General features: G+C 39.2%; 2 protein-coding genes across 2 annotated transcripts; both read left to right on the top strand.

Moving 5' to 3' along the window:
• The first annotated feature begins 7,955 nt into the window (after positions 1-7,955).
• Positions 7,956-9,170, top strand: LOC145979645 (zinc finger MYM-type protein 1-like). The gene has a single exon (XM_083112610.1). It carries the CDS (start codon positions 7,956-7,958, stop codon positions 9,168-9,170), a length of 1,215 nt encoding a protein of 404 aa, XP_082968736.1.
• A 10,469-nt stretch (positions 9,171-19,639) lies between these two features.
• LOC145979644 (glypican-5-like) lies at positions 19,640-62,486 on the top strand. The gene is made up of 3 exons (XM_083112609.1): positions 19,640-20,019; positions 36,742-36,900; positions 61,693-62,486. Exons 1-3 carry the CDS (start codon positions 19,815-19,817, stop codon positions 62,484-62,486), a joined length of 1,158 nt encoding a protein of 385 aa, XP_082968735.1. The 5' UTR covers positions 19,640-19,814.
• The last annotated feature ends 59,410 nt before the right edge of the window (positions 62,487-121,896 follow it).

Raw genomic sequence — 121,896 nt, 5'->3', positions numbered from 1 at the left:
TGACGTGGCTGGACATGAAGTTCTTTATCAGTCGAACCTCTAATTCACTCCTTTCCTAACTAATAAAAGTTTAACTTTTATTATTATTTGAGATTCTTTAATTCTACGTTTATACTCATGTAGGCTCAATGGGGCAGTATAAAATATGTAGGCCCCAGCATATAAATCCAGCGATCTATTGATTACAAAATGATAGTGTAAGACAACGCATTGTCATGACAGACTCGGTGGACGAACGTGTTGAGTTCTGGATTAACGAAGTTACTACCGAAAGTTCCTGGTTCAAATAAAATCCATATCTTTTCATGACACTTTGCGATAGTATCTTCATCAAAATTCATCTGATCATGACTCATCCTCATCGTCGCGATTAGCCAAAAGTGGCAGAAATGCAATGCTAATTATCAAAACTGCAAATACAATCAAAATTCGACACAATCCTTTAGAGTAATGAATATTCATTGATAGGAAAACAAGGGTTATAGGGAACGGATTGATATGTACCAAAAAATGTTCGTTATAAAGGTAAAGTGCTCCCCTGTGCTTAGCAACACGCCACAAAGGCGTATAGGGGGTGTGGGGCTAACGCCCCACACTTTCTTGATCCGGTCGTGAGTGGGGGTGATGTGATCAGCATCACGCCCCTGATCGCTTTTACCCCCCAGGCCCCAGGTAGCCATGTCATTCGACGCTGGGTGGGCGCTGGGGCCGCCTCCAGCGGGTATCGAACCCGGGACCTCTTGATTACAAGGCAATGACGCTACCACTGCGCCATGTGGGAGGTCCTCTCTCAAGTAATGATTACTTTCCGGTTCGAAAATAAGGTTTACAACTTAGAAGCAATATCATAATGTAAAATGCCTATTTTGTGTAGTGAAACAGCAATAATGAAACAACTTGAAAGAACGTTACTCATACCTGATGATTATTTGTTACAAGTTTCTGCAGTAAATAATCCTATGTCTTTCGTTATAATTTTCCAAATTTTTAGTCGCTTTTCTGTCTCTTTATGCTAATCAGGACAAAGCGAGAATAAATGGTGATTAAAGAAAATTAATGAGTAGAAACTTACAAAGGAACACTCCCATGAAAGGATTCGAACCCGGAGTCGTGATTGGCGGATAATGTGAATGGCCACTCAGCGCAAAGTGAAGATCAACATACAAGGTTGTATTATAGCGAGTGCAGCAAGTTTGAGATTGTACTTTACAGCGTAAAGTTTAGTATTTGCTCCAATAACATAATTAGTGTTCATTTTTATTAAAACTAATTTTCCCTTGCCTTGCGTGAGAACTGGTTGATTTTAAACTATATTCTTAAGTTTGACATTAGTTTTAAGTTTAAGAATATTTTCATTACGGTACAATGCTTTTAAGATAAGATCTCTAGTTCACATGAAGGCCATACATTGAGATTTAAATATTGCGATATCTTTCTTGCACCACTAATGATACCTAGGGATGGTTAGGTCTTTGAATTCCAAGAAATTCTCCAAGTCCTGAATGCGTATCTCTTGAGAAAAGACACCATTGTAAACAACAAATAGCCACATGAATGACTACAGCAGGGGCACCTTTCGCTTTCAATTTGGCATGCTGTGAGGCGGTACCGGAATTTTCCAGTCACTCACCTTTCCAAGAAATTAAATACACCTAGGCCATTCTCCCTCGCATCACTTCTTAGCGATAAGCCCTCTCTACTTCAGTGGTCTACGCTTCGTCTGGAAACGGAATCAGAATCAGTTGTGTTCGATTTCCACTGATATTAGTCGGAAATAAAGTCGATTTCGACTGAAATTAATCGTGTGACTATTTCGACTAATATTAAATGTGAGAAAATTTACTAATGTTGCGAAGTACTTACTTAAAAAAATAATTTTCTGCGTCCAAAGATCATGTGTCGCTCTAACTGGTTTCGTGATCTGATGCGTCAATGCGTTAATGCGACGATTGCGAGATGAAATATTATGCTTTCATAGTGTTAAGCCTTGTCAATCAAGATAGAATCCTCCCCCTCCCCTCAAGTTTTGGCACCCAATCCCATCTATGTTTGAGGGCCTCCCCGATGGCGCAGTGGTAGCGTCTTTGCCTTGTAATCAAGGTTCAATACCCGGTTGAGGCACAAGTGGTTCCGATTCCACTGTAAACTGTAGGTCCAGTCCCGATTAGCCTTTCTGTGCATAAAGTGGACTTAAAACATCAATCAATCAATCAATCAATCAAAACCATCTATGTTTGACTATCAATTAACCAATCATGATAATTAGATGTATAGAAAATGATATATTTTTAAATTAAGTATGTGATAGCAATGATACTTATAATGAAGAGCATGTCTGAACTCCACGAACTCTCCCTCAGAGTGCCCAGACATAAAACACGGAGCAAGGAAACTTTCCACACTGCAACGCCCAGACTCTCGCTCATACAACGTTCAATATTCCAAAGGCTACCGAAACAATTCAACAACATCTCAAACCAAGTAGATATATTCACTGCATATTCGTCTTTTATCACCAACTTGAAAAACATTGTACATAAGTAATGCATTGTGTAAATAATCTGTTTACCTTGGTACTGTCTTGTCTTGTTTATTATTTATATTTTGTTTATTTTCTTTTCTTTATTATAATTTTTTAATTTTTTGGTCTTGTTTAGTGTTTAATGTGTTCGTTTTAACACCAGTGTACTTTTTACTGTTGTTTCTTTCCGGTTTAAAATGGCTTCTGCTGTACTGGAAATTTCAAAAAATAATTAAATGAAAAAAAAAGACATTTTTTCATCGTGAATGCAGTTCGAAGAAAGTCGGGACGGGGATTTAAAACAAGGACACTCTGGGCTGAATCCGGGCGTCTGATAGATATGCATCAATTAAACCTTTAAAGGTTATAATACTAAAATTATAAAATAACCAAATATTGTAGACTGCAGAGTCCTGGAGCCTATCTCGCTTCGCGAACAACCCATTCATTTATGTAAGAATAAAATCGAATTTCTTGCAAAATCTGAAAAATCGTCAATGTTATTTTCGTAGGTTTTACAGCTTCATATTAAAACATTTCATAGTTGGAGGGGGTAAATGACCCCATTGTCCCACCCCTTGAGTATTAGGCTGGACATGGATGTTCTTTTTGATCAATTCGTCCTCATCGTCGTGGTTACCCAAAGTGACATACATCCTCTATCTTTCTTTATTATTATCCTCATTTTACATCGCTTTTATGCCTCTTTAGGCTAATCGGGATGATGAGAATGAATTGTGATTGCAGGAAATGGATGAGTGGAAACTTACAAGAAACACCCATGTCCACCACAGGATTCGAACCCGGAGCCGTAAAAGGCGTGAATGTGAATGAACCACCCTGCGCGCTCTGCCACCGATGTTGCTGGCAAATTTGTACCCCATAAGGGGCAGAAAGGTAAATTAACATCTAGCGACTGCAGCAAGTTTGAGATCGTTCTGGACAGCGTATATTTTAGTATTTGCCCCACGAACATAATTAATGTTTATTTTTAATTAAATTAATTTTACCTTACCTTGCATCAGAGCTGGTGGATTGTAAACTCTCTTCTTATATTCGACCGGTTTTTTAAGTTTAAGAATATTTCCATTCCAGTAAAATGCATTTATCATAAACCCTCTAATCCATCTGAAGGTCAGAAATGGATAGTTTTGCTTTTAAAATGTTGCGGTGTCTTTCTTGCACCAACAATGTGCACTGGCCTGTGAATACCAAGAAACTCTCGGAACTATGAATGTGTATCCCTTCAGAGAAAACAAAAATAGCGACATGAATGACGGTAGGCATCGCCCCCTGGAGTTAGGGGGGGATAGAGCTACAGCAGGGTCAGCTTTCCCTTTGCATACCAGCTCTGTCGCGGCATCAAGGGATAAAAGATTCCAGTCACTGACCTTTCCAAGAAATACCTACCTGCTTTGCTTCCTTCTTGACAATAAGCCCTCTGCTCAAGTAGTCGATTGTTCGTCTGGAAATGAGACATGTTCGGTCATTTCGACTAATATTAGTCGGAATGTTCCCGACTGAAATCAGTCGAAATGTTTCCGACTAATATTAGTCGGAATGTTTCCGACTAATATTAGTCGGAATGTTTCCGACTAATATTAGTCGAACGACTAATCCGACTAATATTAGTCGAACGACTAATTCGACTAATATTAGTCGAACGACTAATTCGACTAATATTAGTCGAACGACTAATTCGACTAATATTAGTCGAACGACTAATTCGACTAATATTAGTCGAATGACTAATTCGACTAATATTAGTCGAACGACTAATTCGACTAATATTAGTCGAACGACTAATTCGACTAATATTAGTCGACTAATTTTTTCAGTCGACTAGTTTTCATTAGTCGATAATTTTTTCGATGGTTTTAATAATCGACTAATCGACTAATATTAGTCGACTAATGCCCATCACTACTGTAAACCTTCGGTCAGAGGCTTACAGCAGCGTTGCAAACCTCATGTTTAGAAAAAATGTTGTTCAGGGACGTCCGCAGTATTTCTTTCCACCAGTATTTTTTCCAGGGGGTGGGGGTAAACTAGGCATTTTCCCCCTCAAAAGATACTAATTCAATTTGAAGTTTAACATTTTTCTGCAATACCCTTACAATAATTAACATAATTTGCTGTGACTGAAATGAAATTATATGTGTGAAATATATAATTTTATGGTTGACATTCATTTTCCAGGAAGGGCCTCCCCTCCTTACCCTTACCGAACATCGATGGTGTCGTTTATACTCTGAAATTATGCTACATGCTACTATATTGTTCTAGGCTCTATATATTATTAATATTAATTTATAAAGAAAACAATAATTTATTATTTTCCTAAGACTAGTTTCAAGTTCAATTTATGCATCTACTTTAGAGTTTTAAAATTGCATTATTAATTAGCTACATACTATAGTTAAGTAAAATATGGAATTTCTTCCGTATAATATAAATTAGAATGGTTCAACCAACGGGATGGGTTCGACGTTAACGTGAAAAGATTGAGAAAATGCAACCCCCACGAACAGCGGCCCTCTTGTTTTATTATATCTCCAACTGTCCAACGACTTCTTAAACTTGTGCGAGATTTAGCACCATTATGTTTGGGTGGCATCACTGGCTAACCGTGAATACGGTCCAGCGAGACACCGATTGCCCCGCAAGAGGAGGGAGCCACAGCGTTATCGGGTTTTAGCCAGGAAACAGGCCAGATGTGCATTCTGTAGTAAGGCGATCTTGATATTGCTGGCGTGTTAGCAACTCACATTGTTCAAGACCACACTTGACAAAGACCAATAAACACATCCCCCTGAAGGAAAGATCAGAAAGCTAGCAACCACCGCACCACCTCCCCTCCTCACTTCAAGAACTGTATGCAGTGCACTCAGTCAAAGAGTAGCAGACGACTTTCTAAAGCCCCTATCACACGGAACTGGATTTCTAGTTGGAATGCCCTAGTTGGCGATGAACTGACTTTCTGGGTAGTAATCATGGCCGCCTGGCTGACTGCTTGACTGGTTTTGAGGAATAGGACATGTTCTAATTGCTACTAACTTCTTCGACTAGATTCTGTGGAACAGCCAATCAGAGCAAAGTTTGGCCATGTGAAGATAATCTGTGAGTTTGGAAAGTAGCCTTTTTTTTGTCTGTGGCTTCCGAGTGCATACAACACGAAAGGCATGTTTACAATTGAAAAAGCTAAAATATCCTTCCATACGTGTATAGCAAACGTTGTAAAGTATGTATTTTATCAGCGCCATTCTTCTCTACCTAAAACCATTTAATACGAAGCGATATTCCTCTCGGTTGGATAGTTATCGTATTTTAAAAGTGTGAAGTGATACGTTGTTTACATCTCGCGCGGCAGCCATTATGGGAACGAAAGACTATCGACAAGTACGGTGTAACAAGTACCGTGTGAGGCGAAAACTAGCAAATGGGTAGCCAGTCCAGCGTCAACTAGAGCATTCCAAATAGAAATCCAGTTCCGTGTGATAGGGGCTTAAGTCTCTATCGTAACTGCAGCATCTGCAGCATCTGGCAACTATGTATGAAGAGGTGGTTGCAAAGGAAATTTGAGACGGTTGTGTTTCAAGAAGGTTTTTTTTACAGGAAAAGGGAATTTTAAAGCAAAGAAATTAACAGGAATGGGAAAAAGAGAAACACCTAAAATGAGCAAAAACGAGAAAATTATAAAATATAATAATATATACATTAATGTGCTTAACGCTTGTTTTTGCTTGTAGGATTAGTATATACATAGGAAATATTAAGATCTCTGTTTTTAATTTGAACTCTGCTTGTAGTAATTGGGCTAACTAATGCAAAAAATTGTTTTTTTAAGTTAAATGTTTGATGAAAACTTAAGATTGAACCAGTTTTACAAATTATCATATCAAATGTGAACGAAATATCATTCATTAATTACATAGTCCGTAATTTAAACACTCTCCGAAAATGCACGGAAAGCTTATTTATGGTCTGTCTCTCTTTTACACTCCCCTTAGAAATATCTTCTTTGATAGAAATTTCTGGATAAACTTCTAAAATTTAAACACTCTCCGAAAATGCACGGAAAGCTTATTTATGGTCTGTCTCTCTTTTACACTCCCCTTAGACATATCTCCTTTGATAGAAATTTCTGGATAAACTTCTACAATTAGTGAGCATTTATTTTATATTTTATTTTTGAATTTATTTTTTCTTCCTCTCTTTACGAATTATAGGGAATTTTAAGGCCAGAGAGGGAATTTATTTATTTCCAAAAGGGATATTTCACTCTGACTCCGGAATATCACTGCTTTGGGCAGTGGCTGCTTTTGGGTTTGGTTTGTTTCCCCTTTCTTGTTGTGTGCATCGTTAAATTCTCGTGGTCTTTTTTTTTTCTTTTTCTTTTTTTTCTTTTTGCGAATTCCATCTATTGAAAAGTGGGCGGTGTGGTGCAGTTGTCCCTGTACTGTGGTGTGATACGAAGTGCATTATGGAAGAAAACGAGTGTGATTGTGTGGTGGAGAACTTGTTGAAGACGCCGTTTTCCGGCAAGGATTTTGCTGCAAAGAAGAAACTTGTGGATGTAGGTAGGTCCACTCCTTCTCTAGCAGGCATGGTAACGGAAACAAAAAATAAAGTGCGCCGGTTTTGTGACTCATGGTACGAAGCTGATACTTGGTTATGTGGTTGTAAAAAGTATTCAGCACTTTTCTGTTGGCCCTGCCTTCTCTTTTCAACAGAAAAAACTGCTTGGACAACAAAAGGTGTCGGCGACGCTAATAATTATCATTTATTAAAGAAAAGACATGAGATCTCCGTAGCACACGTAAATTCAAAGATTGCGTTGTTGAAATTTGGAAATACGCGAATTGAAGATTGTTTAAACCTTGCCTTCAAATTAAACCGAGAGAAACACAACGAAAAAGTCAAAGCAAATAGATACATCGTTGGTTGTTTAATCGACACTGCTTGTTTTTTGGCGGAACAAGAGCTCCCTTTCAGAGGTCATTTGGAGGGTTCAGATTCAAACAATAGAGGTAATTACGTAGAAATGCTTCATTATAGGGCAAGCTATGATGAAAAACTACGTCATCATTTGGAATCATCTACAGTTTTTGCTGGCACTTCTCACGATATCCAAAATGAGTTGATTGATGCAATTGCAACTTTGATGATGAACAAAATAAAAAGTGAAGTGAAAGAAGCATTATTTGTGTCTGTCATCGAAGATGAAACAGTAGACGCCTCTCATAAATCTCAACTTTGATCGGTGCTACGTTATGTAACTTCAAATGGTAACGTAGAGGAGCGGTTCATAGGTTTTAAGGATGTCAGTGGGGATCTCACGGCTGCTGCCCTGGCAGACCATGTTTTTGGTGTAATAAATGACTTCCAGTGTGGCGAGAAATTAGTCGCTCAAACCTATGATGCAGCAGCTGTCATGGCTGGAGAACACAATGGTTTGCAAAAGTTGATAAGAGACAGGTATAAGACAGCGCTGTTTGTCCATTGCTATGCTCACAAGTTAAACTTAGTTCTCAAACAATCTGTGGAGGGCATCAAAGAATGTAAAGTATTTTTTGAAACTTTGTCGGCTTTTGCAGCATTCTTTTCTAAATCTTCAAAGAGGAAAGCAGCGCTGGACAAAATGGTAAGCAGACGTCTGCCATCAGTTGCTCCTACTCGATGGCTCTACGCAGAGAGATTGGTTGAAGTTGTTTCCCAGTTGAAAACAGATCTAATTAATTTCTTTGAATCAGTGATACAGAACCAAGAGCAGTGGGATGGAGAAATGCGTCTCTCTTCTCGTGGATATTTTGCTACTCTCCATGATTTTGATTTCAATTTTATGTTAATTGTATTTTCGGCCATTCTTCCACCAGCTAAAATACTTTTCGAAATTTTGCAAACCAGAGTGAATGACATCGGCTACTGTACTCGAAAAGTACAAGAATATCAAAGTTTCTTGAGTACTAAGAGGGAAGATTTTGAAAAAGTGTGGTCCGAAAGCGACAGTGCCAGGTTGGGAGAAGAACACTTAAAGGTGCCAAGCAAAAGGCAGAGAATTGTTCTCATCAGTAATGAGAGGAAAGCTTCTTATCGAAGACTTTACTATGAAATTATTGACACAATGAAAGTCCAATTAGCCAACAGATTCTCCGATATCCAGAAACTAGAATTGCTCTCCTTGCTAGATTTTGATAATTTTCAAAATTATTCTCTGAAATTTCCAATAAATGCTTACGAATCATTATTGAAATCATATGGACGATATTTTGATCCTCTAATTTTGAAAACCGAACTTACTGCTATTTATTCGTCGCAGGAGTTTTTGAAACCTTCAGTGTTAGACCTCCATAAATATTTTATTTCAACAAACCTGTGCAATGCTCTTCCGGAAACAACAAAGTTTTCTGCCTTAATTTTAACCATACCTGCAACTAGTGCATCTGTTGAAAGAACATTCTCTGCCTTGAAGAGGATACACACCTACCTGCGCAGCACACAGACCCAGGAGAGACTTACTAAGCTATCGCTGATGGCAATAGAGAGAACTCTCTTGAAGGATTTAAAGAAGAGCCCTACCTTCCATGATGCTGTGATTGACATCTTTGCCGAAAAAAATCGCCGCCTGGATTTGAACTACAAGTTGTAATGGAACAGTAGCATGTAAGAGGTATGTTTATTTTAAAATTCATTTAGATAAGAGGTTCTGAATCGAACTATTTTCGTTCTATATTTTATCTAACTTTGCGTTTTTTTTATTGTTAGGTTACTCATAGTGATAGGAATAAGACTGACGTAATTATTAGTTCTCCTCTCAATGTATTCGATACCTGGTGGAAGCATATAGTGGTTCGGATCCCACTTTAAACTGTAGGTCCAATCCCGATTAGCCTTAATGTGCATAAAGTTGACTTAAAACACCAAATCAACCAACCATTCCTCTCAATGTAGAAGAACGCAGCCTAGCAATGAAAACACCACGCTCATGGATGTTTCCAGAACTTTTAATCTGGTGTAGTGTCACTTTGTTTTTAAGGGGTGTAAGGTTAAATTTAGTGCAAAAATTAAGCTTTTCTGAACAATTCTAGGGAACTGAAAAAAATGGAAAAGGGGGGGGGTCAATATGCCAGCCCCAAAGTAAGCACAACGGGAAATAGCCTTCATCATGCTAGGCTTACACTGTTGGAAAGCTCACGCTCCGCCACTGGTTCTGTGTTATTACAAGACAGTACATTTATTGAAACGTAAGTTAATATTAAATAATCTTGTGATTTAGAAGATAAATCAGTGTTAAATCTGGATAGCATGGAAGGCTCTGAGCCATCCAGATAAAGTTTCCTGCTTGTAAGAAATTCAACAAATTTCATTCAAGTGAGGGAAAATGTCTAGCGAGGAAATTATTAATCAAAGCAGAGAGGACGTCCAAATGGAGATGAATGAAATAGTGGAAGTAAAAAAGGTCAAGTCTTCAAATAAAGACGGAGAAAATATGGATGTTGAATTGGTTGCTAAGCAACCAAAAAGTCAGAACTCAAAACGAAATCGAGCAAAAGTTAGTGGAAAGGAGGAATCTATAAATGCTCCAAAAATTTTCAAAGCAAACGTATTAGAGCGTACAATGCAATCAAAGGACAATGTGAATAAAAATGACTTATTCTATCCTGGGCACGATGGCCCATATATTGTTCTTGTTGAAGGCGTGGAACACAATGTTGGTAGCTTTAGTGCTATTATGTTAGGTAGTCACTTAAGAGAAGCTAGAATTAAGGTGAATTTTGTTAAGGCATCGGGTCCTAATCGTGCAAAGGTTTACTTTTTAACATCCAATGATGCAAATGACTTTTACTTGAACAAAGAGTTTCAGAAGAAATATAAGGTAAATGTCAAAATCCCGAAGAGTCTTTTACACAGAATGGGACTAATATATGGGTTACCGTTACATATAAATTTAGAAGAAGTACAAGATGAAGCAGAGGCTGAGAGAAATATTCCAATAATCAAAATGGAAAGAATGAAAAAAAAAGATTTATCAAGAAAATGGGGAATTTGAGTTCAAACCGACCAAATTGATCAGCGTAACGTTTCAATCACAAAGGTTGCCCTCGCATGTAAAGCTACTCAGTAACATATTTCAGGTACAACCTAAAATAAAATCTGTGATGCAATGCAGGAATTGTTTCCGTTTCTCTCACACAAAGGATGTTTGTAAGTCCAAAGCGATATGTCCAAGGTGCGGTGATTATGAACATGATGATATATGTGCTGCAGTACCTAAATGCATAAATTGCTCAGGAAATCATCTTGCAACTGAGAGGTCGTGCAGTAAGTGGGAAGAGGAAAGAGAAATTCAGAAGGTGATAGCATATGAGGGCTGTTCATATCAAGAAGCAAAGAGAAAAGTTAGTTCTAGTAGTTCATTTATGACCGAAAGAGACGATTATTCTTATGCAAACATACTACAAGATTTCCCAGAGTTAAAAACAACTAAAGCAGAGTCTTCCTTTGTACAAGCTCCAAGTTCAGCAATTACAACAGGTAACAGATATGAGGTGCTGGCCACTCTAAGAGATGAGGAATCAGGGACATCAAGAAACTTATATTCGTGGAAATCTTCTCAACCTCATCTTTACAACATGAACAATAGTTATGCTGATCGAAGACTTGGGAAGATATTTAAAAGTAAAGAAGTTATGAGAAATAAAGGTATGCAAAATCTAAAGTCGTGTGACAATCCTCAAACCCAAAACGAACAAGAAAGACCAGATTATATTTTACTAAATTCCCAAAGCAGTCCAACGTCAGTGACAACAACGGAAAAACGAAAATTACGGACTAGCATCCCACAATATGACTCTCAAAAGCAAATAATGATTAGTTTGTTACAAGTTATGGCAAAACTAACGTCGAACATAACTGTGGATGATAATCTTCAGAGAATTAAAAATATTCTAGTCGATTGTGCAAATATAACTTCACAGTTATTGAAACTTATTGAAGAGCTTGAATCATATGAAGATGCTCAACATTAAATATAATAATCAGTAAGTTATTACATGCAAAATATGTTTTTGTTTGTGCAATGGAATTTATGCTCGTTTCCTTCAAGAAAACTTGAACTCATGAAACTGATAGAAGAGCATCATCCTCTCATTATATGTGTATGTGAAGTATGGGGGGATGGAAGAGTTTCAATTGAAATAAAAAATATCACGCAGTAATTAATCAAAAAGGCGGAAAAGGAGTGGGTATATTTGTACATGAAAGTCTGGCATTCAAACCCATATCATTTAATCCCAATTTAGTGATTCTTCGAGAATATCGGGTGGAAGTAGTGGGAATACAAGTGCAAATTTTGAATAAAATATTTACCGTTATCTCGATCTATATACCATCTTCTTATACATCGCAAAAAATTGCAGTGAAACATTTAAGGTCTATGATTAGTTCATTCAAGACTCCATTAATCATAACTGGAGATTTCAATTGCCACCACCCATTGTGGGGTCGACAAGCAGCAGATAAGTTGGGTCGAACTCTTGTTGAATGGATGGAGGCGGAACAGTTAACTATAATAAATGATGGTTCACCTACTCATATGCCTAGAAATGGAAGTAATCCGTCATCTATAGACTTAACATTAATTTCAGAAAAGTATTGTGCAGACTTTACATGGGAGGCCGATGTGGACTTGAGAACAAGCGATCATTATCCATGTTATTTTTATCTGGCTTATTGCCATGCAACAAATGAAAGAATATTAACTATTCGCAAATGGAAAGTATTCAAAGCTAATTGGTCTAATTATACTAAACTTTTAAATATTTATTTCTCAGAGAATGATGGATTAAAACCTGATAATATTACATATGAGGAGTTTGTAAAAATCATTTCGGCTGTGATGGACTTGAGTTGTCCCAGGGTGATAAAAAGTAGTCAGCAACACTTCCCAAAGATATACTGGTGGACAGAGGAGTGTGCTGAAGCAAAACTACATAGAGTCGAATTAGCAAGAATATACTCACGTCAACCAAATCCGGAGAACTGGATAGCATTCAGACGCTCTGTGGCCAAATCAAAGAGATTATGCATAAAAGCAAAAAGAAAATCATGGAAATTATTTTGTGAAAATTTACACCCAAGCATGAAATTAGGATATGTGTGGAATAAGTTTAGGTCGCTCAAAAATCCTCGTACAGCAAATGTGGTCCCTTTGAAATCAAATTGGAAGACTGAATTTATTCAGAAACTCATACCTACAGTGTCAGACGGAGTAATTGAAACACCAAATGAATTATGTAGTTACACATCAAAACTACGTTCGGCGAAAGGTTTTGCAACTCCAATATCAAAAGAGGAAATCTATGAAATCATCAGCAACAGTAAAGAATCTGCTCCAGGGATGGATGGAATTACTTATTCGATGATTAATCACCTTCCAGATGTAGCGTTAACGGCGATGTGCACAATTTTTAATAAATTCTTAAATAATGGAAAAGTACCAGAAGATTGGTCCAAACAGTTGATTATTCCAATTTTAAAAACAGGCAAGGACCCTCAAGTAGGTAAATCATATAGGCCTATAGCTTTGACGTCAGTTATAGGAAAGATATTTGAGAAACTGATACAAAAAAGAATAGAATGGTTTTTAGAAAGCCAAAATATATTTCAGTTCGAACAAATAGGATTTCGAAAGGGATTAGGATGCCAAGACGGATTAATCACTCTTTCCTCGTATATTTTCGACTCACTGAAAATAAACAGAATTGTACTAGCTGCATTCTTAGATGTAAGCGCAGCTTATGATAATGTAGATATTAATATCCTAATCCAAACAATACAACAGCTAAAAATACCTCACAACTATATTTTGATACTATGGAAGTTACTCACTAAAAGATCTGTATATTTCCACTTTTTCAGTGAAAGTAGAGGACCGTATTCAGCCTGCAAAGGGTTACCTCAAGGAAGTCCTTTAAGTCCTTCGTTTTTCAACATATATATGATCGGGATGAAAAGGAAATTAATTCCAACAGTCAATTATCTTCAATATGCAGATGATATCTGTATCTATATGTCCACGACACAAATTCATACTGATTTTCCTGTTTTAGAGGAACAAATATTGGAAGTGCAAAAGTGGCTTGAAAGTAAAAAACTCTCCATTTCAATGGAAAAATCTAATATTACAATTTTTAGTAAAAAGGGAACACCTCCAATAGTTCACTCAATGTCCCGAAAAACAAGAATTCCCATTACATCCAGAGTAAAATATTTAGGTGTCATCTTGGATCAAAAACTAACTTGGAAGGACCAAATTAAAGCAATACAAGTCAAATCAGAAAAAGTGTTTAATTTGTTCAAAGCAATAGCAAATACTCAGTGGGGATGTCATCCTCGAGTTATGCTTTTATTTTACAAGAATTATTTTCGGCCTATGATAGATTATTCTCTACTGGCAATGTGTAACTTGACAGAAGGAAAATTGAATTCCATTGATGTCATACAGAGGAAATTCTTGAGAAGATGTTTAGGCGTTATGAACAGCACTCCAAACGTAGTAGTATACATGGAAGCGGGTGAATGTTCCATTTCATGTCGACAGAAGATGTTAGCAGCAAATATGCTGTTCAAAGTGAAATCATATTGTGAGCATCCTTTCAACAATATACTAACAAATATGATACACTTATATGAAACGGGAAAAATAACAAACAGAAAATCTGCTATGTGGATAGAATTGTATAATTCGTTTTGTCAAGAATACCAGGATGTTCTACAGATGCGTTCCCGGTCTGTTTTTTCATTAGATTATCCTCAACAGTCTCTGGATAATATTCATTTCCCTCGTTATTCGCACATATCGGAATATTTTACTCAATGGCCAAGTTTTTATTTCATATACACAGATGGATCTAAAAGTGAGTCAGGAGTTGGATGTGCAGTGTACGATCCACAACATAAAACAGACCTATTATTTCGGCTTCCACAAGACTGTTCAATATTTACAGCAGAATCTTACGCAATTTACCAAGCTTTAACATATGTCCAAAAATTAAATTTACAAAAGTTCTTAATACTTACTGACTCGCAAAGTGTATTACAGGCTCTTAAATCTTCTTACAAGAGTATTTACAAATTATCCCCTTATATTATAAATTGCATACAATTAGTTCAAACAATACAAAAATCTGGAAAAACCATTGAGTTTTCTTGGGTTAAAGCTCATAGTAATTTTACAGGTAATTCTCATGTAGATGAATGTGCAAAGAAAGCAGTGCGTCTTCCAAATATTACGAACTTATCATTATACTATACGGATCTTCTCCCTAGAGTAAAGAAGAAAATTCTGAATGAATGGTTTGATTGGTGTCGAAATGAACTTACAACAGTTGGAGAATCATACAGACCATTTGCTGAATTCAAAACACAAAAACCATGGTTTCATCATGTAAGTGCTACAAGAAATGTAATTGTATTAATTAATAGACTGAGAACGGGGCATTTGTGTACTAGGCAACATTTATCCAAAATTGGAATAACGAACAGTAAGAAATGTGAATGTGGCTGGGAAAGTGCAGATGCACAACATATAATACTGGAATGCTCAAAATATAATAGAGAGAGAAATATCTTGTATAAAACTTTAAATAATCTAAAGGTTCAATTTCCAACAAATTTGTTAAGTTTAGTTGTTAATCCAGATGTGAGAATTGGGTATAGTTTGTTATCATTTTTAAGGAAGTGTAACATACAATTGTAAAAGGCAAAGTGTTCTTAAAAAAAAAAAAATCTAATATCTGTAAAATAGGGGGGATGGACTGATAATTTTAATGTAAAACAATTGTGTACATTTTAGATGTGTATTGTTATGGACAAAAAACGGCATAAAAGCTGTTAGGTTCCAAATAAAGGAATGAATGAATGAATGAATGAATAGCTAATGCTAGTTTAACAGGGAAATGAAGGTTCGAACCCCGAAGAAAATTCTGAATGAATGGTTTGATTGGTGTCGAAATTAACTTACAACAGTTGGAGAATCATACAGACCATTTGCTGAATTCAAAACACAAAAACCATGTAAGTGCTACAAGAAATGTAATTGTATCAATTAATAGACTGAGAACGAGTCATTTGTGTACTAGGCAACATTTATCCAAAATTTGAATAACGAACAATAAGGAATGTCAATGTGGCTGGGAAAGTGCAGATGCTCAACATATAATACTGTAATGCTCAAAATATAATAGAGAGAGAAATATCTTGTACAAAGGTTCAGTTTCCAACAAATTTGTTAAGTTTAGTTGTTAATCCAGATGTGTGGATTGGTTATAGTTTGTTATCATTTTTGAGGAAGTTAACCCACAGCTCTACAGCACCTTGAAGGGCCTTGGCTTACCTACCGACTGCTGGTCTCCCTCCCACACTGTTCCGCCGTCACTTGTTATAGCATGGAGGTCTCAGACCAGTGTTGGGGTGACGGGTGATCAGCCCGACGAACCCCCAGCCGTTATTGTAGGTCTTCTCGACCAGGTTACGCTCACTCACTCGGAGCTTCCCAATTTCCTCACGATGGTGGGTTGCCACCGGCCCTATACGTAGGCCGAATAAATTCCGACCAGAGCCGGATTCGAACCTACGCCGTCCCGCAGCGAACGATCTCAAGACGAGTGAACGCCTTAACCCGCTCGACTACGGAGGAGGACATACAATTGTAAAAGGCAAAGTGTTCTTTTTTTTAAAAAAAAATCTAATATCTGTAAAATAGGGGGGAGAACTGATAATTTTAATGTGAAACAATTGTGTACATTATATATGCTGTTAGCTTCTAAATAAAGGAATGCATGAATCTAAGGGGTCTCAAAAATTAACATTACCCAGGACCCCCATGATTCCTTGGCAGCCCTGCAAAAAAAGCGGCTAAAATAAGAGAAATAAGGTAATTTTAAAAGTTTGCTCTAAGTCTGCTTGGTATTACTGTGCAATGTGCTTCCAACTGTGGTGAGCGTGGGATCTAGGGCACACTTTGAGTATTGCGTTATTTCTTATGCAAAGTAATAATTCACGCATTACTTTCGAAAGGAAATAAAGCAATTACTCTTTTGAACATATTATCTTCCCCGACTACAGGGTGTGAAAATGGTTGGGGGTGGAAGGTCTTATACATTACTTGTAAAAATAAATAATCAAATACTTAAAATCATGTTATATATTTATATTATGTATGTATATATATATATATATATATATATATATATATATAGGGAATATAGGGACGTGAAGTCTTCGTTTCATTCCTCTAAATTTCGATGTTATTTTTTACTGCAATTTGGTGTCATCTTTCGCAGTTTAGGGAAAAATTCGGTGTTATTTTTACATACATTTTTACTGTTCCTTCTAGATGGTTAAGATTTTCACATAGTTTTAGTTCTGGAAAATTTGCCTCAATATACTGTATATATGGCTTTCCTTTGTAAGAAATGATCAAATTTCTTCCATTTGAGAAAGTATTTCATCTCATCAGCCACTCATTTGAAATGTTTATTGAATGATAACACCTAAATCTCTAAAGACAATCATACACATCACATTTCCCTAACAATGCCAAAAAATCCCCCTGCAAAGTCAAAATACCGTTCTATGTACACACAAGTCCGTTTTCGGTGTTACTAGTTCGATAGCACTTTGTTGTACGAGTTTAGGTTTTCTTAGAATCTAAATATACTAAGTAGCCTATTTCTAAATTACGTGTAAATGTTATCATAAGATCTAATGGCCTAGGTTAGAACCAATGTTCTAAGGTGCTTAGAAGCGCAAGGCAATAGTTTAATTTACTGCCTGGTAACACACATACAAATTTGCATACCCAAAGAGCCTATCCTCAAAATGAAATCACAAATATCACCACTCCCTCCAAGCGAGAAGCTTATTTCGCACAGTAGTTATTTGTGTAGATCTGTTAATGATCTCTTGCGGACAATTGCGATGAAGCCTAAATCACGAACAATTGCTATGAGTTTGACGGTGAATGTCATTTTGCAAATTAATGGTAGGACAATTGCCACGATCAGGACCTAACCGAACCTAACCAAAGGCGCCGCAGAACTAATAATGCTGTAGAAGGTTGGAACAACAAAATAAATAGGTGGCTTGGAAGATCGCAATTAAAAATTCATGACGTTCTGGCCTGCCTCAAGAGCCAAGCACAAGACACCAACATCAAGTACATGCGGATGGAACTTAATCTGGAAGGTCAGAAAATTAAGAAACGTGACGAGAGAGTTGGAAAGTGTATTCGCACATGTGAGGAGACGGGTCACTTCAAGAGGTGTCTGTTGGCTTTAGCCCATGATCAAAAACTTAATTGAACCAAATTTCCAGCCGAAAATCTCAATATTTCAGATAATTCTCTTGTAAGAGGTATTTTACGGGGTGTTAAGTCACCCTCCAACAGTGGCGTCTCGTGGCCTCAAATTTGGCCGGGGCTTATTTTTTAAAGAATTTAAAATATAATGACAATTCACATGAATTACAAAAAATAGGTATTTTTTTCTTCTAGACTACAAAACTGGACTTATTTTTTGAAAGAATTTAAAATGTAATGACAAATTACATGAATTACAAAGAAACGGGTATTTATCTTCTTCTAAACTACAAAACTGGACTTATTTTTTGAAAGAATTTAAAATAATGACAATTCGCATGATTACAAAAGAAACAGGTATTGTTGTGAAACATACCTTTCTACGAACGTTGACTCCTGTTCTTCTGCTCAGCAAATTTTGTTATTACTTTTTCGTTGAAGCCCTCTATGTTTGAAATGTATTCTATCTCTATTGTAAGCAAGTGCCAAGGCATTTGGTCTGTCTTGTCCCATTGCATTTCTTAAGCAGGTTTTAATACGGTTCAATGTGCTGAAACATCGTTCAGATTCAGCTGTTGCCACTGGAGTTATTAAAACTATGTTTGTCATTTTTACTGTTTCTGAAAAGGTACCCTCTAAATAATTTTAAATAAAAAATGAATGCAATCTACTGATAGAGTTTATGTTTTTCAACTCTTCACTACAATAAAGAACACGAAGTTCCCTCTTTAGTTTTCCCTCTTCTATGAAGGGATAATAAATCTGGGAAGATGCCTTTGTTTAAAGATTGTTCTCTTTCATTATGTCCTCGTAGAGCAAGTTCATGTCGACCACATACTTTTAAGCAATCGATAATTCTATTTAATATATGCATATTTTTCCGGACAAATTCATTGTGTCTTGTAATTGACAGCCTATGTCCTTCATCAATTTGTGTTCGAACATCAACCCTGTCAAACTCACTCAAACATAGCGAATGAAAGCCACTAAAACACTACAGAACAACACGCGAGATTGAACGCGACGCAACGGAACTAGCCCCGAATCAGCACTCAAATCCATTGCACTCTTCCCTCCTCTCTCTGCTAGCATGTGACATTCACTGTAGCGTAGGTGGGTGTAGGCCACGCCTTCCTTTGCGACGTGCCCCGGAAAACGATAATTGACATCAATGCCTCTAGGAGCGCTGTCGTATCCATTGCAACAGACGATGAATTTACGTGGGTAAAAATCGCCTTTTAAAAGACTGTGTGATAGTTATGCGTTTTGGTGATTGATAATTACATGAATACGTCCGTTTTTCTTTAGGGGCTAAGCCCCGGAAGCCCCAAGGGACGAGACGCCACTGCCCTCCAATTTGATAGAAGATTTAAAATGTCGTCGCAATTGTCCGTGATCGCAATTATCCGCCATCGCAATTGTCCGGCTAGCTACCCTCTTAATCGAGAGAGAGAGTGTGCATTTAACACTCACAGAAACAGCCATTATTCACTTTTTTTTTATTATATTATATTTGAAGTTAAAAGTAATTGCTAATCTTTGCTGTTATAACAGAAACTGTCCCTCTCTGAAATTTGTGTTGGCCAGCTGCGTGCGCCTTCCGATGTCGCCCTCAGCGGACGGTAGGCGAATTTCGAAGTAGTAGTTCCCCCGTTTAGCAATAGATGGCGGGCCACTGCACGGACCAGAATTGATTGAATGAACATGACGTCATGTTATTATGTTGATCATGTGGCGAAACCCAGGCAGAAGGTAGCGCTCGCCTGTCGCCTCAGTTGGTGCTAGATGTCTCCGGTGAGAGACCAGCGTCCAGCGTAAGGTCGACGTTCATGTTTGAGTATTATAGTGGCTGTCAAAGTATAAGGTGATCGTCGCCCGATCGTAGTGAATCTCGCGTTGACTGAAGAAGCGAACTTCAATGCGCCAAGCATCATGGTGACCGACATGGTTCTTACGGTGCAGTTACTATCTTTATTATGCTTTAGTTCAACGTTCAGCAGTGCATTTGCACCAGCCCGGGACGTTTCAGATTCCCCAGTAACTATGAGGACTTCTCAAGAAATCTCGTGTTCCAGTGTTAAACAAGTATTTACAATGAAGAAGGTGGAAGCGGATATACCCGATAATCCTGTTGATGGTTCGTATTCATTTAAATACCTGGTAGTCACTTAGTATTAGCAATAAGCAGTCCTAGTAGTTTTGACAGTTTTCGTTGAAAAAATCGCAACTTTCAAGTCCACAATTGTCACGAGATGCTGGATTTGTCGTATTTGCTTATCGGTCTGCAGTGTGCTGGTTGCTTCTTCATTTGTTTACGACCAAATGCTGCGCAATGAAAGTGAAAATTGCATGTGGAGTTAGCGTGGAATTGTTACCGGCTGCTGCCAGCTTGTTGACGCTAACAACCAGCACAACAATAACGTAAATAACACAGGATTAAACTATATTATTTAAGAAACAAGGAACTCTCCTATTTCGAAAGCCAATTATGTAGGTAAATGCTTTTCTTTCCTTGCCCTTGTTGAAGCGAGGTCTCGAGTTCGAAACTGGTGTTAGGTCGGCATTAACATTTCCCCTCTCCCTCCCCTCTGTTGTTTCGAGGCGACCTCGCACTGATCGACAGGTTTATCAAAGGCGTGGTACTAGTTTTATTTTAAAAAGAAGTCCCGAGTTCACGCCTCGTCTGGGCGTGCTTGCATGTAGGGAGAGCTAGCTCTGAAATGTACTTTGCACCACGCCCCCTGTTTGCCCTCATTACGGCGTTCTCTGATCTGTAGGAGGAGAGGGAACCAACATGTAAATCGCATTTATCATAAGCACCGAGAAAAATCCACATGACGTAGCAGGAGTGCATTTATGCACAATTCGGTAAAGCATCCGGTTTACTTTATGTAATAAGAAAGATGATAATGTGAGATGCTGCAAGCAGAATTCGAAACATTGCCTTTTCTACTTTCAATGTAAGATACTTGATTTTGATACTAAAGATTTCATTTTTTGTTGTTTAGTTTATTTTACTTCGCATTTCTTCCACTTTTGGTTAATTGCGAAGATGATGATATGACGAAATTGATTAAGGAACCTCGCAAATAACACCCATGTCCAGGCCGGGACTCGAACCCGGAATATCTGCTGTCCACTCCGCCACCGAGGCCGGCTGACTAATACGAAAGAGAAGAATCAGTGCCTTGTGCTAATTTTCAGAAACAAAAATAATGGGTTGACACTTTGTAATCTTAACAGACCCGGACATACACCTGCATACAGGACCGGTCGGCTCTGTGATACAATGAACTTACAATTTAGTGATTGATTCTAGAGTGGGATGCATAAGCATTACCAAGCAAATTGTCCATCACCATGTTTATTCTCGTTGTTTCACGCAATGATTTCTTTAAGAATGAAAACAAAACTCCAGACAATCGGCTGTCAACCTCTGCACAAGCATACATAAAAAGCACTTTCGATGCAAGAGAAAAGCGAATGAAAATAGTCATGGACAATTTGCATAGAAATACTTGTACATTCCACTACGTACACGACCAAAAATCGCTGGTTAGAATTGGCCCTACGTGGGTGAGGAGCTCATAACCAACGAGATAGTTCTTGTGAATTCAAAGATATCTGAATAAAAGAGAGAAGGTTTTCGTTACTCAGTCTAAAGCAACAGTTTATCGCGTATTAAACGATCCATCCATCTGTCGCCTATTCCTGGCAAGATCATTTCATTCTTGACCTACCTTGCCAATTTCGCCCAGGCACTTCCACCTCTATTTTATTTATTTATTTTGTTTTCTACAGGTCTGTTAGCATCAGGTTTTCCAACAAGGATCCCATAAACTCTCCCCCCCCCCCCTATACATGCCACATAAACTTCTCATTGATTTTTTCGTGATATATTTTTTTCTGTAATATTAGGAGATGAATGTTCACTGTTTTTCCATTTACAGGAAAAAATACTCTTTATATATTTTAACCTCTGCAATCTTCGATATTAGACGGGTGAATACAAAACATTGTAATCGCAACTAATTGAAAATGTTGTTACATTCGTAAACCTTCTCTCTTGTTTTAGCATGGATGGTTTATCATGTATTCCCTTCAAATTGTTATCTCACTTAACTTAAACGAATTATGATGTCTGGTTCTTTAATTAATAGGTTATTAAGTTATAACTCATTATTTTAAGACAATTCGAAACTGTGTTTTCACATTTTAATGCTGTGTGATAGGCAGGTCAGGATTTGTCCAGGCCAACATCGTGAGACCCACATTGGTAACCCTGTTGCCTTTTAATCAAGGGCTTCCGGGTTCGATCCTTGATGGAGGCACATTGCACAGTAGTTCGAACCTCACTTTGAACTGTAGGTCCAGTCCCAATTAGCTTATCTGAGTATATACACACACACATATACATAATGTGCAGTTGCTTCATTTTAATTTAACAATTAAAAGTTACACCCTGAACCAGTACATTTTATTAGTTTTTGTGTGATCAATCAAATTTTTCGTGTTGTTTTAATTATTAAACTTCTGCCCACGCAGTGAGTGTCCAACCCTCGATCTCCCCACTGAAAATTCCGGGTTTGAATTCCTGTTTGAGTATAGGTTGTAAGCAGTGGCGGCGATTGGAACCGGGTTGGGGCAAAGTGCCAAAACTGGGGGGGGGGGGCAAAAAGACAGTATATTTCCCTTTGTATATATAGTGCGGGGGCAAAAGTGGCGAGAAGTGGGGACAACTGCCCCCCTGGCCCCGCTAATTGCCGCCACTGGTTGTAAGTGTCCCTTTATTATATTCATGGAATCATCAAGTCGTTGCTATTGCTGGAAGCGTCTAAAAAGACAAGTAACACCAAGCTTGGCATTGTAATTGACGTTCTGCCAGGCTCCGTAGCGAAGTGGTTAGCATAGCGCGCTACGACGCTATAGGGGTCCCGGGTTCGACGGCCTGGACATGGATGTTGTTGTTTGTGAGTGTCCCTTCATCACTCATCCTCATCGTCACGATTAGCCAAAAGTGGAAGAAAAGCGACGATAAATAAATATCAGATGAAATCAAATTGACGTTCTTTGGTTTTGCCAGGAACTATTTTATGGATTTTCGCCTTGTATGAACACTTTTTTTCATCCCTTGAGTTTGTAAAAGAAAGAAAAACATTTAAGAAATTGTAGTTCAAAAAATAGAAATGTCGTGCGAGGGGGGAGGTAGGGGGTTGTGCTTTCTATTTTCGCATTCAGTTTCATCGGACTGGAGCAAAGCGAAGGGAAAAAGGCAATTATGATCTGGGCTCCCGTTATTTTCTAGTCAATAGGCCTGGTCAAAGCAAACTATTGTAGGTGGCAACACCCCTGTTGTGTCCTCACGCTTTCGATGAGCAATTGTTCTCCCATTAAAATACATGGGGAATTTGATGCTGAACGTGCTGCTATTACATTAAATTGCAAGTTTAATTTCACCTTAACCTCAGAAATTATGTCGGAACATGATAGATAAATACAGTGCTGTGAAACTAAGAATTTTAGTAAGACGATCGTCAACAACAGAAAAGATATCGGAACTCAAAAAGCCTTTAAATTTGCACAGCACTTGTTTACGTCACTTGGTTTATTCTTGTGAATCTGGTAAAGAATAATACATAATAATTCCATGCGACTGTACTTTTATTATTATAGTTGTTATTAATAACTGACTCCTTTTTTTACGTGAGGAAATACTTTTCCTCATGGCTACTAAATATAGTTCTCTATTTAATACATACACATTTATCGACAAGAATAGTTATTACATAAAATATTTTATATTCTGTTTCATGTCTCACAATGTCTAGGGTTTTCTTATTTACAGAAAATAATTTTAAATTTTTTGTAATCCAAAACAAAAAAGACGAAAATACGAGGGGAAAATGTCTGCGTAATATAAAGAAAACGTATGTTAATATTAAGTTATCGGATAGGGCATTTTGTATAATAATAATAATTTGGTGAGTTTCTCCGATTCCTACTCCCGCCGTTGAATTACACATACTCGCAAACTTGTCAAAATTATTGGGGGGGCTCTGATCACTGAAATAAATTAATGAATGACTCCCTCTCTCCCTTTTTTAAGTTTTGGCCTCAGTGTTCGGAATTTCATAAAAGCTAGGAATGTGCGGGATCCCGAAAAGTCGGGACCGGGATCTGGAAAGAAAATTCCCGTCCCGATCCCGACTTCGGGAAATGATTTCCCGACCTTTCGGGATCCCGAGCAGTCGGGAAATACCGAATGCTCATTTTAAAATGTCGTGATTTCTCGACGTCTTCTGCATTGTCAATTTCTGGAACTTATTGTAAATTGTTAGTTTTTAATCCAAAAATCACTTAAAGTGAAAATGACGTGTGGAATTCGAGATTTTCAGAGCTTCGGAAAATTTCAAACATTTCCCGTCCCGATCCCGTCCCGCACACCCCTAATAAAAGCCAATGAATTCCTCAAAAATATCAATTTTTTATTCACAGTTCGAATGCAGAATATTAATTGTCCACGGATGGATATTTTACAAGTTTCGTCAACCATAATAGCAAAATATTCCCGACTTTTAATATCTGCTAACACCGAGCGCAAAACAGATCTCTCTAATAATGATCTCGTTCTGAATGTCATGTGAGAGCCATTTGTAGCCCATCCACTACGCTAGTTCATGCACATGGTCTTTTGAAACTCTTTTTAGTAAAAATTTTAACAATACTCGTACTGTCTCTGGTCATAGCCTCCCCAAAGTTGATGGTTTAGCGGTCTCAGGCCCCCAAAGTTACAAGAAAAGCAAAATAATACATTAGATCCTCTTAAGCATAATTATTTGGGGGGCTCTGTCCCCACATCGTCAATCCCCATGGAGTCGGCGCCTATGATACCTAGTATATTTAGTTGCTTTAAGTTGCTTTTCTTCCGTGCGTTTGATGTAGGCCCTTTTAATTGGAACTTTTCTATTATTTAACGTGCCTCTTCCTTTGGGCTAAATGCGAAGATTAAAGGGGGGATGTAATGAGCGAGATCAGTGGATATTCATGCGATGCGTGGAATTTGAGAAGTAATTCTCAGATTTCCGAGAAACGCAGGCTAAGTGATGGGACACGAAGCATCGTCTTTTAGTTTCTGAAATTTTCAATCAATGAAGAACGGAAAGGGTTATTGATTTGGTTCTTTCTACCTCTGATGGCGTTTTATAAAGGAGAAGCCTACTCAATTTATGGCATTTATATTTTCAATTTATAGCACTCCTGCTATTTCGATGCCTCTGAATGCCATGGATTTCAATCCTAGTTAGAGAAAGGGCGTTCATCTTGTGTTGATTTTTCTATTTCAGTGAATAAACACTGCTGTCAGAACAGGAACAGAGGTACTCGCTTGAGGCCATAAGCCTCAGGAGCGGAAACACTAACTTTTGGAATTTTGAAAATCGTTTTTAAATAGAATGGTAGAATATGAAAGCATGGTGTGGTTCGTGTATTTTACAATCGAATTTTGTGAAAGTATAGCCTGGTTCTTGTATTTACGGTCAAATTTTGTGAAAGTATAGCCTGGTTCCTGTATTTTACAGTCAAATTTTGTGAAAATATAGCCTGGTTCCTGTATTTTACAGTCAAATTTTGTGAAAATATAGCCTGGTTCCTGTATTTTACAGTCAAATTTTGTGAAAGCATGGCCTGGTTCCTGTATTTTACAATCAGATTTTGTGAAAAGCAGTTTTTAGGGGTCAATGCGAAGCTCACTTCCATGTAGTACACCCTGCACTGCATTTTGCAGATGAACTCGGCTCTAGCGTCTGGTCCCATGGCCAGTATAAACTCTATGGGACTTGTGTGTTGTCCATATGTGTTTGTGATTATCTCTTCATCCTATCACCATTCATTCTCGTCTTCACGGTTAGCCAAAATTGGTAGAACAGCCGAGTTAAAAAATAAACTAAATCAAATCAGCAGTTTTTACATTGGTTATTGAATACTATTTGACTTAGCTCTCTATATATGGCCATTAGTAATGAAAATAACAAGCTTTCTTCTTTTTTGATGCCAGTTTTCTGAGCCAGTACACCAAGGACGTATTTAGGGGGGTCCAGAGGCGTCCGGAACCCCCGAAAGACTTAGGAAGTACATAAATTAAATAATGGAACTATACTTTTAATAGCATTTGTTCTATAGTCGATGCTTGAACTTACTAGAAGGCAAGGATTAGGTTGGGATCGTACGACTTTAAAGGGGAGTACAAAAGAAGATTTATGCACTACTTGTGATAATATGCACAAAAATATTAATGAGGAACTTTACTTTTCGTCAACTGGATCTAACATATTTTTTTGTTATTCAATAAATATTCAATTCTTTATCTATGGGATATTAATATCCTTGCCAGAGCAAATATACAAATTTTGGGATCATGTAAGCTAGATTAAGAATACGTGCTGTTATATTTCTGTTCTAAAACAGTCTTTTTACCTATTGATGCAGTAATGACATAGCCTACAGTGTTAATATTTTAATTTAATAATTTAATCATTTTAATGTAAGCATTATATTATTATTATTTCTGAGACATTGGTTCCCCTATGAAATATATTTCTAGATACGTGCCTGCAATAGTCGGCCCCGTGGCTGAGTGGTTAGCACATCGCGCTACGACGCCAGGGGTCGCGGGTTCGAATCCTGGCCTGGGCATGGATGTTTGTGAGTTTCCATTTCATCATATCATCACTCATTCCAATTTTCGCAAATTAGCAAAAAGTGGCACAAAAAGCGAAGTAAAATAAAGCAAATCAATCAATCAACATGCCCTTTTGTGGTTTTCATGTGGAGGCAGTGGTCTGAAAATTCATGTTCTTGTCTACCATCTTTCTTTCCTCAACTTTTGCTAATCTTAAGGTTTGATGGTGGGAGGTAAATAAATAAACAAACCTTCTGCCAAGTCCTTTCCTTAATTGCCTGTTAAGTAGAAGAATGGAGCGCGTACCCCGCCCGGCCACTTTCCAAAATGAGCCGAAAATTGCTTCTGAAATTATTTACAAACCCTGTCGGCGCTTGATCGAGACGTCCCGTCAGCTCCAGGGGAGAGGAGTGGACGACCGCAGACAGAAGAAAGGAAGTAACGGGAAGTTGGTCTCACTCGGAGGGAGTGGGGGGAGAAGTGGGTTAATAAGGAGCCAGGGTGCTGAGTTCATCTGCGCTTGTGCGGCGGGTGGGGGGAGGAACTGAACAGGAATTTCGTAAGCAGAGTCCCGCTGGTCCAGGACTTTGCCCCAGACAATCCATTGTTCCCAGCTTTCTTCTTTTTCTTTTGGAATGCCACAAGAACACGTACCACCACCTCTTGGGGAGGCTAGTGGGTGTGCAGCAGCCATTTGTTGTAGACTCTAAGTCTACGTCCACATGTGTGTTGCTTACACGTGATAATATACCGGGCAAGCATAAAATCTTTCCCTGATTTCAAATATTTATTACACAAAAAGTACGCTAGGTAGAGATTTTTTTTTTTGTTTTTTTTTGGAAATGGCACCAAAACTCCAAATCTTTCCGTTATGTTAGGCAGAGATATTTGTTTCCGAAATGCCCCCAAAATTTCAAGTTTGTTATACATTTTTAGAAGTGTGAAATCAGAGGAAAATTTTATATTCACATTGTATAATAGTTTATTGCTACATAGTGCTGAGCACTTGCAGCATCCCGTCCAACATGTATACAATTAATTCACCGCGGATCATTATTTCAGTTATCTGCAGTTTTATTACAGATTGGAAATTTTGTGTAGTCTTATGTTTAGAAACCCTTTAATGATTTGATTTGATTTGATTTGATTTGATTTAGTTTATTTTACTTCGCGTTTTGTGCCTCTTGGCTAATTTGCGAAGATGAGGATGAGTGATGAAATGATGAAATTGATGAATGGACATTCACAAACAACCAAGCCCGACCGGGATTCGAACCCGGGACCCTTGGCGTTTAATGATTTGAGTTTTGCTATTTAGATCGCTTTTCTGCTTCTTTGCTAATCGCGACGATGAGGATGAGTGATGAGAGACGCAACCACGAGTTTTTTTTTGTCTTGGGGTGGCAAGTACCAGGATAAACGTACCAATAATAATAATAATAATGTTATTATTACCTATATTGTTATTGTTATTATTGATTTGCTTTATTTTACATTTCGCTTATTGTGCCACTTTGACAAATTATCGGATGAGTGATGATATGATGAAACGTCCATGCCCAAGCCGGGATTCGAACCCGGGACAAACATTATTATTATTATTATTATTATTAGTAGTAGTAGTAGTAGTAGTAGTAGTGGTAGTAGTACTAGTATCAAAGACATTATTACCCTTGTAAATTATGCAGAAAGAGGGTAGAAGTTGGTGCTAAAGCATTTGTGTTCAAACAAACGATTTGATTTTTTTTCAACACGTTCAATTTCACATTAATAATGGAAAACAAGCACACAAACTATTTTTGAAAGACAGAAAATGCTTGATAAATATAATTCTATTTTACATTAACATGTATAACTTTCATGGTCGATATATGTTTCACATATATGCAACATGGAGCGACGTGGAGACTAAATTGTGTGCGTATTCAAAGTTTCATTGATACATAACATATATTATTTAAATACATTACACAATCAATTCATCTATCTCGCAATAAACCAACAACAAAAATTACCTAAATTGTCTCTGAAATGTGCACGCTCCCTTTCCTCAAAGCAATTGTTCATGCATTTAGAACAAAATCAATTAAGACAAGTCTTATTTCTCTGTCTGGCAATTTACAATGCATTACAGAGAACAATGTTGTTTTTTTTTTTTTTCAGACTGAAATCAATATTGATTTCATAGAGTGCAAATAATTTCACAGGACGCCAATGCATTCTCTCTTTTACAACTTTTGTGCCTCCCGGATGGTGTAATGGTAACATTGTCGCCTGTATTCAAGGGATACCGGGTTCGATACCCGGTGGAAGCACATGGCACAGTGGTTCGGATCCCATTTTAAACTGTAGGTCCAGTCGCGTTTATCCTTTATGTGCGTAAAGTGGACTTAAAACCACAAATCAATCAATATATTTTACAGCTTATTTTCATTTAGATCGTTCGGCGACCAGCAACGGGTCTGAACCTGATAAGACGAAGAAAAGCAGGCATTGCGAGCGAAGCGAGGAAGAAAATTTTACGAAAAGTGTTTTTATTTGCATAAAATTGTGGGCGTTGATTGCCCCCTGCAGGTACACTTGGCCGTCAATGCTTGCCCCCCTTAGAACTCATTTCCGCCACTGTTCAGATTTGATGAAGGGATACCTACAAAGAACACCCATTCCCAGACAGGGATTCGAACCCTGGACCTCTGGCGTCGTGAAAAAAGCACAATGAGGGTATAATTTTAGGTATGGGGCAGGAAAGTGTGCTAAAATAAAAATTCGATTTTTGGTGGAAATAAAACAAAAAATACAAAACGTAATAAGACTGAAAAATAGAAGTCCCTACTGATACTCGATTCTCCCCCAACCTAGTGTCTCAAAGTCGTGAACAGAGGAAGCACCAGATGTGGCCGGATGTTGAAGGGTCGCGGGTTCAGACAAGAATGCGAAGAAGTTTCTCTCCCTTGGAACGGATTCTCCTCGCTAATTCTGGCGCTTCAGTTAAAGGCGGTACTTTCGTTAGACGAGACTTACATAACTAATTGTAACGGCACTTCTTTACTTTGCGTTACTTGACAAATTCAGAATTGGAAGTTTTATTTCTCACAACTAAAGATGCTTTGTTCTGTTGTTTTAAACATGTAAAGTTACACTGGAAAAATACAAAACGTGCACTTCAGAGAACAGACGTGTCAACAGTTAAATATCCTTATCTGGATGCGAAATCATTACAGATTGGTGATGGGGAAAGAAGTGGGGTGATGTGTGTGTATGTATAATTATATTATAAAATGTACAGGCAAATACTACTAAGATTAAAATCCTGTAATCTAACTTATACTAAACTGAACAAACCCTCGCACTGCGTACCGTCAAACCTTAGTTATACAATCGTCTTCACCATAAAATGTACAATATATTATATCGACTGTTCTTCATTCAAAATGCGATTGCAAATTGAAGATTTTAATATACTACTAATGCAATGAGCAATGATTTCCGTGACTAGGGGGAGGGCCAAAAATTAAGAGACACTAAGAAGAGAGTTTCCTGTATAAAATTCACATCTAAATGTTATTATGTGTTTTATTTGCATATTTTTGTACTTCGCAGTAGCTAATGAAAGGCGATAAGAAATGGAGAAGAAATAACAAGTCGGGACTAATTTCTGGGGATTGCTGGGTTCAGTGTCCATAGAGACTTCGTTGTTCGTTCTTTGTGTGTTTTTCGATATTATTCCAGTAAAGTACGTATATTCGTCTTCAAAACTAATTGTTTATGTTTGTTGTTAGAACAAAAACTCCCCCCGGAAAAAAATGGTTTGGGGGGAAATTTCAGGACAAGATCGTTGTTGAGTTGAGGGGGAAATTTCCCTCCTATCCCTCCGGGATTTCGCACCGCGATACTTGTTGATGAATTGATTTAGTGTTTTAAGTCCACTTTATTCAGTGTTTTAAGTCCACTTTATTCACAGTAAGGCTAATTGGGACTGGACTACAGTTTAAAGTGGGATCCGAACCACTATGTGCCTCCACCAGGTATCGAACCCGGCTGATCCTTATTGTATGACAAAGTAAAGGTAACTCGTTGCATTTGGAAGCAAAGCAACGGAAACTGTTTCTGCCCAGCTCTGCTGGATGTAACCATTAGTGTAATATGCAGTTGCTTTGCAATCGATTTCTAACAATCACAATTCGTGTGAATATGTGACGTTTAATAAAAAAAAAAAAAACGTGGTTCAATTATTTCAATTGTTGAGGCTGAGTGTAAGTTCACTTTGTGCCATGGCCGTAGGCAGGAAAGATCTGCGGGGGGGGGGGGGGTTCATTCATAATTGTTCCCATGGGCGTCGCAAGAAATTTGAATAATAGAAATAATAACAGTAATTATAATTTTATAATAATAATATTATTATGATTGTTGTTATATCCTTGAGGGGACTTACTCAATCCAGCAGATGAGTGAATATCCAGCCCAAGTTTTTTTTTTGTTTACGTTTCATACGGAAATGTATAATTGTTATACTTTGTTATTCAATTTTAGATATCTTGAAGAAAAAGGTTTAAAAGTTAGATGGACATTTTAGACATAAAGTTTTTGCTGTTCGACCATAAAACTTAATTTTTAGAATTTTGAAAACTAACTGTGGAACCAGTTATTATTGTTTAAAACTTAACCTGGTGCATGTATTGTAACCTCAATCGTGAACGTAACGTGCTACGAAACTGGAGATCCTAGGTTTGAACTTCTATAAGGAGGACTTTAAACCTTATCGGACAGGGAATTTAAAAGATGAAAAGGGAATATTAGGACAATAGTGAGGGAATTTTCAGTTTTACCGAGGAACAACGCTGGAGACGTTACGGGTGTGCTGCGATTCCGGGAATAAATCCTGTTTCACTCAAGTTTCAGAATTCCAAATGTATGAAAATTCTCAGCTCGATCGTTTCAAAAACTTCTCGTTCCATGAAGGAAGTCGCACCCGAAACATATCCAAAGTCACCCACGGAATGTCCAAAAACATATCCTTCCTGGATATCTTACGGATGTCTCATAGACGAACATATTTATATCCATGGGATATTCCATGGATGTCTACTGGATATATTCTGGATATCCAGAAGATATCTGTCAGATATTTGTATGGGACGCCATCGAGGAGGGTCACGTTCAACCGACACCAACAAATTTTTAATCCAATCAATACCTGCCAGATGTAGCGGCCCTTAGACAAAGCCCAAAACTCAAGTCATGTAGAAAATGCAAGGAAGTGCGCACAATTTTTAGAAGCAGAAATGCTCTTATCTCCTCTTTTCCGTAACCTCGTTTTCCAGGAGTCGTAGAAATGTTGCTTCACTGATTGTAAATCATAGCTGAATCTCCCTTTTGGGATAAACACGTACAAGCATTTTCCGTGCTTGTGAAATGGGTTCCAGCAGCTCTCCACGGTTAAATTTAGATTCCACAAATCATTCGGAGTTGATTCGCCGGATCTGCCCACTCGCCGCCCACCCAAAATCGCGAGGAACCTGAAAAACGATTTTTGGAGTTGATGTCAACTGGTCGCCGAACAGCCGAGGGGTCACCGTCCTCTGGGTGTAGGAGAAACCACGAAGTGCATAAAGGACTCTTCTATTTATACGTCCCGTTCACTGTTTTTCTCATGCACTCAGTTTCTAGCGCGTCCCGCCTATAGTTTACCTTGACGCGGAGTTTTGAATGAAAACCTTTTGTCTCGCTCCTTTGGCCTTCGCCATTATTCAGCTAAATTTAACTCTGGAGGCTTTCCTCGCCCCTCTGCTTGGGTAAAGCTTGGACCAAAATAAGAATCAGTAATAGCGGCGTTGAGACCACTATTTAAAATATCGAGAAGGGAAAAGATGCTCCTTTCCTCCCCCCTCCCCCGAAGTGACATCTCGGCACGTTGTCCCCAGATTATGTCATACTCCCCATAAAGTATTTAATTACGACAGCGTGTCCAGTACTATCCTTTAACTGAAGGACTAACTAACTCTATAGCCTTCCTAAACCCCGAAGGTTTATGGCTGCAGCAACACAAGCCTTCCGTCTGTCCCTATCCTGCCCAAGATTAATCTAATCTTTTCCATTCTTATCAATTTCCTTTAGGTCCATCTCAACGTTATCCCTCCATCTTCGTCTTGGCCTTCCTACAGGTCTCTTACCATCAGGTTTCCCACCAAGAATCCTGTAAATTCTTCTTTCCTCCCCCATTCGCCCATCTAAGTCTTCTAAAATTATTTTTTTTTTAAGCTTTACTAAACACTTTACTTCATCTGCGCCCCCTTAAATTCTTCTTTTTCTTCATCTAACGTGTTAAATATTATGTATCTAGTAGCAAAGTGACTTGGAACTAACTAAAATAAATTAATTGGAAATATATTCTAATACCCCCCCCCCGGCCCCATCGCACATTTTGCAGAATAGTACATATTTATTTATAATATAGATGTATACATTTTGTAATATATATTATTTTAGCCCCCCTCCCACGTGGGCACCCCTGGAAACGAGAATGAGAACAGAAGACCCTTCGAGAATATTATCGACACTATTCCGAGAACGAGACAGTTTAGTGGAAAGAGATGTTCTTCTCTTTGTCCATTGATGATTTAGCGTCGCTTTCCCGCCACTTTTGGCTAATCGCGGCGAAGGGAATGAGTGATTGGATGAAATTGATGAAGGGACACTCAAAAAGAACGACCACGCCTCGACTCGAACTCATGAAATCGCAAATCTACCGCTTAATGCGTTCGACCACCGAGTCGGTTAGGGATGAAAGGGATTGGCAGATTTTGAAGCCAAGCAATTTATCTTCGTGCCCCTTTTGAGTGTAAAAAGGAATCAGGGTTCGTCAATGTATACGTTATTTTGCTTTTGGACTAACGACTGTATCCTCTTCGGTAGCCCAGAAATTTCTCAGTGCTTCGTGCAATAGGGGTCATCACACCATGTTGTCAAAGCCCATGGTTTTTTTTCCTGTGCACATCACAACATGCCGTAATAGCATAAGGGGGAGGAGAGACGTGGAAGTATGGTGCCGCACATTCTCAATCTCGGCTATTTATGAAGGCTATGTGATCAGCACCATGTTCTTGCCGCCTTGGAGTTTTTATGTGAAAAGTCACACAACAAATTATAAGAGAGTGTGAGAGAAAGTGTATTTTAGTGTATTCATTCATTCATTCATTGTTTTCTGCCGAATTGGCAGGTTTTTCACTGCAATCTCCAGCTTTCCCTGTTCTCTGCCTTACGCTTCGTAATAGCATACGACCCAGTTAATTTAATATCATCCATAAGCTGATATCTCTTTCTTCCACGGACTTTTCTTCCTTCAACCATTCCCTCCAAGGCATCTCTTAGCAGGCAGTTTCTTCTTAGACAGTGTCCTAACCAGTTTCTCTTCCTCTTCTTGATGGTCTCCAGTATAGATCTTTTTTCACCAACTCTTTTCAGTACGGCTTCGTTTCTTACCTTGTCCGTCCATTTTACACGCTCCATTTTTCGCCATGTCCACATTTCAAAAGCTTCGAGTCGTTTCTCTTCATTTCTTCTCAACGTCCAGGTTTCTGCACCATATAGTGCTACACTCCACACAAAACATTTCACTAATCTCTTCCTTAGACCTATGTCCATGGGTCCACAAAAAACATTTTTTCTTCTATTGAAAGCTTCTTTTGCTATTGCGATTCTCATTTTCACTTCTTGGTTGCAGCTCATGTCACTGCTTATAGTGCATCCGAGGTACTTGAAGCTATCCACTTGCTGGATTCTTTCACTGTTTGCTCTCACATTAATATTCCTTGGTTTCCGTCCTATAACCATTGCCTTTGTCTTCTTTACATTAATCTTCATCCCATACTGCTCACAGCTGCTGTTTAACTCTTCTAACATACTATTTATGGTTATTTCATCCTCAGCGAATAATGCCATGTCATCAGCAAATCTTATGCAGTTTATTCTTCTTCCTCCTAATTTGACACCTCCTGTGCCCTGGAAACAAGTTTTCACTATACCTTCTAAATAAATATTAAACAAAGTAGGCGATAGGCAGCATCCTTGTCGTACTCCTCTTCCAATTTCACAGCCTTCTGTCATTTCGTCTCCTGTTGTCACTTTAACTCGTTGATTCATGTATAAGTTGCTTAGAAGTCTTCTCTCTTTCCAATCTACACCAATTTTCTTCAGAATTTCTAAAAGTTTAACCCAATTCACTCTATCGAAGGCTTTCTCCAGGTCTACAAATACTACAAACACCTCCTTTCCTTTCTCTAAATATCTTTCCCCAATGGTCCTCAGTAAACCAATTGCATCCCTTGCATCTCTTCCTTTCCTGAAACCAAACTGTTCTTCCTCTAACTCGCCACTGACCTTCGAGTATAGGCGTCTGTTCAGAATTCTTAGAAGAATTTTTGCCGAGTGAGATATCAAGCTGATTGTCCTATTCTAAAATCTTGGGGGAAAATGAAAGGAACATAGCTGGTCATCTGATGTTTCAGATAAAAGTCTCCCGAAGGAAAAAACAAATAAAAAACAATAATTCTATTTACTTTTATTGCTGATTACAATAGAAATGTTGTTATGTAAACAATTTTAATAGTAGAAAAATTTATGGCGGCTCCATGTCGGCAATAATCAACTAATAAGTAATAATCTAATAATAATCACTCAGGCAATTTGGATGTGACGTCTGTACACACACACACATAGAGAGAGAGAGAGATTTCGAGATGCATGAAATCAAGATTGATGCCTTTTTCGTTCTTCTATTGACACAGTTAAATGCCTAATTTTGGTTTCTTTGAAATAATTGTGTCTGGCTTTAGCAGTTGATGCATTTTAGTGCATCACGAGGAACAGCTGAGAAGTACCCGTTGATGGAGTTCTGTGTGCATTTTGATGCGCCAAAAGCACATTAATAGTAGTTTGTACACTTCAACATGTTGCCGGATACATATTATTTGTGTCAGTCGATATAATGGCCCACAGGTTGGGCCATCGAGATATTTTGGGGAAATTTTTTTCTTCAAATAATATAAAATTCAACATTTATATCTTTTTTCAAAATATATGTAAAGTTTTTACACCTTAAATGCACCATATTTAATCCATTAGATGAATAAAGGAAAGTGTTTAAGGGTATTATCGAAGGTGGGGGGGGGGGGGTAGATACATAACATTTACATATTAGGCCTTAATTGACATGTGGGTTCTGGGGGGATTATGAATTACATTTTGGGGGGACAGTATCCAACTCTAGGTTTTAGAATATGGCGGGTATTTTAGTTAGAGGGGGATTGAACATTAAAAGGAGGGGTTATCCAATTCTTACGTATTGCTATAGTCTAAGACTGTTGCAGAAATTCTGGTGTGGAGACTGAGAATTAATTTTTTGGAGGAGGCAATATCCACTCTTCAATATCAACAGTAAGTCTAAAATTGATTGAGTATTAAATTTAAAAGGGAGATAGATATAGAAAGCTCTTGATAAAGTGTTAAATTTTAGATTGTCAAGGGATTTCTGTAGTGGAAAGAGAGTTAGAACATTAAATTTTGGAGACTGTATTTAGCGATATGGTATCGACACGTTTTCGACCCTGAACATGCCAAAGGAGAAGCTGGACAAAACTAAGAAAGTATTGACATCCTATTAAATTAATATTTTTGAAAGCCTGCAAAGAAATGGATGTAAAAATGTTGTTGCTCGCTTCGCTCGCGTTCATGTGTTCCTAGGATGCGTGTTTAGCGCTTTAATGAGGTGATTGTGGAGGTTTTATACTATAGCTGCATTACAAGACAAGCGATATTCTCGATTATGATGAACGATTTTAGGGGTGGTTTTGAGTGATGGGAGGAGGGGCAGATCAATTATAGTGCTCAGTAAAGCTAAGAAAAAGTTACTTTCGGTAGACACGCTGTTGTAAGTAAATGCTTTGTGCGGATTACGATATGGTTTGAGGGCGCGAATGATATGATTTTGGGGGTGGCGCATGACATGATTTTGGGGGGATGGGCACCCCTGAGCGAAATGCATTGCACTTTTCTGTTCATCTTTCCGAAGCACGGATCATCTAATTTTGCAGGAAAGGTTTTATGTAATTAATGTCTTTCAGTAATTCCTAGTTGTATTGTGTCTGAAGAACAAAGCATCTGTAATTTGTCGTGTCTCTGTTGCAGGTAGCAATCTTCGAGTGTGCGAATCGCGCGAGAGCTGCTGCACGCCTGAGGTGGAGGCGGAGCTGATGGCGTTGGTGCGGAAGGACTTCCGGGGGGTGCTGCACCAAAGCTCCCACTCGCTGGAGGGACTCCTGGCCACCACCGCCTCCAAGTACCAAGGTAGGATATGATGATTAGACTGAGGATTTGTATGCAAATACTTGTTTTTATTGGAAATTTATTTTGGGCATTGGATTTATTGTAAGGAATGTAAGGATATGGAGGCATAATTATGTTGCATATTTTGGCCACAAATACATATTTTATTTTGCATATAATGTCCAGCCGCCCCCCGTGGCGGAGTGGTTAGCACATCGCGCTATGCCGTCAGGGGTCCCGGGCATGGATGTTCGTGAGTGTCCATCATCTCCATGTAAACAAAATAAATAAACAAACACGGAATACTAGAAATATGAGCTACTCTGGAAACCAGAATGGATCAAATACCTTATTGGAAATGAAACGTTAAAATGCCGACCAAGGCCAACTTTTATAAAAAATATACATAAAAACGTAACGTTTTATTAACATGGAAAGAAGGCTTAACAGTACTTATTGCAAAGTGTAAAACCAACGAATCTCAATTCACAAAACCCAACTTATAAACATTACCATATCACCGGTCCTATACCTATACATTAATTAAATTGTTACCCTCACAACATATTTACAACTGTTCTGGATCCCTGGAGGGTTTTATTTTATTTACTTATTCGCAACCCCCCCGAATAAAATTAAGACATAACGGATCAATATCTGTCCATTCATCAATTTCATCATATCATCACTCATCCCCATCTTCGCAAATTTGCCAAAGGTGGCACAAAAAGCGAAGAAAATAAAGCAAAATGAATGAATCAATCAAAGCATATAATGTCCATATTTTACGAACTTTGTCAGAAATGTTATTTCTTTTCAGCCAAATGTAAGATTTTCCACATTGCAAACTTGTTTGCACCACTTTCCAAGGCTACATATCCAAAATTAACCTGCCACCACCACCACGTGTATGTTGACTAGTCACCCTCAGGGGAGAGAGGAATGCATCTTGCCTCAGGCACTCTCCTATCTTAAGATAGCCATTCCTGTGAACTGTTACTAGTTGGATGAATCTTGTGCCCCAGCCCCAGGATACCTAAAGAGAAGACTTCACAAAGTTCTAATGTAAGAAAATGTGTGTGTGTAGGTCCTGTGTGAGGAAACAAACGAAGGAAATTTACAGTTGAGAATGTAGAGAAAAGCGTTAGTTGTTTACTGCAGGTTGAGAAATCCTGGGGGGGGACAGGGGGGATTTCCCCCTACCAACAATCTTGGCCTCAAAAATCCCCCCCACAAAAAAATTCCCGGGGTAGAGTTTTTGTTGCAACAAACAAAAGATAAGCAATTACTTTTAAATTCAAATATACTGTACTAAGAATAATATCGAAAACATACACAAATTAGTGTAGCTGTGAGTGTTCAATGCTTTTCTCTCTCAAGAGATCATTAAGAGATCTATATCAATACGCACAATAAAAGTAAAACAATAATATCAATAATAATAATTGATTTATATTAACACAAAGCAAAAACTAAATAAAAACACTTAAACTATTTCATAATTTATTAACACCTTTAACCAGTTACTAAAGGAAGTAGTTTGCTACATTATAATATCTGATATACATAAAAGTAACAAATTTATTTCTTTGTGTGTAATTAATAATAATTTTTAATTACTAATTTAGTAATTTAATTTAGTAATTTATTTTTAATAACATTATAAATATGTATATCGTATAATTTATATGTATGTTTGTGGGAGGAGGGGGTTTTGTAGATTAAGATCTTTCTCCCCCCACCAGTCTTAAATCATTTCGTACCCTGGTTTACTGTTACACGAATTATTGTTCACAGCTTTGACCCAACATTTTCAGTAAAAGAGAATAGAATACCTTGGCATTTTGTGTCTCATTTGTGTAACAGTTTTATCAAATGCTCGCATTTCGTAGGATAAGAGATTGTATCGTGCTTACAACTTTCCAAGAGAATCTTTATTTTCCATATTTTAGTGTATATTTTTAAGTTTTTTTCAGCATATTCGCATGCATATTTTGTTAGTTTTTAGTGCATATAAATCCTGTCTAGTGATGATGTACGTTGAGATAAGCACTGAACCGAAAATTCTGTGCTTATTCTAATTATTTCACTGTTTGAGCATTTGATGTGCGCCATATTCTTTACTCAAGTCAGTGATCCTAGTCTGTACCAGGCGCCTTCTGAATGGCGGCTGGAAAGCGACGAATCAGCGATCAGCTCGCTTGTGTTCGGCTATCATCGTATAATTCCGTGTCCCAGAGTGCCAATCGTCGCTCGCATTGGCAGTGATGCCAACCCTAGCATAATGATGCTAAACCTAGCACAATTTGAGCTTAGTTGCCACCTACCACCCTATGTTTGCATAATGGGAAAAATCTAGCATAATTTGCAAAATTGCTTCTCTGGCAGGGAGAAATTCACTTCAAAGGACGATAATTCGAGAAGTTTAAAATTATATTATATCCACATGTTATTTCCGGTGGAGTGACATGCTTTCCCAACCACACTCTCTTCATCTTTTCATTATTCTCCTCAGTTTACCTCGCGAAGAACATTTCATGGCAAGAAATTGGTCTTGCCAGAAAATTATGGGTCACATATAAAACAAATGTTCCGCTTTGTAGTCGACGAATCATCTCAAACTTTCTCTACTTGAATGTTGAACTCATCTCGGAAATTAGATGCATAATTTAAAATTACAATCATCCAAATAATAATAATAAATTACAATTACTAATTATCAATAATAGTAATAATTCATTATTATTATTATGATTATTAATATATAGATTCTAGTACAATTCATCAGCTTGCAGCGTAATTTCACAGATTAAACGGCACTTTTTCTTTTCCGGGGGTTGGCGGCGCTGAAGTGGACATCCATGTTTTAGCACAAGAGGGAATAACAATGAGTACTTCCTTTAACCCTTAACTTCCCAGGTCATGTTTTTGTCACACACTGTCCCAGGTCCGGTCTCACAGACCTCTATTTTAAAATAAATATAAAAAATTCTTAACAACTGCTGAATGCTATAGGAATGCCTATGTTGGTAGGTTAGGTCTGTTAGGTTTGGTTATCTTAGCATGAATACACTTTAAATGTATTATTTATGCTAAGAGATCTAAATGTTACAAGCCGAACCTAACACCTTAGGCATTTAACCCTTAACTCCCCACGTGCGGTCTCATAGACCGCCAACGTTTATTGTTATTCTGTTGTTTATACGTAAGGGTGGGGTCTGATCCCACATCACTTCCTAAAGGATCCTCAAACCATTTTAAAATAGTATCCTCAAAGTCAGGGTCTGTAACACACACAGTAGACGATGGGCCGGGTAATGAATCCATAACACACAGGCCCAGGTCCGCTCTCGGAGACCGGTAAGCACGAAAAAAATTATAATTTCGGGAAGGGACAACTAGACAGCGCTGCAATCTCCTACCCCACCCCTACGCATAAACAACAAAATAACAATAAACGCTATAGGTCTGTGAGACCGCACGTGGGAAGTTAAGGGAAAACAGCAACAAGCAACTCTTGACAACGTTTCCTTGGGCAGCCGGAACGTTCACATCACTACTGTTAAATTCACTCGCTCCAGCGCACACCCTCTCGAAGACGATTGGCAGATAGAAATAGCACCCATGGTCAGCCACCAGTTCGTAAGGCATATAGTATAGAAACTGATGCATAGAAGTATGCACCATGACGTGCGCAGTAGTTCCTGCGCATGCGCCTGAAGGTTGAAAAGAGAGGAGTTTGATTTCGCAACGTCAGACGATAAACTCGTATTCGAGCTGCACTTTTCCATACCTTCAGACATGTTCTGAAAAGAGCCTGCCTGACTATAGAATTGGAAGGTTTACGTTTGTCAAAATTTGGGTCAGTGTAACACTTTTAAGCACTTTGTCAGGTCTCTGAACATCTGTCTCATCAGCTGTGCTGTTTTGCAGCTGTCAGATGTGTTGTTGTTTACACTCACAAGGTGCGAATTACAAGGCTTGTTTTCATAGGCGCAGAGCAAAAGGAACTGTGTGTTTATCCAATTGAAAACCTATTTTCTTAAGATTTCGCGTAGATTTTTACAGGGATATATAAATTTCTTTCTCTGCATTATCGTTGACTTAGTGACATGATACTCACAAACTAGTTTATGTCTGCTTTTTTGACAAAACACTCTTCAAATCAAAAACACATAGTCTTCGATTCTATTTTATGTGTCAACATGTCTTTATGCAACCGTTCTCCTCCTTTCTTGCCATAGCAGTCTTGATCCATATTTTATTGATGCCTTCAGATACGCCATTCTTGGCGAATTGTTATGACTTATTTTCAATATAGGTGTATAAAATATGGCTTAATCCCAGCGTTTAATTAAGTTGGTTTCTAAGTCCACTTTGTACACAGATATTCTTATCGGGACTCAACCTGCAGTTGAAAGTGAGATCCGAATCACTATGTGCCTCCACCACCCTGTATCGAACCCGAGACACCTTGATTACAAGGCGATGACGTTAACACTACGCCAGTGGGAAGCCCAATCTCAGTCTTATCATACATTATCGTTTTTCTTCTGTCTTTTCTCCGAAATTTATAGTCAACCTCGAGTAAACAGTGGCGGACTAACGACCTTCTTCAACGTAGTGCGAGTGAGTCAACTACTCACTGGTATCTTCGTGAAGATATTCCTAGTTGTGGTCATCTCGGGGAGGACAATCGCTTGAAATGAACTTTTATCTTTGAAACCAGTAGGTATTTGTAAAATAAAATATACTCCAATGCACATCTGCCTTTGGAGGTCCAAAATTCCCAAAGGGTTCATGTTCTGGTAAAAATCTGACATATTGGAGGGAAGAAAAGGCAAACTTCCGCCATACATTGTTATTCTTCTTCTGTCTTTGTGGACTTACTATTTGCCTTAGAAACGTGGGTTTTGTCTCAAGTTACAGTATTCTCACATTTCCAACACTAAGAATATGGGATGAATTTATTTAAATAAAACTCTCTTCTTTTTACCACGTGTTTGCAAGTATTTTCGCGCGTATATATTTCCGTTATCCACGAAGCCTTGCGATGTGTTCAGAATGGATCTCGGGACTTATTTTGAAAATCTCACAGGTATCCTCCTGCAAAATCCGTCATGTTGAAAAATGTCCATCGTGTTGTTTTTTTTTATTATAAGGACGACTGTCACACGTGCGAAATACTCGCCACGAGGGCGTTAGGTGTGGCACTTTGAATGGTATACTGCAGAGGTTGGTTGTGGTCGTAGGCTTCCATACATATCCGGTGCCTTAATCGTCCGTATGGTCGGTCAGAACTTGTTTGAAGCGGGTCTACATATCATTGCCCACTACTCTATCAGTCACCCTGTCTACTCCCACCATGTAGCTTCACGCACAACTATTCTGCAACCGCTTGGTTAGGCCTAACGAGATAGAATACAGGGTGTATAAAAAGTTCCTCCCTGATTACAAACCTTTGTTGAAGTTTTTAAGATAGAGAATTGAAATGCATGGCAAAATGTGGGGTAACTCACCAAGTTCCTTTTGGTTCAGTGTTTCTAAAATAAAGAACGTCAAAGGGAGGAAAAAATAGCGAAATGAGGGCTGAGTACTAAAAAAGTATAAGTACCCCCCCCCCCTTTCGCCCTTTCGAAAATCCTGAGTGCACCACTGTGTTCAAGTGACATTGATGTAATATTAGCGAAACAAGAACTGTGTCCAAGAAATAAAAAATGTGTTTAAATCCGGAATATGCACAGTGTGTGCTATGGTATCATGAGACCAAGAACTGTTCAAAGGAACTTTCACGACCCCCTGATGTCAAAAACAAAGTTCTGGTATGAAAAGTTCAAGGAAACAAGTAGTGTCTGAGCTTTCACGAAAGGACCAGCGATCGACATCTGAAGAAAGCGTATTAAGTGCGAGAGTGTTTTACTCGAAATAATAATAATAATAATAATAATAATAATAATAATAATAAACAGTTAGCTCTTCCGTGCATACAAGGTGCAAATTGTCCAGTGTGTGTAACCCACAGGTATTGACACATTGGAATAGGACGACATATTCTGCCATTACATCAATGCTTTCAGAGGAATCTGCCAAAACATGGTCAGAAGTGGAATTTCGCTTGGATGTGCTTTGTGTAACGGAAGGTTACTGAAGATGTCCAAAAAACTTAATGAGTTATTGCACACTTATCTATCTTAAAAACTCCGGAAGGTACCAACGTTTGTAATCAGGGAGGAACCTTGTGGACATCCTGTATAGAGTGGCTGAAGTCGTAGTGCCAAGACAAGACGAGAACACTGCAAGGACCTTTTAGACTTGTCGAGACGAAACCGAGAACTGGTTTCTCTGTAAAATCGAGACGAGACGAGAGTTAGAGTGCGCGTCAAATCTCCTGCATATGGCCTTGAAGTGCTGAACAGCACCAGCGAATCACAGACGTGCGGCGTTGCCTAGTTCAGAACCTGTTTCACCTCGCCACTAAATCGTGTACCTGGCGCTCGGATATAAATATATTATTTCAAGTGTCAGTAGTTCAACAGATGGAAAGATAATGAATTTGCGAGTATGTACGAAAAACAAGCGTGATTGTAGCTTATACCGTTCCCTCTGTAGAAGCAATGTTATTATAAACGTATTTGCATTGTATCGTTTTTGTTCTCCCTTCGTTCCTGTTGCATTCCGAAACTTTCCGATTAGCGAAGGGAACAGGGCAGGTTCGTTCCCAGTGATGGTAGAAGGAGAAATTGAGGAAGAGGATACCGTCACTGTTCGTTTTTCCCACGTCTTTAGTGTGTGTGTGTGTGTGCAGCATGTCGTTGAGTAAACCAAGTGGTAGTGATAGCGAGAGAAGAGAGAACAATACAGTGTTGTACGAAGCCAGGCACGACAGGTGATTTTTTAGGTGTACATTTTTAAAAAAAAAAATGTTCGAGTGAAGAAGAGAGCAGTAAAATTGACTTTAAGAAGTGCCAGGCTGTAACAGCTCAAGCGTGTGGTGTGAATCAAGCTACTGTTTCTCGCATATGTTCGGGGGCAAAGCAATGTGGATCGGGGCCTGCTCCAATGTTTCAATCACCTAGAAAGCACATTAACGTACCAAAAAAGAACGACAAACTTAGATGACTTTGAAAAAGACGTAGTTCGTAGAACCGTCTTTGAAATTTACGATTGTGGCGAATTTTCTACTGCCAAAAAGATAACGTACTCTTTACGGGACAAAATATCTTACAAAGGCTGTACAACTTCCACCTTGAGAATATTGAAACAATTATGCAGTCCCTCTGGCATAATCAGGTATGTTCTTTTCTCCCATTAAGTTTATTATATGTTATATTATCTAATGTTCCGTGCTCTCCGTGACAAGGCGTTTCGCTCAACCACGCTGTCTCTTTTCCGTGTGAGATTTCGACATGGCACCGCTGCAGTGCGCTGCTATTGGCTATCGCCATATGCAGGAGATTTGACGCGCACTATAGTGTCCGATACTTTGGTAAACTAATATGTGCGATATTTGAAAAACCAAAAGTACTTTAGTATGCCACTTCTTCACACATATGAAGCAAACGTAGGGTGTCACAATTAAATGATTATAACGTAGTGTTTATTAAGATACAGTTCATTTTCAAAATTTAAAATTATCTACAGACATTAATAATTTTCGCGTTTTCAAACTGATGACCGTTCTGGTCCAAGCATTGTTGAAAGCGCGAAGAAATGGAAGATTGATTTCGTTCGGTGTTTGGGAGCATTCTTATTCAATGCCTGCTGTTAATACGTCAACTCTTGCCGGTTTTGTTCCGTAAACTTTATCTTTTATGTGTCCGTATACAAAAAGTCTAGTGGCGTGAAGTCTGGTGAACGTTGAGGATATTCTTCTAAACCTCTTCATCCAGTCCATCATCTGTTTGGCACACGTCAAGTATCTGAGCGGCGCTCGCTGAGCAGATCATTTCCTTGAAGCTCTGTGCTCATTGATCAAAATATCAGTGCCTTTGAATAATCTGTGATCAATGTGGCTGCGTCGAGTGGACAAGATTTCGGTATTTGAAAATGTGTTAATTATGGAAATAGAATAGTTGATGTGAACAAAATTGTCGAAATTTTCATTTTCACACCCACAACTTTCCAAAACTACGGTGTATATTTAATATTTATTATTTGGAACAAACAACACTTTCATTTTAATGGAATTACAAAAACTGTAATATTACATCACCTTCTGTTACTTGAACTTACGCTATATCACAAGCCGTTCATCATAAATATTTCCTCATTGGTCGCCACTCCGCCATCCTCATACAGTTTTCCTCTTCTTCTCTTTGCCTCACGAGATCGAAACACAAAAACGCTATATTCTGTGGCTCAAACCTGTGGCGAGCAAGGTTCAAGTTCGCTCAGATATCAAGTGCGCAGCGCTCGCGGAGCAATGCCTATTTGGCCGTCAAGTAGCTGAGCGATCACGTTGCTCGCTGAGCGCTGAGATACTTGACGCGCCCCAGGCCATCTGCACTGATCAGTGACGACGATTGTGTTCAAAACTGGGAGGGGGTTCAAGGACAATTTACTTCCCCTTGGTAGATAAGGGTTACCATAGTGCGGGGCAAAAGTGGAGGGCAAGTCCCCCACGCCCCCTCCTTAATCTCCGCCACTGCTTGTAGGAACAAAAGTCTACCAACAAGTACGGCAACGAGTATCTTGTGAGGCGAAAACTTAGAGGTTTGCAAGCACAAGTCCAACTGTCAAATCCAGCAGGAGATCTAGCCTCGTGTAATTCAGGCATAAGTTATGGATGTCCAACAACTCCAGGTTATGTTATTTTAGCGTGAGTCCTGGTAGCTGCATGTTTTCTGTCTCTGTACATATTTTCTACAAAGTTTGAAGGAACGAATTCTGTTTCTAAAGCGCCAGTACCACGCACATGCACGTTACGTGGCTGCTCAATGCTAAGAGATGAACCTCATTTGATGTGGGGCCTGGATGCCTTTGCAAACGACTCGGGAACGAACAAATTGTAGACGAACCCTTTGTGAGGGCTGGTGGGGTTCCAGCAAAGGGTAAATATCGGTTTCTCATTAGTACAGTGTTGCTTGTCATGTAAGTTTCCGTTTTATCATGACATCTGCGATAATCGAATTTCACTCATTCTACACGAATTAATAAATAAAGGAACGTGCTTTATGGAAATGTATGTATTTGTGCGACGTTAGACGTGCATGTTGAATAAAGAGACGAAACGCAGAGATCGAAATTGCAATTCTACGAAGTATGGGATAGCCGTGCTCAGTGGTACCAAGTTTTGAAAAACATTGGGTCACTTGGGTGGGTTGAAACAACGTAGAATATCGACAAGTATCAAAGTGGAGATGTAGAAAATTATTATGAACAGTAATTAAGTTGGAAGAATTCTTCAGTTGTCTACTTATGGAATCGTCTGTTTTGTTAAACGCGAGGAATTTATTTTTAAATTATTTTTAAAATATAATAACAATACGAGGGAAATTATGGGGTGGGCTCGAGTCCCACAGGCCCATATTAGTTGGCACCATTGGTTCTGCTTGTTTTGTATTTACCTCCACATGGACGTCCGGAAGGGGGCAAGGGAGCCACTGCCCCTCCCTGGAAAATGAATGTCACCAAAAAGTTATATATTACACACATGTAAATAATTTCATTTCAGTCACAGTATTTTATTTGGTTGTTGCAGGAACATGATAATTAAAAATGAACTAGTGTTTTTTGAGGATGCAACACTATTATGGGGGGGTTAGCTTTGGTTGCCCCCCGCAAAAAAAATACCGTGCTTGCCCCTGCCTGGAAAAAATCCTGCGGACGTCCACGTACAGTGGGATCCATGAGAATTACCGTGCCAATTGTCCATGACTATTTTCATTAATTTTTGTCTTATTTGTTTTTAAGAGATGGATTTTTATGTAGCTGGTGCAGAAGTTGTCAACAGGTTGTTTTGAGTTTTCTTTTAATTCTTGAAGCTCTTATTTGGTCAAATAAAGTGCACAAACGGTGATGGACAATTTACACGGTAATACTCATGGATCCCACTGTACCTTCAAGTAATAAGACGATAGTAAAACAAAATAAACAGAACTAAAACTACAGCGCGACAGCAAATAGCCGTTGTTCTTTCAGCTTACTGGATCGGGGAACAGATTAAAATAATTTAATACACAGGTGCAATTTCCCCCTCATTTTAACATTAGTGAACACTTATGCATTGCTCATGGAACGTGGAGTCCTTTTAAATGAAACCCCATATTCTCACTTGTGAAAAGAATTTTGCTCTTCATTTCGATGAAACTCTGTAACCTACCATTTTTCTCTCCTTGGCAAGTGTGAAGTACAACACTCAACATTCGAGAAACAAAGAAACGCCTTGAAGCTGTCTGAGGAGTACGCGTGAACTCTGCACGAACAGTGGAGACTTTTCCTGTGTTTCAACCAACGAGGTACAAATGTAGATAGAGCGGAGGAAAGCCTCAAATCGATCGTCTTTTGATCTGGTAAATTGAATGCGAAGTCTTGCCTCAACACTGCTGCGGCCAGTCTGGGAAACGTCGTGCAACGTCAACTTGAAGATTATGATGACGCTGTTCTTCCCCCACCAGCGAGGCGATGGTTAGTTAGGCACAACTTCGCATTCAGCCAGGAAACTGCTTCAGCCACTCTAGAGACCTCTACCTCGTTGGCTTGGACGTTGCGTGTGCAAGTGTCCTTGATTGCAGTGCAACAGCTCTTCATTTGTTCGGTAGCTGGAGTGCCTCGAGAAGTCTTTCTAAATAAAACTTTCCTTACAAAAACTAACATTTGTGGTTTTCTTCGGACAGTCGAGAAAAGAACCTGACAGTGTTGCAATTTATAGAGTATTTCCCCCACAACTTGTTCTTTGTTCTGTCTCATCCATCAGTGTAAGAAAAAGGTAAAGGAAAGTGTAACATATCACACACATAACAACATGATAAATGAAATTAATTGTGAAATTTAGAGATTAAAAAAAAAACTCCCCTGTAGAAAACATTGATATTCAAGGTCACGCCCTCCATTTTTCATGAAAGTGAAATATGAGTAGCTTCGAAGTGAGAAATTAATATTATGCAATTTTGAGACCTTGAAAACTTTTTCCCTCCTGTAGAAAATGTCAAAGTTCAAGGTCATACCGTCCATTTTTCATGAAAAGTGAAATATGGGTATGTTCGAAGTTCGTATCTGTGGAAAGTATAACCCTCCTTGCTTATATACATTCACTTGTTTTGGAGGTTGGGCATTGTTGCTTTCCATTGTTATGCACCAACAAAGAGTGTCCATCATATTATCTTGGCTAAGCAACCGTACCCCCAAAATGTGTTTACTGAGAATATAATCTCACTATTACAAGCTAATTGACATAGCGCTTTACTGCGATATTGCAACTTTTGGGTTTTTAACAGGTGCCAACCGCATCTAACCCCAATGTCATTTTCATGAGTAACTACAACATAAAAAAAAACAAGACAAACAAAAAAACACAGCAATCTCACTTTGTCTGAATTTCAAAATAATGATTCTTAATAATATAAAAACGAATGTAGACGAGTGAAGCTTTGATACTCTAGCAGCTGCCCCCTGGGGGCGTGGTTTGTATGCATGCAACAAAAACCACAAACCGAGGTAAAAAGCGTTGTTGTTGGTTACAATTGGTTTCGGTCACAACACAGCGCGTTCGTGTTTGTACAGATAAATGAGGAAGAACCTTCACCACACAAATAATAAACAGAGACTATTTTCCACCTGCCACCCCAATTTTCACGCAGGAAAGGGGAGGCAGTGTAGCCAGATCGGAAGTATAGGTCCGCTGCCTGGCGTGGTCAATATCTTTTTCGTGTTCGGGTGGTATTAGGCCAGGTTCTTTGGGTGGCATTTCGGCGTGGACGTGTGTGTTAGAACCCACCTGTTCTTATCTAATTATGTCAGTTGATTGGTTTGGTTTTCTTTTCTTCCATTTTTGGCTAGTCGCAGAGATAAGGATGAGTGGAGAAATGATGAAGCAGGGGTGCCTAAAGGGAGGTATTTGTCGAATTTTTTCCCTTCAAATAATATAAAATACAACATTTATATCTTTTTCGAAAATATATGTAAAGATGCACCATATTTAACACATTAGATGAAGAATAGAAAGTGTTTAAGGGTATTATCGAAGGTGGGGGGGAGATATCAAACTTTTACATATTAGGCCTTAATTGACATGTGGGTTCTGGGGGGGATTCTGGATTAAAATGGGGGGGGCAGTATCCAACTCCAGGTCTTAGATTATTGCGGGTGTTTTAATTAAAGGGGGATTGAGCATTAAATTGAGGGAATATCCAATTCTTGTGTATTGCTATTATCTTTAGACTGTTGCAGAAATTCTGGTGTGGAGACTAAGAATTAATTTTTTGGAGGAGGCAATGTCCACTCTTTAATATCAACAGTAAGTCTAAAATTGATTGAGTATTAATTTAAAGGGGAGATAGAAAGCTGTTGATAAAGTGTTAAATCTTATTGTCAAGGGATTTCTGTAGTGGAGAGAGAGTTAGAACATTAAATTTTGGAGACTGTATTTAGCGATATGGTATCCACACGTTTTCGACCCCGAACGTGCCAAAGGAGAAGCTGGAAAAGACTAAGAAAGTATTGACATCCTATTAAATTAATATTTTTGAAAGCCTGCAAAGAAATGGATGTAAAAATGTTGTTGCTCGCTTCGCTCGCGTTCATGTGTTCTTAGGATGCGTGTTTGGCGCTTTAATGAGGTGAATGTGAAGTTTTTATAATATAGCTACATTACAAGACAAGCTATATTCTCGATTATGATGAACGATTTTAGGGATGGTCTTGAGTGATGGGCCCCCTGTTTAGGGAGGAGGGACAGATTAAGTATAGTGTTCAGTAAAGCTAAGGGAAAAGTTACTTTCGGTAAACACGCTGCCGTAATTAAATACTTTGTGTGGATTACGATATGGTTTGAGGGAGCGAATGAAATGATTTTTTGGGTGGGCAAGCATAACATGATTTGGGGGGGGTGCGCCATTCGCCTTGGGTGGGTGGGATAGGCACCCCTGTGACGATGAGGCACTAAAAGGAACGCTCAAACCCGAACCCCCGGCGTCGTAGCATAATTGCGTCAGGACACTTCTGGCGATCTGCGTAAGAAGTACAAAGAGGTGCCCGCATAATCCAGTGAGCGGGAGAGTTACTGGGACGAGTTACTGGCCTGTCTGCTTTTCTATGGCGAGTAGCTGTTTACACACTTTCTACTCGACTCTAGCATAGTGGGATAGTGGGTGCAGCTGTTTGGTGCTCTTTTGACACAATTAACCCATCGACGTCGTTGATTTTTCTATTTTCAATCGTTCTTGGTTGAACGTAAAACGTAAATTCTTTATTTTCAATTTTACTTCTCCAACGCAAAATAGTCCCATATCGTGCACTTAGGCCTCATACGCCCGTAGTTTCTTTATCCCCCCCCCTATAATCGACACAAATTCCATGGACACTCATATTCACGTACAGTTTTATAAACTTTATGTTGTCGGACTTGGAGCACCTCTATTCATGGTTGATTAAAATAAAGCAAACCCACAACACAGACGCTAAACTCTCCTCAGAAAGTGTTTGCTTTGATTGAGTGGTCTGTCGAGTTTACGCGCGAGTGAGAAAGACAATAGGGAAAGAAGCAAATCGGTCGAGTCGCTGTTCTCCTTGGACAGCCACTTGACTGTCCTGACTACTGGAGCGAGTGCTGGCTTCAGTACTCTCCCAGTGTTTACACGAGGAGAGTAGCTCACTTTACCCTACTTGCGCCAGCTACTCTCCTGTCTACTCGACCAGTGTTAACCAGGCTTTATTCTTCACCTCGCCTTTTTTTTATTATATATATATATATCTTTGCAGCTTTGGATATTCTTTGTATGTCCTTTTTATTGTGTATTCCCTCTCCTCTTGAATGTTTCCTTTTCTCGACGTAATTCTCTTTAATTTCTTTCATGCCTTTTTTTCTACCTCTTCCAAAACGTTAATCTATTCTAATAACACATAATTATGACCTCCTACCCAAATCCTTACGTTGGCACCTTTAGAAATTGCTCTGTTGGTGCACATGTAAGCGCACAATGTACTCAAGGGTTCTGGTCCTGGAGAGGCATCAGTGCTGAAAATATGTAACGGAGAACAGGGTTCCTTTGCTAGAAAATTAAGAGGTACTTCCTTCAGCTGCTTTGCATATCCCATGTTTCAGCATCAGCAATTGTTTTTTTCTTTAAATACAGAGTGAATGCCACATTCGGGGTGTAAGGGACTGACCCTTTCGGAAGATACATAGCTCACCCTTTACTGCATTTTGAGGTTAATGACCAGATGATTCTCTGTCTTGTAAGCCGTCCGTGTATGTTCGTGACTGTTCTTTCATCAAATTCATCTTATCACTATCCATCCTCATCGTCGCGATTAGCCAAATCTTGAAGAAAAGTGAAGCTAACTCACTCATAGACCGTAAATTAGAAGTTTTTTAAGTTGAAAACTTTAATAAAAATTTAAGGTATGATGGCTACAGGGGTGTCCCAGTGCCACTTTAACCTTTCAATCTAAATTGTACACTTGTACTCCTCGTCAGTGTACACAGAGAAAAAGGTTTGTTTGGATTAACCAAAGAAATGGTAGTGGCGAACACTTAGTTTGTTTAAATAGACATCAACCAAATAATTCTTCACTAGTGCCAAAAGATTTGGTTAAGTTCTATTTGTTTGTTGTAAACAATTTTTTGGTTACTAATACCAAATATTCTTTTGGTAAATCTAACAAAATGTAGGGTGTTAAAAATCAAATATTCGTTGTTCAAAAACGTGCTTCTTCTACACATTTTTGGCAGTACCATCTAGCGGCCGTTGCAGGAAACATCAGTATAAAGTACGTATATCCTGAGCTTTTTTACAGCATATTAGGTTACACAACAACATGAAGACTCGCTTCGAGTAATTATCTATCTACATGAGTCTCAATTTTCGACAAGGGATTTTCATACTGAACTCGACGAATCTGGACAATAGTTTTTTCAAATTCGAAAGCACGCTTACGCACATATAGTAAATTTAACCAAACGTTTTGTTTCTCTTTACTTACATATGTATAATTTTGTTTACGCGTACCATATTTCGTCTGACCAAATTTTTTGGTATTCTTAAACAAAATGCTTTAGTAATTACAAACAACATTTGATTATCGGAAACAAAAAGCATAACCAAACAGCCCAACCAAACTTTTTTGGTAATTCCAAACAAACCAGTTTTTTCTGTGCATTAAATACAGAATTTATTCTATCTCCGGTATGTTCATATCCAGAAGAATTCAAATAACATCAACTTACCATAGGCTACTATATTGTGGCACTGGATGATAACTTAGGTAATCTCTTTGAAAAACTGTTAAGGGAAACGGAAAGGGTTGAAATGAGTGTAAGATGAAACATATGCATAGTGATAACATCGACCCCTTGTAATCAAGGGTTCCTGTTTTCGATACCCAATTAACTTATCTATAGCTACATAAAATTGACTTAAAAGAAGACCAAATTCGTGTAGACTGTGGAGTCTTTTTAGTTCGAACTTGGATACTTCGAAGTACTCGATATTTCGAACAGAAGTTTATCCACGCTGAAAATCATCGTTAATGATGTATGGTTTGGTCACTTCGAATTTTGGATAATTCGAATATTTTTCGTGTTCCCTTGGAGTTCGAATTAACGAGTCCACTGAAAAATAAAAGTTATACCCCCACCCACACAAATCAGAAACTTTCCTACACCACTGATTGCACTTGGCCGAAATCAGTCAACGCATATTAAGATGGAATTTAAAGCTACCTCAACTCTTTTTGAAACACCTTCGGCGCGACTGATGCGCGTAACACCATGATCGATTTTGGAGGACGCTCTCCTGTTTTTTCCCCCGTTTCAACTTCGACCCCGGTGGCTGCAAGAACGGTCCGTATCGCATGAGTGGCCCACACGAAAGCCCGTTGTTACCGGCCGGAAATAGACGTATGTTTTGTGTAGCCCTTCTCCGGGGGCCGTTGTGGCCGACATGATGTTTCTATCCCGTACATTGTATTCTCTTTGTTCCTTCTTCCGAAACAGTTTCTTTCGTAAGCCATTCTCTCCTGCGCAGCGTGAGGGCCTCCTGTCCTTTCCTCAATGGTCCCTGGCAGTTCTTTCCATCTCGCAGGGTTGCTACAATCTGAGGAAATAATTTCCCTCTGCAAGGGGTAAAATTTCCCATTTTCTCTCACTTTTTCCCTTGACTTCAAGAAATCATTTAATAATAATAATAATAATAATAATAATGAGTAGTAGTACTTTCGTTGGCTCATGGAAAAAGGTTAAGAAATTATTCACGCATTAATTAAACATAATTGTCTGTGTTCCATTACGCATTTCGTAGTTCATCATTCATCCTTATCGTTTCTATTTCTATGTAGAAAAGTGACATAAAATAAAGGAAATAGAAGTATAAATAGATCCGCCGGCGTCGCCAGAAATATATTATGGGGTTCAGGCAATGGATGAAACTTCAATAGTAGAAATAACTAATAAAACAAATTTATTTTATTCCAAATTTATTATTATTATTATTATTATTATTATTATTATTATTATATCTTTTGGAAGACTTTTCTACTCCAGGTACCAAATTAGTGAATATGCAGCACAACTGTTTTTTGTTATTTGTGTTTTTATACATTTTATACAGTTAGTGTACCGAAATGCATAGTTATTCTATTTCGTTATTAAGTTTTACACACCTCGTTACAAAAAGAAAATAAAAATAAAAAAAGCTTTAAAACTTAGGAGGAAATTTTAGCTATCGTGGTTGTTGTGTGCATGAAACGATTAATTTTTGGGAGTTTGAAAACTATTAAATCATTATTCTTTGATATAATTGGCAGATGAAAAATATACCAATTTTTACTCTCATTTTTTTGGATTCCACAATTTTTTTACTTAGTTATTTTGTTCGAGAAATAACTAAGAACGTTATTTATTTTATTAACAATAAAAGTAATGAACTTTTTTTCCCTTTGTAAGTTGTAAGTTGAAATGAACGATGCCAGTCTCCAGAGGGGTCGACGCAACACTGTTCGAACCCCTTCCCCCCGACGCCCATGAACATAAATAAATATAGGCTTGTACTCAATGGAGTAGAAATAGAAGGAGCAGGTAACAATGATGGATATGAAACTGGAAACCTAGAATTCCCCTTTTTCCCTTTCGGCTAAAGGGAAATTTCCCTTCGTGTGGCAACACTGACTCACACCTCCATTTTTTGGCTTCCCTTTTCATCCCCCGCCGAAGTGGAAGTAAGGTAAGGTAAGGGTGGTGTACTTGATGGTTTTTCCCACGCTTTTGAAATTCCTGAGTGCTGAATGAGACAGCCTCCCTCTTGTTCGCATTAATGAAGGGCCGCCTGGAATGTGGACCGGCAAGGCCGCGGTTTTTTATCTTCAAAGCACCACGGGACTCGGGCGAGGTGTTCGCTGAGAGGTTAGATGCGATAAACGCCTTAGTTTTCTTCCCTCTCCCTCTCTCCAAATGAAAACATTCTTCTGCTAATTGTGGTCGCGGTATTGTGCCCGAGGTGGACGGAGCCTATCGGGCCGGCGGACAAACGGATACAGTAAAACCTGTGAAGAACGTAATACGATAGACAACTGAAACCAGACCAGCAGACGCAACAAGTATGCGTTTTTGGTTTCATGTACTACGATGGGTCAATACCAGCGACATGCACAAGAAGAAGGGTTGGTTGTAGCCTGATCCCCCTGGATCTGTCTTCGTAATAATAATAATACAGTAAAACCTCGTTAATCCGGACTAATGGGGGGGATAAGTTGACCGGTGTAACGAAAGTCCGGATTAACTGAAATAACCTAAAAGAACAGTAGATGTTCATTAAAACTCCGTTTATAGCAAACAAAACACGTTTATTGTGGTGCATTTAAAGGCCATAGGCCTCAATACACTATACAGTACAGTACAAAGTCTGCGGGAAAAGGAATTTCATCCGTGGTTGACTGCCTTTTCTTTGGGAAGTTCTCTTGTTGACTTCTAGGCACTTTAAAACCTTGCATTCTGTTTATTCTCTTTTTTTTCCTTTTACCTTTTGCCTGTCCGGATTAAGCGAAGTCCGGCTTATCGGGGTCCGGATTAACGAGGTTTTACTGTAATCATGACCCAGTGGAGGCACATACTGGTTCGGATCCCACTTTAAACTGTAAATCCAGTCCTGATTAGCCTTACTGTGCATAAAGTGGACTTTAAAACACGAACTCAAGAAGGACTAAAATTAAATATGACTCAGTTGTTATCATATGCAGATGATGTAGACTTACTGGGGGATGATGGAAATACAATTAAGAATAATGCTAAAATATTTTTCAAAACTGGTAAAGAGAGAGGTTTGGAAGTTAACAAAGAGAAAACTAAATATATGCTTACAGGCCAATAATCAAAATCTAATTATTGATAACAACTCGTTTGAACCAGTTTCCAAATTCAAATACTTAGGAGTAATATTAACAAATGAAAATTATATTAAAGAGGAAATAAAAAGTAGGCTTAATTCAGGAAATGCATGTTGTTACGTCTCTCTTCATAAACTTTTGTCTTCTCATTTAATATCTAAGAAACTAAAAGTTAAAATATACAAAACCGTAATTTTGCCTGTAGTATTATATGGATCTGAAACTTGGTCCCTTACAATGAAAGAGGATCATAAATTGAGAGTATTTGAAAATAAGATCCTTAGGAAAATCTTTGGACCTGAAAGGGATGAGGAGACAGGTGAGTGGAGAAGGTTACATAATTTAGAACTACATAATTTGTATTCATGTCCAGATATTATTAGAATAATTAAATCAAAAAGACTTAGGTGGGCAGGCCATGTGGCACGAATGGGAGAGGAAAGAGGAGTTTACAGGATTCTTGTTGGGAAACCTGATGGTAAGAGACCTGTAGGAAGGCCAAGACGAAGATGGAGGGACAACGTTGAGATGGACCTAAGGGAAATCGGTAGGGATGGAAAAGAGTATATAGATCTTGCTCAAGATAGGGAAAGATGGAAGGCCTGTGTTGCTGCAGCCATGAACCTTCGGATTTAAGAAGACTAGAGACTTAGTTAGTTTACTCAATCAATTAATAATAATGTCAGATGCACAAGATGGTAAATTATGACAATATCTACTGAAACAAGCCATGAGCCACTTTCTTCCAGTCCAGTCCAGTAATTATCCAAAATGCAACTCTACTGTATAGAGTCCTCTATAACTTGTAGTTGTTTCCTTTGCCTGTTTTTCTCATCCTCTGTCTTTCTCCCTCTATCCCTCTCTCTCTCTCTGGAAAATTTCCAATGGCGGAAATTCCAATGAACTCCTTCGAAGTATCGGGGTATTTAAAATCATCCCAAGACAAAATAATTGCAAACACAGGCGGATTGCAATGTATCTGAGGATCTTATTAGTGACTCCTTGCCTTTTTGAGTCTACGGTAAGGATATTAGATGAGGGGGATTTTCCCCCTATAGTATTCTAAAGAGTGTAAAATGATCATAGGCGCCAATGTTTTTTGTTGTTGTTGTTGTTTTAAACACCAAAGATTTTGACACTCCCTATTCAAAACAGTACTAAGCAGTTCCGTAAGAGTCCACAACATATCCGTTGAAAATGAATGAACTCTAAAATTCAGTGGATTCTGCAAAATTACAGTCATAATGACATGATTTCCTAACTTTAAGATGCCTAGGCTTTGATAAAAATCCTATAAGTGGGTTTGACGTGACGTCAGTAGGCGCACAGCCACCATGCTTGCGGCCAATTCTGTTTGTCATGTGCAAGTAAATATCGTGAAATAATGTGAGCTTCTGTTTGAATCACCGAACACTGCACAATGTACCATTGTAAACAAGGTTCAAATCTTCGGCGCCCGTTTGAATTCCGTATGTTTACAAACACAGGCCTTCATCGTGACTTCTCGAAGCCACAGCAGTTTGTGACGTAGTTGAAAGACGACTATTGGTTGTACCAATGGCAGCTTGCGCGTAGGAATATATTGAATGTGGTAAAGCCATACACCACTCAACGAGGCTGCTATACTGAAGTTGTGGGAATTAATATTATTAGAGGTAGTGCTGCGACCAAGATATTCATGAGCGAAATTACACCAGAACTAATACATATACTCTGTCCCAGCTAACTGTAGAGTAGGCAAGTCTGCGCAAGTAGTGACGCGAGATGGCTCAACCAATGAACACGTGGGAGGAACGGAATTGCGTGGCGACTGCCTTCCCAGCAGCGTGCACTGCTTCGCTTCCTCGCTTCTCTGATGCATTGCGCGGCCTTGCTCCACAGTTAGCTGGGACAGACTAGGAATGGAACTATTTCACAGAAGTCTCGTGATTTTGTTTACATGAACTTCTTTCTTACAGTGGACGAAGAAAAGTCTGAGATTACAATTCCATGAGTGTGCCTCTCAGCAAGGCGTGCTTTCTAAGAAAGTGGCCAGTTGCTATTTAAACAAAACATGCAAGGAAATGCAATGAAGACCTTTTTGCCATGGTAATTAGTTGTGCAGTCACGGCCCGGGCAGCTGAAGACGTTCACTCGCTCTCTCTCGGCCAAAGGCGAGAAACACGATGTTTGCATTTCTTATCTGCAATGGAGCACACAGCGGGAGAACTCGAGAGCCTTGTTTACACGGAGTTTACTGAAGCAGCTTGACACAAAACCTCTGCGCCGGGATTCTATCAGCTCTTACCATCCTCGGATTTAGTCTATTGGCATTTTCTCTACGCATTATGCACAGATGTGATCTCGTCGTTTGTAGAAGCTTTGTCACCGTGCGAGATAAGCCCAATAGAGGAAGTGATCGGATAATTTTTGTATCCCTAATCGGACGTATATACTCTGTCCCGTTTATCTCTAGAGCAAGCGAGCGAGAACCAGTAGTGACGCCAGATGGCTCCACAAATGAATACGTGAGGGAATGGGATTGCGTGGAGGGGGAGCGACTGCATCGTGTACTGCTTCGCTCTGCCCACTCGATTTTCCTCCCCATCTTTGCCGCTATGCGCGGCCTTCCTCCAGAGATATACGGGACAGAGTATAGCTAGGCAGGGACACAGGGGCTGAACCCTCCTTCCGAACGTAGCCGAGACCTTTGGTATTATATTTGTTTACCACATTTTTTAAACCTTCTCCGAGTGGTTTTCTACATTATCTATCTTATCAGAAGTGTGACATTTTCTGTTCACTCCCATCCCATAAAACAAAGTATTATTGGAATCCAAATAATCTTATGCCGCAACCCAAGGAAGGATAACGGTTGTTGAGGGTTCGATGCCCTCCCAAAAAGTATTTTTTTTTCCTAGGCAATGAAACTATTTCCGCAATTTTTGTAAAATTCATCTATGTATCTATTTTTACTGTGTTTTTATTATGTTGCTTTTGTACCGCTGGGGTTAGTCGAGGCGATAAAGATGAATCACGGATTGATAGGTAATACACACCGATGGTTTGACCAAGATTCGAACCTAGGAAACAAGGCTTCGCAGAGCGCTACGCTAACAACTCTGCCACGAAGGCTGCCAAATTCATGGAGCTGTGTGCACTCCTTCACTCACTCTCTATATATACCCGTAAATACCATGGAAAAGTTCATATTTGAACTAAAGATCATTTATTTATATAGTTTGTTGGGAGTCGATTGGGGGAGCAGAATTGAAACTGGAATCTATTACCTATTATACAGGTTATAATTAGTGTTAGCATTTTGATGACCTTAAAAATGCCAAAAAATGACCTTTAAAAATGCATTTATGACCTAATACCTGAAAGAAAATGCCCTATAAACTTAGAAAAATTACCTACAAATTTTGAAAGATTTGTAAAACAAATTTATAAACTACAAAGAGAAATTCAAATTACAAATTAACGTTACAGTATCTATCACATGTTCATTGCGTATGGTAGTTCTAGTAAGAAAGTTCACTTTTTGTCATCTTTCACACTTTAAGTACTGAGTTGCAGTACACAACGAAAATCATATGCAAATTTTCAAAAGTGAATGATCGTCGGTTGTCGGACAAGAGATCCTTGTACATGGAAAAATTTCTATCGACTTCCACCGGCACAAGAGGAGCGTACTTGAAATGAACAATATCACTTGCTGTTAAGTCACTTTCAATTCCATGGAGTGCAAATTATTTCCCTGACAAAATGTCCGATACAGAGCACAAAACTTTGTACCCCTTGTTTTTTTAACAATAATCCGTCTGGCGACGATATATTTACTGATAGAGGGGGAAATCACATTGTTTGAGCTGAATTGTTACACAACAGCTTGTGTCAACAATAGTGCACAGAATTTCTTTGCTTCTTCAAACATGGTCATTCAGAACTGCGCTGAAGGCAATGAGACGAGAGTCGGGAACCTCTCTCCTTCAAAGGGTTACATTTGCATGTAAAATGCCCCTTCTTTCACCAAAATGTAGAAAAATGCATGATATGACTTTTAAAAGGCCGAAAACTGACTTAAACGGTTTAAAAAGTTTTAAAAAATTACCTTTACTCCAAAAAGGGTAAAAAAAAATGCAAAGAAATGCGCTAACAAAGGCATCCCAATTTATTCACTTTCGTGTAAATCACGTTCCTATCTACTTATGCTGCAATGTTTCTGCCTTACCAAAAAAAAAACCATCAAAATCCTAGACCTAGTTATAATTATAAATCAGAGTGCTTGTATGTACGTTTATGGAGTACACCGTTTCCCCCCTCCCCCATTTTATACTGCGAAACATCTTTCATAGAATATCCACATTCAAGGAAAGTTCCACGGTATAACCCGTGAGCCACCCTGGGGAGGCGATATCTAGCTACGGGTCTGGCCTGATTTTAGAAATCAGGATACCGGATATTTATGGCTACATATCCTTCATCCGATTATTCTGTTATTTGGATTATCCACCAGTTTCCAAACGAACAGTGCAAATCCGATTATATTCACCATCCGGATTTTTCCCCCGGTCACTGAGCTTGATATAGTAGGTCAGAAGCTGAATTTCCGAAAGCCTCGAATTTGCGATTTGAAATGAGCTAACGTCGTTTGAAGTGAGACGAAGACCAGCGATTTATAGACAGTCGTCTCGTTCTAGAAGGTCAAGTCTGTCTCGTCTCGAGTCTTCTCGAAATAGTATACAGGCAAACACTGTATACTGAGTCCAAGATTGATGGCTATCTCACTATGTCACGTGGTCCTAGGCTATGAATAGAAATAAATTTACCAACTCCTAAGAAATCAAGTTGTCAACTCCTAAGAAATCAGGTTGCCAACTCCTAAGGAATCAGATAGACTTAATTCCGTCCTAAATTTCTTCCTGGCCATTGTTCGACACCGAATTCCGTCCACAAAACATTTAAAAAAGTCCATCCTCCTGCAAATGTTAAATATCCAAACTCCTCAAGAGAGACATAGACTGGCTGACCATATATTTCTACATAAAATAGTGAATGGCAACATCAGAAGTGACCGCCTTCTTCAGGAAATTCACTTTCGTGTGCCTGCCCGCTCAACAAGAAGCACTCAACTTTTTGCTTCTCAGAAGCCGAGATTGTGCCTCATCCAGCGCTCTCTGTTCCATAGACTGCCCAGTGAATAGAATAATCTAGGAAGCCAAATAGACATTTTTGAAAATCTGGAACGTTTTAGAAGAAAGTTAACTAAAAGTATGTAAGTCTCTTAACCACATGTAATTTTTCTATGTTATTATTTTTGTTGTATTATGTTATTATTATTTATGTATTTATGTTCTATAAAATCGTTCCAATGTAAAATGGCTAACGCTGTATTTGGAATCTTCTATTAAATAAATAAATAAATAAACTCCTAAGGAATCGGGTTGCCAACTCATAAGAAATCAGGGTGTCAACTCATAAGAAATCAGGTTGCCAACTCATAGGAAATCAGGTTGCCAACTGATAGGAACTCAGGAGGTTACCAACTCAAAAGAAATCAGATTGCCAACTCCAGAATCAGCATCATCATGTCACTGATATGAATAATATTATTTACAATTTCCGATCGATTTTTCTCATGTATTTTATTCTCTAGCCTTCAGGTTTCGCAGATAGATGTTATTATTATGGTTACATATTATTATTATTAACAGTTTTGTTATCATGGTACCTCACTTCCACTAATTGTATGCCCTGTATTAACAACATTTGTAAACTTTAAAATATAGACACATCTGATTAAAAATTATTCATTAAACTTCGTTTTCGTTTACAATTAGTGAGAAATTAAGACTAAGTTTGTGAGAGAATTGGAGATACTGAGAGGTTCATTCATACCAAAGCGGCATCTGTTTAATCACACGTCTAACTTAGCTCACAGATGAAGGGTCGGGGAAAAATCAGGGAAGTCGACGTTCGTCAAACTCCAGAGAAATGAAGTTTTAAATGCAAAACGCTATTGAACATGTAAATGAAACGGTAGAGAAACATATGCTTTGAAGAATGGAACTGTCAAATGTATGAGACTATTCCTAAGCGATGCCTCTCTTCATCTTGATCGAATGACACCACTATCTCGCTTACGACAGAAAATTGACCTACCTGATTTCATTCCCTGGCCTTCAGATGACAGGTAATGTGGCGTCTACTGGCACTGAAGTTGATGATCTTGTGCGAGTACACTACAGATGTAGTTTTTGCATCTTGTGACCAGACGTTATTCTCTCGTTTCAGATTATTTGGTGGAGCTGACTCGTCGATCTGAGAACACCACCTCGACGCTCTTCGGGCAGGTGTACAGGCGAATCGCCGCCGCCGCTCAGGAGCCAATAGCATCTCTGTACGCGGACCTCGCGCAATTCCTCCACGGCAAGGACGGCGACGTCAACCTGGAGGACTCCGTTTCCCTGTTCTTCAGCCGCATCTTCCCCTCCGTGTACCACCACACCGTGAACCCGAAACTCCGCAACTTCCGCGACGACTACAAAGACTGCCTCCGCGCCACGCAGTCGGAGATCCAGCCCTTCGGAGAGAACCCGAAGAAGCTGTCGCAGAGCGTGGCGAGGACGTTTGGTGCCGCGAGGGTTCTCTTCCAGTCGATCCAGCTGGGCATCGAAGTCCTCAACACGACGGACCACATCGAGAAGTCGGTGGAGTGCCACGCCGCCCTGCTGCGGATGTCGCACTGTGCCAAGTGCCAGGGGCTGGTGAACGTGAAACCGTGCTCCGCCTACTGCCTGAACGTCGTCCGCGGGTGCCTGGCCTCCGTGGCCGAGCTGGACGTCCCCTGGAACGGCTACGTGGACGCCACGGAGCGACTCTTCTCCGCCGTCAGGGAAAAGGAGCACCTCAACGTGGAGGACGTCATCAGGAATCTTGGGACGCGCGTCTCACAGGCTATCATGTTCGCCATGGAGAATGGGCCTGCGCTGGAGAAGAAGGTAAGTGATTTAGCGCTTCCGGTCATTTGTGCATGTTTGGCTTTCGGGTGCTTGACGTCATACCTGTGCAACCGCTGTTTTCGTTAATATTCTTGTATCAAACCTTTACTTTTCATGAGTGATGTTGTCTTGTTACAGAACCGAACGTTCTGGCATTTATTCTTGGAGCATTGTTTCAACAGATCTTCGAATATCCTAATCTCTCGACAACGCGCTCGTACTCCTATGAATTCCAGTGACTCCAAAACGATAGTGTCACACGTCGCAGTCTCGTACAGGACAAATTAACACATTCGGTGAAAAACGCGAGCAGTAGTTTACTAGAAGAAACGCCTCCTAGTACATCTTTAGAATCTGAACTTTTCAACTTACCAGGATAACGAGAAAATCGTGACCAAATTATACCCATAATATTACTTAAGTTGAATGAGACGCATGTGAAGTGGTATCGCAAGACCTCAAGTGGCATTTTTCCGTCTTCCGATTCTCAACAATATTGTCAAGTGAATGTGTTCGTAACGAAATCTTGGAGATGTTTCCTAAATTAAAAACATTCATCTTTGGAAGACACGTAACTCCCAACGTATTTCAAGACGATATGAAACTCCAGCCAATGACGATTACGCAACACCGAAGCAATCGAGAAGAGGTAGAGGAATAACTCCACATTCAGGTTTCACTGAATTATAAAAAAAAATAGTTTTTTCAACGGGAAGTGCCTGGTATTGGACGGAAGCTGGAATTGGAATTGTATGAGAACATGTTGCTTAAGTGTATATTTTGTGCAAAATACGAGGGCTATTTTTTTTTCAACCTCCGATGGTGCCGCCAGGAGGTCCGTGAAGCGCTAGGAAGCTGGGCGTCCCGCAGCGTGATTGGCGTCTCCCCTGCCACTACCACCACCACTGCCAAGGCCGACGCTTCAGTTGAAGCTGAGCGACGGGCGCGTACAGATGTCTGCTACAATCGACTCTCCCGCCAAGTGCGAGGTGCATAGTGTGATATGATTTCTACAGGCAGAGGGGCAGAATGCAGCCGAAATTCACCGTCGAATTAGCTGTGTGTCGGAGAGGCATGGTGTGTTCGAGCATTGTCTTGCTTCATGACAATGCCCGACCGCATGTTGCTTCACAACGAATCCACTGAGAAGTGTTTGGTCACCCTCCCTACATCCCAGTCTTGGCGCCGTGACTTCCCATCTTTCCCAGGCGATGAGGAAGTGATTGGGAGGACCGTGCTTCCACACCAATGCGGAGCTTCGGTAGACCTGGCTCAACTGACAGGCGGCACCATTTTTGCAGAGGGTATTGGAAAGCTGGTGCATCGGTACGATAAATGTCGGATTCTTTTTGGTGATTACGTTGAAAAGTAGATTATACGTGTACGTAACTTTTGTCAATATACCCATTTTGCTATTCATCGTGGTTATGATTTCATGCCCTATCGGAGGTTGAAAAAAAATAGCCGTACATGTACGGAAAGAAGAATGGTTGAAGAAGAACGGGTTTTACGAAAAGTGCCAAAACATTTTCCTGAAAATTTTCAAGTTGAAGAGCGAACATTTTCATCGAAATCGGTTAGCAACGTTTTTAGTTTAATAATGGAGTGAAATACACGCTTACAAATGCAACGTGAGGAGAAATCTACATACCCTCGACTCACTGTCGACTCGTTCCCTAATGCAATAAAATTGATAGACTTGAATTAAATGTACACTACACTTATAGGAAACGCACCCCTTTAAGAACAGACCGTATCTCTTCTGTTCCAAAGATTGGCTTCTGGTGATCTGTATCTACAGAATGGGCCTGATGGTGGTCGTAAGTAATCGCTCGATAATGACAAATTGCGGTCAATCGTAGAGGCCGATCTAGGATCAAACACTGGAGTGTTTACAGAAGAGCTGTGGGTAGTCTCATGCAACAATCGAAGACATCTGGCATAAATTGACAAGACGAAGAAAATGCAGAAATGGATGTCTCATGATTACACAGATGATTGGAGGTTCGCTCCCGTTTGCTGATCATTTCTTGATGGTGAGGTGTTTGCGGATGAAGAGTGGCTTCTGTTGATAACTAGATTGTTGTAAGTCGACATACGCATGTGTGTAGCTACCTCTTTCAACGTTACAAAATCCAAATCTTCGCCCATTACATAATTTTTCCGACATTTTGGAGTAATTACTACAGCCTCGTGCTGCCTGGTCAGGCAGTACTTTCACAATGGTATTGTCGTCATTTGAAACCGATCCATTAGAAGCTGCAAGCATTTTGGAACTGATGCATTAAAAGTTGTAAACATTTTGGTGTATGCTACGCCCTCCCTTGCCCGGGAAAACAAATGCAACCACTACCTAGATAGAGGCGGCAAAATCTCCCTCGGACAAGCGAAATAGCGTTACGGTCCAGGTTAAGTTCGTGTGTAGGAACCGGTGACCGACAGTGCATAGTGATAAGCCATATCGAATAAACACAAAGACATATGTACTTTCAAATTACCACCTCTTTACCTGTAGCCGGGAAGCGGCTAGCTGCATACCTGAAAATCACGGGTAGTGACATGCATACGAAAATGATATAGCCCAAAATTAACATAAAAATAAAAAGTATATTCTATTCATAACCAACAAAAATGGAATCATTACAGGTCCCCACACTTGCACTCTCACATTCTCTCTCAGATTCAATCCTCATGGGGTCATCGACACAAGAAATTATACATCACATGTACAGGTTTTATGGCGACAAGCCCTAATTATTGCATTCTCAATTAATTTTATCTTACTTTTTGTCTAATCAGGTCATTTGTGATTTTTTGCTCCAGTGCTACTTAAATCCTAGCCAGCCCTTACTCAAGTTCACCTTTAGTTTTTAAAAAGAAACTAGTCGGCGCGGTGACAATACATTACTTGACCAGTATAAACAAAGGCGTCTCAACGGCAATTACATTCACGTGGGCGGACGTTTTCCTTTTACAAGACCTCACGTGGTTCAAACATAACAAATAACCTCCGTTGAGTGACGCAAACCTATACTCGCTAGCAGGCGGGACTTAAACACTTCGCCGCGACGAGCAATTCACATTACCAGGCAAATACTTTTACTAAATGATCACACATGCGGCCTGACATAGCTAGCATTGACACATAAAAATGAACAAACCTCAAGTAGATTATGCAATTAAGCGGGCGGCGCTTTACTCTAATAGTACGCACTTTAAACAAATACAAAGGAGCACAAACAACAATGAATTTAAGATCATAAAAAAAATATCACAAGGAATAAGAAAAATTGACCTGAGACGAATAGATTACAAATGACAAGCGCGACGGGAGTTTGATATAAAATTTCGAGTTGAGTGGGCGTTTTCAAAATGTCGACGAATTTCAAGGGCGTTCTCTAAATCAATCGGGCCGTCACGTGCTGACAATCACACAGGCGAATACTTTACCAACTCAGCTTCCGAGGTGCATCCTGGCGTCGTTATGGGCGATTGAAAAACACATATTATTCACACGGAAGGTTTCCTTGGTCGCGACGATGGAGATGCGAAACGTGTTCAAACACCTAGTTCCCCGGCTGCTCTTCCTCTCGGGATCGGTGGATCTCCGTGGTATGGCGCGGTTCGGACGTCGCATCTGAGCGGTCGTTGTAGGCGTCGTCGGGGCGTCAACATCTCTCTGTCGCGGCTGGTAGGCGTCGTCGGGGCGTCAACATCTCTCTCTACGTGTCTCTGTCGCGGCTGGTAGGCGTCGTCGGCACGTCAACGTGGCGGATGGTAGGCGTCGTCGGCATATCAATAGGGCGGCGTTCGACGTTCTCTCTCTCCATGGCGGCGGATAGGCATCATCGGCGTATCAATAGGGCGGCGTTCGACGTTCTCTCTCTCTCCATGGCGGCGGATAGGCATCATCGGCGTAGTTTCTTCTGACATCTGGCGAATCGACGTAACGCCCTCATCTCTCTTCTTCTAGCCCGCCATAGTTTCCGGTGTTCCTCGTTTCTCAAGAATTATAAATGGCGTAAGGTAATCACGGAAACACGGTTTCGCTTCAACTTCCCCCAGCGGTTGAGGTAGGCGCACTCGTGTAGACTTACTGCCTATCACACACACTGGTGTTCGCACAACACAACAAAGTCCACTGTACACGAAAGGTAGCGCGAAGGTGCTCTCGTTCCAAGAACCGCGGCAAAACTGTATATGGAGAGTTAGCACAGAGCTGCTCTCACTACAAGGATCGCGGTAAGACTGTGTATCGAAAAACCATGTCCTTCGTTTTATTTGGATTTTGAAAAAGGACGCTAGGCGCACGTTGAAGCGACGCTTCAGGAGAGGTTATTCCACCACGCTCTATTGTCTCCAAACTAGGACGGACCGTGTCCGAAGTTTACTCAGACGGATTAAGCTTCCGCCTGGCTGTCGCCCATAGCTCAATTGCAATCGCTGCCCACAAACTGATCAATTAGAACCGATTTGATCTGGCGTCCGTAATTGTCGCTTGATCGTGACGAAACTCCACACATCTGTCCTTGCACACATGCCGCTGCGCTGGTATAAGTTTCACATGAATCTGACCGTTGGAAACAGAGATATTTAAATGTTTGTCATTACGGTCGAATTTCCTAAGCTTTACACGCATAGCGTGACCCTTCAGGTGCTCACCCTTAACACAAGCGAATGTCTCGTTCCTCCCGTCGGCTTGGCAAAAATCAAATATGTAATCTTACAAATTAAAACACTTAACACTTTGAATCAACACGTCTTTTTACCGCTACATACATGAATAATAATGATAATAATAATGACGGTAAATCTGACTGTCACAACCTCGCCCTTCTCCTTCTTCCAAGGATTTCGTAAGCGTGAAAAAATTCGCTCTACACGGGGACAGAATTTTTTTTTGTTTACAAATCCTTGAACACTCTGTATATAAAATAGACCAACAAATACATTAACACCCTGTATATAAAAATTGACAAGCAAATACATGTACACCCTGTATATAGAAATTTACTCTCTGAACGGCACGGACACTGTGACCTTCCAGATACATAACATATATAATAACACCCTGAATATAAACATAACATGAAGAGTATGTACACAAAACAAGAACAAGAAGTGAGCATTTACGCGTCAGCTTGCACTCTTACGTCGCTCTCTCTCTCGTACCTGGGCGAACCGTGTCTCGAATTTGGCCTGTTCGTGTCTCTTGCCGGGCTCCATGGCATTCTCGCTCCACGGCGTCCTGCATCTCCTCGATCTGACTCCGGGCTGACCGATCTGCTATGTGCGTTGCGCCGATAAAATCCATCCCGGACTTGGCCGTTCTGAAAAAAGCTGTCGTTCCTCCTTGGCGACGCACGAGTCGGACCTCCACGCCGTCTCCTGCCTCTGAACGGGCGTCTTCGTCGCGGTGAAGGTGGATCTTGCAGCTGGCGGTTCCTTTCAGCCCCTGGAGCGTGGTGCTGTCCTCTCCATCCCTGCTGGACTAGATGAACGCGCGGGTGTTTATTCCGGTGCGACGAATCATCTTCCGGTCGGCGCCGCTTGCTAAACTTCTCACCCCTGGTTTTCTGCCTCTCCTCCTCGCACTGAAACAGATTTTCCAGTGTGAGGGACATCGCGTCGGCGTCAAACACGCATGCTCCATTGAGATGACGACGAATCTCGTGTGGGAAATGGTACACCAGAGCGGCTATTATCTCCGCCGTGGTCATTTGGGGTTGCAGAGACTTGAACTCATTGTAACGTTTCCAAAAGTACTGGGCATACGTGAGTCCTCCGCCCCTGTCGTATCGTTCGTTTCGCACCTGCATCAGCATCCTCTCGACCTGCAGGGGACGTTGAAAATAAGTGAGAAACGCTTCCTTGAACTCCTCATATGAATTGAAGTTCCCCTCGTTCCTGTCCATCCAGTTCTTGGCCCGGTCCTGCATTAAACCTTTCAGAATCAGAAGCCTATCCTCGTCTGTCAGACCTAACTCACGGGCGGTAGAATTAAATTCCTCGAGGTACGTGGAAGGAAGAATTCTGTCAGCACCCGAAAATTTTTTGAAGTGCTTCCGGTATTCGGGCGGAAACAGAGCCCTCCTGGCGGACGGTTGTCCTAACTGTAAATCCTCGTCCCTCTGCTCGCGGCGCGGACTCAACCGTGGTGACGCAGTGTTTTCTCTTCGAAGGGGGCGGGGCGTTTCTGGAGCTCGCTGGTCGCTTTCCCCGTTCGAGCAAGTGGCGATTTCGGCTGCCGGTGGTGACGTCAATCTGGGCTCCCGCGACGATTGTGAAGTGCCGCTGCTAGTCACGCTCAGTTGACGCACTTTCATCTCGAGGTCCTCAATTCGTTCGGAGTTTCCTTCGGCTCGACCTGAAATTTCTCTCACTTGTCGCCCCAGGGTGTCTAGGCCACGGTCACAGGTCGCTTCCAGCTGCACGCATTGTCGGGCCATCTGCTGCATACTTTCCTCTTGGTCGCGCACGCTCTGAGACAGTGTTGCCATCTGGTTTTCTTGCCGGTCGATCTGCACGTTGATTCCGGCGATTTTGGTTTCGACACGGGATTCGCATTCCTGTACCCGAGTGACGAGTTCTTGCGTTATCAACTCACCGGAAGTACGGATGGTCTCCTGGAGGCGGTCTTCCGTCACTCGCATCTGGGTGCTGATGGCCTCTATCTTGCTTTGGGTGGCTTCCACCTTTGAATCTAGCGAGGCTTGGATTTCGCTTCGCGTGGCCTCCATCTTGGCTTCCATCCGCAGTAGCATCTCGATGATCTGTTGGGAGCTGGTACCACTGAGGCTAGCTGCTTCGTCGACCCGTTCTGCACCTCGCGGAGAAACCTGTTGCGCGCTGGTCTCCTTGGCTTGCCCCCCACTGTTCGGTAGACTGGTTTCTTCACGTGGACTTAACGGAACATCGCACCGGCAACAAACGAGGCTAGCCGTGCCGACGTTTTCACTTTCTGGGAACTCTTCGCTGCAGACATCGCAAATCACCCTTACGTCACTCATGTTTAAGTTCTCGATGCGGCGGTTGCGCAATTTCATGAAATCAGATATTCAACCCTTGGTCGATTCTCAATGCTCGCTGACAAGCGTAAACGTGAGCGCTCACAATATATACCAATATATGTATATAAACAATTCACAAACGAAAAAAGATAAGGGCGGTCGATTCCCCTTTTGCCAGAACTCAACTTAACGCCTAATGCCATATGCCAAACAAAAATTTTAAAATGCCTAACGCCTTAAGTAGCTGCCCTACTACCTTAACAAAATAAACGCCTAATATCTCAATTACCACCTCACGTCAAAAATAACACAATAAAATCTCAGAATGAAACACAGTTACATGACACCAAAATACGCCTGACGTAGCCCTTACAAAAACGACATATGCACCTGCACTGAGGGTGCTTTCGATTTAAAATATACCGGTCCCTGTGTTCGCGGCGCCAAAAATGTATACACCTGCACTGATGATGCTTTCGATTTAAAAAAAAAAACCGGTCCCCTGTTCGCGGCGCCAAAAATGTATTCTGCACCTGCACTGCCCGGGAAAACAAATGCAACCACTACCTAGATAGAGGCGGCAAAATCTCCCTCGGACAAGCGAAATAGCGTTACGGTCCAGGTTAAGTTCGTGTGTAGGAACCGGTGACCGACAGTGCATAGTGATAAGCCATATCGAATAAACACAAAGACATATGTACTTTCAAATTACCACCTCTTTACCTGTAGCCGGGAAGCGGCTAGCTGCATACCTGAAAATCACGGGTAGTGACATGCATACGAAAATGATATAGCCCAAAATTAACATAAAAATAAAAAGTATATTCTATTCATAACCAACAAAAATGGAATCATTACAGGTCCCCACACTTGCACTCTCACATTCTCTCTCAGATTCAATCCTCATGGGGTCATCGACACAAGAAATTATACATCACATGTACAGGTTTTATGGCGACAAGCCCTAATTATTGCATTCTCAATTAATTTTATCTTACTTTTTGTCTAATCAGGTCATTTGTGATTTTTTGCTCCAGTGCTACTTAAATCCTAGCCAGCCCTTACTCAAGTTCACCTTTAGTTTTTAAAAAGAAACTAGTCGGCGCGGTGACAATACATTACTTGACCAGTATAAACAAAGGCGTCTCAACGGCAATTACATTCACGTGGGCGGACGTTTTCCTTTTACAAGACCTCACGTGGTTCAAACATAACAAATAACCTCCGTTGAGTGACGCAAACCTATACTCGGTAGCAGGCGGGACTTAAACACTTCGCCGCGACGAGCAATTCACATTACCAGGCAAATACTTTTACTAAATGATCACACATGCGGCCTGACATAGCTAGCATTGACACATACAAAATGAACAAACCTCAAGTAGATTATGCAATTAAGCGGGCGGCGCTTTACTCTAATAGTACGCACTTTAAACAAATACAAAGGAGCACAAACAACAATGAATTTAAGATCATAAAAAAAATATCACAAGGAATAAGAAAAATTGACCTGAGACGAATAGATTACAAATGACAAGCGCGACGGGAGTTTGATATAAAATTTCGAGTTGAGTGGGCGTTTTCAAAATGTCGACGAATTTCAAGGGCGTTCTCTAAATCAATCGGGCCGTCACGTGCTGACAATCACACAGGCGAATACTTTACCAACTCTCAGCTTCCGAGGTGCATCCTGGCGTCGTTATGGGCGATTGAAAAACACATATTATTCACACGGAAGGTTTCCTTGGTCGCGACGATGGAGATGCGAAACGTGTTCAAACACCTAGTTCCCCGGCTGCTCTTCCTCTCGGGATCGGTGGATCTCCGTGGTATGGCGCGGTTCGGACGTCGCATCTGAGCGGTCGTTGTAGGCGTCGTCGGGGCGTCAACATCTCTCTGTCGCGGCTGGTAGGCGTCGTCGGGGCGTCAACATCTCTCTCTACGTGTCTCTGTCGCGGCTGGTAGGCGTCGTCGGCACGTCAACGTGGCGGATGGTAGGCGTCGTCGGCATATCAATAGGGCGGCGTTCGACGTTCTCTCTCTCTCCATGGCGGCGGATAGGCATCATCGGCGTATCAATAGGGCGGCGTTCGACGTTCTCTCTCTCTCCATAGCGGCGGATAGGCATCATCGGCGTAGTTTCTTCTGACATCTGGCGAATCGACGTAACGCCCTCATCTCTCTTCTTCTAGCCCGCCATAGTTTCCGGTGTTCCTCGTTTCTCAAGAATTATAAATGGCGTAAGGTAATCACGGAAACACGGTTTCGCTTCAACTTCCCCCAGCGGTTGAGGTAGGCGCACTCGTGTAGACTTACTGCCTATCACACACACTGGTGTTCGCACAACACAACAAAGTCCACTGTACACGAAAGGTAGCGCGAAGGTGCTCTCGTTCCAAGAACCGCGGCAAAACTGTATATGGAGAGTTAGCACGGAGCTGCTCTCACTACAAGGATCGCGGTAAGACTGTGTATCGAAAAACCATGTCCTTCGTTTTATTTGGATTTTGAAAAAGGACGCTAGGCGCACGTTGAAGCGACGCTTCAGGAGAGGTTATTCCACCACGCTCTATTGTCTCCAAACTAGGACGGACCGTGTCCGAAGTTTACTCAGACGGATTAAGCTTCCGCCTGGCTGTCGCCCATAGCTCAATTGCAATCGCTGCCCACAAACTGATCAATTAGAACCGATTTGATCTGGCGTCCGTAATTGTCGCTTGATCGTGACGAAACTCCACACATCTGTCCTTGCACACATGCCGCTGCGCTGGTATAAGTTTCACATGAATCTGACCGTTGGAAACAGAGATATTTAAATGTTTGTCATTACGGTCGAATTTCCTAAGCTTTACACGCATAGCGTGACCCTTCAGGTGCTCACCCTTAACACAAGCGAATGTCTCGTTCCTCCCGTCGGCTTGGCAAAAATCAAATATGTAATCTTACAAATTAAAACACTTAACACTTTGAATCAACACGTCTTTTTACCGCTACATACATGAATAATAATGATAATAATAATGACGGTAAATCTGACTGTCACATTGGAACTGATGCATTAAAAGCTGTAAACATTTTGGAACTGATGCATTAAAAGCTGTAAACATTTTGGAACTGATGCATTAAAACTAAACATTTTGGAACTGATGCATTACAAACTGCAAACATTTTGGAACTGATGCATTACAAACTGCAAACATTTTGGAACTGATGCATTACAAACTGCAAACATTTTGGAACTGATGCATTACAAACTGCAAACATTTTGGAACTGATGCATTAAAAGCTGTAAACATTTTGGAACTGATGCATTAAAAGCTGAAAACATTTTGGAACCAATGCATTACAAACTGCAATCATTTTGGAATTGATGCGTAACTGCAAAGATTTTGCAACTGAAGAATTAAAAGCTGTAAACATTTTGGCAGACAGTGGAATGAAGGGAGGGGTCCTTGTATTTCTAGGAATGTTCTGGATCACAAAATGGCCGTACTGTAATCGGGAAAAAAATTTCCTGCCCCAATACCGACTTCGGGAATAGATTAAAATTTCTTCATTATCAATGTTTTCTGCACGAAAAGTATCGGGAATATTTTGGAAATGAAAGTGTTCTTTCCGGAAATACGTAACCAACCACTTCACAGAGAGAAATAGCAGTTAGAATTCGAGATTTCCATGGTGTCGGCAAATATTGAACACACACTCATCCCGACGTGAGGATTGTTAATATTTCCATTTCCGAGCAAACGGATTTTCGTTTCACACGCCCTTGCATATTGCCATCGAAGTGTATATTAACACTGCGAAAGTAATTGTGTCCCTCTGTTAGTTTCCTATCTTCCAGGGAAGTCTCATGATGACACGTTCACGATTCAATCCTTCTGTGAGTTTTGCAACCGCAAATAGAGCATTGCAATAAAGAGAGTTTTATTGTAGCTGCAGCTGGCTGTAAAAGCCAAATTCGTCTGTTTATTCGCCAGCGAAGCGACAGAGATTGGAGTTTCCAAAGAACCACCGAAAACTGAAAAAAAGTAACTCACGGTGTTGTCCTTGCCTTTCCTCACATGCAACCGTCAATATTCCGGAACCGCACTTCTTCATTTTCTTTACGTTGTAATACCGGAATGCTTACATTTGGCTGGTGCAGCCCACAGAGTTAGTCAGCTCGGAACGTTGTGGGTGAAAAATGAGCGAAGCTTGTGCAAGGCAAATATGCTTTTGACAACATCCGTTCCGTGCAAAACTTCGCCGACAGTTTCCCACGAAGGAGATAAAAAAGGTCTGTCATTTTGATTGACACTCCACAGCGAAATTACATTGCAGGCAGTCGACAGATAAGAGGCCGCAGTTCGGAATGATATTACTGGTTTTCACTCACCTTCAAATTGTAGCGTTCCACAAGAACCTCAATGGTAGAACATCGCTGGAAACATCTATATTTGTGTTACATTAATTCCGTTGCCGTATTCAGAACTTAATTCATTATACACGCAATCGCCCGGAATGAAAACTACGAATCCAAAAAACTCATTCTCGTCTTCATAATAGTTATAAACATACAGGGTTAGTCAAAAGTATCGGGACAGGCCAGTAATAACGAGACGCCATCTTGGATTCCGCCATATTTGATATCACACAATATTTTCAAATGGAAAGGGGTATGTATGACACATCAATTTAGGCTAGAATCGTCCCACAAACGACAATCCGAACTCATTTTGGACCTATCACCATTCGTGGAAGAGATAGCGTTTGCTAAGTTTGACTGCAAAAAATGAGATTGGTCTAGAAGAATTGTTTATTGGTTTCCTGTGGGTAACTGTACACTGCAAATTACAGAGAGCATGAACAAGAAAATATGACATTGACTTACAGAATGCCTCAAAGCAAGTGCTCAAACTGCTTCCCGTCGATTGTCTGACAATATGCCAACCGATCGTAAAAATTGCAAAGTGCACGTTGTAGCATATCCTCCATTCAATGCAGTTTCCGCACCAATACCCACTTGCAACATTTGTCCACGCGTCTCGTTATTACTGGCCTGTCCTGACACTTTTGACTAACCCTGTATATAAAAACTATTAAAATAAACCAAAGAAATGGTTTGTACATGTTAAACAAATAATAGAATAGTCCTTTCTATAAATAATCAGCCTTTTCTGTACAGGGCGTCGTGATTTTCCTATATAATCCCGCCCGCATTCACCAAGTATGTTGCACAGTCACAGACCCTTCTGGGTTGTAACAATCCAATTAACTTTCAATGGAATCGCTACAACCCAGAAGTGTCTATGACTGTACATCCAGTGTTTTCTACCTTGTACGGGGTCTCTGGTTTGTTGTTTTTATAGTATGCTTTGTCTTACTACTGAATGATGTCTTGAGTTGGAATTTTGAACCAATTCTATCTTTTGTGATAACCCAGGTGTTACACTTATTCTAACCTAGTGTTATAATAAATTTAGTTTAAAGCACAAGACAATTAATAATGTTCAATTAGCATTGCATGCTAACTGAGGCTTGCTTCTCGAGACCGAGACGAGATACCATCCCATGTTACGTTACCCCCACATCACCTCACCGAGCGTCCCGACATCTTGCGGAAGAAAAATGTCATTCTCCTCCTCCCCATTCTCTGATCCGCGTGCCCTCCTTTAATTTCGCCCGGCGCTTGTGCGGTTTGGGTTTCTTTTTTTTACTATTCTGGAAGTTTACTGCGAGCGTCGTCCTCGGGAGCCGAAGAAAAGAAGCTCCGGGCCGTATCGATCCGCGGACGTTATTTAAGACGGTCGCTAGCGCGGCTCCGTGCTTGTCGCAGCCGGGCCACCGAATACCAAGGCACGATCCGAGTTCAGTGGCGTTTGAGCTTATTTCCTCAAATCAAGCCACGCAGATCAATAACAGGGGCTGCCACAAGAATGAGTACCCTTTGAATGCCTTGTCTACCCACCCGTGCACGGCCATTCACAGCACAGCGCCGCGTCTCGAGAAATGGCTTTCTTCTTGCGAATGCTCTGTCGACATCGCTAACCAGGCCCATTGTTTCCTATCGTATTGTCGTCTACTTACAACCCGTGGCCTGATTATTAGCCTGATTTCATCTACTTAAAATAGAGTACTGTTTAAGAATCCATAGGGGACCAAGTAATGGTGACACCTACAATGAATTTTTCAGAAGGGTGGGAAAGTTTGATGTAGTAATTATACTGTCCACCAGTGAGTGATTTAGCCACCCCCAAAAATTTCCGTAACACCCCGTAAAATCTTTCACCAGCGCCAAATATATGGTAATTTTGGCTCTTCTTCTATTTAGTTTTATTTATTTCTTCCTCTGTTTCCACCCAACCTCCGTTGCGGAGTGGTTAGCACAGCGCGCTACAATGCCAGGGATCCTGGATTCGAATCATTGCCATGGGTGAATGTCCCCTCATCAATTTCATCATATCATCCCTCATCTTCATCATCGTGATTAGCCAAAAGTGGCAGAAAAGCGACGATAAATAGCAAGAGACAAATCAAAATCCTTTTTCCCTAGATGGAAAGCAAGAGAGAGGGAGAGATCGAGAGACAGTCTCTCTATATTCTCTTCCCCCATTCTCTGGTGCCAGTCTCTTCTTCTCTTTTACACTATCTTTTCTTTCTCTCTTTCCTCCCCCTCTCTTTTCTTTCTTTCTTTCTCTCTCTCTTTCTTCTCTCTCTCTTCTCTCTCCTCTCTCTCTCTCTCTCTCTCTCTCTCTATATATATATATATATCTATCTATCTATCTCTCTCTCTCTCTCTCTCTCTCTCTCTCTCTATATATATATATATATATATATATATATATATATATATATATATATATATATATATATAATATCTGCCTCCCCGTGGTAACATTGTCGCCTTGTAAGGAAAGTGATCCTGGGTTCAATACCCACGGAGGCACATTGCATAGCGGTTCGGATCCCATTTTAAACTGTAGATCCAGTCCCAATTAACCGTGCATAAAGTGAACTTAAATCAACAATTCGAACATTTATTTATATCTGTCCAGAGTGTCCTAAAATTTCGGTTTTGACCCAGCATTATAGGGACACTTGTGGGCCTACTTGAAATGAATACTAAATATTCCAACTGATTTTTGGAATAGTACAGTGCGAGAAAACACTGGAACCGAAAAATGAATAAACGAAGAATACGAAAAATACTGGTACATAGTTAATATATTTTTTACATATTCATAGAAATTTTGCACGTTTTGGCAACATAAAATCCGGCCCTTAGTCATCAACTTGTGGAAAATAAAATGTTCTGCAAGACCTATGAATATATTAGCATCTGTCTACAAAAGATATGCTAGCTACCGTAATCTTCCAAGCAACTAAAATCCCAAGTGGAAAAACCCAAGTATGCTACTAGACATAATTTTTAATGAACAACGCACGCCATTTAATTAGCACATGTAAATTTATGTTCATTAATGTTAATAACTCGCACATAATACTTCCGGTAGTTCTGACAATGAAACAAGCAATAAAGTAGTCTTGTATTAATGAGAAGACATACGATACCTTCTGGTTCCTATCTTAATTGCCCTCTGTCATGCCAACTTGTAAATGTGGGATATCCTTTACTATGAACGTTACCACGTTAATGAGACGCGTTTTTGCATTCAATTCCTCCCACACTTGGAACCTCTGTAGTTTCACACGCGGAGTTTTTAATCTAAACTTTTTGTAAGCGAAACGCGATTTCTATCGCAAGAAATAACTTATTTTTCATTTAACAACGAGGTTCTTATTTGAGGACAGCTTTGTTGATGGGTTAAATGTTTATATGCGCTTTAACACGGATGAACATCTCGGTGTGGTAGATAGAAATCTCTTCTTTCATCAAAGGCTTTATAGCGTACAGTGGAAGAACTTAATTTGTCGAGTAGATGTAAGGCATTTAAACATGGCTATTGCAGATTATAGCAGATTAGGGGGGAAAGAGAGCATAACCCCCCAAAAGACATCTAAAATTAATAATAGTCAATTCATGTAAGAATAAGTAGCGATTGCACCCTGACTTATTGAATTGAAATCAACAGAGTTCTCTATTTACAGTAGCAATAATATAGTATAAATTGAAAGTTATACATGCTACGATTCGTTTGTTTGAGTTTAGTTGTAAGTCCCCTTTATGCACAGGAAGGCTAATCGGGACTGAACCTACAGTTTTAAGTGGGATCTGAACCACTTGTGCCTCCGCCGGACATCGAGCCCGGACCCCTTGATTACAAGGCGATGCAGTTACCACTACAAAAATATGTTACGAAAAACATTATACGGTATTTCACTATATATAATCTATACTCCCATAAATATATATCATTATTATTGTTATTATACACATAATGTGATACGAAATGCATATAATTAACTTATGTAAAAATCAAATGAGGATTACATGCTATAAAATACTTAATAACATATGAATATAGCAGTACAAGAGAAACAAACACATGTGTAGTGTACAGCCAACGGTAAAGATTACCAGTAGGCAAATTGTATTTTTTTTAAAGTAGTGGAATTTTGGTGATGCGTGATTGATTTGGTTTATTTTACTTCGCTCTTTTGCCACTTTTGCGTAATCGCGAAGATGAGGATGAGTGATGACATGGAATTGATGAAGGGACACTCACAGAAAAGACACATATCCAGGCCGGCATCCGAACCCAAGACCCCTGGCGACGTAGTTCTCTCTGCTAACCACTCCGACACCGAGGTGGGGTTTGTCCTCTGCTTATTGTCATTGTTATTTCAATTAATTATTATCACATTGTGGAAAATAGACTGAATGATTGAGTTGCCAATTAGCCTTACTGTGCATAAAGTTCACTTTATGCACAGTAAGGCTAATTGGGACTGGGCCTACAGTTTAAAGTGGAATCCGAATCACTAAGTACCTCCACCGGGTATCGAATCCGGGACCCCTTGCTTACAAGGGGACGATGTTACCACTGTGCCATCGGGGAGGCCTAAGAGACTGAATGAAAATTATGTATAATTCGCCTTCTATTTCTCTTGACGTGTGTACCAATGTATGCAAGCCTATTTATTACTGTTTACCAATATATGCAAGTCTTACTATTATACCTACGTATGCAGATTTGTAGAAAATTAAATTATGTGATCGCCTTCCCAAAACCAATTACTACAGGCAAATTTACTCTTATGGATTTTTAATATTAAATTTTTTCGAGGACATAATTTCACGAAAAGAAAAGTATCATAATGGGAGCGTTACAAGGCCAATCCTCCAAAGAAGATAATGGTTTTAGCTGGAGACTCAAGTTTTCCCTCCTGGTTGGAGACTTAGCCTACCGTTGGACGTCTTAATTCGAGATCGCTCGGCAAAAATAATTGGATGGAATCGGCTTCTGTGGCCGAACGTGTCTTTCTTGGGCTCTTACTCATGCCTGCAGTCCGAAGGGATAACCTCTGGCGGAAAGCCAGCCACACGACGCCGCCAGGAATAGAAGCCATTGGCATCTGCTCCCGAAGGGCAGCGCTCGCTTCGGAATACGTAACACCACATATTGGATTTTCAGATTTTCATTCACTGTCTGCACTATGCGGTGTATTGCCCTCGTGCAAAATATGTATGCAACCACATACACATACATACATGATGTGTGCGTAAGGTGTGTGCAGGGCCGACTCTGTTATTTCTTCAGAAGAGTATGTACGATTTATAACTATAACACCATTTAGCTTTTTTTCCATGAAAACCAAAAATTAAATATGCTGACCAAGGCAGAATTTATTTTATTTTAAAACATGTTACGTTTCAACCTTGTAGCAAGGTCTTCTTCAGACTCTGTACCAAATACAATTGAAATAAGGTACAAAACAGGAAGATATATATACACAAAAATATCTCCCCTCCAGACACAAGATAATAAGAAAGTTGTGGAAAGAGTGGAAAGGACAAGAGCGAAGGAGGAGAGAAGGAAGAGGAATGAAGAAAGAAAGGATAAGAAAAAATAACATGAGATAAGGAGTCCAACCACGTTCCTGATGAAAGGATATGTTTATCAAAATCGCCTGTCAGATGAAACAACAGTTGACAGGAGAAGGCCACCTACTGGAACACCTGGAAAGGGACTTTCCAGATAAGCAACTTTCTAATTATCTTGTGTCTGGAGGAGAGTGATTTTTGTGTATATATTCCTGTTTTGTACCTTATTTCATTTGTATTTGGTACAGAATCTGAAGAAGACCTTGCTAGAAGGTTGAAACGTAACGTTTACTTTATGTTTTAAAATAAAATAAATTCTGCCTTGGTCAGTATATTGAGTTTTTTATTTATAACTTCATGCAATACTTCCATATCTTATCTTTATATGTACAGAAATCAAGAGCTTAGCTTTTCTCGTTGTCTTCGTTCATTGATTGATTGATTGAATTTGAACTTTTGGGTGCGTCAGCACTTAGGCTATTTTGAATTCATGACGTTACACGGGCCCCAGCCCCTTATCATAACTAACATATAACTAAGATAACATAACTATAATGTCGAGGGACTAAAATATTCTTACTTTATTAAAAGCCGAAACTGTAAATGGGAACTCAGCACGCATAAGGACAAAAAACAGGACAACATACACACAGCCTTACAAAGGATTATACTGCCAGTGCCTCGTTAGTCTGCAAAATGCAGTCCAGGGTGTTCTACGAGGAAGTGAGGTTGACAATTGGGTGTACTACGTGGAAGGGTCACCCCTCACACCCCTCTTCGTTCATAGTTATACACATAGTAACTACATGGATGCTCTATCATTTATGAACATACCACAACACACTGAGTTCCTTTTATGATGTACACAAAAGCACAAACCGACTTGAAGGGTACCGGAACCTTATTTCCCAGAGAAAAGCAATGTGTATATAAATTATATTCAGAGACGTATTCTCTATGTTACCGCGTATACCACAGGTAAACAAACTTTTTCCATATATTTTTATACATTTAGCGTTTAATATATGTGTAAATGCTCATTATGCAAACTATTAAAAGGAGAATTGAAGTAAAGTATGTAAAGAACTTAGTCTTGTTTATACACGCCACTGATCGTTCTCCATAACACCCCCTCCGATTACCCGGTTTCCTCCCCGATTGTACGCGGGGAGGGCGAGGAAGCCGGTCAAGTGGTTACTTGGAAGCATGTGGCTTACAGGGTGTGTTCCACCGTTGAAAACAGCGTTGGCAGGAGAAAACTTCTTTATCCTTCCTGCTTTCTGTGCCACGCTTGGTAGGGGCAGTGTTTCTACATGAAGAGAAATTTCCATGGTGCAGGGAAATCTAGGTCCAATTTTAGGGGAAAATGAGATTTTATGAAAAATACAGAAATTTGCCGAAAATTTTGAAGTTGATTTACTCCCATGCCTGCATTGATGTTTTAATGGTATTTCATCTAATTAGTCTATATGTAGTGTATAATAAATACATTTAAAAATATGAGTTGTGACCGTAAAGTAGGTCAAGTTTTTAAAATTATCAACATAAGAAAATCGTGAATTGTAACCGTTAACCAACCATACAAACTCGAATGGTGCGTCATTTTGTAGTTTTACCAGCCTTTCAAGAATTGTTGGGTTCTGCTGCATTACTTGGGAAATTGTCTTTGATATTGTGTGCGTGCGAATAGAAGAATGCATTTTGTGCGAGAACTTGACAAGTTCCTGCCTTATCTTGTTCCCCCCAGTTGAAGTTTCCTTGTGATAAGCCATGTCAGTGTCAACTGTTTCCAGTTGTCGTGCAGTAAGGAATTCATATCGTCTCCCTCTGTACTCTAAACATGATAACACGTAAGGTGAAATTCGGTCACAAACGAGTACTTAATTTTTTGCAGCGACTTTCGTAAAATTCTGCTGCAGATAGCAAATGAAATGAAGTTGGTGCTTTTTCTTTCTTTTTGGAAGCAGCTCCGAGGTGGTAATTGGGTCAATAGTTTCAAATTCTAGAGATTATAGAGAAATGTTTGCCTCCGTGAATTTTCTTCGCACACAGCCACAAGTAATTCACGATACTGAAATTTCACTCAGATCAGTTGGGAATCTAATCTGAGGGAGCTTTCAGACCGAAGCAACAAGCAGCACGTGACACACGTCGCTTAGGAACGAACCAATCAGCAGCAACGTTTCGTACCGTAGTGGCATGACAGGCCGAACAAGCCTGAGTTTGATTAGTGAAATCCTCAAGCGAAACCTTTCACTTCGATGTGAATTCTCCCTTACACCAATCCGTCCTTTGAATTTGGGTGACTCCAGAGCACTCAAGATTTGCAGCAGAGTTGAGTGGTATTACTGGATGCACTGAGATCACTACTGTCAAGTTTTTCAGCATACTTTCCTTTCGCTACTTCTAATAAACGTATTTGCCAATAGTTAGCCAATAGAGTTTCAGCCTTTTTGGACTGGCCGATAGAAATCACGGCAGCTTATCTCTTTCATTTCATAAAGTAAACGAGAGCGCTCCAGAGCAATGAACTGTACACTCAACTCTACTAGCACATTTGAATGTTACTGGATGCAGCTATACTTCTCTCCATGATTCGTAAGTTTCTTTCTCAAGTTGGAAACCAACTTTGAAACGCAGAGTGCGGGAAGAAACAATTGTCCCTGTTTATAACGAGAAACTATTGTTATACTGTATTGTTCAAGCATGTTACTCATTTAGTTGAAATACTGTTATCAAGCAAGGAATTTGACTGATAACCTGTCATCGATGATTCCTTATCTTTACACATGATTAGATTTTGATTTGTATTCATAAATGTTTCCCCTTTCTACACTATAACTATTTTTATTTTCATATACGAGTATTAAGAACAATCACAAAGTAACAGAGCTGTAGATATTTCAACGACAGTTATAGATTGTATAACACATCTTAAATTATTGGAAATTTCGTCGATGTAGAATGACGTTATCTGTTGATTAGTCTTTTCCAGTTTAATGCATTATTTGTGCTGGTACTAATGTGTTTTTCTTTTGTGAGATACTCAACGATTTCCCATGTTCCATCAAATCTGTTACCAGCAACTGATTCACAGGTTTGCATAAAAGTACGTTTTGACATTTACGACCAACATTTTTTTAAGGAACACTTCGGGAAAGGCAATTAGAAAAAAGAATGTAGCCAGGTGCATAAAAAGAGAACGTTCAATTAAACGTTCCACAGTACTTTTACGCCCATCAGTTGACCGCGAAAGAGCTTTAACAACCTTTGTTATGGAGAGAGTATGTTTCGATCTTGATCGGCTTTGCTGAACCGACCTGGCAACCTTGCGAAGTAATTATCATTCGCGCTTCACAGCATGTATTCAGGCGGAAATGGTAACGTCAGTAGCTTGTTCAACTAGATTGCGAGTTACCCGTACATGAAAAACCTTTCAGTCTCGACTCTTTTGCTTGTTTTTACCTCGGCAATATTTAAAGTTAGTTACACTCCAGAGAGAAAGAATTGAAACTCACGCATGCGGAAAGAAAACGTGAAATGAGGTTGGGTTTTGGAAGATCTTTTCTATCCAGATTACTCATCTATTCGTGCATGAAAAAGCTAACAAAACCTCATGCGATGCGCCTGCTGTTAGGATGAATTTAAAGTTAAGAACACAATGTATGTACTTGAGCTTAAAACCCAACCAGCCCTTAGTTAATGTCAACTCCAGCAGTTCACTCATTCTATTAGTTACATTAAGTGTGAAAAAAACTCCGAATGTTCATACCAATACATTTTTGTGTGTTGAAATTCTTATCTTACCGTCACTCACTATGCGTTTATAAACATTTTGCTACCTTTAATTGAATTGGTTTATTTTACGTCGCTTTTCTACCACTTTTGGCTAATTGCGACGATGAGGATGAGTGATGATATGATGAAATTGATGAATTGACACTCACAAAGGACACCCATGCCCTGGATTTGCTACCTTTAAGTTGAATGAATTCCAAATCTGTACAGAAAGATAGATCTTTTATCACTAATCTTACATTGAGAACATTGTAAAGCAAGGTCGTTACACTTGCCCATCAAATTTTAATTCTGTTTGAATGGTTTGTTTTATACAATTACTGTATGTAGTACAATGTGTTGTGTCTTTGTAAGAAATATTTAAGTTGTTTAGAATGTTGATCGAGGAAACAAACACAATGAAATGTCCATATCTTTCCTGTGATTCGAACTCACGACTCCTGGATTCGTAGTGGGATACACTAACGTCCTACTATGAGTGTGGCGCCAAGGAAATTGTGAAGATTTTAGTTATAAAACTTAAAATCTTAAATTGATATTATCTAGGTAAGGTATCACTTGAGAGGCACATATATGTTGTGTTAGAAGTCAATATACTGGATCAATTATTTTTTTTATTTAGATGACGTATTGATATCGTGGGTGAAGGTCGAAATATTTTATGCTTTGTGTGGAATATTTTTTTTTTTTTGTAGTTTTCAGTGCAGTGTTTGCAACCATTGATCTATTTTATAAATTTTATAAAGATATATCAAATGCAGCACCACATATTCTGCAAGAGCAGATGGCATTTTGACTTTCAAAGATGGGTTATAGTAAGATAAGGGATGCCTCATTAAAATGTATGAAGATCTAGATGAGAAAATCTATGGCAAAAGTTGAAGACTAGAAAGTTAGAAAAGTGTGAAAATGCAGTCGCAGCAGCATTACGTATTCGTTTATCATGTAAAAGAAATGGATTTAGAAAAGTCTTGAGTGAAAAGAAGTTTCGGTCGGAATTGCTATAGATTTGTCGTTTACGTCCTTCGTCTTCAGCCTGTCACGTGTCTCCAAAGGTCCACCGAGAGGAGTTCATCACCACCCTCTGCTGATTTGTAAATCGTGTTTTCACACGAAGTTCGTGGTAAAAAGAGAGGGAATGAGAGAGAATGAAGAAACTTTCAACTTCAGATTTGAATATGGTTATGCAGTTACATTTACAATGCATATTTTTAGTAAACATTCATATTTTTCGATACTTGCTTTAGCTTTTCGTATTGTCCTCTTGTGTAGTCTCTGGAGAAATTGCTTTCGTAGAAATTCCTGTTCAGAGAAGTCTCTCTGGTGGCACAGAGTGGTTCGGGTTCCTACTTTAAACTGTAGGTTCAGTCCAGATTAGCCTATCTGTGTATTGAACGTGCGATGCGAGATGTCTTGATAGTTTTAATTTTGCAATTGAAAATTCTGCAGAAATAATAATAATAAAAAAGATCGCGGAAAGTTAGAAATTGGTTTTGGACAGAGGTGATCGATCTGTTTTAATCACTTTCCGAATTGAAGTACAAAAGCCAGGAATTTCCCCTTCTCCGGCTCTCTGGATTTTAAATTCATTTCGATCTGGGAAAATAAGTTCCCACGACATTCGACCATCATCAGATTGAAACCATACGTCACAAAATCGGCAAAGCCCATCTAATATAGTTATTTCACTACTACTCAATTCAGCGTATTATTCTATCATTGTATAATCTTTGCATTATCTTTATTGCATCATCTTAATCATTGTTTTTTTCTTTGTTTTTATTTATTCATTGTATCTGTAACAAGAGTTGGTAAGAATGGCCCGTGAGGCGGAAACACGCGTACTTAAATAGAGAAAGACCCATTCTATTGGAGTGTATTCTAGCGAAAACAAATAACATGAATATTTACTTGTATGCTCTAAAATGAATTCTAAGCATATGTAATTTTTCAGAATTCAGAATGTCAATTGTCAAAGCACTTTTCTAATGGGAGGGAATTGTCGAAAACTACTTTGCAGGCCCAGGCCAAAGGTCAAGCATGACTCTAAACGTTCCTTCACTTCTTCGCGAATGCCTAACGTTAGCTCTGTCTGTCTGGTGTAAACCAGTTTCTCAAGTGACATCGAACTAGTTAAAACTAGTTCCCACCTACTAGAACTAGTTTGTTCGAAATTTCGAAGTTTTTAATTAGAACGTGCATCTGGACGTTCAGTTTGCGAGAGAGTGCAAGCGTGAAATACCGACGTCACACGCCAGGCCTTTTCTCTGTCCTTGCTTGCTCGAAACGGATAATCTGCCGGGCAGTCGCTGTCTGAGAACTCTTTTCTTTCACAGAAGCGAGCGAGAAGGCAAAAGCGGCCGTCGGGTGTTCGACATAAGGCAGGCAGAAAACTACTGCCAAGGTCGCCACTGCACTTGGAGAGGAACGCAGCAGCCTTTGTCAATATGCTGTGAAGGAGACACGCGATGTCTTTAGGTCATTAACATTCTCGTCCATACGTGACGTCACAGCGTACGGAGGCGGCGACAAATAAAAAAAAAAAAAGAAGTGTGGAACTCCCGACAGTGAGTTGCCATTTCGAACGATGAGCTAAGAAGATTTTTGTTGTTTATCTTTTCTTAGATTTCGTGAGGGATATGAAATCATCGATTGCACATTCGACTTTAAACAAACCGAGTTGCATTCTGTGGCGTTGATAGTCGTCTGGGTCGTGGTGGAAGACTCAGACAGAGAGAAACCAGTTCTTGAATAGTTGTTCTGGGGCGGTGTGCAAACATCATCCAGCGCTTTGCAAATAAAGACAAATATTTTTGCACCTTGACTGTGAAAACATGAACTCACCAATGCTTCCCACAATTATTCGGGACATGGAAAGTGGAATCCTTGTTTGTGTATTTTGGATGACTGAGAATTGTTGATTTTTTTTTCTCCCATTTTTAGCGTTAGAGGATGAAAAGTTACCTGAGCAAACATACACTTTTTCTCAGAAAATATTTTTAAAGGGCTTTCTCCCAATGATAAAAGTTGTCTGTGTTATCCAAATTTTTAAAGCAAACAGTTCAGGGGAGTCGCAAAGCTGGGTCAAAGGTTCACCCTGTAAAAATGATATGATAAAAAACAAATTAAGGAGTATACGTTATGATCAGTATGATGGCACCTTTTCATCCCTTAATAACAATGTGAATATCAAAATGCATTTGATTTGAGGATCTGGTCCACCACATTTGAGCCATTCAGTGGCTACCTCACACCAGAAAATCTTGCGCCGACACTGGAATTATGTAATCTATAGGCTACCACAAAGGAACAAAGTATATGACGAAGTCAGGCGTTCCTTTTTGTAGAGGAATATTGTCGGATTTTGGAAGGAAAGTCAAGTAACTTGTAACATGTTACTTTATTAAAAAGCTACTATCGCAACTTTCATAGAATGTGGGAATAGTGTCTGCCATTATGTACGGCAACTATGACAAATATTACGGCCTTTTCCGAAGCCTTGTAACGAAGTGCTAGATCGTATGATTTGGATGTCATTTAAAAAGTGAACGCCGTCTCATTAGTTATTGAAATAAAATGCATTTTAATTTCAGCTCACATCAACCTTATTTTGCAAACAGGAATCATCTTTTTGTAGTTATTGTAATAATATTCTTTATAAAAGCCTCTTGGACCGCTCTTACAACCAACTCTTGTCCATAAGAAAGTGACAAAAATAAGAAAAAATAATACACGAAGAATGATAATACATTAAAAATACAGAATAAAAAGTCACAATAATATAAACACAAAGAAAGGTACATATAATACTAATAATGACATTATTTTATGGCAAAAGAGCCATTTGCGAGTCATTCTATGTTTGATTAAACAAGTCAACAGACCAGTAAGTGTAGATGACCTGACGATCGTGTAGAGCTGCGAATATCTATACTAATAGACCACGCGTGGCGTTTATCCTTTTTCGTTTGTTTTTTGTCAGGGATATCTGGGCAACGGAGAAAGCAAACCGCACAAGATACACATGAATGCTCTAGAAGCAATTGTGATTTTTCAGAATTGGGAATAAAATAGCGGCTTTTCGAAATAAAAGAGTTTTCGAAAACGACTTTGCTGTCCCGATAGAGTGAAATAAAATAATCGATAGTCACTATCGACAGCACACAATTCAGAAACAACTAAAGTTACAAATTTCACAATTAATTGATTGAAACACGAGTAAAGTACCAGTTTGTTTTGGCATACATTATCTCGACTTGTTCATCCGTTTTTCTGTTACATTTGACAGTAGAAAACAATCTCTATCTCTTGATAGTAAACAACAGCCACGTCAGCAAAGGTTAAATTTAATAAAAATGAAACCAATATAAATTGCGAGCCATATTCTGGGTATCGTTGTCTGCGATAGTCAAACAACCAATTGGCAAATGTTGACAACCAACAACCAATTTGCAACATTCAAATCTTATTCTCGTCGCCATTACACGTGTATATCTTTGCATTTTATTTGTTGAGAGCTTTCTTTATTATCTCGCGTAGTTCTCCAAGCTGAAGAGCTACTCAAAAAGCAACGGGTGCGGTAAACCAACTTTTCTGATATATTTTTTGTATACGTGAGTCGTTCAATATATAAGTTTCCGTATGCTGTAAAAAATTTTATTTTTAAGATACATTAGAAAACTATACATGCATGTGTAGGAGGATCCTTCCTCTCTTCTCCACATAATCCCCATAGAGACTCAGGCATTTGTCCCACCGTTGCACCAATTTGTCATCCCCATAGAGATTCAGGCATTTGTCCCACCGTTGCACCAATTTGTCCATACCCTTTGCAAGAAAATCAGGGCTCTGGCTATTGAGCACTATTCTCACATTCCGCTTCACTTCTTCACCTGTTTCGAAACGGTAACCTTGCAATTCAGACTTCAACACAGGAAAAAGATGGAAATCACTCGGTGATAAATCGGGGTTGTATGGAGGGTGGGGCAGCCGTTCCTACCCCAATTCTTCAATTTTGTGTTGTGTTTGCACTGCTGAGTGGTGGGGCGAGCGTTATCGTCAAGAAGAATGACACCAGCTGACAGGAGACCTGGTCGCTTATGTCGAATTGCGTATTTCAGTTTATCCAATGTTTGACAATAACGGTCAGCATTAATTGTTCTTCCTCGTTCCAAAAAGTCCATAAGCAGAACACCCTTACCATGCTTCTGAACTCCTTATGACGAGAGCCCGCGTTTTCCGAACAAGCACTTACTTTTCGCCCTTGAGCGCATGCGCCTTCACGTCTGATAAAGAATCGATTGTTGTTCCTTGTAGACGAAGGATGGCGCTTGTCAACCATGTGCTTCTTTTTAATGATATTGCTTTATACAATATTTTATAGCACAGGGAAACTTATATATTGAACGTCCCTAGTATTTAGCTTTAATATATGGAAAATCGCTCATTGTATATTATGCAAACTACGTATTAAAACAACCTTCTAAACCCGAATTTAAGTACATTATTTAAGGGACTTAAAGACTGCTTTATGTACGCCACTGGTCGTTGTCCATCGCACCCTCTGATGACCGGGTTTTCTTTCCTCCCCGATTGTACGCGGGGAGGGTGAGGGAGCCAATGAAAACGTGGGCAGCCTGAGTGGTCAGTTCCACCGCTGGAAACATTGTTGACAGGAGAAAGTTGCTTGTTCCTTTCTGTCTCTCGGCCGCGCTTGGCAGAGGTAATGTTGCTATATGCAGGGAAATTTCTCTTGGTGAACGAAAATCCAGGTCCAATTTTCAGAATACGCCACTGTCAAAGATAGTAACTGTTACTGCGTTACTTGTTACCAACGGAATAACTTTCCAAGGATTTGTTATTAATTTCTCTGGCCGTGAGAGATGAAAAATTGAAACATCCCGTTTAAACGAGGTTACATGGATACCTCCAGTGTACGATGTAGTATCGTTTCGTTTCACTGGAATTACTTGCGAAATATAATTTTAACAATGCCGTTGATGCTGGTTTACAAGCTTTAATGAGTCAACATTACAATACAATCGGTACGAGGTTTAGTGCGTGAGTTACTGCAGAAGGAAGGTGGCACGCAATGCACGAAAGCCACCAGACAAGGCTACGAGGGTCACTGGTCCCGAGGTTATCTTTGGAGGACGAGGCTTCGTTACAATAAAAGTCGCCCTCAGCAATGTCACTGGCTGTCACGCCATTTTGAACTTAAGACGTCCAACCATGCCGAAACTGGCTTCTCGGTTTCCACGTCGCAGGAAGTGCATGCAAATGTTTACCCTAAGTGCCTCTGCACATGCGAACCGGGGTTTTATACGCGGCCGTCGTTTCATGCAGCTTCTTGCATTCAACCTTGCCCGTCGGGAACCGGACATGGTCTCGGACGCGCTGGACAGGTTTCGAATCCGATTCACTGCCACGTTACTCACGATTTATATTAGCCCAATGCCATTTCGTGTGAGGAGTTTGCAAGTTCAAGTCGGGAGGCAGACGTTTCGCTCCTCTTCGCGACGTCATCGAAAGAGCGAGGCTTTCACATGCACACGAGGCTACCGCGACGGATACATGTGAAAAAACCGAAACAATATCAAGACTTGTATGAATTGAAATGATTCAGTTATTTACATCCTTATTAGTGCGTCAGCACTGACGCTATTTGCGCCTGCAACGGGAACAACAACAACAAAAGTAGTTGGATGATAAGATTCAATCTGCCTATCGACCAGATGAGTTGTGGGAAGGATCAGAAGCTTTCGAGAGCTAACGTTACTCTCATAATCAGGTACAGCGCCGGCTCAAGGGGTAGAGCCGCCGTGCCATGGCACTACCTCAGAAGAAACGCATACCTCGCCAAGTATTGTTAAATGAATACATTGATAGTTTACAGACAAGGATATTCGAATCTTGCAATCGGTCAAGCTGACGAGACGACCGCCCCAACCTCCTCACTGCAACGCCAGCTGTTTTGTTCGTACCCTCGCGAGGCAACAGTCCGTGCCGCCCAAGAGCTGGCCTAACCCATGGACCTAACCAAGTTGACACGTGCAGAGGGTTGAAGAAGTCTCAGCGAGGAACATTTCCACCATGAGCCGAGAACAAAGTGGCAGGGGGCGGGGTTAGCCCATAAGAAACTGTGCCCGTCTTCGCCTGGGACGGCGAGGAAATTTTCGCAGTGTTGACACGACACAGTTGCCACCTTCAGAAAAAAATCGCTAAATACGACTGATTTGTAAGACCCGTTGGGAAGTAATTTCTGCTTACTTTTGGAGAAACGAACCTAGTATTTTTCCAAAGTTAAATGAACATTTTGATAATAGATAGATGCACCAACAGGGCCATCCAGACTTTTTTAAAAATATAAAAGTAAGAAATCCTATGATGATGCGAGTTTCCTTCGGCATTTCGACAGTTTATGTTCATAACAAAGATATTTTCGACATCCAGTTAGAATACGTGTGCATGGAGGAGGAAAAGATGTTTTTCCTTACCTCTTGTAATTGTTATATTTTTAGGGAAGTGTATAAAGATAATTGATTGATTTGTTGTTTTAAGTCCACTTTATGCACAGTAAGGCTAATCGGGACTGGACCTACAGTTTAAAGTGGGATCCGAACCACTTGTGCCTCCACCGGGTATCGAACCCGGGACCCCTTGATTACAAGGCGACGATGCTACCACTGCGCCATCGATGAGGCTGTATAAAGATAAATTAGTGAGTGAAGATGAATCGGATTAGTACGTTATTACTTAAACACACGTTGTTTTCCTCGTTATCAAACGAGGATAAACATCTTGGTCACTGGCGCAACCTCAAGGAGGGGGTGGGGGCATTGCGGAGGTTTTTTTTTCGATTTCTTGATCACGTTGGCACTACCCATCATAGTTGCCGCCCGCCGCCACAGGCTGGAAGTGTGCTACCAATACCAAAGCATTCTACCCTGAATATAAGAGTGCCGTTAGCTCTCGAAAGCTTCGAATCCTTCTCACAATTCACCTAGTCGATAGCCCTACCGAGATAATCTTTTCATCATTCGTCGCCACGATAGCTTCAAGACTTACTTCAAAAGTAGTTTGAATCAATAAATGTCTCGACATGAGCGAATTAACTTCCCAAGAACAGCGTGTCAAGCACACGTAAAACTAAAATTACTATGCCTTCCATAAAAGCTGTGTAGATGTAGTCAAACACATATGGTCTAGGGAAGAAAACCTCATGAAGCATTATCGTAGACGTGGGGTTAGGTCCCAGAGCTTCGTTGCCCTGCGAATGCAGCTCCAGAATGTACACAGGGATGCACAAAAATATTACCATGCAAAGTGTCCACCACCATGCTTATCCTTTTTTGCTTTATGCAATAACAGCTTCGGGAATTAAACAAAAAGCTATACAAACGGCTGATAGTCACTGCACCAGCATATATAAGAATCCAGTCCTTAAAAACGTGTAGCGACGCCAGGGGTCCCGGGTTCGAATCCCGACCTGGGCATGGGTACTCTTGTGATTCTCCCTTCATCATATCACTTATCCTCATCTTCACGATTAGCCAAATGTGGCAGAAAAGCGAAATGAAATAAACCAAATGAATCAATTAATACGTACGATGCAAGAGAAAAATTCTGAAAATGGTCATGGACAATTTGCCGAGCAGTAATTGTGCATCCCACTGTACCATGCGGAAGATGGTTCTGATTTGAATCTGTTCCAAATGTTTATTCCGCACACTAGAATGTCAGGCGTATGGTAATTTCTCGTGAATCAAAATTCGAGGAGTTAACAATGAAATGAAGTGTAGCTTCAGCAGCTGGCGTCTCTGAATAATCAACCAATTCATAATTTCATCACTCCATCAGGCTAGCAGAAGACAACTGTCGCGCAACAGCTGTCCATAATTTCAGCTTCTGCATTCGCAAGATGGCGCCAACCTTTCAACATTTACAACTGTTTCATTTCTATTCTACCGTTCTTCTTTAGTTTTGTTAATTATTAAGCATACGAAAATTAATGTACAGAAATTGTTATCCTATTATTATTCCTGAAACAGGTTTTTTCACGCATAGGTGTCTACAGGCGACCTTCGTGGCAGAATTATTAGCACAGCGCGCTACGACGCCAGGATCCTGAGTTGGAATCCAGGCTTGTGCATGGCTGTTCTTTGTGAGTGTCCTTTCATCATATCATCACTCATCCTTACAGTCGCTATTAGCCAAAAATGCTAGAGAAGCGACGCTAAAGTGTCTCAGAAATAATAATATAAACGTTAAAATTAAAATAATTCAATTAAATATTAATTAAAATATGTAAATTTATTAATATTGTGGTTTTATTACTACATGAATAGGTGAAAAGACAGTATAAGAATAGAGATATGACAGCACGTATTCATTAATTTACTCAAGAGTTTCAGATACAGTCTTATTTGGCCATTTTACACTGAAACAACATAAAGTAGAAACAAAAGATAACATCAATAACAAGGTGGGATAGATTTACATGTTCTTGGTCAGTAATATACAAAAATTACGTTCTGGAAGGAAAATATATACATTCAGGGGAAGTTTGTTGGGAGCCTGTAAAACAAGGAGAGTTGTAGAAGGGATAGCCTAGTGGTTGGGTTGTGGAAGAGTTGCAGGTTGCGCGTTTGCTTTTGGGGTACCCTAAGTGTGAATTCACTGATTAGGAGATCTGTTCTGATTTTGCCATTTATTATCTTGTATAAAAATTTCATGTCAGCTAGATCACTACGAAAGGATGGAGTGTGAATATTCAGAGCAGCCATGGTGTCTGATTTGGATACATGTCGAAAGGAAGGTATTCTATGGCGAACAATTGCAAGAAAGAAACTGAGAACAGAATCTATTCTGGTGAGATTGGTTTTTGAGGCCATTGCCCAAATTGGGGAACAGTATTCAAGGATGGGCGATGAGACTGTCCTATTCTCAAATTGTCATATTCAAAGTTAATATTATTTATGTTATTGATGTCGTTTTAACTTATGCATGTTTGTTATATATATATATTGTTATAATCATCTTATCACGCTGTATAAAATACAAGAAATCAAATTGCTGTAACCATAGCAACGAGAAATAATAAGTACTAAAAATGGTGATGGAAGTTGTGAGATTTTCTGCGCCTGTATTGTATTTATTTTAAATATAACGGTTATCGTTAATTACGCAATTTTATTTGCATTGATAATCGTTCTGCAAGTTTAAGCGCAGCGACGGTTATCAAGAGTGGCGACCCAGAAGCCAGGATTGTTCAAAAAGTGTGCAATCTTCTGATAGTGGTAAGAATGTCTGTTGTAATGGAACAGAATTTTTGGCATATGCTGAATTAAGACTTATGTCACATTCTTCAGTGTGCTTGTATAACGTAACTTCTTAAGTGAATCGTCATATGTGTAAAGATCACAATGGCTGATAAGTTAAAACAAAGTAAATCTAAATCGTCGCGTAAAGAAACAAACATTCAGGCTAATACAATGACTACTTACTTTGATGCTGGTAATCCCGTAGTCGCTTCCAGTAATGCGAATACTACAGAACATGATGTTTGTTCTACAAAACCCGACAAATTATCTTGTTGTAATGATCCTGACAATGATTTGCGGTATGTTCAGTGTACACAGTGCTCGTCATGACATCATATATCTTGTCTCAAACTTACAGTCACTCACTGGACAATTTATTCGACTAAACTAGAAAATTATTATTGTAAAGATTGCAAACCAGATTATGATCCTTTTAGTTTGCCAGCTTATCTAGAAACTCTTAACCCGAATTTTGGTGATTTGTTAAGTACTGTTAAGAGTATTCAATTGCTAATGGTCGCTTCTAATGAAGACCTCAAGACGAAACTAGAACAGTCTAATGCTGAAATGAAATCGCAGTTAGAACAGTCTAATGCTGAAATGAAATCGCAGTTAGAACAGTCTAATGCTGAAATGAAATCGCAGTTAGAACAGTCTAATGCTGAAATGAAATCGCAGTTAGAACAGTCTAATGCTGAAATGAAATATCAGTTAGAAAATTCTATGAAATCACAGTTAGAACAGTCTAATGCTGAAATGAAATTGCAGTTAGAACAGTCTAATGAAGAACTAAAAACCCGAATGGATCTTGCTAACCAAGATATGAAATTACAGTTACAGCAATCTAATCAAGAATTTGCAGAGTTTAATGAGAATATTAAGTCTCAGTTTCAACAATTGGAATTGGATATTTATAGTAACCTAACTTCCAAATTTGAATTGGTTCATAAAGAAATTAATGCTGTTAATCAAAGATTAGACAACTTGACTTCCGATGTTAAAACACAACTTGATTCAATATCTTCCGAATGTGTCAAGAAAAATGAACATTTGGGAAGTGTTTTAAATAGCAATATTTCTCAAATCCGAACAGAACAAGACGTTCAAGGGCAACAAATTTTAATAAATAAAGATTTGATTAGTGAACACGATAAATCTATTACAGTATGTTCTTCCAAAATAACTGATATTAATAATAGATTATCATCGTTGGAAGTTGCTGGTAGGGAAAATGTACATTTTGGTATGTATATTACTGATTGTAATAACAGGTTGCAACATATAGAATCTCGTGTTGATGTTTTACAAACTAATTATGCAAATTCTCAACGCAACACAAAGGGAAATCTGAAATCTACCCTTGCACAAAATAGTTCTCAAACTAAGACATCACGTGAAAGGGCTAGAAATGCAGTTGACTCGGGGGTGACTAATTCATCTACTTATTCATCTGATGAATCTTTAACAACTCATGTGAAAACAACGTTCGATGAACCACATGTTCGAAATCGTGTTCGCTGGAAGCGAAACAAAAGATTTATTCCAACCTGCAATGAGGAACATTATCGAAATAATATGTCACCTAATAGTGTACAGTTTAAGGATACAAGTAATTATGCGATTAACAATATGCAGACAACTTCTAGATTGCATTCTACCGTTACAAATATTGATAAACATTCCAACGTTCAACAATGTTGTTCTGCTGATGGTGAAAATAGTTACATAAATCAAATTTTTACATACTCGCAAGAACCTAACCTCCCTGTCGTTCATCATAGTAATGTCGCTGGTGAAACGTGTGGGTTTCGTCATATTTCTTCCTTGCAGAATGAAGCTTGCAGACCATGGTTTCAAGGTGAAAGGCGTAATGCAAATTTAATGACTGGCACAAGTTGTCCAAATGCTGAAATTGCTGTTAATGAGTCAAATACAAATAACAATTACTGTGATAATTCACAAAGTCAGTTTGATCGTTGTATTTCTCCAACGTCTTTACCTGTAATTACTGTTGGGGATAGAGGAAACAGATATGTAAAGATAAATGAACTGTCTCATTTACCCAAATTTTCTGGGAAAATAGAAGACCAATCGGCTCGAGAATATCTAGAACATCTTAATTCTATGCTTGATCTTATGGGCATTCCAATTAACAAAAGGCTACAGAGTATTCAGCAGTGTTTCACCAACAGAGCTGCGTACTGGTATAGAACTCACAAACGTATGTTTTCTTCATATGATCATTTTCAAAGGGAATTCATGAAACAATTTGCAAGTCCGGAAATAATACAGTCTCAGTTATCAGTATTAAGGAACAGGAAGTATGATCCTACAGTACATGGTGATTTAGAAAGCTTTGCGTTGAAAACATATTCCAATTATTGCAATTTAGTTGAGAACCCAAACGAATTGGATGTTATTCAATTAGTTATTAGCCAGTTACCAAATAATATAGCTAATAACATAACTTGTCATGAGATACGTTCTATGGACCAGTTAACAACTATGTTAAGGAAATTAGATGTTGTCCGAACTAGTAGAAGAGGACTTATTTACCTACCGGAAGAAACCGATAATAGTAGTAAGGTTAAACCCAACAAGAATCCTGACAGTATGAAATCAAAATTTAGTGTCAAGCAAATTAATGTTAAACACACCAAAAACACTTGCTCGTCTTCTACTCAGACTTCGTCGATAGATGCTCAAGTACCCTTTACTAATGAATTTGGCAATGCTAATTCAAGATATGGACAGTTTAGAGGTAGCAATGGTAATTTTAGAGGACGTAGAAATAATCGAGGCTATTCAGGATTTACATATAATAACAGAAATAATTTCAGATTCCAAAGAAATAATGCATACTCTGGTATTTCCGGTGACATTACAAATAGGAATTATAATCAGGATGCTATAACTTCTCAGTTACCTAACAGTAGTCAGAATGGAAGAATTTTCTACAATAGGCAAGCGCAGTATTCAAGTGAGCCTGCTCTCGCTCCTACTTACAGTCAACCTGTTAATGTGACTTCATTACAACCACAAAATGCATCTACAACTTCTGGAATATCAAATTCTCCTTCTGGAAATGTATCAAGGACCTTTACACGACAATCTGGTATTGGAACATCTTACCAATCAACAACAAATTTAAATTAAAGGAGCGGATGGAAGTGCCTCGTTCACTCTGCTTTCTTTCAGAGAGGCCAAATTTGAACAAACGAAATTCATTTCAAACACAGGAAATTATGAATGTACGTGATGATAAAGACTTAATATCGGAACCACTACAAGTGAATTTTTTTATTGGAATGGTTTGAAGAAGAACCTGAATGGACTGTTAGTGATTATGATATTCCGGTTCCATTAACTGAAGTTCCAGTTATTCATGGAATTATTTGTCAAATACCTGTAGTTTGTATTATAGATTCTGGAAGTCAGGCAAATGTTCTAAATTTTGACGTTTGGTGTAAACTATCGTCTTTGATTGGCAACATTAAACTGGATAACGTGGAAGATGTAAAACTCACCGGTTTCGCTGGATCCAAGAAGTGCAAAGTTGTTGGCAGTAAAATTATTAATCTGCAGATAAAGAACGAATACTTTTCTATGGAATTTTTTGTTCTTAAAGAGTTGAATGCCGATGTCATTTTAGGAGTTCCATTTTTGAGGAAATATAAAGCTGTAATTGATTTTAAAGAAGGGAATGTAAGTTTGCTAAATGATAAAGGAAAGGAAATTTCCTCAGTTTTAACTCGGCAATGTTCTTCTACAGAAGATTTGAAGTATTGTACAAAGTCTAACTTTTGTTCCGAAGATACATTAAATGATAATGAAAGTTATTCATGTAGATTGTTACGTGATGCGTCAACTTTGAATGATGATGTAGAATATATGCCAGCTAAGAAGTCCATTTATGAGTCTGTTTTTGGAAATGATAATTTAGACAATTTGCAGAAAGCTGATTTATTCAAACTTCTGTCGTATTATCACGTACAATTTTCAGATAAACCTAGAAAAGCAATTGTTGAACCTTACAAGATTCAATTAGATACTGTAACACCTATTACAAGCACACCTTATCCCATACCAATATCAAGGAGACAACCTTTAGAAGAAGAACTTTCAAAGTGGGAGAAATGGGGAATTATTTACCAGGATTCTTCACCATATCTTAACCCTCTACATATAGTGCCAAAGCAAGGAGGTCTTTGGAGACCTGTGATCGATTTTAGGAAACTTAATCAACATGTTATCTCTCCACAAGTGAGAGTAGAAGCAATCAACGAACTGTTACAGAGGTTCCTAGGATGCGTTTACTTTTCTTCAATTGATTTATCATGCGGTTATTTTCAAATACCGTTGACTGAAGATTCATATCCTTACACAGCTTTCTCTTATAGAGGCAGACAATATCTTTTCCGCTATCTTCCGTTTGGGATTCGATCAGCAGTCTCAGTGTTCCAGGACAGGATGAATAAAATATTCTCCACCGATTGCAGAAATTTTGTTGTTTGTTATTTGGATGATATTCTAATTTTCAGCAAAGATTGGTCTCAACATATGCAACATTTAGAACTAGTTTTACAAAAGATAAAGGGTGTCAATATGTCTATTAAATTTTCCAAATGTAAGTTTGCTTACAAAGAAATCTGCTTCCTTGGACACATAGTGTCCGGTGATAAAATTATGGTTGATCCTGCAAAGAATTCAGCAATTATTAATTTTCCAATTCCAACAAACAAACGCTCCTTGAGAAGGTTCTTAGGATTAGCTAATTGGAGGCGAAAGTTTATTGAAGGATTTGCTGAAATGGCACAGCCTTTGTATGATCTGTTGAAAAAGGAATCAAAATGGCAATGGAATGATGTTCATGCTTCAGTTTTTGAAAACCTCCGCAAGTCACTGATATCTCCGAAGGCTTTGTATCAACCAGATTTCACGAAGCCTTTCAATGTCAACACAGACGGTTCGAAGAAAGGAATAGGAGCTGTTCTATGGCAAGACTCAACTGAAAATTCTGAAGAAGGACCACGTATAATTCAATACGTTAGCAGATCTCTTAAAGGCAATGAGTTATCATACAATACTCACGAGATTGAATGCTTAGCGATATTATTTGCTTTCGAAAAATTCTACATTTACATAGCTGGAACTAAGGTGAAATTGTTTACCGATCACCAATCTTTATCTTGGCTAGAATCTACTAAAACTTTGAATCCACGATTAAATCGTTGGAGTTTGAAATTACAAATGTTTGATTATAATGTATATCACGTGCCGGGAAAATCTAATGAAGCTGCAGATGCTTTAAGCAGATATCCTGATTTAAGTACAGGTTTTCCAACTCTATCGGAACTATATGTAAATAACATAAGTCTTGATTTTCTTGACGAAGATTGTGTAACATTTTGGCAAGAAATCCAAAATTCGGATTCTTATTGCAGTGCCATTGTACAAAAGTTACAAAATGGGAGTTTGTCGAAGAATATAAAAAGGCAATATTCGATTCAAGATAATATATTATTCCTGAAACATTTGAAAGAAGACAAGTGGAAACTTGTAGTACCTATTATTGTTGTACCCAAAATTCTTCATAAATTACATGACTTACAAGGTCATTTTGGATACTATAAACTATTTAATAAGTGCAGAAGTTTATATTATTGGCCTAAAATGAAAGTTAGTATCAAGCAGTATTTGAACGACTGTCTAACATGCGCAAAAACTAAACAAGCTCACACAAAAATTAGTAAGGATGAATTGCATGTATATTCTACTACTCCACATGATATGTTATCAATAGATCTTGTTGGACCGTTACCCAAATCACAAGGATATAGTTACATATTAACAATAGTTGACACGATGTCCAAATTTTTAATGGCTTATCCGTTAAGGAAGGCAACGTCACGTGAAATAATTAACAAATTCAAGCTCCAGTATTTTTACCACTATCCAGCATGTAAGGTAATATTATCAGATAACGGTTCCCAATTTAAATCACAAGAGTGGAAGTTATATATGAATGACTGTAACATAAAACATATCACCACGTCAGTTTATTCGCCTTTCGCAAATCCTGTGGAAAGGTACAACAAAGAGTTAATACGATTGTTACGATTATATACTTCGCAAAATCATCAGGACTGGGTAAAATTTTTGAATCATGTAACAGGACTTCTTAATAATTCCGTTTCGGAAATAACAAGTTTCACACCTAGTGAACTTTTTCTTCATCACGAATTAAAGGATTCAATTATCAATAAAATTAACTGGCCAGATGATTTAAAGTTTGTACCCTGGAAACACAAGTATTTTATCGCCAAAGCACGTATTAAGGAAAGATATAAGCCCAAAACTATTGAGTGTGATGCAAATAAATTGAAGATAGTCCCAGGTGATATTGTTTTAGTGAAAAATCATGAACATAGTAGTACAATTAACAAGAAAATTCATAAGTTTATGGAATTATGGCTTGGACCCTATATAGTTGATGCTGTGAAAAACAATTATACAATTTTGATGTCTATGGACGGAAAGAAGATAACAACAAGGCAGAACTTGTCAAATATCAAGAAATTTAATTGTTCTGATGAAAAAAAGGAAGAATTACTTAAACTAATGTAATTGTCATGAAGTGATGCATAAGTAGCTGTAATTTCGAACACTAAGATGACATTTTCAGAACTTTAGTGAAAAGAGTATTGTAAATTTGTGAATTGGTTCATTATGTCAAGTGAACTTTCTCATTATCCTGTCGAGTGTGTATAAAAAGCAGGACTCAAATCTTATATATTATGTAAAAAAAAAAAAAATGTTATGTTCATTTTTTTTCCCCAGGAGAAGGGGAGAGATTGAGACTGTCCTATTCTCAAATTGTCATATTCAAAGTTAATATTATTTATGTTATTGATGTCGTTTTAACTTATGCATGTTTGTTATATATATATATTGTTATAATCATCTTATCACGCTGTATAAAATACAAGAAATCAAATTGCTGTAACCATAGCAACGAGAAATAATAAGTACTAAAAATGGTGATGGAAGTTGTGAGATTTTCTGCGCCTGTATTGTATTTATTTTAAATATAACGGTTATCGTTAATTACGCAATTTTATTTGCATTGATAATCGTTCTGCAAGTTTAAGCGCAGCGACGGTTATCAGCGAGATGAAAGATTTAAAGAATAAAGCAAGATATGATGGGTTTTGAATTTCGCTAAATCTGTATAGAAGACCGAGAAGGCGCATGGCTTTTTTAGTGGTAGCAATAATATGATAATTAAAAGTGAGTTTTTCATCCATGATAATACCTAGGTCCTTTTGGGTGGAAACGTTTTGGATTGGATTGTTTTCAATAGAATAAGTAGACACCACTTTGTTCTTTTTTAGGGAATAAGTAAGGAATTTCTGAGGGTTTAGTTCTAAATTCCACTGACGACACCACTTAACAAGTTCTGTGAGAGAATTTTGAAGAATTAAGATCGCCAAAATGTGTATAAAACAACTGTCCTGGCAAAGAAATAATGACAAATAGATACGAATTGAATATTTATTGAATAATAAAAAAAGGATGTTAGATCTAATTGATGAAAAGTAAAGTTCCTGATTAATATTTTATGCATATAATCATAAGTAGTAGTAATACTTTGATAGTCATTCAAAGTCCTATTATCCAATATAATGCTTGCTTTCCCCAATAAGTTTAAAAGATATAAATAATCATTGATTATACAACAAATTTTAAATAAGTACATTTTCATTATTTAATTTAAGTTCTTGGTAAGTCTTTTGGAGGGGGTTCCGGATCACTTGCACCCCCCGCTTAATTACTCCCTTGCCTCTCATACATTGTGTAAGATTTAATGCACTATAACACGCAGCACACTCTAAAATGACATTTGCCTACAGTGTCATGTCTTTAAAATAAAGTAAAATGCATCTTGTGGATTCTCTCACATCTAATCTCGTTCCGCTCCATTTTCCGCGAACTGATAAGATCCTTGGAATCCTTCCTGGCCGCGAATTCCACGATGTCGTTCACAATAAAAATATAGAGGAAACACCACTTGCAGTGAATCAACACGCTCAACCACAAGCTTAGGCATTTTCTCATTAATACCGGGTGATTCACTCTCCACTCGATTTAATGTATCTCTACAGTTGATTTTTATGATGGCCACTTTACAATTAAAAAATGACCTCATTTGAAAAGATGGGCTATACTTCAGAACGAATTATGCAAATTGAAATATTGTTTTCCGAGAATGTGAAACAACCGTGTGCATGTACGGCATAAATGTCGTAGCCGATAGCAGAGGGGTAATGGACGTGTTGTAAATTCATTTTATGCTCAGATGTGCTAATCAAAATTGGTCCTGCAGTTTAAAATGGGATCCGAACCATTGTAAAATGTGCCTCCGCTGGGAATCGAAACCAGGTCCCCTTAATTACAAGGCAGCAGCGTTATCATGGACGTTCATGTTGGATAGGTGGATATATTACCTTCAACTTAAGGTCATGGGGGAGGGTTTCCGCGATGTTCTCCCCTCCGCGGCGGCTGCTGGCAGTGTTGCCAGCTTAGTTCTTTTGGAGCCAGATCTGGCTCTTTCGTAGACAGCAACGCCCTCCCTCTTTCTTTGACACCTAAAATTACTCTATCTTTATGCACTTTGTCCAACATTCGTAAATCTAGCTCCTTGAAAGTCAACTTTAGTCCCATTGAAGGTAAAATTTAGCTCTTTTTGCGCATCAGGTTTGGCAACACTGTCAAGATAGCAACACTGCAAGGAGAAATGCATTACTTGTCAAACATTCAATGACTTAGAAAAGTGCATGGGCGGGAAAGAGACACGTTGAACAAGTTCTTGATCGTAGGAAAAGTCGAAGACTCCCATATGATTAGCCAGCCGTAAGTATAGTTGATTCTCTATAAGGAATACGTGGGATTCAGTAAATACTTATTCATCATATTTTTAAACATCAACTTTAAAAACCGCTTCCACTTGCGACATAGATAGAAAAAATCATACTCTCTTTGTTGTAGCAGTGCCCATTCCGACGATATTGAAATAAATACACAATTATGGTGCAAAACTGCCACTCAGTGGCGGCGATTAGGGGGGGGCAAGGGGGGCAGTTGCACCCCCTCAGTTTTCGCAACTTTTGCCCCCGCAGTATGCTAAATCTTTATCTACAAAGGGAAATATACTGTCTTGGCCCCCCCTTAGTTTTGGCACCTTGTACCCGGTTTTTGGGACTCAATCTCCGCCACTGCTGCCACTCATCGCCTTGAAACGTCTGCAGTCAACAAGTTCATAAACAAAGCACAATCTTTCCGATCAAAGACTATTACGTTTACTACTTCTTTCTTTAACACTCCTGTCGTTATCCAATACTAGATTAAAACTCAACCTCCTCCTCACCGAAGACAACATCGGAATGTGTGCAAGGACTTTTGTCTATATCTGCGACATCTTCGAAACTTCATGGCGTGACACTTCTTTGAGGCATTCTCCCCCGGATAGGCCATCTGGTCACGTACAGGTCGGTCGTTTGTTTTTCTGGCTGAGGAAGCAGATGATGATGGTAACACGCAAGGCAAATCGCACCTGCCTGCTACTTTTTTAAATCAGTAATTTAATACCTCCTTAGCTCTACATGTTCGTGACTCACGTGGCATATTGCAGTTTTTATTTTTCCAGATAAGAGATTGGAAGATACAAACATACGTTTTATGGATGTAATGGCAGTGGATGTTTCCTGCTAATTTCATCTGGATTTGTTTTTTACGAGCAGTTATAGTCATTATACGCAAGAGTTTTTATAAGCGTTGTAATTGCGGCTACTTCGAGCGTTGATTTTATCGTGCCTTTGCACATTTTTCATTTCTTTGCAGCTTGATCGACGAATCTGCGTGGTGAACTGGTAAGAAATTGATTCGTAGGATGTTCTCAATGCGTGGAAAGTTATATCACTTAATTTGTCTACATGTTGTTTATACACTTGGCGCTCTTATCTGGATCTTTACAACGACCCAAATTATCAATCAAACTTTCATAAATCTTGTGTCCTTTTTCGTGTTGATCTTTGTCCTTTTTCAGTCATGATTTAACTATCAGAAAAACGCATAAGCGAACACTTACTAATTCGAATCCTGGAAACTGGGTCACCAAATTATTGAAACCTACAAATTTGTCAACATAAAACTAGATTCCAGTAATAATATTTCTGTATTCATCACTTATACAGCGTGTGCATAACAACATTCCGTGATTATAAACGACCACAAAATTTTAATTATGTATATTACGAAATTTATATCGATACCATTCGAAAGAACAGCTGAAAGAATTTTAGCGGATGTGTAATTGTTGGCGTTAACTACAACAGTAGATGGCATAACAATAAAAGAATGAAAAAAGGAAAAAAATAGTCAAAAGTAGTAGAAAAACACATTTTAGGATGTAAGAGAAAAATTAATGAAAATAGTCATGGACAATTTGCACGGTAGTACTCATGGATCCCACTGTACAATGCTGTATGAATGAGTGTTGCAAAGAAACTTCAAATAATACTAATAAGAAGAAACGTAATGGTGGACAAGAGAGAACACACCAAAAGATATTTCGATTGCTAATGTGTTAATGTCATTGTTGTTAGAAGCAAATTGTGTTACTGTTGATGTTTACTGAATGTTTATGTTTGTACAGTGAGATCCATGAGTATTACTGTGCAAATTGTATATTTCATTAATTTTCTCTTCCTAAAATGTGTTTTTCTGCTACTTTTAGCTATTTTTCCCTTTTTTTATTATTTCATTGTTATGCCATCTATTGTTGTAGTTAACGCCAACAATTACACATCCGCTAAAATTCTTTGAGCTGTTCTTTCGAATGGTATCGGTATAAATTTCGTAATATACAAAATAAAATTTTTGTGGTCGTTTATAATCACTGAATGTTTTTGTGACACGCTGTACATTGTACACAACTTTTTACAAACTGTTTTCCATATTCGATAGTCAGTTGTTTCTTTTGGACATGTATCGTGGCTACCTGGGGGGCAACTTTGCGACGTAAATGTGGCCGGAGCGTGGTATTGACTACACCTACTTATGTGCCTACATGGTGTACACGATCATCAGCTTTCATCTTTACGCGCTACGAAACCAAATTACACAGGTTCGAATCCTGTACCATTGTGTTTTTTATGGAAGAGGTAGAAAGGCGACGTACAGTAACGTAAGATGGGAAGAAAGTAATACACACGGGATACGTATCTTTAAAGAGAATAATAACGACACCTGTATTATATTTGCAAGGAAGTGGTATGTGAAATGTGACTTTTCAAAATACGGCAACCGTCTGTAAGGGCATCCCCGACGTAGTTCGCTAAGAGTATCGTGTTTCCTAACTTGAAGCATTACGTCACAAGTACTTTTGTTACGGTACTAAGAACAAAGGATTCCTTTACCATATTATTTTCATTAATAAAATTCGTGAAACTTCATTTACACATACACATACACTTATATGCACATGTATGTCTGTGTGTCAGAGCGGTGGGTTAGGGCCTCCCCGATGGCGCAGTGGTAGCGTCGTCGCCTTGTACTCAAGGGGTCCCGGAGGAGGCACGTAGTGGTTCGGATCCCACTTTAAACTGTAGTTCCAGTCCCGATTAGCCTTACTGTGCATAAAGTGGACTTAAAACACCAGACTGCCACGCGGAAGACCCAAGATGGATAATTTCAGGTGAGAATTTTTTTTCCTTCCTTGAGGGCCTCTGAGGTTCACCAAGCCACTACCGTATTTGAAACCCTAGCATGGAATTAATGGCGCTAGTGTCGCTGATTTAAGATACGGTGAAGCCTTAGTTCGCACATTTCCCGAGGTTTCAGAAGTAGTGGTGCTGGTATAAATAGGTATCTGGGGGGGCAACCCTGTGGGGAAGGGGTGGCCGGAGCGTGGTACTGGTCACATCACCTTCACAAATGTCCAAGATTGTGAATGTGTGGGGCTCTGCAGGGGGCAGCTTTACATTTTATACACACGTTCGCTCGCACGGGCGCGCATACACACATGTTAATATTTTTGCTGGCTTCCGAAGTTACCCGCTATAAATGGTAAGTAGGCCAGGTAGGTGATAACGCGATGTTGGAAGAGTGATTATGAACATGTTAAACTGGTCCACAAGCAGTTAACACTAGCAAAGCATTTAATTCTTTTTACCTGTGAATATTAAACTAACTGGAATAAATTGTGGCTGCAAGCGTGCTACGGAAATGAAACCTGCATTGCAAATGGTTCGCGTTCTCTTTTTCCCCGCATTGTTCATGGGCCATCGTCCATCATAAGCCCTGCACACGAAAATTAACTCGTAATTCACCCCGTGAAATCTTCCACTTTTACCTGCAGCGCCAGAGACAGGGAGGGAGTCCCTAACCTTTTTACATGGAAAGTCTTTTATGAGGGATATGATGAGCATGAATGGGGCTTTCGTAGAGCACGAAACTGCGTTCAGAAAGTTCAGAAGTGTTTAGCTACCAAACGATTTGAAATAAGTTAACTTCCGAACTGCTCGAGTTAAGCTAAAAGCGGAAAGTTCCCCTTTTCACCCGTTTTTGGAGAGGGATGGTGGGGATGTTGCAGATATTCCACCTCACGGTAATTTGTTTTCTCGTATTATATAAAAGTCTGATAATATCGCATAAAGGATAACTTGAAACTGAAGCAGCGTGTTTTTGGAGGATGCCTTGCTTGCCCCATTCTCTGGAGAAAATTCTGCGGAAGCCCTCGGTTAGCCTGTTTTATTTTTTGTCTGTCTACGACTGATATTGAGGTGCGGCTACGCGTAAACACACACTACAACACGGTTCTTCCCCCAGCAACAATGTTATCATAAAATATTTCCACGCTAGAATATTCTGGGAGGATGTCATATATTTATATTTAGTTTGAGATTTAAGCCTACTTTATGCACAGAAAGGCTAATCTGCACATAGTTTTAAGTGGGATCCGAACCACTACGTGTCTCCACCGAATATTGAACCCGGGACCCCTTGATTTCAAGGCGACGATGCTACCATTGCACCATCGAGGAGACCCGGTCCTTATATGCATATAACAAGAAAGTTAAACAATTGTTTTCGCTTTAAACATACGTTATTGAGGTTAATCTCAACGAACACCGAAATATTGCCAAGTATATCTTGATAATAAGCTGGGTACACACTGCCAGTTTCACAACAATCCAGTGATTGTATTATGATGTTCGAAAGTTCGAAAATTTAGTTATATCACGAACAAATATATATTTGGGAAATACTTGTGTTACATATGTGTCTGTCTATTTGGGGGATAAAATCATGCCTGACAGGCAGTGTGAAATTTGAGGGAGGGATGAGGGAGAATCGCCCCATCTGGTTTCTGCACCCCTTCCCGTTGCTAATTTTTGGAACTTCCACTGTTAATTCGCCCCCTGTCAATCAACAAGGTTCCTGATTGTTGTTGGCATTTGGTTATTACATGTCTTCCGCACATTAACAAAGATTAGAAATTATCAAGTTATTTATTAATTAAATAAGGTACATAGCACAGCGTGTGTGCGAGCGCGCCTTTATATATATATATATATATATATATATATATATATATATAGAGAGAGAGAGAGAGAGAGAGAGAGAGAAAGAAAGAAAGAAAGAGAGAGACCAAAAACATACCTGAAAGTGACATCAGGACGTCTCGCAAACTTGGGGACCTTTCAGACGTTTGAGACAAGTAACCCCTATTACTTTTCGTATTGTAGTGACACGACGAACTGCTTGCTGGTCACACGAACTTGGCCGTTTTCTCAAGAGCGTGCAACGTGTCGCCTTGGTCTGTTGTTCGCACATACGCAGTGAATGCTATTTATAGATTTATAGACTAGCTTGTCGATTGTCATTTCGATGTGAAACTCCCGTGTCGCGTGTCACTTCGGTCTGAAAGCTTCTTTAAGTAAATGACGATTTGCAACATCCAGTAACACAGTTGACAACTGCCTGTGACCGTTAGTGTGCGGCGGATAAGAATGGAAACTGTGTTAGCGGTGGCGGATATTGAAAGTGCTTCCAGGTTTCCCTCTTGAACAGGTAATGCGGTCTCCAGCTGCTTTACTGCGTTTTTTTTCCCCCGCCGCGGCGTAACTAAAGAATCCCACGTGCTTCCGAAGCAAACGGCTCAAATGGGAAACCTCTGCGGCGCCCTTGGGGCCTTTGTCGCGGCGACGCGAAGTTGTGCCCTGCATATTTTCGCGCTGAAGCCAACCGTGACGGCCGAATGAATGAATGAACGATTATGACTACTGGGAATGACGTCACGAGTTTTTCAGACAACGTTCAAAGAAATTCGACCCAGACAGACGAGGGGAAGGGGTGGGGTGGACCGCCTTACCTGACGACCTTACATATTTACGTGGTCTTCGCAACTTCGAAGGCGGGAAAAAAAACCAGCTGTCTTGTAGTTGTGTTGAGTTATTTTACGTTGCTTTTCTGACTCCTGAAACCGAACAAGAATGAATAGAACCGAACACTCAGTGGTGAAACAGCTCATTCAAGACATGGCCGGGATATTTTCTTGTGTGTGTGCGCGGCCCAAGTCTCAATATAAAAAAAAAGCAGTGTGTTGGAAAATTGTTTCAGAAATACAGATCTGAAATAACAATCTTCGATGCATCTGTGGCTATTTACAATTATATTACTATTCCCGTTTTTGATAATGGTTTTGAATCCTGGCCTGGACATGCGAGTTTTCCTTCATCAATTTCATGATATGAGCACTCATCCACATCTTCGCGATTAGCCAAAAGTGGCAGAAAAGCGAAGTAAAATAATCCAAACCAATCAATTAAACAATCATAATTGTACGGGACACATGAAACTCAAAGGGTAGAAAAAAATAACTCTCGTGGTACTTTGATATGTGTGAATTGAGAAATACTAAGAATCAGGAAAACACTAAACTTTACATTATTGCATGACTTACAAGGGAGGTTATCTATGTGTCCCCCTCCGATTTCCATGAAACTTGGCAGGTATATAGAGGGGCCCAAAGGAAGAAATACGTGTTTTTTTGTTTCGGCTAAAAAACAGTTTTAGGGGGGCAAAACCCGCCTCAAATATCAAGATGAGGACAAATTGTCGTGGGGATCTGACCCCTGTATCCCCCTCCGATTTCCATGAAATTTGGCAGGTGTATAGAGGGGCCCTATGCTCCCTGTTTCTTCCTATGCCATATTTACGTGGTTTCGGGGTCAGATCCCCACGTCAATTTGTCCTCATCTTGACATTTGAGGGGGGGGGGGGTTGCCCCCTAAAACAGTTTTTTAGCCGAAACAAAAAAACACGTATTTCTTCCTTTGGGCCCCTCTATACATCTACCAAGTTTCATGGAAATCGGAGGGGGACACTTAGATAACCTCCCTTGTTAGTATGAATGTAAAGTATGCATGCCATTTATCCACTTATAAGCAGTTTTGGTCAATGATTAACACTTTTGGGTTTTTTGCACACTTTTGGTTTTTTTTTGCACATTAAAGCCTCGTCTTGTAGGACATACGATGCATTTTCACGTAGTTTCAGTTACATTTCCTGGTAGCACAGTGGTCGCGGTGGCTCAGTCGGTAACGCGTCTGACTACCATGCTAAAGGTCCCGGGTTCGATCCCCGGCCGGTTCAAATCCGGGAACTTTTCTAACGATGGAAGCGGCCCCGGCGCCCACCCAGCGTCGAATAACATGGGTACCTGGGGGAAACCCTGGGGGGTAAAGGCGGTCATGGGCGTGATGCTGATCACATCACCCCCACTCACGACCGGATCAAGAAAGTGTGGGGCGTTACCCCTACACCCCCTATACGCCTTCATGGCGTGGTGCTATACACAGGGGAGCACTTTACTTTTTTTTTTTTTTTTTCCTGGTAGCAAGAGTCAATCAAAAAGCATGCCACTGAATAAACACCACCTACAACCACCTTTCGGGGCTGAACTCCTACCAGAATCTGGGTCCATAAGAGGTCTTTAATACTCGATCGAATAGCAACCGGATTTTCAGTATCCAAAATAGGACAACATAATTCACTCCAACAATATATTTATTCATGCAGATTAGAGCACTCCATTGGACCACTTTCGCTCGAAAATACTTGATCGAATCTCCCACGCTCGAGTATCAAATATCATTTCAATGGGACAATAATCGTACAACTATATGCGTAGAAATTCGTCCTTGTAATTTCAGCCCATAATCATCTATTCATTTTCATATATTGCTATGTATTGGCAAGATAAACTAAATTACTTTTTAACATGAAGATGATGACTATGTTCACTTCAGTTTCAATTTCACTGATCTTTCACTTCACGATCCATATTTGAAGGCTCATACAGACAAATTACGGTTACACGTGAACTACTGGCGAGTGTATGCCATATGTTTGAATGTTCAAGCGTTATTCGCTCGAGCGAAGGAACTGTCCATTCCGTAAGACATCTAGCGTCATCCATGCGAACTATTAGACGATCGAGCAAAAAGGCCTCGATGCAGCACTCTAATACAGATAATTTGGTTAAATGCATGTCTGGATTCAACGTTTACTTCAGATCCTAATTAACATGAGTACACGTTTAGGGAGAGCTCTCACATGAGAGAGAGGGAGTAGCGTTCTCTTCTATCCTCAGTTTTCAGTATTTAAATTATTGGTTTGATCTTTATTTTGTGAGCATAATGTGTGAAGTGATTAGTTGATCATTGTCAACCCGTACATCTCAACAAATAAAAAATTTACAGCTATGATCGAGGGGTTATAACTTCTAAATATATGAGAAACTGGTGCCTTTATTTATCTAAATATCGTAACAGGTTCCCCTGATTAGAGAAAAGTAGCAAGCCAAAAGCAATAACCTCCTTCGTCGGCCGTTACTCTCTCAAGCATTCAAAGAATGCTAAGTCAGTATCAAATCAATCTTCCTGGTTGATTATAAGTAAGTTGCTGATCAACGGGTATTAGGGAGCGATAACCAGGTGGTGGAAGAAAGGATAAGTTAGAGTGTAACGGGCGACTTGGGGTCTTTTACTTTGGAACGAGGAACGAGAAAGATCGGGGAGCTTGAGCGAGTCTGCATAGAGCACTTCTAGGAGTTTTCTCCGAGGATTTCTTCATCATCGAATAGACAGGTAAATATCCTTCTCTAACCATGTTGATCTAAACTGGAAGATATAAACCCAAATTCTTAGTGTTGTGCCATTTCAAGTGTGAAAAGTAACCTCTCGCCTATTACCATCAAGTTATCTGCCAAAGGGCGAGTGCTCACCAGTGAGGATGAATGAATGACGAAGCTACATCACCCAAGCATAATGGTTAGGATTCTGGTAAGAACCCAACGAGCAACAGTTCGTTACGATATGTAATTGTAGAACATGTCTAAGATGCCCATGCCTACTTGACTTCAGTCAATCTCACGACTATTTATATTACAGTCCATTTTGCTCATTTCTTACAGAATTCTATAAACCTTTCAGAAGTGTTTGCACCATTAGACATTGTAAATTACTCCTAGGCAATAGCCGCCCCCCGTATCGGAGAGGTTAGCACATCGTCCTACGACGCCAGGGGTCCCGGGTTCGAATACCGGCCGGGACATGTTTGTGAGTGTCCATTCATCAATTTCATCACTTATCTCCATCTTCGCAAATTAGCCAAAAGTGGCACAAAAGCGAGGTAAAATAAAGCAAATCAATCAATCGTAGTCAATAATGTATACCAACTTCCGCGGTCATGAGTTCGAATCCCGGGTAAGACACGAATATTTTCATTTTCTTCGGTCCTCCCCGATGGAGTAATGGTGCCTTGTTCTCTAAGGGTCCCAAGTTCGGGGTATTTGGATTGATATTGCACCACTGTGACAATTGCCGTATTTCCTGGCGTATAACACCCATTTTTTCCCGTGTAAAAATAGGTCTGAAACACAGGGTGCGTCTTACACACCTGTACTCAGTTTTTTATTACATTCATTTCTGGAAATTTTCTCTGTTCTGAGTTGGGCGATTTCCTTGTGGTTTGTGGCGAATAAGATTAAAATGTATTCTTTCCTAGTTAGATTAGGTAAGTTATTTGTTGAAAGTAGACCTACATAAATTCAGTGATCGAAGTTTTTTTTCCGAAAAATGTGTACGAGAAGTGTCGTCTTTTTTGCGTCTTATACGCCGGCAAATATACGGTAACGAGAGAGGTGGAAAAGTGACATAAAATAACCAACTAACTCTCTAGCCTTCTTAAACCCGAAGGTTCATGGCTGCAGCAACACGGGCCTTCCATCTGTCCTTATCTTGAGCAAGATCTATATACTCTTTATCATCCCTACCGATTTCCTTAAGGTCTATCTTAACGTTGTCCCGCCATCTTCGTCTAAAATAAAGAAATATAAATAACTGTATGAAACTTTGTAGATGAACTACATGGCCTAGTGATTAGCGTACATTGATTGATTGATTTCGTTCGTTTTACTTCGCTTCTTGTGCCACTTGTGAGAATGAGTAATGATTTGATGAATGGACACGTACAAACATCAATGCCAAGGTCGAGATTCGAAACCGGGACCCCTGAGCAGTAAGCGTACAGTGGGATCCACAAGTATTACCGTGCAAATTGTCCATCACCATGTTCGTGCACTTTATTTGACGCAATAAGAGCTTCAAGAATTAAAAGAAAACTCAAAACAATCTGCACCAGCGTACATAAAAATTCATCGCTTAATAACGCACAGAATGTATGAACAATAATGAAAATAGTTATGGACAATTTGTCGAGCAATAGTGGTGGATCCCACTGTACAAACGTCAGAGGTCCCGAGTTCGAATCGCGAGTCAGCGGTGGACATTTTAACTTTGTTCTCCAATCGATTTCGTCGGTATCATTAATACCCATCGCTGCGGAAAACAAGCAAAATACGTGACGTAAAATGAGCAAACAATACCTGTCAGGGCATAACGGTGCGGCTATTGCCTTCATCGACGTTAATCTGATGCTGGAAGTGGGTAATCAGACGACAAAGAAACGGGTAATAAATTCACAACGCTCGAGTAATTTCCGCAAGCGCCACCATCGCCGAGTTTGACGACGAAACAGAACAGAACGGAGCCGAGCCTGTCCAACGGGATTGAGGAATGGCGGGGTGGGGGGCGCAGATTACACAGAAAATAGAATGTCGTATCCGACAAAAAGGGGCGGACGAAAGAATGATTTTTCCACCTTCTCACCAGCCTCCTCTTCACGCTCGCCAAAGGGGGAGGGGGAGGGAGCGAGGGGGGCGCTGGAATCCCAGGAATTCCGAGACCTGCGTCAGGCACCTTGCATCTTCCAATCTTCGACCACGATGCGGCGTTGCCACGTCTATGCGCCACCGCTCCGCACCAGTCAGCTGTTCCGAAAAATCCCAATTTCGGCTGACTGGGTCGCGTGGCCACGCTGCAAATTCGGAAACGATGAGGGGAAGGGGGAAAGATGCAGCGTGCGGCGTTGCAAGGTGGTTAGACGAATTGAAAAGTGAAATTGCAGAAAGCGAGTCCGTTGCATGCATTAAATGCGTTAATGACTTCATATGACAACGCTGCGATTTGCTATTCTGCGGAGGAAATGCATGTTGCATGTGCCGTGCACTGCGCCTGGAGACCGTCGATGCGGTGGGGTTTTCAGAAGGGAATTTTCCCACGAATTGGGAATTTTGGAGCTGAACATTACATCCAAATATGTGCAAGAAATAGGAAAATTAGATTGATTGATTTGGTGTATTTTACTTCGCTTTTCTGCCACTTTTGGCTAAACACGAAGTTGGGAATGAGTGACGATATGATTCAAACCCGGGACCCTTGGCGTTGTGGATCGCTGTGCTAACCACTCCGCCACAGAGGCCGGCTCAGCGAAATTAGACGTCATGCATTAAATGCACTGCACAATTGCTTGTTTCTGACTCGTGATTGCTTCTTATGTTTCCTCTTCTAGTGAAGTATAATTGCCTTTAATATCCTATTTCGTTTTAATCTGAACTCAGCTGATTAATTGTAATGAAAAGTGTAAGATGTTTCAAGTAGGGTTGTTAAAGGTCCAGGAATTGTAAATAAATTCAATTCCGGTCCGGAAGAGAAAATCACAAAGCGTGAACGGGCTCTGGATCGTAAAGAACATTTTTATTAACAACTATCATAATTAAATATTTCAATTTCGGTGGAGCTTCATTTCCCGGATCAATTTAAATACGGTCCAAGTTCGGTATTGAAATGAAACAATACCCAACTTGGACCGAATTTAAATTGTGCGAGATAGAAGGTTCCGGTCCTTGTACGGAACCCATTAGCATTTATGAATGCCTGGACCTTCTCAACAACGTTGCTTTCAAGTTAAAACTTTAATTAAATTTGGATACTCAAGATAAAGGATATTTCGTAAATTTAATGTTTAATAAAAAGGAAATAAATTAAGTACATGGTCAAGATTTATCCACCCCCAATTAACAATCGTTTTTTTTTGTGACACGCACCCATAAAAAAGTTCACAAAAGCCTAATTTGAAGGTAAATCAGCTCTTATAATCGTTAGTAGGCCTACACCCGCGTAGATAAAGATCTCGGGATAAACCCTCAATAAGTGTTCTTATTTATTGTTTGAGAAAGAGGGAATTTTTAAGATCGAAAAGGGAATTTTTTGGAACGCGTGAGGGAAATTTCCCTCTGGGCCAGGAACATCACTGGGCTGTTTTCCGTGCGAGGTTTTTGGATCTGCACTGTGCACAGACGACCGTGCGTGGAGCCGCGAAATTGACCTCCTGCCCATTTCGCCACGATGGAGAGAGCATTTTCGTCGCCAAGTTTCTCCGCTGCTCCGAACCTTGATGAGATCGCCGGATTGTTTCTGGGTTGCTTGCAAGAAAATCGATTGGCGGGCGCCTCACAGTTCACAGCGCTTCACCCACGATTCAGATTCGTATCTTTGGCCCCCGCTCCCGAACGCTGTAGACGCCTACTTCAATTTTGGGGGGGATGGCGTACGATGTTGTTAAATTTATAATATACTGGTTTCTGTGCCGGGGGTTGCACTTATCGCACAAGACTACAGCAACAATTCCTGTTCTGACATCAGCGTGGAATGCTTTCCTTGTTGTTAGGTTACGTTTGTCACGTTTAGTTCTCTTAGCATAAATACCAGGGTATCATTTTTGATGATTCTTTTTAAATCGATTTTTTTTAAAAAAAACATACTTAAAATTGCTTGTATGGTTTTTCGCACCATATGTTTTTTGGTAAACGTTCCTGTCAAATATTTGTACAATTTAATTAAAGCAAATAAAAAAATACATGTAAATATTCTGTTTCTGATACTGGAATATGTTGATTTACAGTTTATTGATAATGACACTAAGGTCTAAATCACCATCCCTGAGACCTTCTGTAAACAAACGGTCTCACCGATTCGATGTATCACTCCGCGTCAGCTGATCCATGACCGCAATCGTCTGCTGTTACACTCATAGTTCGCCGGACCTATTCATTTTATATAAGAGCCTCTGAATGTGAGAACCCGTTCTCAAAACATCAGACGAATATGCAGCCGCATACATTGTTACTCTCCCGGTCATTCTCTCTTTCATAACCCTTAAAACTGCAGACACTGACACACCACTGCACTGGGATACCAACTTAACCACTTCATTTACTGGTTTCTCAGGATACTACTGACAGAACGTTACATAAATATTGAGTAGAATCTGTTTCTCACCCCTTTTCAAAGGCTGTCCTTGCTGGTGTTTTGAAAACAAGCTCGGAGTAAACGGAGACTTTCCCTCACGCATAGAACTCTGCATGTTATTTTTCTAAGGATAAGTCAGGCAATATTACTAAGTTGCACTACCTCCTTGCTGTTCACATGATTATTTTTAGAAAATAACCAATATTATAAAATATCATTATGTACACAAATCTCCAAGCTCATTGAAAGTTATATTACTACAAAATGTTCACACTTATCTTGCCTTGCCATGTCACCAAGTTATTTTACGAAGTGCACTATATTTGGCGGAACAAAAATCGTTATTAGGATGCTTGTCAAAGTTTCCAACCGCAATAAATTTACGAACTTTTTGTCTTGTTTTGATCATCATCAATATATTTATTGGACTTACAGCAATGCATATGGCTGTTTATGCCCATTATATATTTTATTTACATAAGATACAATTTCCATAAAATGTACAAACAAATTTCAAATACACTCCTATCTATATCAAACCTTAGAAATATACATTACCATGTTATATCATTTTGTCTAAAAAATGCAAGTAAAATATATTCAAAGAAAGAAGCCAAATTTATGGGAAATGATTACTGGTGCAAAGAGTTAACCATAAAGGTGAAGCAATAAGTAAAAAATGAAAGAGCATTGGGTTTAAAGTGAGACGTCATTTGCGGCAGCGTATCCCATACTACAAATTTGCCATTGTTTTACCTTACGTAATGAATCCTGTAACAACGCTGGATTTTCGTGTGGATTATTTTACTTCTATGAGTTTGCAATGCTTTCTGCATGCAGGTTTTGTTTACAGAAGGTGTCAGGGTTTGTGATTTGAACTATAGTTACTGTTGAACACGATTAGTATTTTGTATATTATTCTGCACAAAAGGTGCATATAAAAATATTAAATTTAAAATCAAGATAAATTGAAGTGTGTTTACAGTTTACATATTACATTTCCTTTCGTATGAGCTTCACCCCATCAGTACATAGTGTACATTTCGTTTTCTTCCTTTTCCTTTCTTAGAGCCAAATAAACACCATTAAATGGTTACGAGATTAATGTAGCTACTTTCACCAAAAGTGATTTTCATATCTACAGAATCCTTATCTACATTATTCTATAATTTATAAGTGATTTAAATCATTTATAAGTGATTTAAATCAGTGGATTTTTTTCCATAGTAATCACGTGATTTAAATCGCGATTTATATCAATCCACCTTGGTAAATACACTGCAAATGCATTATTTATGCTAACACACCTGCCTTTTGGGGTTGGTCGACTTGCAAAGCAACAGGAAAAGTCTGTTTGGTAAATTTCTCGTAAGGGACAGACGGCTGAAATTTGCTAGTTCATTTAATTATTCGTACTTACGTATTCTGCATTGAGAAACATTGCTGAAGGTGGCATTTCGCTTATGTCACGGAAATAAGCTCTATTTGCGACATATCGAGTAAGTTTTCTTCGTTTCTGTTTGCCTTCGGTAACACACAAAATGGCGGTCACAGTTTCACTACCGTACTCGGCATGCAGTGTTTCCACCCTACTGCATCCAAAAATATCTACGTAGCCCCACAAACCATTGACGCATAGCCCCACGAACCATTCATACATAGCCCCACGAACCATTTCCGGTAAGGTTAGGTAGGGTCACTTATAGGTTACAATAGTTAAAAAAAAAATGGTTTCGAAAAAAATATGCGTAACCCCACACACCATTCTCGCATAGCCCCACGAACCATTGACACATAGCCCCACAAACCATTTGCTGAAACGTACCTTCTTCAGTTACAAAAACACATGTTTGGAAACACTGACCGGGATTACGTCATCACATACCCCATACAGCACAACATGGTTTCAGATATGTTACGGATACGTAACTCGTGAAACATTGTAACATTGCAGCAACATTGCGAAACATTACTGTGATGTTTCAGGTATGTTTCAGCAATGTAAAAATGTCCGCGAATCTAACATAACATTCGTAATGTTACAGAAACATATCAGTGCAACATTACAGAAACGTGTCAATGTAACATTGCAGAAACATGTCAGTGTAACATTACAGATACATTTCCGTAAGGTTTTGTGATATTTCAGCTACATTACAGTGATATTATTTTACATTACGGTTATATTGAATGGAATCAGTACTGTATTCACGAGTGAAATATTTAAGGGGGCCTATTGGGGTTAAGCCCCTTTATTTCAATATTTATTTGTAAATCATTTCCTGAAAATAAAATTCACAATGTTTGATACCTAATTAGGAATGATATTTAATTATATTTATTTTACCTCACCTCAAATGACCACGTATCTCAATTGCTAGAATTATTCTCGAGGGGGGGGGGGAAGTTCATAAAAGTACGAAATACACATTCATTCACACCAGACAACAGTTATAACTAAAAGAAAGAAAAATACTCGTATTCGCCACCAAATCCTAAACTACCTTCAAATGTGTGTAAAGTTTTACATGCAATAATAAGCTCTCCTTGGTTTGTTGCACCCTGTCACAAAGAAGGTGGGATTTGAGTGATGTGATCAGCATAATGCTCCCGTCCCCTCTACTAATAGATGAGAGGCTGCAAGCATTTTAGTGTTGTATGAAATTCATTCATGATTCTATGAGTCACGGTCATCTGATGTCTCTGTATGAATGAAAACATTTTTCCTGGACAGAATACATGTTCCACATGTATGGTTTTCAACCTATATGGTGTTCGAACATTCAGAATTACACAGCAATATTCCAAATTAATTTCAAACATCACAAATTGAGCACATGTCTTCAAATATAACTTTCGGATACTAAAATTTACTATGTGACATTCTCACCTTTTACGTATCTCAAATAAAAATTCAAAATGAATGTAATAATATCCTATATACTTACATAATTGGAGAAATGTAGATACACTTTGACCACAAAATAAATTCAGTAAATGAACCAGTAACCACAACTAGGAAATAAATATCAATTCACAAGTGCAAAGTGGAGACAAGCTAAACTTAGCAACTTTTAGGCAGTAACAATACGAATAATATAATTGAATAATAACTAAAAATTTATAAATCAATGAAAAGTTTTGACATTCTCTATAATATTAAATGTGCAGTGTGTATCAGAGGTTGTGGTTACTAGTTAGAAAAATTAATTCTCTTAATGTTACTTGTGAGCAATTTCCATTGAATTATTACTTCAAAGATATAATTATATGTTCTCATTTCTATTACTTTTTAATCATTTATATTTCACCCATGTTTGACTTTCAACATTGTTATGGTGGTTAGGATGAGTTGGTCAGTTTCAGAATACACTCAGAAATTGAATTAAGCTCCTTGTAATGAAGGAATTTCTGGTTCGAAACTCTGGTAGAGGCACATTGCAGTGATACGGATCCCATTTTGAATTGTAGGTCCAGTCCCGATTAGCCTATTTGTGCATAAAGTGGACTTAAAACATCAATTCAAAGAACCAAATAAATATAAAGAAGCATACTTTGATACATTTTTTTACACCAGCGAGTGATCAGACACTATCCATGTCACCATTGAAGTCTAAAAATTGGACATGCATGACTTCAAAGAAAAATTATTATACGTAAAAATAATATTTTTTCATAAAATATATTCTTTATTTGTCTAAATTTGTCAAAATACAATTGCTTCTGTTCTGTTAAGAAGTATTTCATTGCAGGTTCTCCACTATAACCTCTTGTTGGAGTGCAGTAACATTCATTTTTTCCTGAAAGGAAATAATGTCATAATATCAATTCTGGTCAGAATTTTCATTTCAAAAAACAATATTTTGCACAAGTAAAATTAACATCTTAGCCTTGAAGAAAATTGCAAAGCAACATCAAGAATTTACATTCTTCATGTCAGCACCATTCAGTTTTTTTTTTTATAAAAGTAACCTTGGAGAATGCTGTAAAACAGATTGAATTTTGACAAGAAAAAATGCTTTTACTTCATATTATTTGCTCAGGACTAGCAAAAAGATTTTTAGTGAATGCTCAATATGTTATGTAACATCCAAGTCGTTAATATTAGTGAAGATCACTGTTTCCATCTACTTTTTTTAGAAAATTTCTCAGCATTCCGCAGAAAAAATGTCATATTTCATCTTTCTTTTAACATGCCAAATTAAATACAATATCTGCAACTTGTGCAATCGTGCAGTATCATAATTAGATTTTAACCTTCTATTTTATTTTTGTCAATAATCCATAATTCTACCTACCTAATTACGAAGAAATGATGATTGTATGGATTTTTAGCATAAAAACAACTAAATATTACCAATTTTTTACCTCTTGAAACTTAATAATAACAATTGAACCACAAATGACTTAAATCTAGTATATTAAACTTGTATGGTTTCATAGTTTAGAATTATTGTAACTTGAAATCAAAATTTTGTCCAAAAATGATCATTCTTGCGAAAGAAACTAATCTTAAAACAGCCATAGAATACTTAATTACTGCTAAATCTGCATAAAAACTAACTGTTGGAGTCATAAACATCTTAGCATTGAAGAAAATTGCAAAGCAACATCAAAAATTTACATTCTTCTTGTCAGCACAATTCAGTTTTTTTATGAAGGTAACCTCGGAGAATGCCGTCAAACAAAGTCAATTTTGGCAAGAAAAATTGCTTTTACTTCATATTATTTTCTCAGAACTAGCATAAAGATTTTTGTGAATGCTCTATATGTTATGTAACATCCAAGTCGTTAATATTATTGAAAATCAGTGTTTCCATCTACTTTTTTAAAAAAATTCCTCGGCATTCCGCAGAATATTTTTTTCATGTTTCATTTTTCTTCTATCATATCAAGTTAAATACAACATCTGCAACTTGTGCAATCGTGCAGTATCATAATTTGATTTTAACCTTTTATTTTATTTTTGTCAATAATCCATAATTCTACCTACCTAATTACGAAGAAATGATGATTGTATGGATTTTTAGCATAAAAACAACTAAATATTACCAATTTTTTACCTCTTGAAACTTAATAATAACAATTGAACCACAAATGACTTAAATCTAGTATATTAAACTTGTATGGTTTCATAATTTAGAATTATTGTAACTTGAAATCAAAATTTTGTCCAAAAATGATCATTCTTGCGAAAGAAACTAATCTTAAAACAGCCATAGAATACTTAATTACTGCTAAATCTGCATAAAAACTAACTGTTGGAGTCGTAAACATCTTAGCATTGAAGAAAATTGCAAAGCAACATCAAGAATTTACATTCTTCTTGTCAGCACAATTCAGTTTTTTTATAAAGGTAACCTCGGAGAATGCCGTCAAACAGAGTCAATTTTGGCAAGAAAAATTGCTTTTACTTCATATTATTTGCTCAGAACTAGCATAAAGATTTTTGTGAATGCTCTATATGTTATGTAACATCCAAGTCGTTAATATTATTGAAAATCAGTGTTTCCATCTACTTTTTTAAAAAAATTCCTCGGCATTCCGCAGAATTTTTTTTTCATGTTTCATCTTTCTTTTATCATGCCAAGTTAAATACAACATCTGCGACTTGTGCAGCATGAAAAAATGAAAGTATACAACAAAATCTCTTCTGATTTTACATGTATTTCATAACAAGAATTTCTCACATTATAGTGGATAATGAGACAGGTCAAAATACTTATATAAACACTAGCTTGATAGTCTGACGTAGCTAGTTATTTTTTTATAATATACACTGTCTACTCATGGCACTGTGACACTACTAGTAGTCATGGCATACTGTCACTTTCAGAGGGCTGTGTTTTTTTTTTAAAGCCAGTATCATGTTTGTTTTGTTTATAAATTGCACTTCATTGTAAACAGAATTTTGATTATGACTGCTATGTTCATTTGAGCTATTATTAAAGGTTTTTTCATAGGATAATTTTATTCTTGATAGCTTGTGCAACCAATCGAGAGCTGATCTAACAAGTATGACCATGGCTGTGGTGCTACCGTAGACTTGCATTACGTAACGATGTCACAGAACAAATTAGTTGATTCGTAATTTGTATTAGATAGAGGCTCTGAACGTAACAAAACTTACGTGGTATTATTCTACGCCTCTTCACTACGCACAGGGAAGTGAGAAACAACATTTCTTTAAAAGGAGAGGATAAATTTTGTGCAAAATTTAGGGGGGTGGTCATATACCGTAAACGAAAACTATATAGCTATTTTTAACAGTAAAAACATGCAGGAAAATACTTTGCGTCTAGACCATTCACTTTTTCACTACACACAACGCAGGCAACTTATTTCTCGCGATTATAGTTTCATGAGGTGGAGAAGTTCAATGCTTCTTTACGTCCACATATTTTAATTAAACAAACAAAACCAAAAACTTCTTTAAACACTGGCTTGAACTGCCTTGTTTCCACTCACTTTTTCACACATCTTACACAACACAGATTAAATAGGATAGCGTGCATAAGTATAACACAATTAAACACACTTTGGCATTAATAATATTCAACTTACCACTCAATAAACAACATTATTCTTCATAAGATGTGCACG

Source organism: Lepisma saccharinum, chromosome 26, assembly GCF_977018435.1.
Source record: "Lepisma saccharinum chromosome 26, izLepSacc3.1, whole genome shotgun sequence".
NCBI classification, from domain to species: domain Eukaryota; kingdom Metazoa; phylum Arthropoda; class Insecta; order Zygentoma; family Lepismatidae; genus Lepisma; species Lepisma saccharinum.
Note: the sequence above shows the minus strand (reverse complement) of the source record. Positions and strands in the feature narration are given on the sequence as shown.

Bases quoted from the DNA above. Each gene is read 5' to 3' on its own strand.
- LOC145979644 (XM_083112609.1), top strand. From the start codon at position 19,815: ATGGTGACCGACATGGTTCTTACGGTGCAGTTACTATCTTTATTATGC. The intron at 20,020-36,741 runs GTTCGTATTCAT...TCTCTGTTGCAG, and splicing joins ACCCGATAATCCTGTTGATG to GTAGCAATCTTCGAGTGTGC. The intron at 36,901-61,692 runs GTAGGATATGAT...CTCTCGTTTCAG, and splicing joins CACCGCCTCCAAGTACCAAG to ATTATTTGGTGGAGCTGACT.
- LOC145979645 (XM_083112610.1), top strand. From the start codon at position 7,956: ATGGCTGGAGAACACAATGGTTTGCAAAAGTTGATAAGAGACAGGTAT.